General features: G+C 45.1%; 3 protein-coding genes across 3 annotated transcripts; 2 read left to right on the forward strand and 1 right to left on the reverse strand.

Moving 5' to 3' along the window:
- Positions 1 to 3,276: 3,276 nt before the first annotated feature.
- Positions 3,277 to 14,450, reverse strand: LOC106574107 (CDC42 small effector protein 1). The gene is made up of 5 exons (XM_014149680.2): positions 14,294 to 14,450; positions 12,518 to 12,862; positions 8,072 to 8,176; positions 6,664 to 6,746; positions 3,277 to 6,246 (listed from the first exon to the last, which is right to left on the reverse strand). The coding sequence occupies exons 2-4, from the start codon at positions 12,569 to 12,571 to the stop codon at positions 6,678 to 6,680; spliced, it is 228 nt and encodes a 75-aa protein (XP_014005155.1). The 5' UTR covers positions 12,572 to 12,862; positions 14,294 to 14,450; the 3' UTR covers positions 3,277 to 6,246; positions 6,664 to 6,677.
- A 3,054-nt stretch (positions 14,451 to 17,504) lies between these two features.
- LOC106574086 (serine/threonine-protein kinase Nek11) lies at positions 17,505 to 58,447 on the forward strand. Its single transcript, XM_082968594.1, has 11 exons — positions 17,505 to 17,713; positions 31,349 to 31,358; positions 41,298 to 41,416; positions 41,633 to 41,697; positions 42,734 to 42,860; positions 45,365 to 45,514; positions 45,722 to 45,800; positions 49,324 to 49,409; positions 54,138 to 54,257; positions 56,228 to 56,321; positions 58,317 to 58,447. The coding sequence occupies exons 1-11, from the start codon at positions 17,529 to 17,531 to the stop codon at positions 58,431 to 58,433; spliced, it is 1,152 nt and encodes a 383-aa protein (XP_082824720.1). The 5' UTR covers positions 17,505 to 17,528; the 3' UTR covers positions 58,434 to 58,447.
- Positions 58,448 to 87,977: 29,530 nt separating this feature from the next.
- Positions 87,978 to 106,151, forward strand: LOC145863964 (uncharacterized). The gene is made up of 3 exons (XM_082968596.1): positions 87,978 to 88,033; positions 90,550 to 90,835; positions 105,762 to 106,151. Exons 1-3 carry the CDS (start codon positions 87,978 to 87,980, stop codon positions 105,888 to 105,890), a joined length of 471 nt encoding a protein of 156 aa, XP_082824722.1. The 3' UTR covers positions 105,891 to 106,151.
- Positions 106,152 to 144,179: the final 38,028 nt, after the last annotated feature.

A 144,179-nucleotide genomic window follows, 5' to 3' on the forward strand; every position in this document is an offset into this window, starting at 1 on the left:
CTACTAGACACCCCGTAGCCTTCACCCGTCCTCGACTAGACACCCCGTAGCCTTCACCCGTCCTCGACTAGACACCCCGTAGCCTTCACCCGTCCTCGACTAGACACCCCGTAGCCTTCACAACGTCCTCGACTAGACACCCCGTAGCCTTCACCCGTCCTCGACTAGACACCCCGTAGCCTTCACAACGTCCTCGACTAGACACCCCGTAGCCTTCACCCGTCCTCGACTAGACACCCCGTAGCCTTCACCCGTCCTCGACTAGACACCCCGTAGCCTTCACCCGTCCTCGACTAGACACCCCGTAGCCTTCACCACGTCCTCTACTAGACACCCCGTAGACTACACCCGTCCTCTACTAGACACCCCGTAGCCTTCACCACGTCCTCTACTAGACACCCCGTAGACTTCACCCGTCCTCGACTAGACACCCCGTAGCCTTCACCCGTCCTCGACTAGACACCCCGTAGCCTTCACAACGTCCTCGACTAGACACCCCGTAGCCTTCACAACGTCCTCGACTAGACACCCCGTAGCCTTCACCCGTCCTCGACTAGACACCCCGTAGCCTTCACAACGTCCTCGACTAGACACCCCGTAGCCTTCACAACGTCCTCGACTAGACACCCCGTAGCCTTCACAACGTCCTCGACTAGACACCCCGTAGCCTTCACAACGTCCTCGACTAGACACCCCGTAGCCTTCACAACGTCCTCGACTAGACACCCCGTAGCCTTCACAACGTCCTCGACTAGACACCCCGTAGCCTTCACCCGTCCTCGACTAGACACCCCGTAGCCTTCACCCGTCCTCGACTAGACACCCCGTAGCCTTCACCCGTCCTCGACTAGACACCCCGTAGCCTTCACCCGTCCTCGACTAGACACCCCGTAGCCTTCACCCGTCCTCGACTAGACACCCCGTAGCCTTCACCACGTCCTCGACTAGACACCCCGTAGACTTCACCCGTCCTCGACTAGACACCCCGTAGACTTCACCCGTCCTCGACTAGACACCCCGTAGACTACACCCGTCCTCTACTAGACACCCCGTAGACTTCACCACGTCCTCTACTAGACACCCCGTAGACTTCACCCGTCCTCGACTAGACACCCCGTAGCCTTCACCCGTCCTCGACTAGACACCCCGTAGCCTTCACCCGTCCTCTACTAGACACCCCGTAGCCTTCACCCGTCCTCTACTAGACACCCCGTAGCCTTCACCCGTCCTCTACTAGACACCCCGTAGCCTTCACCCGTCCTCTACTAGACACCCCGTAGCCTTCACCCGTCCTCTACTAGACACCCCGTAGCCTTCACCCGTCCTCTACTAGACACCCCGTAGCCTTCACCCGTTCTCGACTAGACACCCCGTAGCCTTCACCCGTCCTCTACTAGACACCCCGTAGCCTTCACCCGTCCTCGACTAGACACCCCGTAGCCTTCACCCGTCCTCGACTAGACACCCCGTAGCCTTCACAACGTCCTCGACTAGACACCCCGTAGCCTTCACCCGTCCTCGACTAGACACCCCGTAGCCTTCACCCGTCCTCGACTAGACACCCCGTAGCCTTCACCCGTCCTCGACTAGACACCCCGTAGCCTTCACCCGTCCTCGACTAGACACCCCGTAGCCTTCACCCGTCCTCGACTAGACACCCCGTAGCCTTCACCACGTCCTCGACTAGACACCCCGTAGACTTCACCCGTCCTCGACTAGACACCCCGTAGCCTTCACCCGTCCTCGACTAGACACCCCGTAGCCTTCACCCGTCCTCTACTAGACACCCCGTAGCCTTCACCACGTCCTCTACTAGACACCCCGTAGCCTTCACCACGTCCTCTACTAGACACCCCGTAGCCTTCACCACGTCCTCGACTAGACACCCCGTAGACTTCACCCGTCCTCGACTAGACACCCCGTAGACTTCACCCGTCCTCGACTAGACACCCCGTAGCCTTCACCCGTCCTCGACTAGACACCCCGTAGCCTTCACAACGTCCTCGACTAGACACCCCGTAGCCTTCACAACGTCCTCGACTAGACACCCCGTAGCCTTCACAACGTCCTCGACTAGACACCCCGTAGCCTTCACAACGTCCTCGACTAGACACCCCGTAGCCTTCACAACGTCCTCGACTAGACACCCCGTAGCCTTCACAACGTCCTCGACTAGACACCCCGTAGCCTTCACAACGTCCTCGACTAGACACCCCGTAGCCTTCACAACGTCCTCGACTAGACACCCCGTAGCCTTCACAACGTCCTCGACTAGACACCCCGTAGCCTTCACAACGTCCTCGACTAGACACCCCGTAGCCTTCACAACGTCCTCGACTAGACACCCCGTAGCCTTCACAACGTCCTCGACTAGACACCCCGTAGCCTTCACCCGTCCTCGACTAGACACCCCGTAGCCTTCACCCGTCCTCGACTAGACACCCCGTAGCCTTCACCCGTCCTCTACTAGACACCCCGTAGCCTTCACCCGTCCTCTACTAGACACCCCGTAGCCTTCACCCGTCCTCTACTAGACACCCCGTAGCCTTCACCCGTCCTCGACTAGACACCCCGTAGCCTTCACCCGTCCTCGACTAGACACCCCGTAGCCTTCACCCGTCCTCGACTAGACACCCCGTAGCCTTCACCCGTCCTCGACTAGACACCCCGTAGCCTTCACAACGTCCTCGACTAGACACCCCGTAGCCTTCACAACGTCCTCGACTAGACACCCCGTAGCCTTCACAACGTCCTCTACTAGACACCCCGTAGCCTTCACCCGTCCTCGACTAGACACCCCGTAGCCTTCACCCGTCCTCGACTAGACACCCCGTAGCCTTCACCCGTCCTCGACTAGACACCCCGTAGCCTTCACCCGTCCTCGACTAGACACCCCGTAGACTTCACAACGTCCTCGACTAGACACCCCGTAGCCTTCACAAAGTCCTCGACTAGACACCCCGTAGACTTCCCCCGTCCTCGACTAGACACCCCGTAGACTACACCCGTCCTCGACTAGACACCCCGTAGACTACACCCGTCCTCTTCTTAGGACTGTATTTCACATGGTTAGACAGTTCATGGAGTCTACTCCCGTTAAATTGTAATCTTCTGTTCCAGTGGGTTTTGCTGCTGGAACATGATCCTTGCACCCATCTATTCACTCAACCCTGGGCTGCTCTTAGAACAAGATTTCCATACCAACTATTTGCATTGTTAGTTGCATCATTTAACATCTTTGTTATGCATGTTTTTAAAAGAGAGACATACACAGACTATAGTGTACATTCCATTTATTTTAGGGCATTTGTTTAGATTGCAATATTTGTGCTATACCAGATGGATTCAGTGAGATGTGTTTGTTGAAATAGTTTGAGATTAAAGCTAGAATCCTTAATTGAAACAATAACAAAGCAGCCACCCTGCCTGTGTTTTGGTAAAACGCTGAAGGATGGGCCTGGAGAAATGTAACCGCTCTCAAACTCAGAGCTATTAATGCAAGGACTGAACATCCATGATATCAACAATATAGTTGAACTAAGGCATTTATAAGATATTCAAGAATCAATGGGTATATATCATTTATAAATCCCAAAATGGATGTAGCAACTATAGATTCCCACTTTAACTTCAATGAAAATGATACAATCTCCCAGAAATGTTCACAGCAGAGCCCATAGGGGCCACTGGAACCAGTTGGTTGAAATTCTATTATTTCTGTACCAGGCAGTGAAAATTGAGTAACACATTTGGTGATAACATTCAACATCAGAAGAGATTACTCCCCTAGAATTCTATTCAGAATGTGAACTGTATTTCCAGGAAGAATCAAGAGGTTGCACAAATCATTTCTAATGAACTCAAGCTTTGGTCTAACAACAATCATGATAAAGATGGGATAGAAACTTAAAATGCCAACAGACTCAAATGACTGACGTTCCCAATGTACACTGTTCAAGAAACTTCAAGGCAGCAGTCATTCTGTTGGGCTGAGAATTTACCCAGGATTACATGCTCTAACAAAGATAGGAAAGCCACCAAGCAATATGCAAAGTCACCCTTCAGCATTAAGTAAACATTAGGCCCAGTGTATAAAACACATACGGTATTAGTGAAAGGGACAACATACTGTACATGTTCTACACCATCCATACGCCATATGTTCTGGTATAGGATACTGGCCTAGCTAAATCACATAGGATACTGGCCTAGCTAAATCACATAAGATACAATATTAAAAAAACATTCCAATTCAAACAGTGAGTTTTTCCCCGTATGGACACACTTAGCAAAAAAACGACAGAGCGTGACGAGTTATTCACAGATTGTGTATACTAAGCACGTCAGAAATACAGTTGTGTACAGGAAACAAACTTTCATTTCTACTGTATGATTTAAATCAGATGTTTAAAACTGCCACCTGGTTTCAGAATGTATGTCACTATCGTGTGGATGTCATGTGGGTCACAAGCCAGCTTGGAGGGCACGTCACCTACAACAAGCTCAAGTGGGAGGCCATATAGAAATTACAAGGGGAATGCACAGTGAAATGGTTGAAATGTTCCATTCTGATCAAGGGGGTGGACATCCCCCTCGACAAGAGAACAAACTACCTTCTGGAATGTTCCTTCGATGCAGTTGATTTAATGAGTGGCATAATTCCAGGATAGATCACTGGAAAGCCCCGTAATGGTCAGGGTGTTTCGAATTTCAACAACAACCCGTGTTACTAACAGACTCTTCCCGCTGACTAATAGTTTGGGTTTTTCAGAGTAGGTGCTAGTAAATTGTGTATCACAGTGACCAGCTACAGGGACCTGCTAAAATAAAAGGAAACACTTGAGTAAATGAGGGTACTTATTGGCAGCTCTGTTATGGTGTGGAGGTGCATTTTCCTGGCATGGTTTAGGTCCACTCAACCCCATGGAGGACAAGGTAAACTCCAATAAATACACAGCCATTCTGAGTGATCACCTTCTACCTACTGTAGGGTGAAACAGATCTACCCTGATGGGAGTGGTCTCTTCCAGGATTACAATGACCCATCCACTGGGCACAAGTGGTCACAATGGTTTGATGAGCATGAAAAGGATGTAAGCCATATGCCACGGCCGTCTCAGTCACCAGATCTCAACCTTATTGAACACTTATAGGAGATTCTGGAGCGGAGCCTGAGACAGCGTTTTCCACCACCATCAACAAAACACCAAATGATGGAATTTCTGGTGGAAAAAAATGGTGTAGCATCCCTCCAAGCGTTCCAGATACTTGTAGAATCTATGCCAAGGTGCATTGAAGCGGTTCTGGCTCGTGGTGCCCAATGCCCTATTAAGACACCATGTTGGGGTTTCCTTTATTTTGGCAGTTACCTGTATGCTTGCAACTGGGTAGCAGTCCAAATGGGGTTCTATGGCAACTGGGTAGCAGTCCAAATGGGGTTCTATGGCAACTGGGTAGCAGTCCAAATGGGGTTCTATGGCAACTGGGTAGCAGTCCAAATGGGGTTCTATGGCAACTGGGTAGCAGTCCAAATGGGGTTCTATGGCAACTGGGTAGCAGTCCAAATGGGGTTCTATGGCAACTGGGTAGCAGTCCAAATGGGGCTCTATAGCAACTGGTACAATCAAAATAACACTACTCAGTACTGGCATCTAAACAGCAACAAAATCACATAGCATTTTGCACTTATAAACACACACAAAGACACCTTTAACTATGCACTGTGGGAAAATAAAGGTGCATCCTCATTCATTAGACAGATACGCAAGATATTTTGGATACTATTTGTTTGGCAGTAGGTCAATGGTTTACAACATTCAGGTGATCCTTGAGAACATAATCTTCACTTCCTGAAATGGAATCAGCCATGTTAGTCAACAAATTTTGCTAAACACTCTCACCGGCCCTCTCACACACGCTTGCTGGCCGTGACACAGAAACGTTGTTGGCTGAAATACAGTGGAAGTCCAAAGTCCATCAGAAAGACAAATACTTTTCTTTAAAAAGCATCAAAAACATCAGTCCATCCTCCTCTGAGCAGGGCGATTCTTGTGGTGACCACAGAAAGGGCATCGTCCTGTTTGGCTAAATGGATCCTGCAGACGTCAGGAAGAGCCTCTCTGCTCTCTATTAGGTCCGCTCTCAGGTTTGCCAAGTGCTCCATTAGAAACAGGTTACGCTGCAGTGACTGCTTTTGATTTGGGATGAGAGGGGCGCATAGAGGAGGATGGAAATGGTTCTCCATGCCTACAGAGAGAAGTGAAAACTGTTAATTCTACAAGTCCAGAGAAGGGTGAAGGTGGTTAGTTCCAGAAGTGAAGGTGGTTAGTTCCAGAAGTGAAGGTGGTTAGTTCCAGAAGTGAAGGTGGTTAGTTCCAGAAGTGAAGGTGGTTAGTTCCAGAAGTGAAGGTGGTCAGTTCCAGAAGTGAAGGTGGTCAGTTCCAGAAGTGAAGGTGGTCAGTTCCAGAAGTGAAGGTGGTCAGTTCCAGAAGTGAAGGTGGTCAGTTCCAGAAGTGAAGGTGGTCAGTTCCAGAAGTGAAGGTGGTCAGTTCCAGAAGTGAAGGTCAGTTCCAGAAGTGAAGGTCAGTTCCAGAAGTGAAGGTCAGTTCCAGAGAAGCTATTGCATTGCAGATATGGCGATAGCTTCATTAACTGGGTACTTACTTGGTAGGCAGCAGCTATAACATGCTCCTGCAGCCGTTGGCACTGGGTCCTTTCGACCTCATCTTATCCTGGACCGGCCCTGACTGCAGGACAGGAAGATTACGACTGTTAGAGTTTCTACAGATACTTAGTCATTTTCATATCAAAAGGCAGGTCATAACCTCTTCATGATAACATATGGATGGAGAGGCAGGATCCGAAGCCAGAATTAGAACTATGATTTCATGTGTTGTTTCTATACTGTATCATTTTATGTAACATATTTAACAGTCCGTTTCTGTGGTGTTCATATGAAACATGATCCCATTTGGACTGCTGACAACATTTGATCCATTTGGCCAGCAGCATTACTCATAACCTACGTCTTTACATAATGATGAGTGACCATATGATGGGGATGGAGTGAGGAGGAATGGGACTTGCTTTAGGCTGTGGTTTTTTTTCTCCTTTACTTTTTAACGGCGCAGTTCAGAGTTGGATGAATGCACAGGTGTGGATCAATTATTCTGACGTCAGGCGTTGCAGAAACGGCATGTGCTTGACGAACACTACAATAACTACAGTCTGACAGCTATGGGTCATAACAGAACAATGGACATTAGAGGGTTACGCAATAGCAGCTGAGGAAATGGAATTATGTAACACGTTTCAGTAACATACTCCTCACCTGACTGTTCTCAGCCCACCTCCTGATACAATGTGGAAATGTGTCATTTCATTCAAAAGATCTGGTGACTTTCACAACTGGAGGTCATGATCACGATGGAACAGTCAGTTTATCAGTGAGACATTTTACATATCAGTCATTTAGCAGAGCGACACAGTAGTCCATACATTTCAGTCATTTAGCAGAGCGACACAGTAGTCCATACATTTCAGTCATTTAGCAGAGTGACACAGTAGTCCATACATTTTAGTACTGATATCAACATCATGTAATACATTCAGAAATGGACCATCACTCAATTTAACCTACTTTCCATACAGTGATTTAAACAGTGACCAGACTAGTGATTGGCTAGTCTTCTGATAGTACTGTATACACTTTATCCATCATAGCGTAACAGGTTTCAAACTAAAGTTAATATCCATATCCTACTAATAGGTGAACGAATTGAGAAACATTTCCTCCTCTCATTCCCTGTCCAATGAGACTGTATTCCATGGGAAACCAGGCCAACATTTCCCAGCGTTTCTACATTTCCTCCTCTCATTCCCTGTCCAATGAGACTGTATTCCGTGGGAAACCAGGCCAACATTCCTAGCGGCAGGTTGGAAGCTGCAAAGCCCAGCCCATGTACTGAGGAGTAACACACTTGCAACACACACACACTACACCACCTTCACAATATCGCGACACATTTTAAGACACACCAGCCCCAGTCAGTCTAGGTATCATCTCTCTTACCGGGGCCCGGCCCTCTGCCATCTCCCCAGAGCCAATGTGTGTCAAGTGGACAAAGTTTGTGGGCTCGCCGATCATGCTGCGGTCGATTTTCCTGCGCCTCTTTCTCTGGAAATAATAGAAAATATATAGAAATAGAAAATGGGGACAGACAGATATTATGCAATCAAGCCCAGTGGAAGAAAAGAACTTACAGACTTTACAGTACACACACACAATGCATTTTGTAACCTGAATGGGATGATCTTCGATAAGAGTTTTGATCTTCTACTTGTTATTTCATACTCAATGGCAGCAGGTCAGGTCGCCTAGCGGCAGGTCAGGTCGCCTAGCGGCAGGTCAGGTCGCCTAGCGGCAGGTCAGGTCGCCTAGCGGCAGGTCAGGTCCAGGTCAGGTCGCCTAGCGGCAGGTCAGGTCCAGGTCAGGTCGCCTAGCGGCAGGTCAGGTCCAGGTCAGGTCGCCTAGCGGCAGGTCAGGTCCAGGTCAGGTCGCCTAGCGGCAGGTCAGGTCCAGGTCAGGTCGCCTAGCGGCAGGTCAGGTCCAGGTCAGGTCGCCTAGCGGCAGGTCAGGTCACCTAGCGGCAGGTCAGGTCAGGTCGCCTAGCGGCAGGTCAGGTCCAGGTCAGGTCGCCTAGCGGCAGGTCAGGTCCAGGTCAGGTCGCCTAGCGGCAGGTCAGGTCCAGGTCAGGTCGCCTAGCGGCAGGTCAGGTCCAGGTCGCCTAGCGCCAGGTCAGGTCCAGGTCAGGTCAGGTCCAGGTCAGGTCGCCTAGCGGCAGGTCAGGTCCAGGTCGCCTAGCGGCAGGTCAGGTCACCTAGTGGCGGCAGGTCAGGTCGCCTAGCGGCAGGTCAGGTCCAGGTCAGGTCGCCTAGCGGCAGGTCAGGTCCAGGTCAGGTCGCCTAGCGGCAGGTCAGGTCCAGGTCAGGTCACCTAGCGGCAGGTCAGGTCCAGGTCGCCTAGCGGCAGGTCAGGTCCAGGTCAGGTCGCCTAGCGGCAGGTCAGGTCCAGGTCCAGGTCGCCTAGCGGCAGGTCAGGTCCAGGTCAGGTCAGGTCCAGGTCAGGTCAGGTCCAGGTCAGGTCGCCTAGCGGCAGGTCAGGTCCAGGTCGCCTGGCTGCAGGTCAGGTCCAGGTCGCCTGGCGGCAGGTCAGGTCCAGGTCGCCTGGCGGCAGGTCAGGTCCAGGTCAGGTCGCCTAGCGGCAGGTCAGGTCCAGGTCGCCTAGCGGCAGGTCAGGTCCAGGTCAGGTCAGGTCCAGGTCAGGTCGCCTAGCGGCAGGTCAGGTCCAGGTCAGGTCGCCTAGCGGCAGGTCAGGTCCAGGTCGCCTAGCGGCAGGTCAGGTCCAGGTCAGGTCAGGTCCAGGTCAGGTCGCCTAGCGGCAGGTCAGGTCCAGGTCGCCTGGCGGCAGTTCAGGTCCAGGTCGCCTGGCGGCAGGTCAGGTCCAGGTCGCCTGGCGGCAGGTCAGGTCCAGGTCAGGTCGCCTGGCGGCAGGTCAGGTCCAGGTCAGGTCGCCTGGCGGCAGGTCAGGTCCAGGTCAGGTCGCCTGGCGGCAGGTCAGGTCCAGGTCAGGTCGCCTGGCGGCAGGTCAGGTCAGGTCGCCTGGCGGCAGGTCAGGTCCAGGTCAGGTCGCCTAGCGGCAGGTCAGGTCCAGGTCGCCTGGCAGCAGGTCAGGTCCAGGTCAGGTCGCCTAGCGGCAGGTCAGGTCCAGGTCAGGTCGCCTAGCGGCAGGTCAGGTCCAGGTCAGGTCGCCTAGCGGCAGGTCAGGTCCAGGTCAGGTCGCCTGGCGGCAGGTCAGGTCCAGGTCAGGTCGCCTGGCGGCAGGTCAGGTCCAGGTCAGGTCGCCTAGTGGCAGGTCAGGTCCAGGTCAGGTCGCCTAGCGGCAGGTCAGGTCCAGGTCAGGTCGCCTAGCGGCAGGTCAGGTCCAGGTCAGGTCGCCTAGCGGCAGGTCAGGTCCAGGTCAGGTCGCCTAGCTGCAGGTCAGGTCCAGGTCAGGTCGCCTAGCGGCAGGTCAGGTCCAGGTCGCCTAGCGGCAGGTCAGGTCCAGGTCGCCTAGCGGCAGGTCAGGTCCAGGTCAGGTCAGGTCCAGGTCAGGTCGCCTAGCGGCAGGTCAGGTCCAGGTCAGGTCGCCTAGCGGCAGGTCAGGTCCAGGTCGCCTAGCGGCAGGTCAGGTCCAGGTCAGGTCAGGTCCAGGTCAGGTCGCCTGGCGGCAGGTCAGGTCCAGGTCGCCTGGCGGCAGGTCAGGTCCAGGTCAGGTCGCCTAGCGGCAGGTCAGGTCCAGGTCAGGTCGCCTGGCGGCAGGTCAGGTCCAGGTCAGGTTGCCTGGCGGCAGGTCAGGTCCAGGTCAGGTCGCCTAGCGGCAGGTCAGGTCCAGGTCAGGTCGCCTAGCGGCAGGTCAGGTCCAGGTCAGGTCGCCTAGCGGCAGGTCAGGTCCAGGTCAGGTCGCCTAGCTGCAGGTCAGGTCCAGGTCAGGTCGCCTGGCGGCAGGTCAGGTCCAGGTCGCCTGGCGGCAGGTCAGGTCCAGGTCGCCTAGCTGCAGGTCAGGTCCAGGTCGCCTGGTCAGGTCCGGTCGCCTGGCGGCTGGTCAGGTCAGGTCCGGTCGCCTGGCGGCAGGTCAGGTCAGGTCAGGTCGCCTAGCGGCAGGTCAGGTCCAGGTCAGGTCGCCTAGCGGCAGGTCAGGTCCAGGTCAGGTCGCCTAGCTGCAGGTCAGGTCCAGGTCAGGTCGCCTGGCGGCAGGTCAGGTCCAGGTCGCCTGGCGGCAGGTCAGGTCCAGGTCGCCTAGCTGCAGGTCAGGTCCAGGTCGCCTGGTCAGGTCCGGTCGCCTGGCGGCTGGTCAGGTCAGGTCCGGTCGCCTGGCGGCAGGTCAGGTCAGGTCCGGTCGCCTGGTGGCAGGTCAGGCCAGGTCCGGTCGCCTGGCGGCAGGTCAGGTCCAGGTCGCCTGGCGGCAGGTCAGGTCGCCTGGCGGCGGTTAAGAGATTTGGGCTAGTAACTGAAAGGTCGCTGGTTCGAATCCCTCAAACCAGGTGAAAAATCTGCCCGATGTGCCCTTGAGCAAGGCACTTAACATGAATTGCTCCTGTAAGTCGTTTTGGATAAGAGCGTCTGCTAAATGACATGAATGTAAGTGGAATGTTGAACATCCTCTTCTCTAATAGCTGTTTTATTAGAGCATGTTCAGTTCTGTCAGTGTAAAGGCATGTCATCACCTGTCAGCAGTGCTGTGAATAAGCCCCACTTGTTACAACAGGCTACGCTGGGTGCAGACAGAGATGACCCAGAACTGACAGGAATTAATTAGCCATTTCACATTATGGATCATGACCACACTGACTGTATCAATATTCTGACTGTATAGTGCAAATGCCACATAGCAATTATTAAATTGAATAATTAGGGATTTATAAAAACTAAAAAGAATGTTAATTACATTATACACAGGTCCAACGACATGTAGTCATTGCACTGTTATCAGAAATACACAATTTACAAAGCAAGCCTTTCTGGGAAGTAACACTTGTTAGTATGCCACCACACGCTATACACACATTCTAGTCCGGCCTTCTCTCGTCCCAACAATAGAATAAACAAGGACCTAAAAATAAAGGAGAGGGAGGAGGAAGGAGGGAAAAGAATGAGCTCAATAGCAGCACATGCCAGAAGCCCACTTCCCCTCAGAGACCCCATTAATTGTTAGGGAGGGTTCTGGAGTTACCATAGAGACATGCTGTGGAGGGATACAATCTCCTTATTTGACTTAATGCCAAGTCTACGACGACAACGTGACGACTACTACTACAACAATAGTTTCACAGTACCCTTAAGGTGAAAGTGCTTGGGACAGCCTTGATATTTTCTGATCTGGTAATAACGGAGGGTTTCTTGTTTTGCTTTTCTTTTTATGAAGTTACACATGTCTATGAGCTAGACTAAGGTTGAACCCGGCCTAACCTACGTCTTCTTAATCCTGATTCAAGAGGTAACGTCTAATGACAGAGCAGTCTTTGTCTGGACTGAAGTCTAGCCCTCCAAATAGGCAGACCTTCGGGACTATGTGGGTCACCCAGTTCAAAACAACAGAAAAGGCCAGAGTCCTTCCTTCTTCCACTCCCTCACCATCTACCTGACCTATTTCTCAGGCGACTGACAGTAGCAGAGGGTTCTCTTCTCACTAGTGTTGTTGACTGGCTGAAGCATCAGCTAATGATACCCATGTCATCCCATGTCATGCATCTTGAGGATCCACAGCTGGCATGGCTGAACTAACTTCAACAAGTGAAGTTGTAGATATGGTGGTGTGGTCAATCTAATATCCAAACTCCTGGGAGGCAGGTAAACATCTTAAAAATCAGGCAAACCCTTCATCTCGACCCATTGACCTTGGAGCTGTAAAAGCAGGGCTAGCACGGCAGCTAAAAAGTTACTGTGTGTTCCAGTAATTTCTCAGAAGGGACAAACTCACCGGTGGAGGTTTGGCCACCACGCAGCAGCCAATCTTGTGCCAGAACTCGCTCATCCCTGCTGTGCTGCTGCTTTGCTCTGAGTGGGTCCGGAGGCCCTGGTTCTCTCTGGACGCCCTGCAGGCAGCAGAGGACGTGGTGGAGAACAAGAACGCCGCTTAGGGTGGAATGGTGAGAGCGTTGCAACCAGTCCAGTCCCAAAAAAAGATGGGTGTCCCCCAAGGCTCAGTGCCAAGTCCGGTTCTATTCCTTTCTCTTAACGTTTAGAATGTCACCTCTTCCCTCTCACTGAATCTCCTGTGGATGCTCGTCTCCCCAGATTTCCACTGCCTCAGGTACTGTAGGGCCTGTCGAGTCAAAACCAGATTCCATTAGTGGAAGGCTGACAAGGTATAGGAAGTGAAACAATCTTCACCTGCTAGAATAGCACAATCAATTCAGATACAGTACTATGGGCATGTTCATTTCTACATCCCCATACTAAATAGGCCTACATCTCCACAGGCCTATTTGCTGTCAGTCAACATGCGTCCCCCACACACTTGCTTATCACTCTTCCTGTCTGTGACACTCATGCAAGACAAGGGATTCACGCTGCAGTGGCAAGGGACTTCCTGTCTGTGACACTCATGCAAGACAAGGGATTCACGCTGCAGTGGCAAGGGACTTCCTGTCATAACAGCAACACCCACTGAAGGTTTCAGGACCCGGGTCAACTGTCCCTCAGAAAAGAGCTGCAGGCATACTACGGGGATTCTCTCCTCCATCTAGTCACAGTAAACACTATTTAACTGTCACCAAATCATTATCTAATGTAAGCTACATTGACCAGTAAGTCTTACAAATGGATTTGATTCAGGATTGAAAGACAGACATTTAGGACTGTGACACACAAGACCTAAGAGCCCTGTGCAACATGGTGGTTTCAATAGGAGATTGATTAATAATTAAACCTTTATTTGGATTAAAGTCACCAGTATTAGCACTGAATTCAACTAAGTTGAGTAAGATCTCAACTATGCTTTGATCTTTGATGTACTGGTAATCATATTAGTTCACAGTCTTATAAAATACTGGTAAATAACCAGACAAGGACATTCTTTCCCCAAACGAGTACCTACCCCCTTGCATCTTTGTAAAAGCCCCAGAAATTAGAGGTCAAAGAAAGAGGTTTGGGTATACTGTATCTCTTTACAAACTGAACTCGACTTTGAACCAGGAGATCAAGGTAAAGGTAGTGAGTGAAGGGTGAAAATGTGTAGCATATGTAGATCTCCAGCTTTTTAACTGTAGGTCTACCTAAAGATGCCTGGCCTGAGAACAACACCGGCCATTGATTTACAGTGTTCTGTTGTAGCCTCAATTCAACAGGGCAACAGGCATGTTAAATAAAACTGAGTGACTATCCAATTGAATATCCTGAAAAGAGATGGTCATTGAATGTGTATTAATGTGTCCAATATCCAATCTTGATTAATGTGATTTTTAAAGAGTTAGGCTACATTCAATGTCCATATTCTCAAATTAACATTCTCAATATTTTATATTGAGGCATTATTTTTGTCTTCCAGTACGCCACCGTCTCGACGGAAACATCTGTAAGGCAACAATGTAAGTAACATCTGCATTTAACATTTTACTAACGACAAACACTGACGTGAGTTCTCAACCCAAAAACCGTTCACTCAATCCAGTCACTCCGAAATTAGCATAGCAACACATTTACATCTAGATCCCTACCACAATTAAAGAACCAATTTCAACCAATTTGCCATTACCGTAACATCAGTGTGGAATCCGCTTTCTCTCTCAAACGAACATGATATCTTTAAAACGGTCAGCTCACGAGTCGAGGTGTGGTAAAGTAAAACGTCTCCTGTTCTGCGGTAGGCTACACTCCTCCTTCTCAGGCTTTTACGGTGGCAGAACTACAGCGCCACAACTGGAAGAAAATCAACAGGCTAATAAAAGAATTGCACAATCTGGGATATTTTCTGCTGTGCTGCAACCTGGTCTCAGAGCATGCAGAGCATTTCGTATTACTCTAGAGTCTAGATTAGAGATTAGTATGATATGTTATGTTTCGTATGATATGTATTAATTTGTGGGTTTTATCACCCATTTCGTATGATATGTTACGAATTAAAATTAGCATTATATGTTACGAATTTGCAAAACAAACTATATGTTACGAATTAGTAAAACGTATGCTATGTTACAAATTCTAGCCAGGTGGCGAGCTGGCTAGCTGGCTAACGTTAACTAGGCTAGGAGTTAGGGGTTGGGGTTAAGTTTAGGAGTTAGGGTTAGGTTAGGGTTAGGTTAGCTACGGTTAAGGTTAGGGTAAGGGGAAGGGTTAGCTAACATGCTAAGTACATTACATTATCAAAATTATGTGGACACCTGCTTGTCGAACATCTCATTCCAAAATCATGGACATTAATATGGAGTCGGTCCCCACTTTGCTGCTATAACAGCCTCCACTTTTCTAGGAAGTCTTTCCATTAGATGTTGGAACATTGCTGCGTGGACTTGCTTCAATTCATCCACAAGAGCATTAGTGAGGTCAGGCACTGATGTTGGGCAATTAGGCCTGGCTCGCAATTGGCATCCAATTCATCCCAAAGGTGTTCGTGGGGGTTGAGGTCAGGACTCTGTGCAGGCCAGTCAAGTTCTTCCACACCGATCTCGACAAACCATTTCTGTATGGACCTCACTTTGTACATGGGGGCATTGTCATGTTCAAACAGGAAAGGGCCTTCCTAAAACTGTTGCCACAAAGTTGGAAGCACAGAATCGTCTAGAATGTCATTGTATAATGTAGCATTAAGATTTCCCTTCACTGGAACTAAGAAGTCTAGCCCCGAACCATGAAAAACAGCCCCAGACCATTATTCCTCCTCCACCAAACTTTACAGTTGTCACTATGCATTGGGGAAGCATTCTCCTGGCATCCACCAAACCCAGATTTGTCCGTCGGACTGCCAGGTGATGAAGCGTGATTTATCACTCCAGAGAAGGCATTTCTACTGCTCCAGAGTCCAATAGCGCTGAGTGTTACATTACTCCAACTGACGCTTGGCAATGCGGATGAAAATCTCAGGCTTGTGTGCGGCTGTTCAGCCATGGAAACCCATTTAGTGAAGCTCCCGACGAACAGTTCTTGTGCTGACATTTCTTCCAGAGGCAGTTTGGAACTCGGTAGTGAGTGTTGCAACTGAGGACAGACAATTTTTAAGCTTACGCGCTTCAGCTCTCAGCGGTCCCATTCTGTGAGCTTGTGTGGCCTACCACTTTGTGGCTGAGCCGTTGTTGCTCCTAGACGTTTTTGCTTCACAATAACAACACTTACAGATGACCGGGGCAGCTCTGGTGTGGCAGAAATTTGACAAACTGACTTGTTGGAAAGGTGGCATCCTATGACGGTGCCACGTTGAAAGTCACTGAGCTCTTCAGCACTTTTATTCTACTGCAAATGTTTGTCTATGGAGATTGCATGGCGGTGTGCTCGATTTGATACACCTGTCAGCAATGGATGTGGCATAAATAGCCAAATCCATTAATTTGAAGGGGTGACCACATACGTTCATATATATATAGTGTAGTTGCTAGTAGTTTAAAATGAGCTAATTAGCTAAAATGCTAAAGTACTACGTGATGAGATTCAAACTCGCAACCTTTGGGTTGCTAGACGTTCACGTTATACACCCACCCATCCATCCAGCCCTACCAACCATCCTACTTTAAATAACCATATGTCTTATGTAACCATACCAAACATAATATATCATACTAATCTGAGCATCCCGGATTTACAATGTTACGTCTAGTCTATGAGACCAGACTGCAATGCAAGGCTCATTTCAATAATAGTAGTTCTATCTACAGTGCATTCGGAAAGTAGTCAGACCCCTTGACCTTTTCCACATTCTAAAATGGATTAAATGAAAGGTTCACCTTCCAACAGGTCAACGACCCTAAGCACACAGCCAAGACAATGCAGGAGAGCTTCAGGACAAGTCTCTGAATGTCCTTTAGTGACCCAGCCAGAACCCAGACTTGAACCCGATCTCACATCTCTGGAGAGACCTGAAAATAGTTGTGCAGTGACGCTCCCCATCCAACCTGGCAGAGCTTGAGAGGATTTGCAGAGAAGAATGGGAGAAACTCCCCAAATACAGGTGTGCCAAGCTTGTAGCGTCATACCCAAGAAGACCCAAGGCTGTAATCGCTGCCAAAGCTGCTTCAACAAAGTACTGAGTAAAGGGTGTGAATACTTATGTAAATGTGATATTTACGTTTTGTATTTGTAATAAATTCGCTAGCAATTCTAAGCCTGTTTTTGCTTTGTCATGATGGAGTATTGTGTGCAGATTGAGGGGAAAAACAATTTAATACATGTTAGAATAAGGCCGTAACATAACAAAATGTGGAAAAAGTAATTGACTATATTCTTGAAGAATATGACTTAGGTTAGGTAGCCAGCCTACAGATGTCTCATACAACTCGATTCCACGTTAGAAGAGAATATAGAATACGTGTAGTCTTCTGGTCAAATGCATTGGCATGAGAATTGAGACTAAAACTCCCTATCCCAAACAGGCCTTCACATCAGAAGGCTCTTCACTGACACCTGGTGAAATAAAAGGGTGTAATGAAAGGGAGACAAGAGGTTTCCTATTACCATAGGAACAAGAGTAAACACAGAAGTTAATACAGTAGGCTATGGATGTTTTAAACTGGTGGAAATAGCCAACATCTATCTGCAAACAGGTGAGTTTGTTTGACAAAGTGGCAATAGTGAAATGGAATAAGCTAGCCAGGACTCTGCTTTCAGTAATCCTACACTGTAACAAGTGCGTTGTGCTGCTATCTGACTCTGTCTCCCCGGTAAAATATGTATTTATTTATTTTCATCTGAATTGGGCAAACGTGCATGAAATAAGGAAAAGCAACATGTTTGTGTTTTGCTGAATTTTGCAGTTAATTCTCCTGTAAGAATCCCACAACAAGATGCCCAAGTTTGAGGAGCTGGAAGCCCATTCATCCTGCCATGTCCACTCCCTCTCCACTCCTATAACTCCTGTCCCCAGCAACCTGATTGCCAAAAGATACAGCATCCTACAGAGATTGGGCAGAGGGAGTTTTGGCACTGTTTACCTCGTACAAGACACTAGAGCAAGGGATGGGGAGAAACTGTGAGTATGCCTCCTGCTGTTGTCCTGCGCTGCTCTTCACATGTCAACTGCCCAGTGCCCACCTTGCCCTCTATTAGAAATGGGTCAAATCTTTCATATTGCTTACACCTCTCCAATCCTTCTAGATAAGTGTGTTGGGGGTCGAGACCGATGACTAGGAGTGTAGGGGTGGTTCCTCTACCGTTGGTGCTCAATTAAAACAGCAGTTCATCCTCTTGGTGGCAGCATTAGCCTGGGTATACCGATGCCTGAGAGCACCTCACATCTCTTCTCTTCCCCTCTCTCTTCTCTCTCTCCTCTCTGTCTCCCTAATCATATCCCCATGTATGGGGGAGAGAATGTTTGCTCTGAGCAGCTGGCTCTGTGCTAATCAAACACATTTTAGATTTTATTAGGATCCCCATTAGCTGACACCAATGGTGACAGCTAGTCTTCCTGGGGTCTGACATATAATGAAAAAGACATTACGGACAAAAATACTTTACAATTTACAAACATTTAAAAACATAAACGTAGACATGACAGACTTATAAAATGTAACTGCATTACATTGAACTACATTGCAGAAGCCAAGGCATTATCTGGATGTACTAGAGACTCAACATGAAGAGAACTGGCTCTCTGGACTGAGTATAATTGAATCCACTATAATGACTATATTCATTCACTGTCTGGAACATATACTGTAGAGTTACAACATCAGCGTATGTCTATTAATCCAATAGGCTTTGATGGACTGCTATTCCAAAAACGGGTCTGTACATACATGTAGCAGTGAGAATAAATTCCCCTGGAGGGATAGAGTATGTGTGAGTATGTGTGAGTATGTGTGTGTGTGTGTGTGTGTGTGTGTGTGTGTGTGTGTGTGTGTGTGTGTGTGTGTGTGTGTGTGTGTGTGTGTGTGTGTGTGTGTGTGTGTGTGTGTGTGTGGACAAACTGGGTCTTGCCTAACCAACGTTGAAGCATGATGCCTGCTGGCACAGTCCAGCGAGACGGGCCCAGAGTCCGTGTCTCTTTGAGCACACAGATGCCACAGCAGGTACGCTTGGCTCATGGGCAAGTATCAAGCCCCTGCAAGGTGCCAGACAGTAGGCTCTGAGGCTCCTTTGCCATTTCATGCAGTGTGCTGCATTCATAGGGTCTCAGTCATTAAGGAGAGCGTGACAGTAGCCCATCTTTAATCATGGGCCAGAATCCAATCATTGCAGATAGCAGATTTGAATTGGAAAAAGTCCTCACTTTCATTCTGTCTCTCTGCCCCCCACACACACACACACACACACACACACACACACACACACACACACACACACACACACACACACACCACACACACACACACACACACACACACACACACACACACACACACACACACACACACACACATGCCCTCCTTCCCACTCAACACCTCATCACATCTTTTAGGTTTCAAAGAAATGGAGGGAAAGGGACTACCATCCTTCTACCCAGAGAGTAAAGAGAGGGAGTGAGAGAGAGTGAATAAAGAAAGAAAGAAATGGAGGGAGATAGGGAGTAAAGAAAGGGAGAGAGGGAGACATACCCTTTTCAGAGAATGCAGCACCAATTAGTTATGGCACCCAGAGGCAAGAGACGTCATGCCACGGGTCATTATACCCACGCTCCAGGCTCAGGGCAAGGCTTTCAACTTGTTACCACAGCTCAGCGGTGCCCACTAACCCCCTGACCCACCACACACTAGCACAGCACTGCCACTCAAAACCACCGCCATTCACAGGGCAGACAGCTCACCTCACTCACAGCACACATTAGCAAGTTAGCTACTACCAGGGAGGGAGGGAGAGTTCTCTAAATGGTTTTTGTAGTCCAGATGAAATCCACTAAACATCTGAAATGAAATCCCTGAATCTTTTTGGGGCCAGCACCATGCCGAGTTACAGAGGCTGCCAGGGCGGGATAACTCTTTTATAGCCAGATGTATAAAGAGTGCTAGCCAAGGGGCTGTATTTAGGATAACCTGCCGGGGTGCTGCCGGGGCTGTATAGGCCGCCAGATGTCGAGGCTAGCCAAGGAGTGCTAGCCAAGGGGCTGTATTTAGGATAACTCTTTTATAGCCAGATGTATAAAGAGTGCTAGCCAAGGGGCTGTATTTAGGATAACAAAGCTATATAGTTAATAGACCAATCATAGAGCATCTGCTTGATACAGTTCCTCCCTTCCGGGGGGGGGGGGGGGGGGGGGGGGGGGTGTGTGTGTGTGTGTGTGTGTGTGTGTGTGTGTGTGTGTGTGTGTGTGTGTGTGTGTGTGTGTGTGTGTGTGTGTGTGTGTGTGTGTGTGTGTGTGTGTGTGTGTGTGTGTGTGTGTGTGTGTGAGTGCAGAACGTATTCTTAAGCAGTTTGATCTTCTGAGTCACTGCCTGAATTGGCTTTGTTCTGCCCATTGTAGCATATGGCTCCAGCTTACCAGATGCTGTGGTATTTCTATTGTGACTCATTACGACTCCGCGATACAGCAGTCTAATGCGCCCTCCAACAACTGATTGTCAGTTAGCTGTATTCAAGCTATATTTGGGATATGTAGAGATATATGTGTCAAGGATGCATTTAAAGCAGTGCATTCACATAGAGTATACACATTCATTTCTCACATTTTTCTCAGATCGTATGACAGCAGATTGTGGGTTGGTGTTGGAAGCCACACCCTTTCCCTTACTGAAGACATCAGGTGCCACCAGCCCCTCTGCAGTAAAAATACATATCAAATCGTCATCTGCTATGATGATCAATGTTATCACTCTGCTCATGGATCACACCTGCTTTGAGTAAAAGGAGTTTCTGAATGTCTGATGTTTGTTCCCCTGGGGCAGGGGTGTCAAACTCATTCCATGAAGGGCCTAGTGTCTGTGGGTTTTTCTTTTTTCTTTCCAATTAACACCTACACAACCAGGTGAGGGAAGTTCCTTACTAATTACTGACCTGAATTCATCAATCAAGTACAAGGGAGGAGCGAAAACCTGCAGAAACTCATCCCTCCGTGGAATGAGTTTGACATGTGTGCACTGGGGGATTGATTCTGTTACCTGGACTGTCCATCAGACAGCCACATCCACACTGAGAGATGACTGGTAGCTTTCCTTTCCTCGTCACATGAGACCAGTGTCAGTCAAGCTACTGTCTATCACATGCAATGATGACTCGTGTGTGTGTGTGTGTGTGTGGGGGGGGGGGTTCTGAATGAATTTATTATGTCCAGACAGAATTCCTCCTGCACTTGCTGAAGCCAGTCACTCATGACTTCTGTTTTTTGCTACCCTTCTTGGCACTGTCATGACGTTGGCCTCTTTTGGTACAGGGAGGACAGTTGACCCCTCCCTTTTGCACCCAATCGACCCTGTGTGTAAAGGGTCGTAAAAACTCTAAAATTCCAGGAGAGTCTCTGGCCACATGGCCCATAGAGAGACACAGGAAATTCTTCCAACTCATAGAATTGGAAAGCCAAGCGACATTTTGTGTTCTGGAGAAGGTATGGAAGATTGGTGAAGAATCCAGCTACGAACTGATCCGCTTGGTACCATTTTGTGATACTCAGAAGAGACAATATAGCCATATTACCATAAAACTGTTTATATAATAGACTCAGTTTAAGACTTACATCATATGGGTGTATGGAATGTATTAATAAGGATAAAGCTTTTGTAAGACATTGAGATGCTATGTACTGATGTAATGTGATAGAATTGTATTTCTGTAACCAAATCTAACTCAGTCATAGGCACGCCCCCAGGGACCCATACAGGACCAGGCGTCATTTGACAAGCTGTTCTATGGGCACTATAAAACACCCCCGGATTTACATTTCTTCAGACCAGGCCTACACTCCGTTGGCTAATAGGTTTTACCTTCCAATTCCTCTACTGAAAGTGAACCATACCACGTGGTTAACTTTTAGACTATCGATACTGACAGAATAAGAACAAGTCTTTGATATTAATTATTAGTCTGCAGCTAAGTAAATTATATCATTGGACGCGAAGACCAACGAAACAACCATTCGATGACGACATTAATGAATGTCGCTCTGAAAGATCCATTCTAACCGAGAGGAGAGAGAGAGAGAGAGAGAGAACGCGGACAAAACTTCCCAACAGAACCGAACTCTCCAACAAGAATCAGAACGACACACTGAGCGTAAATATATATTGATTGCAATTGTTCCCGAATGAGTGAGCCTTCAATTGTCAATTGTTAATATTAATGAACCCTGTGTAACTTCTCAGCCGACCTTTTATGATCCATTGTTCAACAGGCCGACCTGCCTGTTTAGCCAGTAGGGCACATTCCGATACCAATCCTTTGTGACGATAATTACTGTTTGTATGTTTTTCTGTTAATTACTTAGTGTAGTAAATAAATGATTTTAAGACAATTGATGTATGGATGATTTTAGTAAAGACTGGGTTCGTGCAGATACAACAATTTACGACGTTTTGGAATGAGACTGGAATAGAGGTAAATACACCATTTAAACTAGAAGATAATCGACCTATACTATAATAGAATAGAATATTATGGTACAGGAAAGTTATATTAGGAAAATTATAGCTTTGTAATCTGAATATTCTCCTTGGTGCCCCGATCTCCTAGTTAATTACAATTAATCAGTTTAATCGCGTGATAATAATTACAGGGAGCTAATTGATAAACATATCTTCCGTTTAATGGTAACCCAAAGACACGACAGCACTGAAGCAGGTAGCTATGCACATAGCAATAAAGTATTTTTAAATTGATGTTTTGTTGCGCACAGTAGAGTAGGTAACCATTTTTGGTTCCAGGTAGAACTAATTTGGGTTCAATGTAGAACCCTTGGTGGAAAGGGTTCTACATGGAACCAAAAATGGTTCTACCTGGAACCAAATGGGTTCTACTTGGAACCAAAGGGGTTCTACCTGGAACCAAAAGGGCTCCTTCAAAGGGTTCTACTGTGGAAACAGCCGAAGAACCCTTTTTGGCTCTAGATAGCACCTTTTTTTCTAAGAGTGTACATGAGTCATAAACATACAGTGTGCAACGTGAACTTATTGACTTATTCTGGTCAACAAGCCCATCAATCTGACCTATATTCCACTGTGTAATCACATACAGTAGATGGCTTTGAACAAGAAAAAACTAGACTTTAAAAAGAGCAGACTTCAAGGCTACAACAGAGAGAGCTGCTGTTTCATATCAGCCCAAGACAAATGGCCTTGTCTTCTTCCCCTTTATTAAGAATCCCCTCCTTATCGTTTAATTCTAACGTTAAAATGATTAACTCTGAATGAGGAGCGATGTGTTCTTCTGCCTGTTTCAGAAACAAGAGTGACAGGCAGCCAGCAAGGCAGAAATAGTTTCCCCCTTTATTTATTTAGTTCTCCCCACCCATTCACTTAGTGTGTGCAGCATTCTGGGAAAATAAGAATTGCTCCTTCGGTTAATTTAGCTGTCAACAGTCACTGTAAATGTTCCCCATCCAAAACGTGTGTATTGAGTGTTTGTAAACACAGTCATTACTAACAATGCTGGTCTTTTCTAGATGGTTTATTGTGTGCTTTCTATGCTAATTACAAAGTCGCAGCTGATGTGCTATCAGTACCGAGTAATTATTGTATCATACACACATATCTAATTCATTACCAGCACCTACCAGCAGGCCTTTGGAGTCCTTCTCCAATGTGTAAATAAGTATCAGCCAATAGCAGGACACAGGCAAGCACACTAATTAAATGACGACCAGCTGACGTTGCTGTCCTTGCTTACTTGAGTTGTGTGTACCCGCTAGCTCAATAAGTGTTTCTGTACCTTTAGGGAAGAATTACGGAGGTGAGGACAAACAGCTTGGTAATATTTCCTTCTGGGCTGCGGATAGATGTGGTTGGCAGCACCATGCCTCTCGCCTCTCACACTCTCCTTAGCCTCGCCCGCCACCACACATCCATTTAGCAATATCCCGCCACTCATTTCCCTGCGATGCGAGGTCTTTCACTTGGAAAAGAGCAATATACGGACGGTACTGATGCGGATAGAACGTTTTAAAGGCTCAACAAATGAAATTGAATTAGAAATCAAATCAGAAAAAAGAAGCCCTGGTTGCATATTAGGGACTGACTGCCTGCCTGCCTGACTGACTGACTGACTGCCTGCCTGCCTGCCTGCCTGCCTGCCTGCTTCGAGGTGGATTTGTGGTGGTGTGGCCAGTGGATCAGAGATTGTCAGGTCTCAGACCTTTACTGTACATGGATACAGAGGGGTGATGCAGGTGTTCTTTACATGGAGCAGGTCTGGCCTGGCCTATTGCTATACAAGGCCTACTGGAGGGGTTTCCATGCCAATAGTGGACTCCTGTTCACCAGTTCTTGTATAACCTATTTCATGGACTTATAGTTACCAGCTTGCAAGTTACTATTTATTACCATATTATTGTTTTATATCTGTATACACATACAGATCATTATATTTACTGTATATTCACACACAGATCATTATATTTACTGTATATTCACACACAGATCATTACACACACATCATTATATATACTGTATATACACATACAGATCATTATTTATACTGTATATACACATACAGATCATCATATATACTGTATATACACATACAGATCATTACACACACTCACATCATTACACACACATCATTATATATACTGTATATACACATACAGATCATTATATATACTGTATATACACATACAGATCATCATATATACTGTATATACACATACAGATCATTATATATACTGTATATACACATACAGATCATTATATATACTGTATATACACATACAGATCATTACACACACATCATTATATATACTGTATATACACATACAGATCATTATATATACTGTATATACACATACAGATCATTATATATACTGTATATACACATACAGATCATCATATATACTGTATATACACATACAGATCATTATATATACTGTATATACACATACAGATCATTATATATACTGTATATACACATACAGATCATTACACACACATCATTATATATACTGTATATACACATACAGATCATTATATATACTGTATATACACATACAGATCATTATATATACTGTATATACACATGCAGATCATCATATGTACTGTATATACACATACAGATCATTATATATACTGTATATACACATAGAGATCATTATATACACTGTATATACACATACAGATCATTATATATACTGTATATACACATAGAGATCATTATATACACTGTATATACACATACACATCATTATATATACTGTAAATACACATACAGATCATTACACACACATCATTATATATACTGTATATACACATACAGATCATTATATATACTGTATATACACATACAGATCATTATATATACTGTGTATACACATACAGATCATTACACACACACTCACATCATTACACACACATCATTATATAAACTGAATATACACATACACATGCAAATGCACACACACACACACACACACACACACACACACACACACACACACACACACACACACACACACACACACACACACACACACACACACACACACACCTTCTCCACTCCTCTCAGTCTCCAGACCCCATACCTCTGTCAGATTTAGGAAACCTCCCAACCTCTTTGAAGCCAGATTGGTTATCTCATCTGACTGCATGTCCCTCCCTCCCTCCCTCCCTCCCTCCCTCCCTCCCTCCCTCCCTCCCTCCCTCCCTCCCTCCCTCCCTCCCTCCCTCCCTATTCATCGATCCCTCTCTCTCTCTCTCTCCCTCCCTCCCTATTCATCCATCCATCCATCCCTCTCTCTCCCTCTCCCTCCCTCCCTATTCATCCCTCCCTCCCTATTCATGAATCCATCCCTCCCTCCCTCTCTCCCTATTCATCCATCCATCCATCATCAATCCTCTAACTCACTCTCACTCTCTTTTCACTCTCTTTTTCTCCTTCCCTCCATTCCATTGGTGCCATGTTTCTTTCTTTCTCTTTATTTCCCTCACTCCCCTCTCTCCCCTCTCCCCTCACCTCTCTCCCCTCTCGTCCCTCTCACCTCCCCCTCTCCCTTTGCCACTCTCACCTCTCCCTTCTCCCCTCTCCCTTCTCACCTCCTCCCTCTCCCCTCTCCCCTCGCCTCTCTCCCCTCTCACCTCTCGCTTCTCTCCCCTCTCACCTCTCTCCCCTCGCCTCTTTCCCCTGTCCCCTCACCCCTCTCCCCTTTCCCCTGTCCCAGTCCATATTGTAATTTGAACTTCTGGGATCTATCAGGACATGTACATCTGTTTGGGATTATTCTTCAGTGAGACAGACAACATTTTCAACATATACCTGTAAATCTTTGTAGTGATTTCTCATCTTGTTTTTCAGACTGTCATCACCTTGTTACTTATCAGCTAGTGATGTGGCTAGGAGGAGCATAGGAATGCTACCAATGGTTTATTCCCCAGGAGGAAAGTGTGTGTGTGTGTGTATGTGTGTGTGTGCATGCGTGTGTGTGTACCGTAATGTGGCTTCCCTCCCCACTGTTCCAGGATTATACCAATGTGATCCAACTAACAGAGACAATAAGTGAATCTGGACACGCTACGTGCTGAGTTATTCCCTGCAGGAACGGCTCCATGATTGATGTGATGTTCATGCCGCATGGCGATAACCCCTGTCCTATGACATTGAATGGAGGACTTTCTCTGAATTCTGAATGCCCTCCACTGCAATGTGATATTATGAGGGAGACAGAACAATTGCATAAAACAAAAAGCAAAAAACGAAAGCACTGAGTCACATAGACACATTTTTATATACTCAATCCATACTCTCAGTTATTTTTAATTCGCCAATCGTATTTATATTTCTGCTCAATTACCTTCTGTGACATAATATGCTAAATGTGTAGATGTGCAAAGGCATGGTAAAGTCAGCTGTTTGTTTGTTACATAACCAATGTGCCCTTGAACGGTGCCTCTGCCAGCCTGCCTCTGGCTAGAAGGAGTCATCTATTCTAGAGGCTCCATGTCACACCAACAGATGTGAGCCCTTCTGTGCCATTCTCTGGTCCTCTACGTCAGGAGTTCTTAAACTTTTTCAGCTCAAGATCCAAATAAGAAATGGACCGTTCTCCCGTGACCCAAATCATTCTCCAACGACCCAAATTAAGATGAAATACTGTGTGATTATAGACGCATTCTGATAACTTGCGACCCACATGCCCAGGGCCCACTTTGGGCCCAGGCCCATAGTTTAAGAAACCCTGCTCTACATCAATCTCTACCACCAAGGACAAGGTCACTAAACTGCAAACCATTTATCGTGTCATACTGTACATACTGTATGCATGAGAACATGGGAAAGGTGATGGCATGATATCTAATGAAGCACAATATATGGAGGGTGACTTTGAACGACCCATTTATCACAATGTTCCACCAACATCTCCGCAACCAGCTGACTTCAGCAGTGTTGGAAATCTCCACCAACAGCAGTCTTAGACAGCGTTGGAAATCTCCACCAACAGCAGTCTTAGACAGCGTTGGAAATCTCCACCAACAGCAGTCTTAGACAGCGTTGGAAATCTCCACCAACAGCAGTCTTAGACAGTGTTGGAAATCTCCACCAACAGCAGTCTTAGACAGCGTTGGAAATCTCCACCAACAGCAGTCTTAGACAGTGTTGGAAATCTCCACCAACAGCAGTCTTAGACAGCGTTGGAAATCTCCACCAACAGCAGTCTTAGACAGCGTTGGAAATCTCCACAAACAGCAGTCTTAGACAGCGTTGGAAATCTCCACCAACAGCAGTCTTGGAAATCTTCACAAACAGCAGTCTTAGACAGCGTTGGAAATCTCCACAAACAGCAGTCTTAGACAGTGTTGGAAATCTCCACCAACAGCAGTCTTGGAAATCTTCACAAACAGCAGTCTTAGACAGTGTTGGCCATGTAGTATATCAAACCACAGCTTGGTCATGAATGATCCCATCCCTCCACTGTCTCCTGAATGACATCTCAGCCCTGCCCACTGATGTGGTAGTGACCCGGAAGTTACTTCAACCTGGGATCACTGGCTAGCTCAGAATAACAGTAAGCCCACACCTACGCTGACATTAACAAGAAGTCAAGGAACGCTCTCAATCTGCAGACAATCATTTCATTCCAGGAAGACAAATAGTCTGACCGACTAGCAGACACAGCCAAGCTTGAGCATGACTCATTGCAGAGAGCCAACAGAAGAGGGTGTAAAATATGTTTTCCAGCAGGAAGGAAGAAAGTGGAAGTTAGGTCTTGAATGTCTTGCCAGCTGCCACCGGGAACCTGTGAAGAGAGCAGAGAAGACGCAACACCAGATGTAACACATTTCACCAACCACACTAACCCTGGATGCCAACCCAACTGCAACATGTGTCATAGTTAGGGCCATGTGTTTTGGTTAATCATGTCAGAAGCCTAAGGAGCTCTCAGTCTCAGAGCAGCATAGCAGGATGTAATTTAGGACATTGCGTTTCCGCTGCCTAACCTTTGCAGAAAGTGAGAGAAAGTGAAGTAGGAAGCTGAATAGAGAGAGACTGAATGAGAACGTAGACTTCACATCAATGACCTGAGGACCAATTTAGCCAGAGGCTCTTTGTGCTGCAACAGATCAGTCCTTTCTCTGAGTGGGTCCTGATGAGCTCTTTAAAGGTATGGAAGGAGAGAAGGAGGAGAGGAGGAGAGGAAGAGAGGAGGAGAGGTAGAGAGGAGGAGAGGAAGAGAGGAAGAGAGGAGGAGAGATAGAGTGGGAGGAAAGGTAGAGGGGAGGAGAGGTAGAGAGGAAGAGCAGTAGAGGGGGAGGAGAGGTAGAGAGGAGGAGCGATAGAAAGGAGGAGAGGTAGAGAGGAGGAGAGGTAGAGAGGAAGAGAGGTAGAGAGGAGGAGAGGTAGAGAGGAGGAGAACACTTGAAAAACCGGCTGCTCTCCGAGTCTCAGCCTTATTACCATGTACAGTGAGGGAAAAAAGTATCTGATCCCCTGCTGATTTTGTACGTTTGCCCACTGACAAAGAAATGATCAGTCTATAATTTTAATGGTAGGTTTATTTGAACAGTGAGAGACAGAATAACAACAAACAAATCCAGAAAAACGCATGTCAAAAATGTTATAAATTGATTTGCATTTTAATGAGGGAAATAAGTATTTTACCCCCTCTCAATCAGAAAGATTTCTGGCTCCCAGGTGTCTTTTATACAGGTAACGAGATGAGATTATGAGCACACCCTTAAAGGGAGTGCTCCTAATCTCAGTTTGTTACCTGTATAAAAGACACCTATCCACAGAAGCAATCAATCAATCAGATTCCAAACTCTCCACCATGGCCAAGACTAAAGAGCTCTCCAAGGACGTTAGGGACAAGATTGTGGATGGAATGGGCTACAAGACCATCGCCAAGCAGCTTGGTGAGAAGGTGACAACAGTTGGTGCGATTATTCGCAAATGGAAGAAACACAAAAGAACTGTCAATCTCCCTCGGCCTGGGGCTCCATACAAGATCTCACCTCGTGGAGTTGCAATGATCATGAGAACGGTGAGGAATCAGCCCAGAACTACACGGGAGGATCTTGTCAATGATCCCAAGGCAGCTGTGACCATAGTCACCAAGAAAACAATTGGTAACACACTACGCCGTGAAGGACTGAAATCCTGCAGCGCCCACAAGGTCCCCCTGCTCAAGAAAGCACATATACATGCCCGTCTGAAGTTTGCCAATGAACATCTGAATGATTCAGAGGACAACTGGGTGAAAGTGTTGTGGTCAGATGAGACCAAAATGGAGCTCTTTGGCATCAACTCAACTCGTCGTGTTTGGAGGAGGAGGAATGCTGCCTATGACCCCAAGAACATCATCCCCACCGTCAAACATGGAGGTGGAAACATTATGCTTTGGGGGTGTTTTTCTGCGAAGGGGACAGGACAACTTCACTGCATCAAAGGGACGATGGACGGGGCCATGTACCGTCAAATCTTGGGTGAGAACCTCCTTCCCTCAGCCAGGGCATTGAAAATAGGTCGTGGATGGGTATTCCAGCATGACAATGACCCAAAACACACAGCCAAGGCAACAAAGGAGTGGCTCAAGAAGAAGCACATTAAGGTCCTGGAGTGGCCTAGCCAGTCTCCAGACCTTAATCCCATAGAAAATCTGTGAAGGGAGCTGAAGGTTCAAGTTGCCAAAAGTCAGCCTCGAAACCTTAATGACTTGGAGAAGAACTGCAAAGAGGAGTGGGACAAAATCCCTCCTGAGATGTATGCAAACCTGGTGGCCAACTACAAGAAACGTCTGACCTCTGTGATTGCCAACAAGGCTTTTGCCACCAAGTACTAAGTCATGTTTTGCAGAGGGGTCAAATACTTTTTTCCCTCATTAAAATGCAAATCAATTTATAACATTTTTGACATGCGTTTTTCTGGATTTGTTTGTTGTTGTTCTGTCTCTCACTGTTCAAATAAACCTACCATTAATATTATAGATTGATCATTTCTTTGTCAGTGGGCAAACGTACAAAATCAGCAGAGAATCAAATACTTTTTCCCTCACTGTATGATCTTAATTTGATCACCATGTGTTGCAGGAGAACTTTCCAGGAAATGTAAAATGTGTAGTGTATTTTAAAAAATACTTCTGAAGTTTGTAATTTCCCCTTTGAAATGTCATACTTGATTTTCCTTTATGAAAAATGTATCAACCCCTACAAAAATGTCCATGAATTATAATCACATAATTCACATTTCCTGTTGCTGCAGGATTGTTTTCCTGCTGTAGCAAACTGGCTCAAATTAAGATCCTACATGTGTATATGGTTGTTTTGATCCTGTCATGCACTTATCATGTTATAAAGTCATGGCTTCGTGATTTTCTTATATAACACCATGGCTTGGAATCACTCCATACAGCGCTAACATGATTACATGGTCACTGTGGTTCCCTGCACCAGAGCAGCACACCTCTCTCTTCAAACTGTAGCCCTCTAGGTGTTCCAAGCTAGAGAGAGGTCTCGGGGGAATGTCTGAAGTGTCAGAGCATGGAACAAGTGATTGATCTGTGCCCCCTCCTTCTCCGCCCCCCTTCTCTCGCTCTCGCTCTCGCTCTCTCTCTGTCTTTCTTTTCATCTTGTGTTTTCTGTTTCATCTCAAAGTGTTTGCTGTATAGATTACAGCAGGTAGGGGTCCTGTTATCCAGTCTTTCTCCTACTAGATTACAGCAGGTAGGGGTCCTGTCTTCCTCTCTTTCTCCTACTAGATTACAGCAGGTAGGGGTCCTGTCCTCAAGTCTTTCTCCTACTAGATTACAGCAGGTAGTTGTTCTGTCCTCTAATCTTTCTCCTCCTATTCTTTCTCCTACTAGATTACAGCAGGTAGGGTTCCTGTCTTCCTCTCTTTCTCCTACTAGATTACAGCAGGTAGGGGTCCTGTCCTCCAGTCTTTCTCCTACTAGATTACAGCAGGTAGGGGTCCTGTCTTCCTCTCTTTCTCCTACTAGATTACAGCAGGTAGGGGTCCTGTCCTCAAGTCTTTCTCCTACTAGATTACAGCAGGTAGTTGTTCTATCCTCTAATCTTTCTCCTCCTATTCTTTCTCCTACTAGATTACAGCAGGTAGGGGTCCTGTCCTCCAGTCTTTCTCCTACTAGATTTGGTATTTGGTATTTTATTAGGATCCCCATTAGCTGTTGCGAAAGCCGGAGCTACTCTTCCTGGAGTCCACACAAAGCATGAAACATGACATAATACAGAACATTAATACAGTCGTGGCCAAACGTTTTGAGAATGACACAAATATTAATTTCCCCAAAGTTTGCTGCTTCAGTGTCTTTAGATATTTTTTTCAGATGTTACTATGGAATACTGAAGTATAATTACAAGCATTTCATAAGTGTCAAAGGCTTTTATTGACAATTATATGAAGTTGATGCAAAGAGTCAATATTTGCTGTGTTGACCCTTCTTTTTCAAGACCTCTGCAATCCGCCCTGGCATGCTTTCAATTAACTTCTGGGCCACATGCTGACTGATGGCAGCCCATTCTTGCATAATCAATGCTTGGAGTTTGTCAGAATTTGTGGGGTTTTGTTTGTCCACCCGCCTCTTGAGGATTGACCACAAGTTCTCAATGGGATTGAGGTCTGGGGAGTTTCTTGGCCATGGACCCAAAATATCGATGTTTTGTTCCCCGAGCCACTTAGTTATCAATTTTGCCTTATGGCAAGGTGCTCCATCATGCTGGAAAAGGCATTGTTCATCACCAAACTGTTCCTGGATGGTTGAGAGAAGTTGCTCTCGGAGGATGTGTTGGTACCATTCTTTATTCATGGCTGTGTTCTTAGGCAAAATTGTGAGTGAGCCCACTCCCTTGGCTGAGAAGCAACCCCACACATGAATGGTCTCAGGATGCTTTACTGTTGGCATGACACAGGACTGATGGTAGCACTCACCTTGTCTTCTCCGGACAAGCTTTTTGCCGGATGCCCCAAACAATCGGAAAGGGGATTCATCAGAGAAAATGACTTTACCCCAGTCCTCAGCAGTCCAACCCCTGTACCTTTTGCAGAATATCAGTCTGTCCCTGATGTTTTTCCTGGAGAGAAGTGACTTCTTTGCTGCCCTTCTTGAAACAGGCCATCCTCCAAAAGTCTTCGCCTCACTGTGCATGCAGATGCACTCACACCTGCCTGCTGCCATTCCTGAGCAAGCTCTGTACTGGTGGTACCCCGATCCCGCAGCTGAATCAACTTTAGGAGATGGTCCTGGCGCTTGCTGGACTTTCTTGGGCACCCTGAAGCCTTCTTTACAACAATTGAACCGCTCTCCCTGAAGTTCTTGATGATCCGATAAATGGCTGATTTAGGTGCAATCTTACTGGCAGCAATATCCTTGCCTGTGAAGCCCTTTCTGTGCAAAGCAATGATGGCGGCACGTGTTTCCTTGCAGGTAACCATGGTCGACAGAGGAAAACAATGATTCCAAGCACCACCCTCCTTTTGAAGCTTCCAGTCTGTTATTCTAACTCAATCAGCATGACAGAGTGATCTCCAGCCTTGTCCTTGTCAACATCCACACCTGTGTTAACGAGAGAATCACTGAGATGTCAGCTGGTCCTTTTGTGGCAGGGCTGAAATGCAGTGGAAATGTTTTGGGGGGATTCAGTTCATTTGCATGGCAAAGAGGGACTTTGCAATTAATTGCAATTCATCTGATCACTCTTCTTAACATTCTGGAGTATTTGCAAATTGCCATCATACAAACTGAGGCAGCAGACTTTGTGAAAATGTATATTTGTGTCATTTTCCAAACTTTTGGCCACGACTGTAGACAAGAACAGCTCAAGGACAGAACTACATTTTTTTTTTAAAGGCACACGTAGACTACATATCAATGCAGGTCAAATAGGGGAGAGGCGTTGTGCCGTGAGGTGTTGCTTTATCTGTTTTTTGAAACCAGGTTTGCTGTTTATTTGAGCAATATGAGATGGAACAGAGTTCCATGCAATAATGACTCTATATAATACTGTACGCTTTCTTGAATTTGTTCTGGATTTGGGGACTGTGAAGACCCCTATTGGCATGTCTGGTGGGGTAAGTCTGTTTGTCAGAGCTGTGTGTAAATTGACTATGCAAACAATTTGGGATTTTCAACACATTCATGTTTCTTATAAAAAGAAGAAGTGATACAGTCAGTTTCTCCTCAACTCTCCACCAATCATCAGTCATTTGGGTTTGTGCAGTACATGTTGAGTGCCCTTCTCTATAAGCATGCTGAAAGTCTGTTGTTAATTTGTTTACAGAGAAATACCATTGTATTTGGTCAAACACAATTCTTTCCAACAGTTTGCTAAGAGCTGGCAGGAAGTTTATAGGTCTGCTGTTAGAACCAGTAAAGGCAGCTTTACAAACTTTTGGGTAGTGGAATTACTTTGGCTTCCCTCCAGGCCTGAGGACAAGGACTTTCCTCTAGGCTCAGATTAAAGATATGACAGATAAATCAAATCAAATCAAATTTTATTTGTCACATACACATGGTTAGCAGATGTTAATGCGAGTGTAGCAAAATGCTTGTGCTTCTAGTTCCGACCATGCAGTAATATCTAACAAGTAATCTAACCCAACAATTTCACAACAACTACCTTATACACACAAGTGTAAAGGACTGAATAAGAATATGTACATAAAAATATATGAATGAGCGATGGCCGAACGGCATAGAGACTGAATGCCGTAGATGGTATAGAGTACAGTATATACATATGAGATGAGTAATTTAGGGTATGTAAACATTATATAAAGTGCCATTGTTTAAAGTGGCTAGTGATACATTTCTTACATCAATTTTTCATTATTAAAGTGGCTAGAGATGAGTCAGTATGTTGGCAGCAGCCACTCAATGATAGTGATGGTTGGTTAACAGTCTGATGGCCTTGAGATAGAAGCTGTTTTTCAGTCTCTCGGTCCCCGCTTTGATGCACCTGTACTGACCGCGCCTTCTGGATGATAGTGGGGTGAACAGGCAGTGGCTCGGGTGGTTGTTGTCCTTGATGATCTTTTTGGCCTTCCTGTGATATCGAGTGGTGTAGGTGTCCTGGAGGGCAGCTAGTTTGCCCCCGGTGATGCGCTGTGCAGACCTCACTACCCTCTGGAGAGCCATACGTTTGTGGGCAGAGCAGTTGCCGTACCAGGCGGTGATGCAGCCCGACAGGATGCTCTCGATTGTGCATCTGTAAAAGTTTGTGAGTGTTTTTGGTGACAAGCTAAATTTATTCAGCCTCCTGAGGTTGAAGAGGCGTTGCTGCGCCTTCCTCACCATGCTGTCTGTGTGGGTGGACCATTTCAGTTTGTCTGTGATGTGTACACAGAGGAACTTAAAACTTTGCACCCTCTCCACTACTGTCCCGTCGATGTGGACAGGGGGCTGCTCCCTCTGCTGTTTCCTGAAGTCCACGATCATCTCCTTTGTTTTGTTGACATTGAGTGTGAGGTTATTTTCCTGACACCACACTCCGAGGGCCCTCACCTCCTCCCTGTAGGCCGTCTTGTCGTTGTTGGTAATCAAGCCTACCACTGTAGTGTCGTCTGCAAACTTGATGATGAGTTGGAGGCGTGCATGGCCATGCAGTCATGGGTGAACAGGGAGTACAGGAGAGGGCTCAGAACGCACCCTTGTGGGGCCCCAGTGTTGAGGATCAGCGGGGTGGAGATGTTGTTACCTACCCTCACCACCTGGAGGCGGTCCGTCACGAAGTCCAGGAGCCAGTTGCACAGGGCGGGGTCGAGACCCAGGGTCTCGAGCTTGATGACGAGTTTGGAGGGTACTATGGTGTTAAATGCTGAGCTGTTGTCGATGAACAGCATTCTTTCATAGGTATTCCTCTTGTCCAGATGGGTTAGGGCAGTGTGCAGTGGAATTGCGATTGTGTTGTCTGTGGATCTATTGGGGCGGTAAGCAAATTGGAGTGGGTCTAGGGTGTCAGGTAGGGTGGAGGTGATATGGTCCTTGACTAGTCTCTCAAAGCACTCCATGATGACGGAAGTGAGTGCTACGGGGTGATGGTCATTTAGCTCAGTTACCTTTGCTTTCTTGGGAACAGGAACAATGGTGGCCCTCTTGAAGCATGTGGGAACAGCAGACTGGGATAAGGGTTGATTGAATATGTCCGTAAACAAACCAGCCAGCTGGTCATGCGCATGCTGTGAGGACGTGGCTGGGGATGCCGTCTGGGCCGGCAGCCTTGCGAGGGTTAACACGTTTAAATGTTTTCACTCACGTTGGCTGCAGTGAAGGAGAGCTCGCAGGTTTTGGTTGCGGGCCGTGTCAGTGGCATTGTGTTGTCCTCAAAGCGAGGAAAGAAGTTGTTTAGTTTGTCTGGGAGCAAGACATTGTGGTCCGCAATGGGGCTGGTTTTACTTTTGTAGTCCGTGATTGACTGTAGACCCTGCCACATACCTTTTGTGTCTGAGCCGTTGAATTGCGACTCTACTTTGTCTCTATACTGACGCTTAGCTTGTTTGATTGCCTTGCGGAGGGAATAGCTACACTGTTTGTATTCGGTCATGTTTCCGGTCACCTTGCTCTGATTAACCGCAAGCGTCCACCGAATCAGCATATTCATCAATGTTATTGTCCGACGCTATGCGGAACATATCCCGGTCCACGTGATCGAAGCAATCTTGAAGAGTGGAATCCGATTGTTCGGACCAGCGTTGAACAGACCTGAGCACGGGCGCTTCCTGTTTTAGTTTCTGTCTATAGGCTGGGAGCAACAAAATGGAGTCGTGGTCAGATTTTCTGAAAGGAGGTCGTGGGAGGGTTTTATATGCGTCGCGGAAGTTAGCCCGGGTCGCGCATTCGATATGCTGATAAAATTTAGGGAGCCTTGTTTTCAAATTAGCCTTGTTAAAATCCCCAGCTACAATACATGCAGCCTCAGGATATGTGGTTTCCAATTTACATGGAGTCAAATGTAGTTCTTTCAGGGTCATCAATGTGTCTGATTGGGGCGGGATATAGACGACTGTGATTATGATCGAAGAGATAGGAGAGGCTATAGAGTCAGCTACCATCCTCAGTAGCTTTCAATCTCTGTTGTTAATGCCAAGAGGTTTGTCATTATTGATTGTAAACAATAATCTTTCCATCTCTCCCGCACTTACTTTACAAAATTCTAACTTGCAATGCTTTTCTTTCATTATTTGTTTTTTTATGCATGAATACGATGGCTCACGGTTCGTTGTTGGCATTTCCTTCCTAAATTTGCCCACTTTGCCAATGAAGTAATCATTAAAATAGTTTGCAACATCAAATGGTTTTGTGATGAATAAGCCATCTGATTCGATGAAAGATGGAGTTGAATTTGTCTTTCTCCTACTACAGTAGATAATAGTAGGTAGGGGTCCTGGCTTCCAGTCTTTCTCCTACTAGATTACAGCAGGTAGGGGTCCTGTCTTCCAGTCTTTCTCCTACTAGATTACAGCATGTACGGGTCCTGTTATCCAGTCTTTATCCTACTAGATTACAGCAGGTAGGTGTCCTGTCTTCTAGTCTTTCTCCTACTAGATTACAGCATGTACGGGTCCTGTTATCCAGTCTTTATCCTACTAGATTACAGCAGGTAGGTGTCCTGTCTTCCAGTCTTTCTCCTACTAGATTACAGCATGTACGGGTCCTGTTATCCAGTCTTTATCCTACTAGATTACAGCAGGTAGGTGTCCTGTCTTCCAGTCTTTCTCAAAACAATCATGGTGTACAAGACACCTGTCTGATTGGCGCCTGTCTGAGTGGACTGATCCATTGTGGAGGCCGTGGAGATGGCACAGTTCATCAGTCTAAGAGATGTGCTACTGAAATTGTGTATGGTTATATTATGTAAGAACCATGGTGCAACACAAATCAAAATTATATTATTTTATAACAAATGCGCTTTCTCCCATGTTGGATAGTGGTTACTGTCCTGAAACACATTAGGTCTATAATCAACAGTCTAACTGTTAAATGTGCCTGGCTTTGTAAATCTTCCATTTATATCTACAGAAATAACACAGATCCTGCTTCTGTTGTCTGTTTGACTGTTTGTTTAATAGCCTACTGATTCTGTGAGCAATAAGCCTTACGTGTAACGGTTGTCGTACTGTAGAGAAGACCAAGGCGCAGCGGATTGCGTGCTCAACATCATAATTTATTAAATAATGAGAACACGGAAAAAACAAGAAAATAACGCAAGGACAAACCGACAGTTCTACAGGCTATATAGATACTTACAGCAGTGCAAAATAAATAACTACCCACAAGTGACAAATAAAACACACACCTACTTATAGGACTCCCAATCAGAGGCAACTAGAAACACCTGCCTCCAATTGAGAGTCCAGCACCCAACCTACACATAGAAAAACTAACCTAGAACATACCCATAGAAATACAAACATAAACTAGTGACCAAAAAAACCCGTAATACATAAATCAACTACCCTCTGCCAAGTCCTGACCAAACTACAATAACAAAATATCCTCTATACTGGTCAGGACGTGACAGTACCCCCCCCAAAGGTGCAGACCCCGGATGCACCTACACAAAACACAGAAAACCCCAAAACAAACAGAAAAATCCCCCTAAACTAAAGGGAGGGAAGGGAGGGTGGCTGCCGTCAACGATGGCACTGTGCTACACCCCCCCTCCCCAACCCACCTATATAGGAGGCGGCTCAGGTACGGGACGCGGACTCCGCTCCACCCTCGACGTCGCCCACTTAGGTGGCGCCCCTGGCCGCGCCGGAGGACTGGCGGGCGACTCTGGCGGCGCTGGCCCCCAAGATTCACCAGGCTGGGGAGACATAAAGGAGGCCTGGCCCTGGGCGCAGGCACAGGACTCACCAGGCTGGGGAGACATGAAGGAGACCTGGCCCTGGGCGCAGGCACAGGACTCACCAGGCTGGGGAGACATGAAGGAGGCCTGGCCCTGGGCGCAGGCACAGGACTCACCAGGCTGGGGGGCGGCTCTGGCGGCTCCGGGCAGGCGGGTGGCTCTGGCGGCTCTGGACAGGCGGGCGGCTCTGGCGGCTCCGGACAGGCGGGCGGCTCTGGCGGCGCCGGACAGGCGGGCGGCTCTGGGGGCTCCTGACTGGCGGGCGGCTCTGGCGGCTCCTGGCTGGCGGGTGGCTCTGGCGGCTCCTGACTGGCGGGCGGCTCTGGCGGCTCCTGGCTGGCGGGCGGCTCTGGCGGCGTCCTGGCTGGCGGGCGGCTCTGGCGGCTCCTGGCTGACGCACTAGAAGCTTGATGCGTGGTGCTGGTACTGGACGTGCCAGCCTGGAGACACGCACCTCAGGGCTAGTGCGTGGAGCAGGAAAATCTGGACCGTAGAGGCGTGCTGGCGGTCTTGAGCGCAGGACTGGTATCCACCCGTACTGGCTGGATGCCCACTTTCCCCTGGCACATGCGGGGCACTGGTACTGCGCATACCGGCCTGAAAATACCCGGCCTTGCCACAGCACCCATCACCCCAAAGCACGGGACCTGTCCAGTATGTCTCTGCCCAAAAAGGGTACGGGGAGCTGGCCTGGGGCTCCATCCTCGCCCCGCCAAACTACCCTTGTGCCCCCCCAACTTTTTTTTATATAACTACCCACAAGTGACAAATAAAACACACACCTACTTATAGGACTCCCAATCAGAGGCAACTAGAAACACCTGCCTCCAATTGAGAGTCCAGCACCCAACCTACACATAGAAAAACTAACCTAGAACATACTCATAGAAATACAAACATAAACCAGTGACCAAAAAACCCCGTAATACATAAATCAACTACCCTCTGCCACGTCCTGACCAAACTACAATAACAAAATATCCTCTATACTGGTCAGGACGTGACATTATGCAGCCACATGTCGGATAAACATGTCAGTGTCCGTGTATAGGTGATGAGGAAAAGGAGTCAATCGCAGGACACCGAACTGAGTAAAACATAAGTCATTTACTCAAAATAAAATTTCAGTATACAAAATCCACGCAGGGAAAACAAGAACTACAAACACAACGAACAATACCAACAGTAAAACAATAACGCACAAAACATCATGATGACCAGAGGGTTTAAATAGGGAAGTAATCATAACAAAATGGGAACCAGGTGTGAACAATCAAGACATAACCAATCGACAAAGAAACATGGATCGGTGGCAGCTAGAAAGCCGGTGACGATGACCGCCGAACGCCACCCGAACAAGGAGAGGCACCAACTTCGGCGGAAGTCGTGACAAAACAATTCCACAAATTCGTCTGTTTTTAATCTTTGCTATGCTGTAATAAAGGCTTTACACTTTTTTTCATTAGACCAGCCTCTATGGCATTATTTATAATTTATTTAATGTTGTTTACTCTGTTCCAAATTGAGAGCGCATCCTGTTTAGTCTTAATACTGTAACTTACTGAGGCCTTAGGCTTATATTTCAACACTTATATAGGCTACTGCAATAAATAGGCCTAAACTGCCCCATTTCGTAAATTGCATTCACAAATAAATGTGACTGTTTTTAGTCTTTGCTGTAATAAAGGCTTTACAAGAAAAAAACTAAAATTGTTACAATAGACTACCTATTACGCTTGTAATTTATTTTATGTTGTTTACATTGTTACAAATGGTAAGAAATGTTTTATTGTAATCTAACAGCACCTGTTTGGCACACATAATATGCATGAAGCGCATGCTCCTTACCTTCTTTTTCTTTATCTCCAGTATTTTCCACAACTTGTCAAATTTATTCCACACATCTGAACTCCCCTTTTACCTCCTGAGCAACCAGTAAACATTCCCCCGTATCAAGTTTGTTTGTCACATCCTGTGCATCCATTTTGCTGTCATGCGTTACAGTGTTCAGAGTTTGTTATAACCAATTTATTGATATGATTATAATATGCTATAGGTCAGGCCCTATTAGTCACGTGCATGCGATGCATACATGTGTCACGTAAAGAGAGCAAGGGTTGAGAGAATAGGGAATGTTTTTCCTAAACAAATTAGGAATTTCGGTAACATATCTTTTCAGTCAGAAATGGCTGTAATTATGTTGCAGCAACACGGACAGCACGATACACACTGTTGATGTTCTGTGGTGGACGCTGCAGCAGCGAGGAGAGAGACAACGGGTGCTAGTCACACTTGTTTTTAACACAGCGCAGCAAATCCAGGAGGCATAATCAAATCAATTGCAGTCGGACTCCCTCTAGTCATTTCTGTGTCTTAATTATTTAATGAAACAGTTTGCTTAAAGCATTTTTAGCCGAGGACAGACCTACCTGACACAGATACAGCTTATGTTGTTCCATCACCCCCCATATACACACAAAATAGGCTTTTCCCCACTACACAGAAGCTCAGATGCATGCAGGCATGCTTGTAGACACGTGCACACACACACACACACACACACACACACACACACACACACACACACACACACACACACACACACACACACACACACACACACACACACACACACACACACACACACACACACACACACACACACACACACACACACACACGCACACTGTCAGAGCATCATAACCTACTCAGCGCCTCTCAGAATGAACCAGTGAGGACATTACCCGTCCCACACCCCTACAGTTCCATTAAGAAGTTCACTGGTGCTGTTCTGTTCTCTCTGGAAGTCCCATTAGAGAGAATAAAGCCAGCTCAGATCTCATTCCAGCTTATCCTCACAGACAGTTAAATGGTCACAATGGCAGCTGACAGAGGACCTTTCTGTCTGGAGTGTAAAATAGAGATGAGGATTCAGAGCTCTCTTAGTGTTGATGCACTTAGCTCTTACAGTTAGAGTTGATGCACATTTCCCCCAGAATGGAAATTAATGAACTTATGGACGTAATGGAATGGGTATTTTGCAAAAGGTTTTCCACAATGTGTATCCACAATAGTGTGTTGGTGGGTGTGTGCGTGCATGCACCTGTGTACACTTGCATGCATTTATTGTGATGTGGGTATCTGTATGAATATCTGAGTCTGTTGCTATAATATTCTATGCTCTAGGACAGGGACTTGGACTGTCATCTGGAGGAAGTGAGAGAAGCAGGGCAGAGCTTGCCTGAGACCCAGGTCACTGATTGGCTGATCCAGCTGCTGCTTGGACTCCACTACATGCATAACAGGTTCATACTGTATTTATACTTTTAAAGTCCAAGACTCCATTGGTCAAAAATGAAGAGTACATAAGGGGGAGGTCTAAGAACCACAGGGATCTAAACAAGGATATATTTTGGACTTCAAAGTATCATGATTGCATTGTGCAAGGTTTATTTCTTTATTGTACTCCTGCCTGTCTGCCTGTCTGCTGATATCTGTTTGTCCTGCCTCCTCTGTCCCAGGCGCATCCTCCACAGAGATCTGAAGGCCAAAAATATCTTCCTGAAAAGGAACATAGTTAAAATCGGTGAGTTCCAATGCAGCAGGGGCCCATGGGAGTTTTTTTTGTTTGTTTGAAATCTTTGCTAGTCCTTAAAAGTGCAGGGAGGCTGTGTCACGCCTGTTAAATTCAAAGGCTCTCTCCATATGTCAGCGGCATACAATTACCTACAAAGGTAATGGATGAATACAAAAGTGTTGAAAGTACACACAGTTTATACACAGCACACAGTTTATACACAGCACATCATCTGTAGCCCACTGTGTAAATCACTGTCAGTTGTTTGCTTACAAGATTTAGATCAAATATGTAATTCACTTTAACAAATTAAGACAATAGAACATAATAAGGGCATGCACTTTAATGTGCTAATGGTTCAATTCCAAACAGAAAATGTGCTGATGGTTCAATTCCAAACAGAAAACTGTCTACTTTAATGTGCTAATTGTTCAAATCCAACCCGAAAAAGGCCTACTTTAATGTGCTAATAGTTCAATTCCAAACAGAAAACGTGCTAATGGCTCAATTCCAAACAGAAAACGGTCTACTTTAATGTGCTAATGGTTCAATTCCAAACAGAAAATGTGCTAATGGTTCAATTCCAAACAGAAAACGGTCTACTTTAATGTGCTAATGGTTCAATTCCAAACAGAAAACTGTCTACTTTAATGTGCTAATGGTTCAATTCCAAACAGAAAACTGTCGTTCTTTCCTCTTCCTATGATGACTCATCCTTGTCACTCGAAAGAGGACTGGATAGGTGAAAGCAATATGGCGGACACTTCTTTCAGGCTTTTTATTGTCCTTCTGCATAGTGCTCACACCCATCCTCCTGGTCCTTTCAGATGGGATCAATGAGGGCACAGGAAATAGGAACAGGTTCCAGTTTGGAAATAATCACCACATAATGCTTGATAAATTCATCTGCTTAGTCTAGAGTTAGCATTATTAGGTAATGTATTGTTGCTGTTAATTGTTCTTTGTTTTGTTTCCTACCTTGTGCAAATTGCACTTTACAAATATAATATATTATTATTATAAGTGTTGCTCTTCCTCCGTTCAGGTGATTTTGGGGTGTCCTGTCTGCTGATGGGGTCATGTGACCTGGCCACCACCTTCACGGGCACGCCTTACTACATGAGCCCTGAAGTACTGAACCACCACGGTTACGACTCCAAGTCTGATATCTGGTAGGAAGGTGGAGCAGCACACTGAGGCTCAAAGACAGAAAGGTCAAAGTTAGGTTAAAGTTCAAATGTAAAGAAAGGTAAGGTTAGATAGGTTGAACGGTGAGTGGACATTGACATTTATCTTGATGCTGCACTGTTTGTTTATGTGTGTAGTAACTTTCTTGTCACTTGTAACGCTTGTTTTGTGTTGCGGCAGCCACCACAAGTTTTATTATGTGAATGTTTGTCATGTTTAAAACTTTTAATGAAACAAACACCTTTAGAGCTCTGCGTTTTGAAGATGAGTTCTTTTTTGATTCTCATACCCCTCCGAACCTCAAGAGAGTTGTTGACATCCAGTTTCCTCCGCCGTCTCTCTGCTTCCTGCTAAGGCTACAGGTGCTGAGTTCAGAATGCTGTGTAATGCTGTCACGTATCAAGGCAGACTCTCATTGTGAGATTTGGCTGGCATTTACTGAGAACTTGCTACTCACTTCAAAGCAGTCCAAAAGGAGCATGGCTAAGAGGCACTTTGGATATGGACTGGAATATGTGATGAGTAATGAAGTGTAGAAGAGGGGTAGAAAAGGATTCATGTATAATGATGAATGGAGTCGATCCGGGCGTTGGTATGATCAGCAGGAGAGCATAAAGAACACCTTTAATACCAAGACCGACTATAGATCCCTCATTTTTCACTGCAGTCTGAAGTGCAAGCAAGCATCTACTGAACTCAAAGTTCTTTGAAAACAATGCAACAGTGGTAACTGTTCATGACTTCCTTCAGCACCAGTGCTCCATGGTTTCAAATAATAGTCTTTTTGAGAAGTTATTCATGAAGAAGAATCTGATTTCTTGGAGAAAAATAAGTACAGCCGGTAGAACATAGTACTGAATGGAGACAAAAGCACTGGCAACTCTGCACTATCCCTCCCAGCTGCCAGCAGCTACGTTCCACCCCTGGCCTTCCTTCCTCCCTTCTTTCCCTATTCATCTGTTTTCAAGAGGAAATTACCACTAATCCCAGAGTGGGAGTGGAAAATTGGCTTATTTTATCCGACAGAGAGGAAGAGAGATGGACAGAGAGGAAGAGAACAAGAAGCCAATTGAGGAGATGGTGGTGATCTCAGACACTGATACACAGCCCTCTGGGTAGTCTGTTGCCTCCCACTCCTCACTCCGCAAGGCTCAGCGTCTCTTCCCATAGACCACACTAATGAGAGAGGAAGTGGTCACCTCACGCCTCGACCGCTCTACTGTACCACGCACGGCCCGTTTAGCTGATCTCACAAGGAGGAGAGGGCTCACTGTAGGAAACAAGTAAAGACAGGAAGTGGGAGATGGACTTTAAGGGTTAGAAAGAGTACGAGGATTAGAGCAACAAATAGAGTCACAACTCTGTTAGGTCACAATGAGACAATGACTGGTGATAGATGTTTGAAATCCCTGTAATACATGGATGTCCACTCCTCTTCCCAATCCCTTCTTCTTATTTTACATCAAATAATACAATTATTACTTGATATAAAAACAATGGAACATTTGATATGGAAAATAAGATGGAGGCTTCCAGGGAAATGTAGATGATATTGTTTGTTTATCCTCCGTTATGGTATCTGAATACATTCATATTCATTGTAGAATCACTCTGTCCATTTATATTACTTGCATTGTTGTTCTGGTGAACTGTGTGGCAGGATGCAATAAAACAAGAGATTAAGAGAGAGTGATATTAAAGACAAAGAGGTGGACGATTGACAAATAATACCTTTAACTCTCTAACTTCCATCTGCTTCCTGTCATCGTTTGGTTATCTCTCTAATCCATCAAGAGTAATAACGGGAGCTAGTATATTCATTCACATATGTCTGGCGGGCTATTATTATTCTCCCATCTAATCTGTTTATTCATGGCCACTTTCCTTTGATGCCAAACAACCTGCAGGAGAAGGGAGCTTTATTACACCTCAATAGAAGATCTGTACAGTTCCATTACCAGATGTGTTAATGTTCTCACTTCTTACAGATCTGTTTAGAGTCCTTGTGGGGTATTAGTCATATTGGAAATATGAGACGACATTGATTTATTGATTCAATTACACAGTAGATCAGAGTGTCAGGTCGCACTACCCTTCCAAGGGCAGGTAATGAATATGGAATGGAATGACAGTTTTGATCCAGTAGGTGACCTTATCACTGCTCAGATGGATGGGGACCTCAAAGGTTACCTCAACTGGCACCGACTGTTCCATACGACTGGACTTCAGGTCAGGACCAGTGGATCCTGGTGCAGTTGTATCCTTAACCAATGCAGGTGTACCCAGAGGGGTCGATGATATCACTACCAGTGTGAACTGTGTTGGCTGATTTTGTGTGTGTGTGTGTGTGTGTGTGTGTGTGTGTGTGTGTGTGTGTGTGTGTGTGTGTGTGTGTGTGTGTGTGTGTGTGTGTGTGTGTGTGTGTGTGTGTGTGTGTGTGTGTGTGTGTGTGTGTGTGTGTGTGTGTGTGTGTGTGTGTGTGTTTCAGGGCCCTAGGCTGTATCCTGTATGAGATGTGTTGCCTCTCACACGCCTTTGAAGGACACAACTTCTTGTCAGTTGTGATGAAGATAGTGGAGGGAGAAACCCCCAGACTGACAGCCAGTTACTCTCTGGAGCTCAACACACTCATGCAAAGGTGAGAAGGTATTAGCTGGAGAATGTAAGGGTCAACTCAGTAACACATAGTAACACAGAGTTCATACCTCTCACATTGTGCTTCAAAGTGTACAAAAGGATAATACAGGATAAAGAGTTTCTTACCCTCCTTCAAACCCTAACACTTAACTTAGCTTCAAACCCTAACCCTTAACTTATCCAGAACCATGTGCTATGTCTCTTTTAGGATGCTGGAGAAAACCCCGTCATCCAGGCTCTCTGCTGCAGAAGCTCTGAAGACAAAATTCATTGAGGACAGTATGCAGGTTAGACCTATCCTGGAAACATAACACATATCACAGCAATATAAATACTTCCTAAAGCTGATTGATTGGTTGATTGATTGGGGTGGCTCCAAAGGTCAAATGGGCAGAGCTATGGTACCAGAATCACAGACTAATCAAACCTACTGGCTGGTTGGATTTACTCAATGCTAAATTGACTTCCTGTCATAGTTCACTTTTTTCCACAGCACATTTTCTGTGTTCATAACCTTTTCTACCATGACAGGTTAGAAAGTCAGTATTTCATCTGTCGTCCACATTCTTATTGACAATTCCCCCCCCCCCCCACACACACACACACACACACACACACACACACACACACACACACACACACACACACACACACACACACACACACACACACACACACACACACACACACACACACACACTCAGACAGGAAAATGAAGCTCACTAAGCTCATGTGAGATGTCAAATAATGTACTGTATCTGACAAGCATGTACGGTGCCTTCGGAAAGTATTCAGACTACTTGACTTTTTCCACATTTTGTTAGGTTACAGCCTTATTCTAAAATGTATTACATAATTTTTCCCCCCTTCATCAATCTACACACAATACCCCATAATGACAAAGCAAAAATATGTTTTTAGACATTTTTGCTAATTTATAAAAAATAAAAAACTGAAATATCACATTTACATAAGTATTCAGACCATTTACTCAGTACTTTGTTGAAGCACCTTTGGCAGTGATTACAGCCTCGAGTCTTCTTGGGATGACACTACAAGCTTGGCACACCTGTATTTGGGGAGTTTCTCCTTTTTCTCTGCAGATCCTCTCAAGTTCTGTCAGGTTGGATGGGGAACGTTGCTGCACAGCTATTTTCAGGTCTCTCTAGAGATGTGCGATTGGGTTCAAGTCTGGGCTCTGGCTGGGCCACTCAAGGACATTCAGAGACTTGTCCCAAAGCCACTCCTACGTTGTCTTGGCTGTGTGCTTAAGGTTGTTGTCCTGTTGGGAGGTGAACTTTCTCCCCAGTCTGAGGTCCTGAGTGCCCTGGAACAGGTTTTCATCAAGGATCTCTCTGTATTTTGCTCATTTCATCTCTGCCTTGATCTTGACTAGTCTCCCAGTCCTTGCCGCTGAAAAACATCCCCACTGCATGATGCTGCCACCATCATGCTTCACCGTAGGGATGGTGCCAGGTTTCCTCCAGACGTGATACTTGGCATTCAGGTCAAAGAGTTGTTTTCATCAGACCAGAGAATGTTGTTTCTCATGGTCTGAGAGTCTTTAGGTGCCTTTTGTCAAACTCCAAGTGGCTGTCATGTGCCTTTTACTGAGGTGTGGCTTTCGTATGGCCACTCTACCATAGAGGCCTGATTGGTGGAGTGCTGCAGAAATGGTTGTCCTTCTGGAAGGTTCTCCCATCTCCACAGAGGAACTCTAGAGCTCTGTCAGAGTGACCATTTGGTTCTTGGTCACCTCCCTGACCAAGGCCCTTCTTCCCCGATTGTTCTTGGGGACCTTCAATGCTGCAGAGATTTTTTGGTACTCTTCCCCAGATCTGTGCCTCGACACAATCCTGTCTTGGAGCTCTACGGACAATTCCTTCGACCTCATGGCTTGGTTTTTGCTCTGACATGCACTGTCAACTGTGGAACCTTATATAGACAGGTTTATGCCTTTCCAAATCATGTCCGATCAATTGAATTTCACCAATGTGGGCTCCAATCAAGTTATAGAAACATCTCAAGGATGATCAATGGAAACAGGATGCACCTGAGCTCAATTTAGAGTCTCATAGCAAAGGGTCTGAATACTTATGTAAATAAGGTATTTCTGTTTTAGTTTTTTTTCATTATGGAGTATTGTGTGTAGATTGCTGAAGTTGTTTCTTTTTAATCCATTTTAGAATAAGGCTGTAACTTAACAAAATGTTGAAAAAGTCAAGGGGTCTGAATACTTTCGAAGGCACCGTATGTAAATGTACACATTACATGGATACACATCTGGTGGTCTGTGTTTAGTTTCTGCCTTGTGCAGTATGGTAACCTGACTGGACATGATGTATTCTGTTGAGCTTTCTTTCTGTCAGCACTGCATTTTTTTGTATTGCATTTCTCTCTAGCACCAATGGCTGAATGTACATGTAAAGTATATGTATAAGTATATGATGTGGCTATCCCCTTTTATGTCTGTATGCTAGCCTGACTGTTGTCTCCTTCTCAGTAAACATGGTAATTGGTGTTTCCTGGCTGTTCTGTGTTCACATAAAACACAATGGTTCTTTGATGTCTCTTGTTTTATCTCCTCCTCCTCCATATCTTCTCCATCTCTCCCTCCAGCTCCTCCATCTCTCCCTCCTCCATATCTCCTCCATCTCTCCTCCTGCATCTCTCCCTCCATCTCTCCCTCCTTCATATCTCCTCCATATCTCCTCCATCTCTCTCCCTCCATCTCTCCTCCTCCATCTCTCCCTCCATCTCTCCTCCCTCCTCCTCTTCCTTCTCCTCCTCCTCCTCCATCTCTCCCTCCTCATCTCTCCCTCCTCCATCTCTCCTCATCTGTCTCTCCCCCTCCTCCTCCTCCATCTCTCTTCCTCCATCTCTCCTCCATCTCTCCTCTCTCCTCCTCTTCCTCCTCCTCCATCTTTCCCTCCTCCATCTCTTCTCCTCCTCCATCTCGCACTCCGCTTCCTCCATCTCTCCTCCTCCATCTCTCCTCCTCCATCTCTCCTCTTCCATCTCTCCCTCTGCTTCCTCCATTTCTCCCTCCATCTCTCCCTCTGCTTCCTCCATCTCTCCCTCCATCACCTCTCCTCCTCCATCTCTCCCTCTGCTTCCTCCATCTCTCCCTCCATCATCTCTCCTCCTCCATCTCTCCTCCCTCCTCCTCTCCCTCCTCCATCTCTCCTCCTCCATCTCTCCTCCCACCTCCTCTCCCTCCTCCATCTCTCCTCCTCCTTCTCTCCCCCCTACTCCATCTCTCCACCTCCATCTCTCCCCCTCCTCCTCCTCATCCATCTCTCCCTCTATTTGTATTCAGGGTGTGGCGTGACTGGTGTTATTTGTCCATGACAAGTTTCTTCTATTGTCCTGTGAATCTTCTCCCTCCCTCCCTCTCCCTCCCCCTCTCCCTCTCCCCCCAGTGGTTTACCCTCCATGTCCCTCTTTACTCTTGTTGACAGATTTCAGTGAGAGAATGAGGGACATAGAGATAGGGCACCACCCTCTATTATTCCGAAAGCACAGAGTTTCGAAAGAGAGGAAGAGGGAGAAAGAGAGAGGGAAAGAGAGGAAGAGAGAGGGAAAGACAGGAAGTGAGAGGAAATGAGAGGAAGAGAGAGGAAGAGAGAGGGAAAGAGTTGAAGAGAGAGAGAGAGAAAGAGAGCGAGGGAGGTAAACATATCAACGATGGTGAAGTAAGACAGGGATATACTAGTCTGTTAGTAATAAAGCAATAATATTGATAATGTTAACCTTTATCTCGCTCTTTCTTTTCTCTCTCTTTTTCTCTGTCTCACTCACTCTCTACAGATCTTAAAACACAAGTTCTGTAGTCTGACGCTGAGAGACAAGACATCGGCGGGAGAAAGAGACGCAGCACAGATATTGAAAGCGGTGTAAGGACATGCTCTATATTCTGTATGGTTTGTCTGTGGTTTGGGTTAGAAGGAAGAGGGAGAACTAAAACCACTATCATCCTCAGACATGAAGAATGAACACTGGCTCCTCAGTTTAGAGCTACGTGGCTGCAGTTACACACCAGTATCATCCTCAGACATGAAGAATGAACACTGGCTCCTCAGTTTAGAGCTACGTGGCTGCAGTTACACACCAGTATCATCCTCAGACATGAAGAATGAACACTGGCTCCTCAGTTTAGAGCTACGTGGCTGCAGTTACACACCAGTATCATCCTCAGACATGAAGAATGAACACTGGCTCCTCAGTTTAGAGCTACGTGGCTGCAGTTACACACCAGTATCATCCTCAGACATGAAGAATGAACACTGGCTCCTCAGTTTAGAGCTACGTGGCTGCAGTTACACACCAGTATCATCCTCAGACATGAAGAATGAACACTGGCTCCTCAGTTTAGAGCTACGTGGCTGCAGTTACACACCACTATCATCCTCAGACATGAAGAATGAACACTGGCTCCTTAGCTTAGCGCAATGTGGCTGCATCGGGACAGAGGGATTTTTAAGCATTTACCCAAACACACACTAATATTGCCATACTCTGTCCCTCTCCATAACCCCCCTCTCTCACTCTCTGTCTGTCCTCTCTCTCTATCTATCTATCTCTCTATCTCTCAATCTCTCTATCTCTCTCTCTCTCTCTTTCTCTCTCTTTCTCTCTCACTTCCTCTCTCTCTCACTCTCTGTCTGTCCTCTCTCTCTCTCTCTCTATCTCTCAATCTCTCTATCTCTCTCTCTCTTTCTCTCTCTTTCTCTCTCACTTCCTCTCTCTCTCACTTTCTCTGTCCTCTCTCCTCTCTCTCTCACTTCCTCACACTCACATTTTCTCACTCACTCAGACATGGAAGCACAGTTAGTAGCAGCTGTCTCTTAAACAAACCAGACCGTCACTGATTCAAACTGGCACCAATCAGGGAAGGTGCCTGTCATCATTAGCTTAGCTGGCCACACACTCTCCTGTATGTCAGAGTAGCCAGGTGTAACATGCTGCAGAGAAAGACCAGATTAGGTCTAGGTCTTAGCAATAGCCACACCCATCTCTTTAGGATTGACACGATCATGTCATTTGTTACCTGATAGACTGCATCTGTAATGACTTGCCAAGGTGCCTTGGTAGCATGTGGACAATGCGATATGGTTGTGAGAAATTGTGATTAATTTGGGATTATGCATGATATGATTCTCTGATCTGATGTTATGCTTATTAACTGGTCAGTGACATGATCGTGTTATTCCACTTTGTACATACTAACCCTGATGACTTGTCGAATGGAATTCTACACACCTTATAGTTAGAGTTAGAGTTGTGGTTGAAGCCAGGGTTGTGGTTGAACTGGGATGTGGACATGATGCTAGGTTTAGGGTTGGGTCTAAGGTTAGGGTTGAACCAGGATGTGGACATTGTCGTGTCTTTGGGGGTACCATTAAACGGAAGATATGTTTATCAATTAGCTCCCTGTAATTATTATCACGCGATTAAACTGATTAATCGTTTAATTGTAATTAACTAGGAGATCGGGGCACCAAGGAGAATATTCAGATTACAAAGCTATAATTTTCGTAATATAACTTTCCTGTACTATAATATTATATTCTATTATAGTATAGGCCGATTATCTTCTAGTTTCAATGGTGTATTTACCTCTAGTCCAGTCTCATCCCAAACGTCGTAAATTGTTGTATCTGCACGAACCCAGTCTTTACTAAAATCATCCATACATCAATTGTCTTAAAATCATTTATTTACTACACTAAGTAATTAACAGAAAAACATACAAACAGTAATTATCATCACAAAGGATTGGTATCGGAATGTGCCCTTGTGGGCTAAACAGGCAGGTCGGCCTGTTGAACAATGGATCATAAACGGTCAGGCTCAGAAGTTACACAGAGTTCATTAATATGAACAATTGACAATTGAAGGCTCACTCATTCGGGAACAATTGCAATCAATATATATTTACGCTCAGTGTGTCGTCGTTCTTTGTTGGAGAGTTCGGTTCTGTTGGGAAGTTTTGTCCGCGTTCTCTCTCTCTCTCTCTCTCTCGGTTAGAATGGATCTTTCAGAGCGACATTCATTAATGTCGTCATCGAATGGTTGTTTCGTTGGTCTTCGCGTTCAATGATATAATTTACTTAGCTGCAGACTAATAATTAATATCAAAGACTTGTTCTTATTCTGTCAGTATCGATAGTCTAAAAGTTAACCACGTGGTATGGTTCACTTTCAGTAGAGGAATTGGAAGGTAAAACCTATTAGCCAACGGAGTGTAGGCCTGGTCTGGGGAAATGTAAATCAGGGGGTGTTTTATAGTGCCCATAGAACAGCTTCTCAAATGACGCCTGGTCCTGTATGGGTCCCTGGGGGCGTGCCTAGACTGAGTTAGATTTGGTTACAGAAATATAATTCTATCACATTACATCAGTACAATAGCATCTCAATGTCTTACAAAAGCTTTATCCTTATTAATACATTCCATACACCCATATGATGCAAGTCTTAAGCTGAGTCTATTATATAAACAGTTTTATGGTAATATGGCTATATTGTCTCTTCTGAGTATCACAAAATTGTACCAAGCGGATCAGTTCGTAGCTGGATTCTTCACCAATCTTCCATACCTTCTCCAGAACACAAAATGTCGCTTGGCCCTCCAATTCTATGAGTTGGAAGAATTTCCTGTGTCTCTCTATGGGCCATGTGGCCAGAGACTCTCCTGGAATTTTAGAGTTTTTACGACCCTTTACAGACAGGGTCGATTGGGTGCAAAAGGGAGGGGTCAACTGTCCTCCCTGTACCAAAAGAGGCCAACGTCATGACAACATGGAGCTAGTTTTAGCATTGGGTCTACGGTTAGGGTTGAACCAGGATGTGGACATAGAGCTGGTTTAGGGTTGGGTCCAAGGTTAGGGTTGAACCAGGATTTGGACATGAAGCTAGGGTAAAGGTTGGGTCTAAGGTTAGGGTTGAACCAGGATGTGGACATGAAGCTAGGGTAAAGGTTGGGTCTAAGGTTAGGGTTGAACCAGGATGTGAACATGAAGCTAGGGAAAGGGTTGGGTCTAAGGTTAGGGTTGAACCAGGATGTGGACATGAAGCTAGGGAAAGGGTTGGGTCTAAGGTTAGGGTTGAACCAGGATGTGGACATGGAGCTAGGTTTAGGGTTGGGTCTAAGGTTAGGCTTGAACTAGGATGTGGACATGGAACTAGGTTTAGGGTTGTTCTAAGGTTAGGGTTGAACCAGGATGTGGACATGGAGCTAGGTTTAGGGTTGGGTCCAAGGTTAGGGTTGAACTAGGATGTGGACATGGAGCTAGGTTTAGGTTTGGGTCTAAGGTTAGGGTTGAACCAGGATGTGGACATGGAGCTAGGGTAAAGGTTGGGTCCAAGGTTAGGTGTGAACCAGGATTTGGACATGAAGCTAGGGTAAAGGTTGGGTCTAAGGTTAGGGTTGAACCAGGATGTGGACATGAAGCTAGGGTAAAGGTTGGGTCTAAGGTTAGGGTTGAACCAGGATGTGAACATGAAGCTAGGGAAAGGGTTGGGTCTAAGGTTAGGGTTGAACCAGGATGTGGACATGAAGCTAGGGAAAGGGTTGGGTCTAAGGTTAGGGTTGAACCAGGATGTGGACATGGAGCTAGGTTTAGGGTTGGGTCTAAGGTTAGGCTTGAACCAGGATGTGGACATGGAACTAGGTTTAGGGTTGTTCTAAGGTTAGGGTTGAACCAGGATGTGGACATGGAGCTAGGTTTAGGGTTGGGTCCAAGGTTAGGGTTGAACTAGGATGTGGACATGGAGCTAGGTTTAGGTTTGGGTCTAAGGTTAGGGTTGAACTAGGATGTGGACATGGAGCTAGGGTAAAGGTTGGGTCTAAGGTTAGGGTTGAACCAGGATGTGGACATGGAGCTAGGTTTAGGTTTGGGTCCAAGGTTAGGGTTGAACCAGGATGTGGACATGGAGCTAGGATTAGGGTTGGGTGTAAGGTTAGGGTTGAACTAGGATGTGGACATGGAGCTAGGTTTAGGTTTGGGTCTAAGGTTAGGGTTGAACCAGGATGTGGACATGGAGCTAGGTTTAGGTTTGGGTCTAAGGTTAGGGTTGAACCAGGATGTGGACATGGAGCTAGGTTTAGGTTTGGGTCTAAGATTAGGGTTGAACCAGGATGTGGACATGGAGCTAGGTTGAGGGTTAGGCTTTCGGTTAGGTTTAGGCTTATGGTTAGGGTTTAAGTTATGGTTAGAGGACAGTGGGAGACATATCTGAATCAGGGTCTCCAATTAATATTCCTCTTGATTAGATCGTCTCTTTCATATGTATATTGTTTATATCTGATTACAGCCCATCTCACTCTAAATGACCTTGTTACATACATTACATGATGAAAGAAGTATTTACATTCACATAGGAAGTGACCTACAAAAGGTAAACGCTAGAATTCAATCAAATCCACCACACTGAGGTATTTACTGTGCACAGTATCTCTTTTTGCCATGGTAAATTCAAAATCCCATTAAGGCAGCAATTGTTTTTAACAGTGCAGAGGTAATTGTGTGTAGGAGTATCTGACCTCTGACCTATCTTACTCGCCAACGCTCCAGCCCTCCCAACCTCTGACCGTTGCCCTTTGACCTTTGCCCTTTGAACAGGCAGAGAAAGGTGCACCTTCAGACACTGAGGGAGAAGTCAGAACTAGACAGAATGACCCCCAGGGAGAGAATGAGGCTGAGGAAGCTGCAGGCTGCCGACGACAAGGCCAGGAGGCTTAGGTAGGACACCCGCACATACACACGCACGCACGCACATGTACACACACACACATACACACACACACACACACACACACACACACACACACACACACACACACACACACACACACACACACACGTACACGCACACACACACACACACACACAGCCCACACCACAGTCATTTGGTCCATGACCAGTATAGAGCCCGTGAGGTCCCGTTGGGATTCTCCTGGGGCTGATGCTTGGCTGGGTTCCCTTTTAAAGATGAAGAGAGATTTGTGTAAATGCATTCTCGCCTGCCCTAGTTTCCTTGGGCTGAACTGTGTTGGAGACGTGTCTACAGGGAACGGTACTGAGAGCGACAGAGGGGTGGTGGATGGGAAGGACAACAGGCCAGGCAACAGGGCTATTGATGTGCTCTATGGAGTTCCAACTTTTATATATTATACAAGCCATGACCTTCTCTCTCTCCTCCTCTCCTCTCTCCTCTCTCTCCCTCCCTCTCTCTCCCTCTTCTGCCTCTCACTTTCATCTCTCTCTCTCTCTCTCTCTCTCGCTCTCTCGCTCTGTCTCTCTCTCTCTCTCTCTCTCTCTCTCTCGTCTCTCTCTCTGCTCTCTCTCTCTGTCTCTCTCTCTCTCTCTCTCTCTCTCTCTCTCTCTTCGCTCCTCTCGCTCTCGTCTCTCCCTCTCTCTCTCCCTCTTCTCCTCTCCTTTCTGTCTCTCGCTCTGTCTCTCTCTCTCTCTCTCTCTCTCTCTCTCTCTCTCTCTCTCTCTCTCTCTCGCTCTCTCGCTCTGTCTCTCTCTCTCTCTCTCTTCTCTCTCTCTCTGTCTCTCGCTCTGTCTCTCTCTCTCTCTCTCTCTCTCTCTCTCTCTCGCTCTCTCTCGCTCTCTCTCTCTCTCTCTCTCTCTCGTCTCTCTCTCTCTCTCTCTCTCTCTCTCTCTCTCTCTCTCTCTCTCTCTCTGTGGGTCTCTATCTACCTGTTTTGTTTCTTTCTCTCTCATTTTCTCTTTCTCTCTATCTATGTCCTTCCTCCTCTCTCTCCCTCTTTCCCTCTCTTTCCCACACTCTGTTGTTTCTGGTTGATAACTACAGTGTTATGACCTCCTAGTCTTAATGATCAACATAACCCACTGCCATCTCACTTTTATACTGTGTTGCATCATTCATCTACAGGTAACTGCCAAGATAAAGGAAACCCCAACATAGTGTCTTAATAAGGCATTGGGCACCACGAGCCAGAACCGCTTCAATGCACCTTGGCATAGATTCTACAAGTATCTGGAACTGCAATTGGAGGGATGCGACACCATTTTCTTCCACGAGAAATTCCATCATTTGGTGTTTTGTTGATGGTGGTGGAAAACGCTGTCTCAGGCTCCGCTCCAGAATCTCCTATAAGTGATCAATTGGGTTGAGATCTGGTGACTGAGACGGCCATGGCATATGGTTTTACATCGTTTTCATGCTCATCAAATCATTTAGTGACCACTTGTGTCCTATGGATGGGGGGCATTGTCATCCTATGGGGGAATGAGCCATGGTAGACAAAATTATTTTTTATACATGACCCTAAGGATGTTTAACTCAGGAACCATACCTGTTTGGAAGCACCTGCTTTCATTAAACTTTGTATCCCTCATGATCTCAAGTGTTTCCATTATTTTGGCAGTTACCTGTATATTAAGATATAAGGCACGGGGGGGTGTGGTATATATGGCCAATATACCACGGCTAAGGGCTGTTCTTAAGCGGGGACGCAACGCGGAGTGCCTGGATACAGCCCTTAGCCGTGGTATATTGGCCATATACCACAAACCCCCGAGGTGCCTTATTGCTATTATGAACTGGTTACCAATGTAATTAGAGCAGTAAAAATTAAATGTTTTGTCATACAAGTGGTATACAATCTGATATACCATGGCTGTCAGCCAATCAGCATTCAGGGCTTGAACCAGCCAGTTTATAATATAATGTAACACTACAGGAGACTTGCTGAGGAGAAATACCAGGAAAACCACTTCCGAATGCAGGAGCTGAGGAGCCTCCATTTCGAGAAAGTCAGTTTGGACGTCTTGAATGTAAGAGAGACAATTCTAAAAGTTGAATGAAAAAGCTCTCTTAGGAAATAATGCATATACAGTGAGGGAAAAAAAGTATTTGATCCCCTGCTGATTTTGTACGTTTGCCCACTGACAAAGAAATGAAATACAAATCAGTCTATAATTTTAATGGTAGGTTTATTTGAACAGTGAGAGAGACAGAATAACAACAACAAAAATCTAGGAAAAAGCATGGCAAAAATGTTATAAATTGATTTGCATTTTAATGAGGGAAATAAGTATTTGATCCGCTCTCAATCAGAAAGATTTCTGGCTCCCAGGTGTCTTTTATACAGGTAATGAGCTGAGATTAGGAGCATACTCTTAAAGGGAGTGCTCCTAATCTCAGCTTGTTACCTGTATAAAAGACACCTGTCCACAGAAGCAATGAAGCAATCAATCAATCAGATTCCAAACTCTCCACTATGGCCAAGACCAAAGAGCTCTCCAAGGATGTCAGGGACAAGATTGTAGACCTACACAAGGCTGGAATGGGCTACAAGACCATCACCAAGCAGCTTGGTGAGAAGGTGACAACAGTTGGTGCGATTATTCGCAAATGGAAGAAACACAAATGAACTGTCAATCTCCCTCGGCCTGGGGCTCCATGTAACATCTCACCTCGTGGAGTTGCAATGATCATGAGAACGGTGAGGAATCAGCCCAGAACTACACGGGAGGATCTTGTCAATGATCTCAAGGCAGCTGGGACCATAGTCACCAAGAAAACAATTGGTAACACACTATGCCGTGAAGGACTGAAATCCTGCAGCGCCCGCAAGGTCTCCCTGCTCAAGAAAGTACATATACATGCCCGTCTGAAGTTTGCCAATGAACATCTGAATGATTCAGAGGACAACTGCGGTGAAAGTGTTGTGGTCATGTGAGACCAAAATGGAGCTCTTTGGCATCAACTCAACTCGCCGTGTTTGGAGGAGGAGAGGAGGAGGAATGCTGCCTATGACCACAAGAACACCATCCCCACCGTCAAACATGGAGGTGGAAACATTATGCTTTGGGGGTGTTTTTCTGCTAAGGGGACAAGACAACTTCACCGCATCAAAGGGACGATGGACGGAGCCATGTACCGTCAAATCTTGGGTGAGAACCTCCTTCCCTCAGCCAGGGCATTGAAAATGGGTTGTGGATGGGTATTCCAGCATGACAATGACCCAAAACACACGGCCAAGGCAACAAAGGAGTGGCTCAAGAAGAAGCACATTACGGTCCTGGAGTGGCCTAGCCAGTCTCTAGACCTTAATCCCATAGAAAATTTGTGGAGGGAGCTGAAGGTTCGAGTTGCCAAACGTCAGCCTCGAAACCTTAATGACTTGGAGAAGATCTGCAAAGAGGAGTGGGACAAAATCCCTCCTGAGATGTGTGCAAACCTGGTGACCAAGTACAAGAAACGTCTGACCTCTGTGATTTCCAACAAGGCTTTTGCCACCAAGTACTAAGTCATGTTTTGCAGAGGGGTCAAATACTTATTCTTATTTCCCTCATTAAAATGGAAGTCATTTTCTAACATTTTTGACATGTGTTTTTCTGGATTTTTTGTTGTTGTTATTCTGTCTCTCACTGTTCAAATAAACCTACCATTAAAATTATAGACTGATCATTTCTTTGTCAGTGGGCAAACGTACAAAATCAGCAGGGGAGATCAAATACTTTTTTCCCTCACTGTAATTGGATGAAAAATGTTTAGTTTTTACCCTCTACGACTTTAATTACTTGAATTAACTAATTGTTTAAGTGAAATTAGTAGCCGGTTTCTTTGGCCTGAGTTAAATTAAACACTAAGGGTGTCCCTTCTCCGTGAACCTCGTTTGGTATTCCCTTATGGTCTCATTAGCCAATCACTCGCTTCATAATTGAAACTCCCCCTAAAAATACCAAAAAAAATTGTCTTGTTAAAAAATTAAATATATACTTATGACTAATTGAATTGAAAACTCCATCACTTCCACCCAATAGGAGAGTGCAGGAGATGCAGTCCACCAGACTGCACCAATCCCATCTGAGAACTACCGGTCGCTGGGGTTGTTCACAGCCAATGGGAAGGCAGCAGCAGGACAAGATGCGAATGTCTGAGCCAGTGGGACGTGGTGAGTATACTTTCTTCTTGTACCTTTTATTTCTGTTAACGATGACCTACTATAGGATCATGTTTTTATGCAATACATCTTGGTTGGCCTGCAGTACATGTTTTTCTTGCTATACTTTATTTACTTTGCCACCATGGCATTTTTTTGCCTTTACCTCCCTTATCTCACATCATTTGCTCACATTGTATATAATCTTTTTTTTTTTTTTTTTTTTTTTCTACTGCATCATTGATTGTATGTTGTTTTACTCCATGTGTAACTCTGTGTTTTTGTATGTTGTCGAACTGCTTTGCTTTATCTTGGCCAGGTCGCAATTGTAAATGAGAACTTGTTCTCAACTTGCCTACCTGGTTAAATAAAGGTGAAATAAATAAATAAAATAAAATAAACATCTTGGTTGGCCTGTAGTACATCTTGGTTAGCCTGCAGTACATCTTGGTTGGCCTGCAGTACATCTTGGTTGGCCTGCAGTACATTTTGGTTGGCCTGCAGTACATCTTGGTTAGCCTGCAGTACATCTTGGTTGGCCTGCAGTACATCTTGGTTGGCCTGCAGTACATCTTGTTTGGTCTGCAGTACATCCTGTTTGGTCTGCAGTACATCTTGGTTAGCTTGCAGTACGTCTTGGTTGGCCTGCAGTACGTCTTGGTTGGCCTGCAGTACATCTTGGTTGGCCTGCAGTACATCTTGGTTGGCCTGCAGTACATCTTGGTTAGCCTGCAGTACATCTTGGTTAGCCTGCAGTACATCTTGGTTGGCCTGCATTACATCTTGGTTAGCCTGCAGTACATCTTGGTTAGCCTGCAGTACATCTTGGTTAGCCTGCAGTACATCTTGGTTGGCCTGCAGTACATCTTGGTTAGCCTGCAGTACATCTTGGTTGGCCTGCAGTACATCTTGGTTGGCCTGCATTACATCTTGGTTAGCCTGCAGTACATCTTGGTTGGCCTGCAGTACATCTCCCCGCCACTGTTTCAGTAAAAAGCTGAGGGATGGGGCTGGAGAAAAATAACCACTCTCAAATTCATAGACAGGGATATGGATGCAAGGACTGATCATCCATGATATCAAAATTATAGTTGTAACCATGTTTTGAGGCTATACAGTTTTGTTTATATTGACTTTGTTTACAAACGTGGGAGTAAAACAAGCTTATATTTAGTGTTCTGATGGGGTACGACAGTTAAACTAAGATCATGATGCATTTCTAAGTTATACAGTGGGGCAAAAAAGTATTTAGTCAGCCACCAATTGTGCAAGTTTTTTTTCTCATTTTGTCTGTCATAGTTGACGTGTACCTATGATGAAAATTACAGGCCTCTCTCATCTTTTTAAGTGGGAGAACTTGCACAATTGGTGGCTGACTAAATACTTTTTTGCCCCACTGTATTCTTCAAGAATCAATGGATACCATTCATTTATAAAATGTACTGTATGTAGCAACTGCAGAAATGTTTGTTGAAATTAAACCTTATGTAAACCCTGATGAAAATGTTACTTTGGCAAATAAAAATCTGTTCCCATTTATCCAAGACCACCTTAAAATGTATCGTGTGCTTGAATCTCGCCAAATTTTATTTTTCTATTTAACAACACTCAGGCACTTTGGAGGAATACACACGCACACACACACACACACACACGCACACCTGCGCCCAATCACACGCCCAATCAGGGCCGGCCCTGTGCCCAATCACACACCCAATCAGGGCCGGCCCTTCACCCAATCCTCTGAGATCGGTGAAGACCAGGATGTAAGAATAAGAAAATAGGACTTCAACAACGGTTATACTGTTGCAGCTGTAGTGCCCTTCAGGGTTGGGGTCAGTTTAGTCTCGTGTTGCTATTCCTCCAAAATCACGCCATTGTCACGCCTCCCATTGTAGGGAAGGTCGACGAGGCCCGGGTAAGTTTAAACTCAAGTCTATAAGTGGACAAGTGATTTCAGTTGAAAATAATGTCTGCAATTCACGTTGGAATCCGTCATTAATTTAAATGACTATTAAATATCCAATATTCCTTGATGAATGTCCAAACCCATAGACCAACCCCCTGCTTAACACTCGCTCCACTTCCACTTCACTGTGGGACCCCCATAGTGGGAGATCCAGGGGGTCCCTCAGATCTCCAATGCCCCAGATTCCCTCATCTCGGCTGGGAGCCCCTGGTGGCATGAAACCTCTCCTACTCTGACAGACCAGCCATAATGTAAAGCAGCCCAGGCAGTATCATCAAAGGCTGAGGAGCAGAGTGAACATGCATCACACAGTGTGCAGGAGAGAGTGTAACATAGAGGATGGCTCATAGTAATGGATGCATTTATTCTGTTCCAGCCCGTCCTCCCCATTTATAGTGTCACAAGCCACCACTGTTATTGTACTACACACACCCACTCACCCCCTCAAGGTGCACACTCACACACACACACACACACACACACACACACACACACACACACACACACACACACACACACACACACACACACACACACACACACACACACACACACACACACACACACACACACACACACACACACACACCCCCTCAAGGAGCACACATGCAAATAAGAAAGACAAGAGAAAAGTGCTTTGTTATTTTTACTAAACCACATTAAACCAAATCTCAATGGCCCATTGCCCCCTTTCCCCTTTCAACTGTAGACATGGTCTGACATTAAACATACCTCAAGCAGCCTCACTGGGGAATAAAGGCAAGTATTAGACTAAAATGAATTAGGAAATAAACATTGAATTATGCATGCCGATGACCTCTGTCCTTAGTATAAATAAACATACAGTATCACTGAGAGCCACAGGCAGCCCCAGATGCAACATGCTCACAGGTTTCAACACAGTGTGGTAGGATATAGGGCTGAAAGAAGATTATATTATCTGAGTTTGAGGTCAGATGACAGAGGTCTCTCTCTCTCTCTCTCTCTCTCTCTCTCACTCTCTCTCTCTCTCTCTCTCTCTCTCTCTCTCTCTCTCTCTCTCTCTCTCTCTCTCTCTCTCTCTGTCTCTCTCTGACAGTCCCAATTTGCCCAGTGAAGCACTTTTTCAAAGTCTCAGAACTCTTTGCAGTCGGTCTCAGAAAGTTGCAGAGTCTGTTGGACAGGGAGGGAGGATAGATTGACTGATGGGAGTACCTGGCCCTCTGTAACCTTGGCCGTGGTACTGCTGGTGCAGGTGGCCAAGATGAATGATACCTGGGGCAGCGGAGGGCACATGAATGAAACATTCTGGATTGCAAAAAACTGTTAGAGCTTGTTTGCATAAGTGATTATTCTGGTCTGGTATTAACATGAATTAAAATCAATAAAGCACTGAATCAGGTGAGATGGGACAGAAACCACTGACAGAAATCGACATCAGGTTATAAGCACCAGACAGACAGGGTGTGTGTGTGTTTGCGTGTGCAGTTGTGTGTCATTCTCTGTCGTGGAGAGTCTGCCGGCTGGTTGGACTGTGGGATGCCTGGTCATAGGTCACTGATCTGATCTGCTTCAGGCTCTGTTGGACTCACTCTAAGAAAGCCACAAAGGGGAAGGCTTTTAGGAGGCTTATAGTTTGTGTGATGTAATCAGGGTATTGTGTTGTACTGTAGTTGTATGACTTGACTGAGACATCATTATTTACCTGGTTCCTTTATGATACTTTGGTCAATTTTTAGAGACCGCTTGTTTTTTTTCTCCATTTCATTCCCTCTTTCTGCCTCTTTATCTCAATTTCATTCCCTGTCTCTTTATCTCCATTTCATTCCTGTCTCTTTATCTCCATTTCATTTCTGTCTCTTTATCTGAATTTCATTCCTGTCTCTTTATCTGAATTTCATTCCTGTCTCTTTATCTCCATTTCATTCCTGTCTCTTTATCTCCATTTCATTCCTTCTGTCTCTTTATCTCCATTTCATTCCTGTCTCTTTATCTTCCATTTCATTCCTTCTGTCTCTTTATCTCCATTTCATTCCTTCTGTCGCTTTATCTCCATTTCATTCCTTCTGTCTCTTTATCTCCATTTCATTCCTTCTGTCACTTTATCTCCATTTCATTCCATCTGTCTCTTTATCTGCTTCCCCCATTTTTAGTGGCCATATTTCTCAGAAGATATGGTTTTGTCTTGAAGGATTAAGGATAAGTCTTTGGAAAGTGTACCGTTTTCTATTGGAGTGTAAGGAAGTTTGTGTGTAGCTGGTGTATAGGAGTCAGGCGCAGGACAGCAGATATGAGTAAAACACGTATTTTACTCAACATATAATCAATGCATTACAAAAACAGAGCCCACAATAACGGACCTTCCTACATAGAAACAATCACTCACAAACAAACATGGGGGAACAGAGGGTTAAATAATGAACAGGTAATTGGGGGATTGAAACCAGGTGTGTAAGACAAAGACAAAACAAATGGAAAATTAAAAGTAGATTGGCGATGGGCTAGAAGGCCGGTGACGTCGACCGCCGAACACCGCCCGAACAAGGAGAGGGACCGACTTCGGCGGAAGTCGTGACAGTACCCCCTCTTGATGCGCGGCTCCAGCAGCGCGCTGACACCGACCTCGGAGACGACCCGGAGGACGAGGCGCAGGGCGATCCGGATGGAGACGGTGGAACTCCCGCAGCAACGAAGGGTCCAAGACGTCCTCCACCGACACCCAGCATCTTTCCTCCGGACTGTACCCCTCCCACTCTACGAGGTACTGAAGGCCCCTCGCCCGACGCCTCGAGTCCAGTATGACTCGAACAGCATACGCCGGGGCCCCCTCGATGTCCAGAGGGGGTGGAGGAACCTCCCACACCTCACACTCCTTGAGTGGACCAGCCACCACCGGCCTGAGGAGAGACACATGGAACGAGGGATTAATACGGTAATCTGGGGGAAGCTGTAACCTGTAGCATACCTTGTTCAGTCTCCTCAGGACTTTGAATGGCCCCACAAAACCGCGGACCCAGCTTCCGGCAGGGCAGGCGGAGGGGCAGGTTTTGGGTCGAGAGCCAGACCCGGTCCCCCGGTGCGAACACCAGGGCCTCACTGCGGTGGCGGTCGGCGCTCGCCTTCTGCCGCCTCATGGCCCATTGCAGGTGCACATGGGCAGCCTCCCAGGTCTCCTCCGAGTGCTTAAACCATTCGTCCACCGCAGGAGCTTCGATCTGGCTCTGATGCCACGGTGCCAGAACTGGCTGATACCCCAGTACGCACTGGAAAGGAGAGAGGTTAGTGGAGGAGTGGCGGAGTGAGTTTTGGGCCATCTCTGCCCAGGGGATGAATGCCGCCCACTCCCCCGGCCGGTCCTGGCAATATGACCGCAGAAACCTACCCACATCCTGATTTACTCTCTCCACCTGCCCGTTACTCTCGGGGTGAAAACCTGAGGTGAGACTGACCGAGATCCCCAGACGTTCCATGAACGCTCTCCAGACCCTGGACGTGAACTGGGGACCCCGATCAGAGACTATATCCTCAGGCACCCTGTAGTGCCGGACGACGTGCATGAACAGGGCCTCCGCAGTCTGTAGGGCCGTAGGGAGACTGGGCAAAGGGAGAAGACGGCAGGACTTAGAAAACCGATCCACAACGACCAGGATCGTGGTGTTGCCCTGTGATGGAGGAAGATCTGTCAGGAAGTCCACCGACAGGTGCGACCACGCCGTTGTGGAACGGGTAGGGGTTGTAACTTCCCTCTGGGCAGGTGCCTGGGAGCCTTGCACTGGGCGCACACCAAGCAGGAGGAAACATAAACCCTCACGTCCTTGGCCAAGGTGGACGACCAGTACTTCCCACTAAGGCAACGCACCGTCCGACTGATGCCAGGGTGACCAGAGGAGGGTGACGTGTGGGCCCAATAGATCAAACGGTCGCGGACAGCAGAGTGGGCTCTGTGCGTAACGCCCACTCTGCTGTCCGCGTCCAACTCCCACACCACCGGTGCCACCAGGCAAGAGGCCGGAAGTATGGGAGTGTGATCCATGGACCGCTCCTCTGTGTCATACATCCGGGACAGTGCGTCTGCCTTAGCGTTCTGGGAACCTGGTCTGTAGGACAGAGTGAAAACAAAACGGGCAAAGAACATGGCCCACCTTGCCTGGCGAGGGTTCAGTCTCCTCGCCACCCGGATGTACTCCAGATTGCGGTGGTCAGTCCAGATGAGAAAAGGGTGTTTAGCCCCCTCAAGCCAATGTCTCCACGCCTTCAGAGCCTTGACAACAGCCAACAGCTCCCAGTCCCTCACATCATATTTTCGCTCCGCCGGGCTGAGCTTCTTCGAATAGAATGCACGGGGCGGAGCTTTGGTGGCGTGCCCGAGCGCTGAGAGAGCACGGCTCCTATCCCAGCCTCGGACGCGTCCACCTCCACTATGAACGCCAAAGAGGGATCCGGATTAGCCAGCACGGGAGTCGAGGTAAACAGAGCCTTCAGGTGACCAAAAGCCCTGTCCGCCTCAGCCGACCACTGCAGCCGCACCGGTTCCCCCTTCAGCAGTGAGGTAATGGGAGCTGCTACCTGACCAAAACCCCGGATAAACCTCCAGTAGTAGTTGGCAAACCCTAGAAACCGCTGCAATTCCTTTATCGTGGTGGGAGTCGGCCAATTACGCACGGCTGAAATGCAGTCACTCCATCTCCACCCCTGAAGTTAAAATGCGGTACCCTAGGAAGGAGACGGACTGTTGGAAGAACAGACATTTCTCAGCCTTGACGTACAGGTCATGCTCCAACAGTCGACCAAGCACCCTGCGCACCAGGGACACATACTCGGCGCGCGTAGCGGAGTATATCAGAATGTCGTCGATATACACCACTACACCCTGCCCGTGCAGGTCCTGGAAAATCTCATCAACAAAGGCCTGGAAGGCTGATGGAGCATTCATCAACCCGTACGGCATGACGAGGTACTCATAGTGCCCAGAGGTGGTACTAAATACTGTCTTCCACTCGTCCCCCTCCCGGATACGCACCAAGGTTGTAAGCGCTCCTGAGATCCAATTTTGTGAAGAAGCGCGCCCCGTGCACTGACTCGATCGCACTGGCGATGAGAGGCAGCGGGTAGCTGTACCTCACAGTGATCTGATTGATACCTCGATAGTCAATACACGGGCGCAGATCCCCATCCTTCTTCTTCACAAAAAATAAACTCGAGGAGGCAGGTGAAGTGGAGGGCCGAATGTATCCCTGCCCCAGGGATTCAGAGACATATGTTTCCATAGCCACTGTCTCCTCCTGTGACAGGATACACGTGACTCCTGGGAAGTGCTGCATCTACCAGGAGATTTAGTCGCACCGATGGAAACCCCGACACACCTCCCTGAGCACTCTCATGACTACCCCTTGAAAGCCCTCTGTTGCCACGAAATAGTGGGGTCATGACAGGCCAACCAGGGTAGGCCCAGCACCACCGGAAATGCAGGAGAATCAGTAAGGAAGAGACCGAGTCTCTCCTTATGACCCTCCTGCGTAACCATGTCCTAGTGGAGCGGTGGCCTCCCTAATCAGCCCTGACCCTAATAGTCGACTATCTAGGGTGTGCACAGGGAAGGGCATATCCACAGGAACAAGGGGGATCCCTAAACTATGGGCAAATGAATGGTCAGTAAAATTCCCAGCTGCGCCTGAATCCACGAGCGCCTTATGCTGGGAATGCGGGGAAAACTCAGGAAATGAAATAAACATATACATGTGAGCAACAGGGGGCTCTGGGTGAGCCTGGTGCTGACTCACCTGGGGTGACACGATAGTACCCTGCCTGCTGTCTCGACTCCCTGAGGAACCCCCCCCAGCACTGACCAGCAGTGTGCCCTCTGCGGCCACAGATGGTGCAGGGAATGGCCCCTCCTCCGGTCGCCCTAAGCGCAGCACCTCCCAGCTCCATGGGATGGAACTGACAGGCCCCAATCCGGACGTCCGCGGGCAGTCAGCAGGTTGTCCAGCCGGATGGACAGGACCACCAGCTGGTCCAACGTGAGGGTGGTGTCGTCTCGGCAGGCCAACTCCCGACGGACGTCCTCGCGCAGACTGCACCGGTAGTGATCGATCAGGGACCTGTCATTCCATCCGCACTGGTGGCCAGGGTCCGGAAGTCCAATGCAAAATCCTGCGCGCTCCTCGTCCCCTGCCTTAGGTGGAACAGTCGTTCACCCACCGCTCTACCCTCAATCGGGTGGTCGAAAACTGCCCGAAAGCGGCGGGTGAACTCTGCGTAATGGTCCAACGCCGCGTCTCCCTCACTCCATTCGGCTTTGGCCCACTCCAGGGCTTTGCCTGAGAGGCAGGAGATGAGGGCGGACATGCTCTCACGTCCCGAAGGAGCCGGGTGGACGGGCGCCAGGTAGAGCTCAAGCTCAAGCTGGAGTAGGAACCCCTGGCATCCGGCAGCCGTCCCATCATACTCCCTCGGGAGCGCGAGCCGGATCCCGCTGGAACCGGGTGAATGGAGGGGTGGACCTGCTGTAGTGGGGCTGGTGGAGACGCTGGACGACCTCCTCCTCCTCTCTCCCAACGATCCATCTTCTGCAGCACGCGATCCATGGCTGCTGGACGCGGGTCCTATATCGCTGAAGGGAGGGCGTCTGCTCCTGCTGACTCCATTCTTTCGGGTGAGTGATTCTGTTAGGAAGTCTGTGTGTAGCTGGTGTATAGGAGTCAGGCACAGGACAGCAGATATGAGTAAATAACCGGATTTTACTCAACATATAATCAATGCAATACAAAAACAGAACCCACAATAACGGACCTTCCTACATAGAAACAATCACTCACAAACAAACATGGGAGAACAGAGGGTTACATAAGGAACAGGTAATTGGGGGATTGAAACCAGGTGTGTAAGACAAAGACAAAACAAATGGAAAATGAAAAGTGGATCGGCGATGGCTAGAAGGCAGGTGACGTCGACCGCCGAACGCCGCCTGAACAAGGAGAGGGACCGACTTCGGCGGAAGTCGTGACATGGAGATAGTCCCGGTTTGAAATTGAACTTTTGTCTCCAATACCAGTCAACACTGTATATTACAGGCTTCTGTGGTAGATAGGAAATAAACAATTATTGGAAATGAAATGAAAGTGATTTCCACTCTCTTCCACACATTTTCTTTCTCTGTCTCGCTCCTCAGTGCTCTCTGTCTTTCTATTTTTCTGTCTCTATCTCTCTTTTCTCACTCTCTCTCTACCCGTTTCCCTCTCATTCAGGCAGACAGTAAGCTGCTGCAAAAGTAACTCAACGCCATACAGCTGTCACTCTCTTCCTTTCCTATCTCTTTCTCTTGTTCTTTCTCCGCACCCTTTCTCTTCCCCCCTCCCTCGCTACTTCACTCCATGGAGAGGAGTCCCTGGACAGGCTGGTGCTCAGGTGCAGAGCACTATGTGAGAAAATGGAAGTGTTCAAGAGAGGGATGTTCCCAGTAGCACAGACATCCACCACAGCTTTTTCCTTAACACTCCCCCAACCCACACCAGCACCAGCACACAACTGCTGGAAATATCTCAGAGAAAGAAAGTGAGAGGTAGAGAGAGGTAGAGAGAGAGAGAGAGAGAGAGAGAGAGAGAGAGAGAGAGAGGGGAGAGAGAGAGAGAGAGAGAGAGAGAGAGAGAGAGAGAGAGAGAGCGAGAGTATATGTGTGTCGTCCAACGTGCTCTGGAGAGGGAAAATTATCTACACCCTACATTTCAATACTGTTCTCCGTGAAGAAAATGGCCCCCATAGTGTTAGTCTTGTGTTATCTTTGCTTCAGTGTTTTGAACCAATCAGGCTTGTATTATCCATGATCCATCTCTCTGTATTCTCCCTACATTGCGTCACTTATTTTGTTTTGTTTGTTCCCCACTGTGTGTGTGTGTGTGTGTGTGTGTGTGTGTGTGTGTGTGTGTGTGTGTGTGTGTGTGTGTGTGTGTGTGTGTGTGTGTGTGTTTATGTGTGTGTGTGTGTGTGTGTGTGTGTGTGTGTGTGTGTGTGTGTGTGTGTGTGTGTGTGTGTGTGTGTGTGTGTGTGTGTGTGTGTGTAGAGATCCCAGAGGACCCTCAGACTGCAGAGGTGTATTATTACATGGATGGATTTGAGTCCTGCACTGATGAAGAGGAGGAGGAAAGAGAGGAAGGGGACACCCTGACCTCAGAAACCCTCTGTCATACCTATGGACAGGTGAAGTCTGTGTGTGTGTGTGTGTGTGTGTGCATGCGTCCGCGTGTGTGTGCATGTGTGCTTGCATGAGTGTGTGTCGGTGTATGCAAGCTCTGGAGCTACTTGAATTACTTCTCCCTGCTACTTGAATTACTTCTCCCTGCCACTTGAAGACTGAGACAGACAGACAGACAGACAGACAGACAGACAGACAGACAGACAGACAGACAGACAGACAGACAGACAGACAGACAGACAGACAGACAGACAGACAGACAGACAGACAATCAAATCCTCTCTCCTGTGTGAAGACAGGCAGACAGTCAATCAAGTCCTCTCTCCTGTGTGAAGACAGATAGACAGTCAATCAAGTCCTCTCTCCTGTGTGAAGACAGACAGACAGTTAATCAAGTTCTCTCTCCTGTGTGAAGACAGACACTTAACTTCTCTGGGCTAGGTGGGACGTGACCGTCCCACACTATTCAACAGCCAGTGAAATAGCATGGCGCGAAATACAAAACAGCAAAAATCTCATAATTTCATTTTCTCAAACAATCAACTATTTTACACCATTTTAAAGATAAGACTCTTGTTAATCTAACCACATTGTCCGATTTCAAAAAGGCTTTATGGCGAAAGCATAAAATTAGATTATGTTAGGACATAAACTTCACAAGAAAATCCACACAGCCATTTTCCAAGTGAGGACATGCATCACAAAAACCAAAACTACAGCTAAAATATTCACTAACCTTTGATGATCTTCATCAGATGGCACTCATAGGACTTCATGTTATACAATACATGTATGTTTCCTTCGATAAAGTTCATATTTATATTCAAAAACAGCATTTTACATTGGCGCGTGAAGTTCAGAAAATATATTCCCACCAAAACTTCCGGTGAATGTGCACATCAATTTACAAAGATACTCATCATAAACGTTGATAAAATTTACAACAGTTATTGAAAGAATTATAGATACACTACTCCTTGATGCAACCGCTTTGTCAGATTTCAAAATAACTGTACGGAGAAAGCACATTGTTCAATATTCTGAGTACATAGCTCAGCCATCGAAGCAAGCTATACAGCTACCCGCCAAGTTCTGGCATCAACAAAACTCTGAATTAGTATTATAAATATTCTCTTACCTTTGCTGATCTTCATCAGAATGAACTCCGAGGACTCCTACTTCCACAAGAAATGTTATTTTTGTTCGAAATAATCCATATTTATGTCCAAATACCTCCGTTTTGTTCGTGCGTTCAGATCACTATCCAAAGGCATAACGTGCGAGCCCAGTACCAGAGACGAAAAGTCAAATAGTTCCATTACCGTTCGTAGAAACATGTCAAACGTTGTTTACAATCAATCCTTAGGGTATTTTTTAACATAAAACGTTGATAATATTCCAATAGCGTATTCATTCAAGAAGAAAAAGAAGGAGGGGCGCGCTGTCGGGCTCGCGCATCACCAAGTTCTTTGTCCATAGGCAGTCCACTCATTGACTGAGCTCCTATTCTCTGCCCAGTAACAGGAGAATGATGGAAAAACTTTCTGAAGGCTGTTGACAGCCAATGGAAGCCTTAGGAAGTGCAACGTGACCCCACAGACACTGTAGTTTCGATAGAGATTCAAAAGAAGAACTACAATTCTCAGATTTCCACACTTCCTGGTTGGATTTTTCTCAGGTTTTTGCCTGCCATATGAGTTCTGTTATACTCACAGACATCATTCAAACAGTTTTAGAAACTTCTGAGTGTTTTCTATCCAAATCTACTAATAATATGCAAATATTTCACTCTGGGCCCGAGTATTAAGCAGTTTACTCTGGGCACGCTTTTCATCCGAAATTGAAAATACTGCCCCCTATACCTTGACAGGTTAATCAAGTCCTCTCTCCTGTGTGAAGACAGACAGACAGACAGACAGACAGACAGACAGACAGACAGACAGACAGACAGACAGACAGACAGACAGACAGACAGACAGACAGACAGACAGACAGACAGACAGACAGACAGACAGACAGACAGACAGACAGACAGACAGACAATCAAGTCCTCTCTTCTGTGTGAAGACAGACAGACAGTTAATCAAGTCCTCTCTCCTCTGTGAAGACAGACAGACAGTTAATCAAGACCTCTCTCCTGTGTGAAGACAGACAGACGCGCAGACAGACAGACAGACAGACAGACAGACAGACAGACAGACAGACAGACAGACAGACAGACAGACAGTCAATCAAGTCCTCTCTCCTGTGTGAAGACAGACAGACATACAGCCAATCAAGTCCTCTCTCCTGTGTGAAGACAGACAGACATAGAGCCAATCAAGTCCTCTCTCCTGTGTGGAGAGAGACAGACAGACAGACAGCCAATCAAATCCTCTCTCCTGTGTGAAGACAGACAGACATACAGCCAATCAAGTCCTCTCTCCTGTGTGAAGATGAAAGGGGGAAAGTTCCAAGAAAGGATGTGGAGATGTATTGCCCTTTAGAGTGGTACTGACAGCTATCAGTGTCTCTCAGCCTTTTTCTCAAGTTGAAAAGCATTTTTATGGTATCTCTGGTGGCAACCATTGAATAAGCATACCATGATTATGAATCCATTATTTAGAGTTGGGTTATAATGTTGTCAATGTAAAATCTGTGACTTTATGATGCCATGCATGTTTTCATAAAGTAATGCAGCCATTTATGGTGACAATAATGGCACTTTACATGTTATTTTGTGTAGAATATCAATAACCATTTAAACCTAGCTGTAGGTTATGATGCTCTAGAACCCTCTCCCCATAACTTAGTCCTGATGTGGCTAGCACCCTCTTAACTTAGTCCTGATGTGGCTAGCACCCTCTCCCCATAACTTAGTCCTGATGCTGGCTAGGACCCTCTCCCCATAACTTAGTCCTGATGTGGCTAGCACCCTCTCCCCATAACTTAGTCCTGATGTGGCTAGCACCCTCTCCCCATAACTTAGTCCTGATGCTGGCTAGCACCCTCTCCCCATAACTTAGTCCTGATGTGGCTAGCACCCTCTCCCCATAACTTAGTCCTGATGCTGGCTAGCACCCTCTCCCCATAACTTAGTCCTGATGTGGCTAGCACCCTCTCCCCATAACTTAGTCCTGATGTGGCTAGCACCCTCTCCCCATAACTTAGTCCTGATGTGGCTAGCACCCTCTCCCCATAACTTAGTCCTGATGCTCTAGCACCCTCTCCCCATAACTTAGTCCTGATGTGGCTAGCACCCTCTCCCCATAACTTAGTCCTGATGTGGCTAGCACCCTCTTCCCATAACTTAGTCTTGATGCTCTAGCACCCTCTCCCCATAACTTAGTCCTGATGTGGCTAGCACCCTCTCCCCATAACTTAGTCCTGATGTGGCTAGCACCCTCTCCCCATAACTTAGTCCTGATGTGGCTAGCACCCTCTCCCCATAACTTAGTCCTGATGCTCTAGCACCCTCTCCCCATAACTTAGTCCTGATGTGGCTAGCACCCTCTCCCCATAACTTAGTCCTGATGTGGCTAGCACCCTCTCCCCATAACTTAGTCCTGATGTGGCTAGCACCCTCTCCCCATAACTTAGTCCTGATGTGGCTAGCACCCTCTCCCCATAACTTAGTCCTGATGTGGCTAGCACCCTCTGCCCATAACTTAGTCCTGATGTGGCTAGCACCCTCTGCCCATAACTTAGTCCTGATGTGGCTAGCACCCTCTGCCCATAACTTAGTCCTGATGTGGCTAGCACCCTCTCCCCATAACTTAGTCCTGATGTGGCTAGCACCCTCTCCCCATAACTTAGTCTTGATGTGGCTAGCTAGCCTCCATGCTACTGTATGGTGTCATTCCATTACTATGAATGGGAACATTCATTGCCACATCTGGGAAGCTTAACTTTCATGAACTCTTATGAGCCTTGTGTTTGTGGAAAGAGAATGAAAAACACAGAATGAAAAACATGTGAAGGTGCATATATCTCTATTTTAACATCCCTGACCAACACTGATGTGGCTAACACCCTCTCCCCTTAGTCCTGATGCAGCTAGCTAGTCTCCATTGACTGTCTGTCTTCACACAGGAGAGAAGACTTGATTGGTTATGTGTCTGTCTTCACACAAGAGAGAAGACTTGATTGACGGTCTGTCTGTCTTGACACAGGAGAGACGACTTGATTGACTATGTGTCTGTCTTGACACAGGAGAGAAGACTTGATTGACTGTCTGCATCAATTAATTTAATACATTCAAAATGATTGACAGACTATGAGGGGCGGGCCACACAGCATGGAACACAGCTTTGAACCGTTCTATTCTTAACTTCTGCCTGTTCTAATGCTCTGGTTTGTATTCTGTAGTGGTGGTGCATCTGGGTGGGGATTCAGGAGGGATTACTGTTGAATAATCCTGTGCTGGAGACTGTGGAAAAATGTGTTTGTTGTGAGGGCTGGCTCAGGGGTATAAATGTGTCTGTTGTGAGGGCTGGCTCAGGGGGCTCGGGGCTTTTTGGAGCATTGTTCACTGGCACACTTTAGTGTTTTCCTCTTTATCAGTGAGATAATATTTAAATCAGTTTGGCTCCGTTGGCTCTCAGGTTTTTCCTATCCAGAGTTGCACAAAAGCCAACCACTAATCATCATTGAAGAAATCCAAACGAGAACAATGTGAATTCAGAGAGTAATTCTCCTCTGTGGCCGGATGCCAGAGAGGCGCCTTGGCAGGATGAGACTCTATGGTTTACCCAGGGATTCCCGGCTTTGTAGTCCTGGTGTGTGAGGACTTTCATTTCACACACACACACACACACACACACACACACACACACACACACACACACACACACACACACACACACACACACACACACACACACACACACACACACACACACACACACACACACACACACACACACACACACACACACACACACACACACACACACACACACACACACACCAACATTCTCATCATCATTGGATTAGCATGATAAGTATATTCAAAACACACATTAGCATGGTGGTTATTCCCTCTGCTTGTCCTGGTCATAAATACAACACAAGTGGTTTACACATTTGGTCTTTATAGGTTGATATTAGATTCACTTACAGATGTACAGTAGGATCTTAATTTGAGCCAGTTTGCTACAGTAGGAAAAGAATCCTGCAGCAACAGGAAATGTAAATGATTATGTGGATTACTATGAATGGACTTTTTTTGTAGGGTTTGATACATTTTAAAATGGAAATTACAAACTTTAGAAGCCTTTTTAAACCTTAAACACACTACAAGTTTGCATTCTCAGTAACAAAAGAGTGATCAAATTAAGACCTACATCTAGAATGATAGCACCAGACCTTGCCCAAGGCCACGAGCCTCACTGTGTAGTTAATGAGTGTTAATGTGCTGCGCTGTGCTGTGGGTCCAAACTCCCGTATGCAGCATTATGGAAATGTAATGATCCCACGTTGTTCAGATCAATCTAATCCCTACTAATTGCAGGCTTATTAGACATTACAACACAATACAATACAATGCAACACAATGCAATACAATGCAAAACAATACAATATAATACAATGCAACACAATACATTTACATTATACATTACATTTACATTTACGTAATTTAGCAGACGCTCTTATCCAGAGCGACTTACAAACTGATACAATACATTGCAACACAATACAATACAATACAATACCATACAATGCAACACAATACAATACAATGCAACACAATACAATACAACACAACACAATACAACACAACACAATACAATACAACACAATTCAAAACCTTATGAGAGTTGAGGCTTCTCTAGCCAGACTGCAAGCTCATTTAGTAACAGAACACCTCTGATAACAAATCCCTGACACAGGATACTGTACAGATGTAGGCTCTTAATTTGAGCCAGTTTGCTACAGCAGGAAAATAATCCTGCAGCCAAAGGAAATCAGAATTATTATGTGGATTTTAATTCATGGACTGTTTTGTAGGTGCTGATACATTTTTTGTTAGAACATATTAAGTCTGACATTTCTAAGTAGAAATTACACACTTTAGAAGCCTTTTTAAAACTCAAATACACTACAAGTTGGCATTAACTGCTTTGCAGGAAAATTCTCATCAACAAAAGAGTGATCAAATGAAGATCCTACATCTGTACATTTGTCAGTATCAGTATTTTAACCTTAATATCTTATACATTGAATACCATAACTTTTATTATGGCAAGACCATCTAGGGTTGTTGTCATGACCGCAGTCAAATTCCATGTGACCGTTGAGCAGTGGCGTGCATTCATGGATGCCAAGGGAAGCCAGGCTTCCCCAACAAAATTACCAAGAAAAAAATGAAAAAACATAAAATAATTTATCTTTCATCTCTTTCAGAATTTTCCGTCAATTCGCAAGAGGCTGAATGTATCTCACAGGAGAAAGCATCCGAGCGAGTGAAACAGTGTCCCTCTGTCTCTCTACGTGTAGGCCATCTTTCTGATGCTGTCTGGTCCAAATAAGTATGACATTGATGCCGCCCATAGCATTGAAGGCAAGGGAAGCCAGCGAGCATTTGGCCTGCCTTGACAAAAAAAGTATAAAAAATGTGCCAATCAGCGTTAAGCTAAACTGAGCGAGCTCAAATGTGAATGGTCCTGGCGCACCAAAAGGACAGCTTGGATTTGCGTCACTCCTATGAAATACCATTGAGAGCATAAATCATTGACAGAAAATCTTGAATTGTTGCATCTCGTTGTGTTGTTGTCCTCCGGTGGCTAGCTAGCCAGCTAGTTAAAATTGGCCCTTTCCTAAATTAGTCATGGACTGAGATAGGGCTGGGCGATATGGCCAAAACATTATATCACGTTATTTAAAAAACAATTGACGGTATGACATATTTGACGGTGTTTTATGTTTTTTAATAATAAAAGTTCTAAATTAGCTTTATTAGTAGTGCATGACTCTAGGTTGGCAACACATACATTCTAAGTGATTTCAATGGGTCTTTCTCCATTCTGATTGTTTTATACTGTTCAATTCAACTTCAACCCCCAAAAAGTCATCATTGTCATCAATTTCTGCATTTGAGATAATTTCCACACTGCCACATAGGGCTGCACAATATGGGCAAGCAATCTGGGCCTTATTTTTAACCAAATGTTGCAATTTGACTTGCGATTCAGAGCAAAACACTTGGGTTAACTGTTGGAATCATGGAAATAGAATGTCTATTCAAATTATATAGTTAGAATATAATAGTGGGCACTTTTAATACAGTGTTGCTTGACATGACAATGAATGAAAATGCAAGGGAGGAGTTATTGTGACATGGTAGGAAGTAATGTGTTTCTTAGGGGACCTATTATCTTTGGCTACATTGAATGTTTTCTCTTAGCTACTTCATGTAGCTAACATATTCTTGCTTTCCGTTTACCTCTTTAATTTAGAAGACACTGTTGCTGATTTAGGTCTACACCATCACTGGTATTATCAGGCTGTATAGCTAATTACGCTTGCTCTTACTCAGTACATTTATTAGCTAGCTAGCGATTAGCATTAGCGGCTAAGAAAAGACAAACTAGCTGTTTGCAGATGTAAGAAACACACGCTAATAGTGTAATTATAGAATGCTAGTAGAACTGCATCATTGTCAACATCGTTGTATGTGCTACATTGACCATGCAGACTGTACGTGTCCCCTGGTCGAGGAACAACAAATGCGCTCCTTAAGTGACAGGGCGTGGCTAGGTCTGCGTGGAAAGCGTTATGGAGAGAGATGACTCAAGTAGCGGAGTAAACTATAAAAATGGACGTTACACACAGTGTATCACATTTTAACAAACCAAATATTCAAATACAGTTATAGAAGGTAGACTAAAAACCCAAACCGGTCCGTGCATCAATACCGGTATATCGCAAAAAACTGTATACCGCCCAGCCCTAGACTGAGATAAAGATTTGGAGTTGTGCTTTTACTTAATCCTCCTTAGGAGGTAACTTGCTTTACCATGCAGTAGGTCATGTAACATTTTAACATGTAATCTATCCATCTACAAACCCACTTTTAACACCACTATAAGCAAAACATTTTAACATGTAATCTATCCATCTACAAACCCACTTTCAACACCACTATAAGCAAAACGGCAAAATGTAAAGGTTTAAAAGTGCAGAACTACATCACAATCTGAAGAATTTCCAATAAAAACAAATACCAAACACATTCATTTGAAAATAAAGCAATTAGTTTTGCCAGAAGCTTTACTGAACTTTTCACTTTGGCTAGCTTAGTAACCAGAAGAAAAACAAAATCTACAGAATCAACATTAATGATTCTGATCGAACCATTAATGAATACATTGTTGGGCCTGAGATGATGGAAGTTCAATATGTAGCAAGATGTAGAAGACCAATGAACTTCTTAGGGCTAGGCCTCTTTTTTCTCCACTTCCTGTCTGAATGACGTGCCCAAAGTAAACTGCCTGTAGCTCATGCTCTGAAGCCAGGATATGCATATAATAGGTACCATTGGAAAGAAAACACTTTGATGTTTGTAGAAATTTTAAAATAATGTAGGAGAATATAACACAATAGATATGGTAGGAGAAAATCCAAAGAAAAAACAACCGGAATTTATTTTTGAGAGAGAACATCCTCTTAGAAATGCAAGAGAAAGGTCATATTTATAATTAGCTCCCTCGATGCAATTCCTATGGCTTCCACAGGGTGTCAGCAGTCTATGTTCAAGGTTTCAGGCTTGTAACTTCAAAAACGAATAAGAAATATCAGTTTTAGTAGAGGGACACAGTCTTGGAAATTCGTGTTTGCGCGCGCCATGAAGACATTACACTGGGCAGACAGCAGAGTGATGGGCCCCTCTCCCACAGCTACACCAGGCTGATGTGATGTCCATATTGATGTGCACCACCGATGGATGGATAGGATAACAAGAGGGTGGATGGATAGAGAGGCCACAGGCAGACAGGGAAACGGACTCTTCCTCGAGGTGAGATACATCCTACTTTCATTTAAAACTTCAATGCTGAGTGTATTGAACATTTTCAAGTTTGCCGTTGCCAGAATGTGCAGGGATGGAAATGAAGTTAGCCCGCTGTATACAGTGTACAGTGTAGTTTCTGTTTCACAAGTTAGGCTTTTCATGAGATAATTAACATAATTGTTCAGACTTAATAAATACTTTTGAGCTTATCGTCACTTTAAAGTTATTCAAAGAAATCAAATGAAATGTGAAGTCAGGTGAAAGGAGAGGTTCTCATGCTCACTCAGTCATGCGCTGAATCCTTGTCTCGGCCATGGTGCTGTTGATGACTGGAGGCCCCATGGGGACACACTGACCCTCTTCTGGCACTGCTTCAGCCACTGTAGAGGTCATTGTGATTATTGGGGGCACGCAAGGGCAATTCATTCATTAACAATACAACAAAATGTAAGGCTTAAACTGATATTTTCGTATTTACATGATTTCATAGAGAGAAATCATTTAATCTTTTTAATATGCTCAAATTTAGTATAAAATCTAAGCAAATTCTAATAAAGGAGCTCCTTGGTCTGTGACAATCACTTCCTACATGATTAAACTATAGAAACAAAACAACAATGATCTCTGTTAGTTCAAGAGTATCCATCACAACCTCGCATCACACACAAACACCACATCTTTTCTCAGCGACTGTGGGATTGTGATAGTATCTCTGCCCTTGTCTATCTAATCACAGTAAATCATGCTGTGTGTCATCTTGTCTCCACTCAGATTAAATACTGCCAGAGTGCAGGGAGAGTTGTTGGTACCATTGCCATTTAGCTTGGGTTGTTTTGAGTTATTAAAAAGTTCCTTTATGTAAAGAGAGCAGAGGAAGTGCATCCGAATATTTTATTTGGTGTCATGAATTACACACCCACACACACAGAGACAGAGACAGAGAGAGAGAGAGAGAGAGAGAGAGAGAGAGAGAGAGAGAGAGAGAGAGAGAGAGAGAGAGAGAGACACTGTCCTGTAGATGTCCCAGCCAGTGTCTTTAACCTAAAACAGAGTGATAGGTGAGAGAGAGAGAGAGAGAGAGAGAGAGAGAGAGAGAGAGAGAGGGAGAGAGAGAGAGAGAGAGAGAGAGAGAGAGAGAGAGGCACTGTGCTGTCGATGTCCCAGCCAGTGTCTTTAACCTAAAACAGAGTGATAGGTGAGAGAGAGACTGAGAGTGAGAGAGAGAGAGAGAGACAGAGTGAGAGAGAGAGGGTGAGAGAGAGAGAGAGAGAGAGAGAGAGAGAGGGAGAGACAGAGTGAGAGAGACTGAGAGTGAGAGTGAGAGAAAGAGAGAGGGTGAGAGAGAGAGAGACTGAGACAGAGAGAGAGAGACAGAGAGAGAGAGACTGAGAGAGAGAGAGACAGAGAGAGAGAGACTGAGAGAGAGAGAGAGAGAGAGAGAGAGAGAAAGAGAGAGACACTGTGCTGTCGATGTCCCAGCCAGTGTCTTTAACCTAAAACAGAGTGATAGGTGAGAGAGAGACAGAGAGAGAGAGAGAGAGAGAGAGAGAGACAGACAGACAGACAGACAGACAGACAGACAGACAGACAGACAGACAGACAGACAGACAGACAGACAGACAGACAGACAGACAGACAGACAGACAGACAGACAGACAGACAGACAGACAGACAGACAGACAGACAGACAGACAGACAGAGTGAGAGAGAGTGAGAGAGAGTGAGAGAGAGAGACAGAGTGAGAGAGAGAGAGAGAGAGAGAGAGAGAGAGAGAGAGACTGTGCTGTCGATGTCCCAGCCAGTGTCTTTAACCTAAAACAGAGTGATAGGTGAGAGAAGAAGACATCAACACAATACATGGTCACTTTTAGAGAAATACACAACTGATTTACATTCAGGTAAAGTAGTAACTTGATTTATTTAGCATTTTGTTTCATTATTTGTACTGGAAAAACAGGAAAAAGTCCTGGCACACCTCCAGTCAGATGCAAATGTATTTTAATAGTAGCTGAGCTTTCGTTCAGTCGAGATTCATCTGAGCATGCCTCCAGCACTTTCACTAATCAGTTTTGGGTGTGTGGTTATTCTCTTCGTTATTTACATGAAAGTTTGAAATCATTGTCACCAAGGCAGTACTTACTGCGGCACTTCCATAGTGGGTTGGAAGAAAGTTTGTCATTGTATGTTTCCAGACTTATCTAGGCCAATATTAAATAAAAGCAGCTGCTGAGAGTATAGCTTCACCACAGGTGAGCAGGCAGAGAGACTGTGTCTAGGAGCTGCCAGTATCTGACACGAGGTTCCACGGTTCACTGGGCCAGCTAAGAGTGTGTGTGTGTGTGTGTGTGTGTGTGTGTGTGTGTGTGTGTGTGTGTGTGTGTGTGTGTGTGTGTGTGTGTGTGTGTGTGTGTGTGTGTGTGTGTGTGTGTGTGTGTGTGTGTGTGTGTGTGTGTGTGTGTGTGTACGCTGTGAGTGACACGGGAGATGGCACAGGAAAGAGAGAGTGTGTTCGTGTGTGTGAATTGGAGTAGGTCATTATTTGTAAGAAGAGAGAAATAATGAGAGGGATAGAATACATGAATAAACATGCATTCGTTTCCATTCTCTGTGGATTATACAGGCATTCATTTACATTCTCCGTGGATTAAACATGCATTAATTTACATTCTCTGTGGATTAAACATGCATTCATTTACATTATCTGTGGATTAAACATGCATTAATTTACATTCTCCGTGGGTTAAACATGCATTCATTTACATTCTCTGTGGATTAAACATGCATTCATTTACATTCTCTGTGGATTAAACATGCATTCCTTTCCATTGTCTGTGGATTAAACAGGCATTCATTTTCATTCTCTGTGGATTAAACATGCATTCATTTACATTCTCTGTGGATTAAACATGCATTCCTTTCCATTGTCTGTGGATTAAACAGGCATTCATTTTCATTCTCTGTGGATTAAACATGCATTCATTTACATTCTCTGTGGATTAAACAGGCATTCCTTTCCATTGTCTGTGGATTAAACAGGCATTCATTTTCATTCTCTGTGGATTAAACATGCATTCCTTTACATTCTCTGTGGATTAAACATGCATTCCTTTACATTCTCTGTGGATTAAACATGCATTCATTTACATTCTCTGTGGATTAAACATGTATTCTTTTCCATTCTATAGCCTCTATGGCAATGTGTTGTGTGCATGGAGAATAGTATTTTCCTATCCACCAGACCACTGTTGCTCTCCACTCCCTTCCCTGTTTAAGTAAACACAATGGAGGGATACATAGAGCGTAGGGCTTCAGCACAACCTGTTAGAGAGAACACCAAGCCCACCTGTCAGAGCAAAAAATATGCAGATGAACACATCAACCTAAGAGGACAGCAACAGTTGAGCAATAAGGCCAGAGGGGGTGTTGTATATGGCCAATATACCACGGCTAAGGGCTGTTCTTAGACAATGCGGAGTGCCTGGACACAGCCCTTAGCCGTGGTATATTGGCCATATACCACAAACCCCCGAGGTGCCTTATTGCTATTATAAACTGTTTACAAACGTAAGTAGAACAGTAAAAATTACTGTTTTGTCATACCCGTGGTATAATATTCATCATTAGAATATCAACTGAGTACAACTGAATATACTGGATTTTTAGCTTGTTTTTGGCTGTGTTTTTTTAGCTAGTTTTCCTAGCGCTTGGACACACAGAGATAACTAGTCTGTCTGTTGTTAGTGACAGAACAGACAGTAGTCTGGTGCTTGGACACACAGAGATAACTAGTCTGTCTGTTGTTAGTGACAGAACAGACAGTAGTCTGGTGCTTGGACACACAGAGATAACTAGTCTGTCTGTTGTTAGTGACAGAACAGACAGTAGTCTGGTGCTTGGACACACAGAGATAACTAGTCTGTCTGTTGTTAGTGACAGAACAGACAGTAGTCTGGTGCTTGGACACACAGAGATAACTAGTCTGTCTGTTGTTAGTGACAGAACAGACAGTAGTCTGGTGCTTGGACACACAGAGATAACTAGTCTGTCTGTTGTTAGTGACAGAACAGACAGTAGTCTGGTGCTTGGACACACAGAGATAACTAGTCTGTCTGTTGTTAGTGACAGAACAGACAGCAGTCTGGTGCTTGGACACACAGAGATAACTAGTCTGTCTGTTGTTAGTGACAGAACAGACAGTAGTCTGGTGCTTGGACACACAGAGATAACTAGTCTGTCTGTTGTTAGTGACAGGACAGTAGTCTGGTGCTTGGACACACAGAGATAACTAGTCTGTCTGTTGTTAGTGACAGAACAGACAGTAGTCTGGTGCTTGGACACACAGAGATAACTAGTCTGTCTGTTGTTAGTGACAGAACAGACAGTAGTCTGGTGCTTGGACACACAGAGATAACTAGTCTGTCTGTTGTTAGTGACAGAACAGACAGTAGTCTGGTGCTTGGACACACAGAGATAACTAGTCTGTCTGTTGTTAGTGACAGAACAGACAGTAGTCTGGTGCTTGGACACACAGAGATAACTAGTCTGTCTGTTGTTAGTGACAGGACAGTAGTCTGGTGCTTGGACACACAGAGATAACTAGTCTGTCTGTTGTTAGTGACAGAACAGACAGTAGTCTGGTGCTTGGACACACAGAGATAACTAGTCTGTCTGTTGTTAGTAACAGAACAGACAGTAGTCTGGTGCTTGGACACACAGAGATAACTAGTCTGTCTGTTGTTAGTGACAGAACAGACAGTAGTCTGGCGCTTGGACACACAGAGATAACTAGTCTGTCTGTTGTTAGTAACAGAACAGGACAGCAGTCTGGCGCGTTGGACACACAGAGATAACTAGTCTGTCTGTTGTTAGTGACAGAACAGACAGTAGTCTGGTGCTTGGACACACAGAGATAACTAGTCTGTCTGTTGTTAGTGACAGAACAGACAGTAGTCTGGTGCTTGGACACACAGGAGTAACTTGAGCAATTTCTTCAAATATCAAATGGAGAACTTGAAGGCAAAATAAGTGCTTATTTGACTTGTTTAGAAAGAAGGGAGCTTGACAGGAAATGCTTTGTGGTGAGCATGCTGGACGGTGAGAGAGAGAAGGATTTACACCTACCCATAGAACACACAACATCAACGTGTTCAACACATCAGGAGGAAGAACCCTAATAAGGTATAGAGAGGATGTAATGCACGGAAAACATCCAAGCCCTATCCAGACATCGATATGAAGGTAAGCACAGTACATCTGATATAGCTACTCTAGCAGCGGTAAATAGCAGCACAGTGAAAGACCTGATCAATGCTCCAACCAGACATGCTCTCAGCCCACCACAGGCCTTCCAGTACAGTTAATGTGAGAGTGTGTTCACGGTGTGGAAACACATCAATATCCTCAACATCGTAGCTGCAGCTACATCAATTACCACTGCAGAGCACTTGTAACCTGGTTCCTCACTACTCTGCTACCATTAGGACAAGTCCATCAACCTCCTGCATGGTGTGTTTGTGCGCACCTGTGTGTCTTCTAACTCACCGCTGAGCTCTCCTTCCAGAACCTGCTCCATGTGTCTCATCATGGCCTCCAGGTCGCTGTCCTGAGGAACAACAAAGGTCAGAGTTCACACTCAGTTATGGTTTATTATATTTACAGCTGTTAAACTTGGCATTTCGATGTAAATGACATGGTCAAACGGTCATCATAATACATGTGCTGGAGTATCCTGAGTATGTTTCACTGGTATAAAACAAGCCTAGAGAATCATTTGAGCAGGTGTCCAAACAGTCCAACTACACACAGAGAGGTAGTGGATCTCAGGAGATGGAGGTCAGTGAGCTGAGCTGTACAACAACAACAAGCACACAGCAGCTCTCTCAGGGATTCCCCCGACCCTGTCAGATATGTCAGGTAGGGGTTCCGATCCCCTCCCCCTAGATATAGACCTCACATCCCAGCATCCCCCTCTCTCCGTGGCCCCCAGGGCACCACACCACCACGGCACCGCTGCTGAGGAGAAATGCAAACATCAGCCACGAGACATCTTTCAGCTGTCAGATTGTCAGAAGGAGCTCCTCTCCGTGGCGTCACATGACAACTTCTCCATTGATGAGGCTCCAAGGGGCCAGGAAACAGCAGCTGCTGCATGGCCTCAGTGTGTGTTAGACCCTGGCTGGACTCTCCTGGGTACAGCAGTGTGATGTGTGCCACATCCATGTGACAAAGGAGGGGAAAGAGGGAGTCACCCCCGTTACCCTGCGTTACTGTCATCCAACAGGACGGCGTGGAGAGCCTAATGTCGCAGGGCAAGCTACAAGGAGCTGGAGAAGATGAGTGAGTATTTAGATGAAGCCACACTGGCACCATCTCAGAGGTGAGGTGAAGCGTGCAGTGCCCTACTATAGAACTAATGAATCTGTGGGAAATGTGTCTTCATCTAGGAGGACAAACCTGTACAAGCAGGAAGTGCATCGTTAAGAGAGAACTAGTCTAAACCGTCTCTCCTCCACTGGATTCACTCTGACACCAGCACAGCTGAAAGGCTACATCCAACTACCTGCCATCCTTATCCCTGGCAACACACTCATTTACCAACTCCCAAAGCTGAATTCTTCTTTTTTTATTTGCTCGCTTTGTTCTTTTCTACCTTTCTCCTTTCTCCTGTCCTTTCTCCCAACAGTGACAAATAGTTTTAATCTAGCTTGGCCTTCCTTCTCTCATGGTGCAGTGGGAAGAGATTGGGTTGCAGCCTTGAGATATCCCCTCGTGTGTGTCAGGGGAAAGAAGGAAGGAAGAAATATATTTTTTCTCTGCAGGGGGGGTAGAATGCTGAATGCAAATCATTGCATAAATAAATTAAGAATGAACTAGCTTCTCTCGGTTTGATGCAGTCAAGACAGGTATTATGTAATCAGATGGGATGATAAATAACTAGCAAGAAGTTAGTCTACTAGCGCAAGTTAATAGTACTTGCCATCTCTCTGTGTCTCTGTCTCTTTGTCTCTCTCTGTCTCTCTCTCTGTCTCTCTCTCTGTGGCTCCCATGTCACTCACTTTGCACACACACCCACACCCACACAGCCTCTCCCCTGCTCCCTAGCACCATGCTATGTTTGTCTCCCTTCCTCTGCACTGGTTAATAAAGTACCACAAAAAATTGCTTTTCTACTACTTCCCTCACTCGGACCGGACCTGGTGTGGACCCGGGTGAACGTTTTAAAAATGAATTGTGTCCAGCTGGGAAAGCCTCGAGTCCATTTCAAAACGGGACCTCTAAGTCCCATCAGCATTTATTCTCATTATTCAGATTATACAAATTCAAATCAGGAAGTGTTTAATGTGATGTGATTTTTTTGCATTGATGTCAGAGTGATTAGAGGGACAATAGAGCGCTGAGTACCAGACCATTTATTAGCAACCTGACAGCCGTTAGTGAGTTGGGTACCACCAATGCATCAGCACCATTCATGTAGGCTTACAGAGCGCAGAATAGGAGGATACTGCCGTGACTCAGTGGCAGTAGCGGTGCATGAGTAAAATCACTGGGGAAGCCCACACCCTCAAAAAGATCCATATTACAACCTATGTGTTGTGATAATTGCGTTGTTTGCTCTATAACCTGCTAGTTCACATGCCTTGCCACAGTGACATACAGGCCTAAAGGCCCAGACAATAAAAAGACACAGTGGCAGAATAAATTCAACCACAACTTTGTTTTATCACAAAACTGGAGAGCAACCTCTGTCTAGTGAAGTCCACAAAGCATATTGTATGTACAGTAACAGACAGTTACATGACCTACTGCATGGTAAAGCAAGTTAATGTTCCCGACATTTTCGGACCACTAAACAACTATTGCTTTAGAACGACAGAGTTACTGCAAGTCGCAAAGAAAACAGGAGCCTCCACTGTTCCAGCACCATTTCAACATCATCAAATCACCTCTGCTTAGTCTAATACAGTGACAACTAAAAGATACCAAAAACTATTTAGGACAATCAATGTAAGCTAAATATGATGTGGCTGTCCATGGTTCTGATTTGTGTGTGTGTGCGTTCATGCAAGTAGAAAAACATGTTGACTCACCCTACTTGTAGAGAAACGATTGAGTGTGCATCATTGACTGACAGCTGTCATAAACACATGCACATGCACACACACCATTAGTCACATTTTTGAGGGCTGTTCACTTTCAGATATGTACCACATTTGTTAAACATGTACTGTGAACATGCTCATCCATAGCGAGGCTATTTAGAATAATTTGGATTGATCAAATACTTTTGTACCATTCAATATTTGGGCTCCAGTTTTTGTTATGCATCATGGTCATAGTCAACATTTTGTATATTTCATTTTGTGTACGGAAAAACATTATCTCTGTAGAGAGGAAATGGGTTCCCGCTGGTTTACAAATGTAGGAGCCAAAGTTGTGTCTCAATGTAGGGACTTCAATCTGTAAAGGTCAACTGAAGAGGAGGAGATGGAGGAGAGAGGAGGAGCGCAGAGGAGAGAGAGGGCGAAGGAGATGGTGGAAAGAGGAGAGAGGAGGAGAAAGAGGGAGATGGTGGAAAGAGGAGGAGCGAGGAGGAGAGAGAGGGAGATGGTGGAAAGAGGAGGAGCGCAGAGGAGAGAGAGGGAGAAGGAGATAGTGGAAAGAGGAGGAGCGCAGAGGAGAGAGAGGGAGAAGGAGATGGTGGAAAGAGGAGGAGCGAGGAGGAGAGAGAGGGAGAAGGAGATGGAGGAAAGAGGAGGAGCAAGGAAGAGAGAGAGGGAGAAGGAGATGGAGGAGCGAGGAGGAGAGGGAGAAGGAGATAGTGGAAAGAGGAGGAGCGCAGAGGAGAGAGAGGGAGAAGGAGATGGTGGAAAGAGGAGGAGCGAGGAGGAGCGAGGAGGGGGGAGAAGGAGATGGTGGAAAGAGGAGGAGCGAGGAGGAGAGAGAGGGAGAAGGAGATTGAGGAAAGAGGAGGAGCGAGGAGGAGAGAGAGGGAGAAGGAGGAAAGAGGGGGAGCAAGGAGGAGAGAGAGGGAGAAGGAGATGGTGGAAAGAGGAGGAGCGAGGAGGAGAGAGAGGGAGAAGGAGATTGAGGAAAGAGGAGGAGCGAGGAGGAGAGAGAGGGAGAAGGAGGAAAGAGGGGGAGCAAGGAGGAGAGAGAGGGAGAAGGAGATGGTGGAAAGAGGAGGAGCGAGGAGGAGAGAGGGAGAAGGAGATGGTGGAAAGAGGAGGAGAGAGAGGGAAAAGGAGATGGAGGAAAGAGGAGGAGCGCAGAGGAGAGAGAGGGAGAAGGAGGAAAGAGGGGGAGCGAGGAGGAGAGAGAGGGAGAGGGAGAAAAATAATCTACTCTGTAGTAACGATGTCTGCTATCACAGAACCTCAAAAACGGAATTACATTATAAAGTTCCATCAATCATAAACAATCAGATGAATTACATTATAAAGTTCCATCAATCATAAACAATCAGATGAATTACATTATAAAGTTCCATCAATCATAAACAATCAGATGAATTACATTATAATGTTCCATCAATCATAAACAATCAGATGAATTACATTATACAGTTCCATCAATCATAAACAATCAGATGAATTACATTATACAGTTCCATCAATCATAAACAATCAGATGAATTACATTATAAAGTTCCATCAATCATAAACAATCAGATGAATTACATTATACAGTTCCATCAATCATAAACAATCAGATGAATTACATTATAAAGTTCCATCAATCATAAACAATCAGATGAATTACATTATACAGTTCCATCAATCATAAACAATCAGATGAATTACATTATAAAGTTCCATCAATCATAAACAATCAGATGAATTACATTATACAGTTCCATCAATCGTAAACAATCAGATGAATTACATTATAAAGTTCCATCAATCGTAAACAATCAGATGAATTACATTATAAAGTTCCATCAATCGTAAACAATCAGATGAATTACATTATACAGTTCCATCAATCGTAAACAATCAGATGAATTACATTATAAAGTTCCATCAATCATAAACAATCAGATGAATTACATTATAAAGTTCCATCAATCATAAACAATCAGATGAATTACATTATAAAGTTCCATCAATCATAAACAATCAGATGAATTACATTATAAAGTTCCATCAATCATAAACAATCAGATGAATTACATTATAAAGTTCCATCAATCATAAACAATCAGATGAATTACATTATAAAGTTCCATCAATCATAAACAATCAGATGAATTACATTATACAGTTCCATCAATCATAAACAATCAGATGAATTACATTATACAGTTCCATCAATCGTAAACCAACAGATGAATTACATTATACAGTTCCATCAATCGTAAACGATCAGATGAGTTGTGGGTATGGCAACTCGTGCAGGGTGTTGGTGTGTACGCAATATGCATGGCTCCTCTCCTATCATCAGTCTTACAGTGGAGACCCTGCTGAGACAGTGGTAGCTGCCACCTCTAGAGTGAAAGTTCTGCCTCGTAGGGATTGTCACCGTCCAGAGGGTGACACTCACTTCATCTTGACTGGAGGAAGATTTGGAATTGGTCCACCTGCTCACTGCCGTGTCTCAGAATGCCTGCCCCAAAAATCATGTAAAGAGAGGCCCAGTTCAGTCTATACAAGACACTTATGTTAAGAGAGAGAGGGGGAGAGAAAGAGGGAGAAAGAGAGAGAGAGACTAACACTCACTAGGATCCCTTGTGCCTCTGCAACAATACCTCAGAGAGGACTATCAATCCTCTCACAATCCTAGCTGTTTCTATCTTATATCCTTTCCTTAGGAAGCCTCAAGCCAGAGATGACTTAGAATGGAATTATAATAATGAGACAGCATTTGCTATGCCTGCATATTCTCTCTAAGAAAAAGACAAAGCCTAATTACACATTTATTGCTAAACTTAACTTCAGCCTTATGAGGACACTTATAATGTTAAGAAGGATGGCTAACTCTGGAATTTCGTCTGTTGCTACAGACTTAAGTTTTTTGGGGGGGTTTCTTCGTACCCCATGTATTAAGAACAATCTTCAGAGTTCCCTACAACAGGATGTACTGGTGTCATTCCGGCAGATCAGGTGCTGATTGAGGACCTCTCTGCTGATTGAGGACCTCTCTGCTGATTGAGCTGCTGATTGAGGACCTCTCTGCTGATTGAGAACCTCTCTGCTGATTGAGAACCTCTCTGCTGATTGAGCTGCTGATTGAGGACCTCTCTGCTGATTGAGGACCTCTCTGCTGATTGAGAACCTCTCTGCTGATTGAGAACCTCTCTGCTGATTGAGAACCTCTCTCTGCTGATTGAGAACCTCTCTGCTGATTGAGGACCTCTCTGCTGATTGAGAACCTCTCTCTGCTGATTGAGGATCTCTCTGCTGAGGAATGTGATTGTTTTTCTTCAGTGTGTTTTGATTTTTGTATTCTCTTGAACTTTTTAAAGCTGTTTATTTTGTATTTTCTGGTGTATTTTCTAGTGTATAAATTGTGTATAATTGTAAGATGCAGGGTTCCCTTCTGAAATAGACCTTGGTCTTAATGGGACTCCCTGTTAAAATAATAAATAATGAACACAACTATGAACACACAACTGAACTATGGGCAGAAAACTCTGATCATACAACTATGGCCAACCAAACACATTTTTGTTGGTCTGAAGCTTTGTCTGAGGCCCCAGGGTCATATCTAAGATCACTATAGACACAAATACCATATAGCCCCAAATGTGATGGTACTTTTAGGTGAAAATGAATTACGCTTCGGGGCTTTCCTCTCTCCCACACAACCCCAGAACATCCATAAAGTCCAATCTGAGATCCTAATGGTTCATTTCTCTGGGAGAGAGGTTTCACCAGCTTTATAGACCTGACAGGACCATTATCAGATAACTGGACAAACCAAAAGTACAGTAGACATTCATCTTTACGTCACAATATTAACTCCAGAAATAGTATCTGGTAAAGGGCGTCCAGATTAGATGAATAAGTATTTTCTAAATGTCCGTTTTCTCTGGCTTTGACGTCTCCAGAAAACAATGCAGTGAATCTCAACAGATCTCAATAGAGACTTGACAGTTGTCCCGTGACAATCGTGTACTACGTGCTCTGGGCATTAGAAACTGTTCATTTAGTGTCTGATGTGTTGGACTGTTGGAGTTGTGTTGTCTCCTAGTGGAAGATGTGGACTTTGGTATATGATACCAGGAGTTTCTTGGGCCCACATCCTCGTCAAATTCATGAGGCCCGCCCCAAAGCACCTGCTCTTTTCCTGCTGCCAGCTCCATGGCAACGGAGCACCCACTGATGACAGCACACACAGGCACTTAGGCAGCTTAGCACTGGCTAGTGACAATGTATGTCTCCATGTGATGAAATATGATTTTTCCATTCTATTGGATAGACAGGTATAGTAATACTCTCTCTCACAGCATCCATTATGCATTATGTGAAAGCATACAGGGACAAATGGACTACTCTTGTTGCTAACGGGTACAAGAGTGGTCTTTTTGTGGTCTTGTATGGCTCTGTTGATAGAGCATGGAGCTTGCAATGCCAGGGTTGTGGGTAAATTCCACAGGGGACCAGTACGGAAAATGTATGCACTCACTACTTTAAGAGGTTCTGGATAAGAGTGTCTGCTAAATGACTAAAATGTAAAATCTAAGTGCTGTTATTCTGGCTGGATACGTCTGTTCACCTGCTTTAGCAACAATCATTCTGGTTCTGTTTAAGATTTGCTTGAGGTTGCCCGCGGTGCACAACATGCAAATGTTTAGTATGATATTTCACTGAAGTACAAGTTCAATGTAATTTCCTGCCTCCTGTAATCACATCAAATCACTCTACACAGAGAGCATGTTATGGGAGCCGGGACAACATTTAAACTGTCAAAATGTCACCCAATGTCAGGCTGATGAGTGATTAGTTGGCAGAGTTGACACCTGGTCTCTCTCCCTGTGTCTGTCCCAGGTCAGTGTCCCGTCGGCTGGGTCTAACTGTCTTCCAGAGGGTGTATAACTACCTGAAGGGAGCCAGGGAGCGGCAGGAGGATGAGGGGAGCATCAGACAGGCCCTCAGCAGCCTGGTGGAGAGGCCCAGTGATGGCTTTGAAGTGGACCAACTACTGTACTACGAGGAGCAGCTCCAGGGAGCCAGAGAGGGAGCCAGAGAGGTAGCCAGAGAGGTAGCCAGAGAGGGAGCCAGAGAGGGAGCCAGAGAGGGAGCCAGAGAGGGAGCCAGAGAGGGAGCCAGAGAGGTAAGCAGAGAGGGAGCCAGAGAGGGAGCCAGAGAGGGAGCCAGAGAGGGAGCCCGGTGAAAAACATGTCTGACACTCACAAACCTGCGATCACGTTGCCTATCCAAGCATTTCAGAAAGAGCACATCTTGTTGCTCTCCAGGACCAGGGTTGGTGACCTAGTTGGTCAACAGAGATGACAGACATTTACTTCATGATAGACCAGGGTTGGTGACCTAGTAGATCAACAGAGATGACAGACATTTACTTCATGATAGACCAGGGTTGGTGACCTAGTTGGTCAACAGAGATGACGGACATTTACTTCATGATAGACCAGGGTTGGTGACCTAGTAGATCAACAGAGATGACGGACATTTACTTCATGATAGACCAGGGTTGGTGACCTAGTAGATCAACAGAGATGACGGACATTTACTTCATGATAGACCAGGGTTGGTGACCTAGTAGATCAACAGAGATGACAGACATTTACTTCATGATAGACCAGGGTTGGTGACCTAGTAGATCAACAGAGATGACGGACATTTACTTCATGATAGACCAGGGTTGGTGACCTAGTAGATCAACAGAGATGACAGACATTTACTTCATGATAGACCAGGGTTGGTGACCTAGTAGATCAACAGAGATGACGGACATTTACTTCATGATAGTTATTTTTCTTTTTGTTCTTCCTGTCATTTCCATCTAGAAGAACAAGCAATTAAATTAAATCAATATTGAATATTAGTGCATAGATTTTGGGCTAGATTCTATCAGATCAACATGGTGGTTGTTTTGGCGGTGTTAGAGGGGGAACTGCGTTAGAGCTGTAAAAAATCCACAAATGGCTCATTTAGTTAGCTTGACATGACAATTGAATGCAACAAAACCACCCGACTTTATAATCCGACAAATCCCATGCAGCAACGTTAGAAGTTCATGCAGCCGCGTTCAAACATTCAAATGTGTGATGTTCAGTTGTGTACACCTCGATTGGACAGATAGGCTATTATATACCCCCATCCAAATTAACATGAAAAGTATCAGGTATGAAGGTAAGACCCAGGCAAAAGACAGGTCAAGGCAGGCAGGGGTCAGTAAACCAGAGGTGGGGCAGCGGTACCGGACGGCAGGCAGGCTCAGGGTCAGGGTAGGCAGTCAATAATCCAGAGTTGGGGCCAATGTACAGGTCGGCAGGCAGGCTCAGGGTCAGGGGCAGGTAGAGTGGTCAGGCAGGTGGGCTCAGAGTCAGGACAGGCAAGGGTCAAAACCAGGAGGGTGAGAAAAAGAGAGACTGGGAAAAGCAGGAGTTGAGAATAAAAACGCTGGTTGACTTGACAAACAAGATGAACTGGCAACAACAGGCAAACAGAGAACACAGGTATAAATACACAGGGGATAATGGGGAAGACACCTGGAGGGGGTTGGCGCCAATTACGAAGACAGGTGAAACAGATCAGGGTGTGACAAAAACATGCATTAGCCGACACTCTATCGCCGTTTTGAACTTCTAACGCGTTAGGGATAATAAGGAGGGGAGTGGTTTGTTACACACAAGAGCAGCCGCTCACCTATTGGTCAGCTCATACAGCAGTTACACCTCCAACACCGCCAAAACATCTGCTATGCAGGTGTTTGCCAACGCAGGTTAACACTCAATCTGATTGAATCGAGGCCTTACTTTCATCAGCAGTGCTCAGTAGTTCTATATTAAGACACATATAGAATAATGGCGTCAATAAGAGGTGGTATAGCTACTCTTGCCCATGGGCTGAAGACAGGCCTGATTTCTGTACGGGCCTCTCCTCTCCAACATCAATAGTAATACTATTAGCATAATCTCTTATCTGTCCAAGGAACTGCACAGAATGTATGAATATTGTCCATTAAAAGTAAATGACTTCTGAAGACAGTCATTGCCTGGTCCTCTAACATCCTTTTAGATGTCTCTGTACTACAGACAGCCTTTTGCTTGACAATAAAGCATTTATGAAAATCCGGAGTTTGAGCACCAGCCTTTGATGTGAACTTTTAAGGACATGAAATATACAAGAAGTCCTCAAGTCATAGCCTAACTACTAGAAGCTGTAGGAAAAACAGAGATACAGTGAAAAGAGAGAAGCTTCTGCCCGCCTGCCAGTATGGATCCTCTGTTATCTCTGTTGTACAGTAAACTCCTGGCTTGGATCTGAGGAAGGCCCGGCACGACGGGGGGAGGTGGGAGATCAAACTCCTTTTATCTCTGTTGTACAGTAAACTCCTGGCTTGGATCTGAGGAAGGCCCGGCATGACGAGGGGAGGTGGGAGATCAAACTCCTTTTATCTCTGTTGTACAGTAAACTCCTGGCTTGGATCTGAGGAAGGCCCGGCATGACGGGGGGAGGTGGGAGATCAAACTCCAGATATGCCTCTCAGCTTCAATCTTCACGACAAACCAGAAAACATGACATCAAATGTGTTTGTTGAAGGTTGAACTGACGAGTGATGGTGAACGACCAACAAACATTTCACCAACATCTCAATCAGATTCTCACATCTTACCATGATTGAACAATATTTCAGACTCATAATTAAGAAAACGTAATATATTATTTGATTGGTTTTTACAGCTTGTTTCATTTTGACAGAAGATGTTTTATCTGAGGTGGAACATCAACAGGGAAAAGATAATCAACACACATAGGGGAAGAGCAGGATGTCATGCTGATTGGAGGTATCTTGGGGGATTTAGGATCGTGATTGGAGGAAGAGCAGGATATCATGCTGATTGGAGGTATCTTGGGGGATTTAGGATCGTGATCGGAGGAAGAGCAGGATGTCATGCTGATTGGAGGTATCTTGGGGGATTTAGGATCGTGATTGGAGGAAGAGCAGGATGTCATGCTGATTGGAGGTATCTTGGGGGATTTAGGATCGTGATTGGAGGAAGAGTAGAATGTCATGCTGATTGGAGGTATCTTGGGGGATTTAGGATCGTGATTGGAGGAAGAGCAGGATGTCATGCTGATTGGAGGTATCTTGGGGGATTTAGGATCGTGATTGGAGGAAAAGCAGGATGTCATGCTGAATGTAGGTATCTTGGGGGATTTAGGATCGTGATTGGAGGAAGAGCAGGATGTCATGCTGATTGGTTGTATCTTGGGGGATTTAGGATCGTGATTCAGTGAAGAGAGAGATGGAATGCTGATTGGAGGTTCTTGGGGGATTTAGGATTGTGATTGGAGGAAGATCCAGATGTAACGCTTATTGGAGGTATCTTGTGGGATTTGGGATGGTGATTGGAGGAAGAACAGGATGTAGTGCTGATTGGAGGTATCTTGGGGGAATCATTCACACCAGAGGTAGCTGTAGTTATAGGATGAACATGGTGGACGATCCCTATAAGACCAACATTACAACCTTATTGCTGCTGTGCCTTGATGGAGCCTTTAGAGACAGATAGGTGGAGACCAACATCACAACCTTATTGCTGCTGTGCCTTGATGGAGCCTTTAGAGACAGATAGGTGGAGACCAACATCACAACCTTATTGCTGCTGTGCCTTGATGCAGCCTTTAGGGACAGATAGGTGGAGACCAACATCACAACCTTATTGCTGCTGTGCCTTGATGGAGCCTTTAGGGACAGATAGGTGGAGACCAACATCACAACCTTATTGCTGCTGTGCCTTGATGGAGCCTTTAGGGACAGATAGGTGGAGATCAACATCACAACCTTATTGCTGCTGTGCCTTGATGGAGCCTTTAGGGACAGATAGGTGGAGACCAACATCACAACCTTATTGCTGCTGTGCCTTGCTGGAGCCTTTAGGGACAGATAGGTGGAGACCAACATCACAACCTTATTGCTGCTGTGCCTTGATGGAGCCTTTAGGGACAGATAGGTGGAGGGAAAAGATGTGGAGCAAACAATGGAGGAAGAAGATGTGTAATCTCTTCTGTAATTGTCTTCACACCCTCCCCCCAGCCCACACCAACATACACACAGCAGGTAGTCTATAACACTGACCCAGTGGTCTCCATCCCTCTGTCTGTCTGCTTCTCTATTTCAGCAGGTAGTCTATAACACTGACCCAGTGGTCTCCATCCCTCTGTCTGTCTGCTTCTCTATTTCAGCAGGTAGTCTATAACACTGACCCAGTGGTCTCCATCCCTCTGTCTGTCTGCTTCTCTATTTCAGCAGGTAGTCTATAACACTGACCCAGTGGTCTCCATCCCTCTGTCTGTCTGCTTCTCTATTTCAGCAGGTAGTCTATAACACTGACCCAGTGGTCTCCATCCCTCTGTCTGTCTGCTTCTCTATTTCAGCAGGTAGTCTATAACACTGACCCAGTGGTCTCCATCCCTCTGTCTGTCTGCTTCTCCATTTCAGCAGGTAGTCTATAACACTGACCCAGTGGTCTCCATCCCTCTGTCTGTCTGCTTCTCTATTTCAGCAGGTAGTCTATAACACTGACCCAGTGGTCTCTATCCCTCTGTCTGTCTGCTTCTCTATTTCAGCAGGTAGTCTATAACACTGACCCAGTGGTCTCCATCCATCCCTCTGTCTGTCTGCTTCTCTATTTCAGCAGGTAGTCTATAACACTGACCCAGTGGTCTCCATCCCTCTGTCTGTCTGCTTCTCTATTTCAGCAGGTAGTCTATAACACTGACCCAGTGGTATCCATCCCTCTGGCTGTCTGCATCTCTGTTGCTCTTTGTATGCCATTTCTAAAATGGCTGCACCCCATTCGTTTGCTTCTCCGCAAAGGTCTTCATGCCAGTTTTAGACACCTATTGCTCTCTGTCTTGTTCTATGTTCGCTCTAGAACAGGGATGGGCAAATGGCGGCCTGCCACGGGGAAACTCAGTCGAGGTCTCAACTTACTGTTGAGAGTTGGAATAATAGAAACACAAGGTATAATTTAGAAATGTGGTTGTGCATCAGCAGTTTCTCTCATGTGATGTCAGTCACTGATAGTCACTCAGTTAGCCACGTCAGCTAAAACATTTTATATGGCAAGTTAGTCTAGCGGCCAGCTATCTAAACTTGTTATCATAGTGGAATTACTGACCGGGTGCCCCCATTGATTTTGTTAGTCAGTCTCACTCAGACATCATATTACAAACTTCAAACAATTCTCTCCACCCAATGGCAAAATGTGTAGAATTCAGGAAATGAGCTGTCAAACAGCTCATTTCCTCTTTGCCCTGTCTCAAAATGAGTAGAATTGCATGAATTTTGTCATAAAATTGCAAAAACCTATGTCCTCCTGTTCCAATTTGTAATGTGTGTGACAGCGATGCGCCGATGCTGTGATTAAATCTAGCCTTTTATTAGGATTGAGGCCTTGGAGCTGATATCAATGGCTTTAATATGAGATGTAAAGATGGCCCATATTACCACTAAAGGGGAGAGAGAGATTGCATTAAAACACATATGACCTAGCTAATTTATCATTCACTTCCTCAATTACAATGACAGTTATAATAATATAGGCTGTGAGTGGATAGCGGATACCTCTCTATGAAACTTTAATCAACACTTTGCAATACTTAGAGATGCTATTCATCCAGAAAGGTTCCTGTCTTTCTGTTTCTTTTCAAAACATGTCTTCAATCCCATCACTTTGGACCACTGTTCAAAACTGTATGCTTGCTGCACAAGCTTTAGTGACTTTAATATAAAATTCATTGAAAACAGTAATGGAGAACCTCCATGTCCAATTCAACTGACTGGAATTGGCGAGATGACAGGTAGGGGAGGAGAGGAACAGTGGGGTTGTGTGAGGATGCCAGACCGCTGCATGGATGATGGAAGGAATGTCGAGGTTCAGGGGTAGACACCCACAGCTCTCTGAACAGTAGATCCTGATTAGGCCTCCCCATGCAGTCGTCTGGGAGATGTGTGGCAGATTGTACCTCTTCACACAGAAGTATGGCAGCTGAGTGTATGTGGGTGTGTGTGTGTGTGTGTGTGTGTGTGTGTGTGTGTGTGTGTGTGTGTGTGTGTGTGTGTGTGTGTGTGTGTGTGTGTGTGTGTGTGTGTGTGTGTGTGTGTGTGTGTGTGTGTGTTATTCTGGGTGTTTAAAAATATATATTTCACCTTTATTTAACCAGGTAGGCCAGTTGAGAACAAGTTCTCATTTACAGCTGTGACCTGGCCAAGATAAAGCAAAGCAGTGCGACAAAAATAACAACGCAGAGTTACAAAATCTATGTAAAGTGTGTGCAAATGTAGAAGAGTAGGGAGGTAAGGCAATAAATAGTCCCTAGAGGCAAAATAATTACAATTTAGCATTAACACTGGAGTGATAAATGTGTAGATGATGATGTAGAGATACTGGGGTGCAAAAGAGCAAGAAGATAAATAACAATATGGGGATGACTGTAACGACTGCCGTGAGAGAGTGGACCAAAACGCAGCGGAGTTAGTGTTCATCATATTTAATTATTAAACGGAACACTATACAACTACAAAATAAGAAACTGACAGCCAAACAGTCCTGTCAGGTGAAACACAATGACAGAAACAATTACCCACAAAACCCCAACGGAAAAACATGCACTTATGTGTGACTCCCAATCAACAACAACGAACTTCAGCTGTGCCTGATTGGGAGCCACACACGGCCCAAAACAAAGAAATACAAAAACATAGAAAGAGAACATAGAACGCCCACCCAATGTAACACCCTGGCCTAACCAAAATAAAGAACAAAAAACCCCTCTCTATGGCCAGGGCGTTACAGTACCCCCCCCAAGGTGCGGACTCCGGCCGCAAAACCTGACACTGAAGGGGAGGGTCCGGGTGGGCCTTCTTACGGCGGCGGCTCAGGTGCGGGATGTGGCCTCTGCCCCACCCTTGGTGTCGCCCTCTTAGGTGGCGCACCTGGCCGCGCCGAAGGTCTGGTGGGCGACCCTTGTTGCGCCCGGCTGGCGGACGACCCTGGCTGCGCCCGGCTGGCGGGCGGTGATGGCTGCGCCCAGCTGGCGGGTGTCCCTTGCTGCGCCCGGCTGGCGGGCGGCGATGACTGCGCCCGGCTGGCGGGCGACCCTTGCTGCGCCCGACTGGCGGATGACCCTGGCTGCGCCCGGCTGGCGGGCGGCGATGGCTGCGCCCGGCTGGCGGGCCACTCTGGCAGCTCCGAACAGGCGGGCCACTCTGGCAGCTCCGAACAGGCGGGCCACTCTGGCAGCTCCGGACAGGCGGGGCGGCTCTGGCAGCTCTTGACTGGCAGGCGGCTCTGGCAACTCCTGACTGGCGGGTGGCTCTGGCAGCTCCTGACTGGCGGGCGGCTCTGGCAGCTCCTGACTGGCGGGCGGCTCTGGCAACTCCTGACTGGCGGGCGGCTCTGGCAGCTCCTGACTGGCGGGTGGCTCTGGCAACTCCTGACTGGCGGGCGGCTCTGGCGGCTCCTGACTGGCGGGCGGCTCTGGCGGCTCCTGACTGGCGGGCGGCTCTGGCGGCTCCTGACTGGCGGGCGGCTCTGTCGGCTCCGGACTGGCGAGACCCACTGGAGGCCTAGTCCTGGGAGGTGGCACAGGACGGACCAGGATGGGGAGACCCACTGGTGGCCTGGTCGTAGGAGGAGGCACAGGACGGACCAGGATGGGGAGACCCACTGGAGGCCTGGTCCGTGGAGCAGGCACAGGACAGACCAGGATGGGGAGACCCACTGGAGGCCTGGTCCGAGGAGGAGGCACAGGCTTAACCAGGATGGGGAGACCCACTGGAGGCCTGGTCCGAGGAGCAGGCACAGGACAGACCAGGATGGGGAGACATGCAGGAGGCCTGGTTCTGGGCATAGGCACAGGACGTGCAGGGCTGGGAAGACATGCAGGAGGCCTGTTTCTGGGCGCAGGCACAGTCTTCAACAGACGGCCAGCATGCACCTCAGGACAAGTATGGAGAACTGACTCAGGTGACATCAATTCATTTACACGCTCCGTAGGGCGAATGCCGTGCCTTATGCACCAAACCAGCAGCTCTCTCATCTCTCTCTCCTCCAATCGCCCCATCAACTCCTTCACTGTCTCTGCTTCGCACCCTTCGCTCACCTCCAACGTCAACCCGACTGGCTCTGGTTCCGACCTCGGCACCGCCGACTGTCCCGTGTGCCCCCCCCCCCAAAAAAAAATCTTGGGGCTGCCTCTCGTGCCTGTTGCGCTCCCTCTCCTCATACCATCGCCTCTCCGCTCTCGCCGCTTCGATCTCCCACTGCGGGATGCGATACTCCCCAGCCTGAGTCCATGGTCCCTCTCCGTCCAGTATTTGTTCCCACGTCCATGAGTTCATCATGCTGCTCTCCTGGTGCTGCTCCTTCCTCCACTGCTTGGTCCTTGTTTGGTGGGTAATTCTGTAAGACTGCCGTGAGAGAGAGTGGACCAAAACGCAGCGGAGTTAGTGTTCATCATATTTAATTATTAAACGGAACACTATACAACTACAAAATAAGAAACTGACAGCCAAACAGTCCTGTCAGGTGAAACACAATGACAGAAACAATTACCCACAAAACCCCAACGGAAAAACATGCACTTATGTGTGACTCCCAATCAACAACAACGAACTTCAGCTGTGCCTGATTGGGAGCCACACACGGCCCAAAACAAAGAAATACAAAAACATAGAAAGAGAACATAGAACGCCCACCCAATGTAACACCCTGGCCTAACCAAAATAAAGAACAAAAAACCCCTCTCTATGGCCAGGGCGTTACAATGACGTAGTTGGGTGTGCTATTTACAGATTGGCTGTGTACAGGTACAGTAAGCTGCTCTGACAGCTGATGCTGAAAGATAGAGAGGGAGATATAAGTCTCCAGCTTCAGTGATTTTTGCAATTTGTTCCAGTCATTGGCAGCAGAGAACTGTAAGGAAAGGCGGCCAAAAGGAAGTGTTGGCTTTGGGGATGACCAGTGAAATTGACCTGCTGGAGCGCGTGCTACAGGTGGGTGCTGCTATGGTGACCAGTGAGCTGAGATAAGGCGGGGCTTTACCTAGCAAAGACTTATAGATGACCTGGAGCCAGTGGGTTTGGCGACGAATATGTAGCGAGGGCCAGCCAACGAGAGCATACAGGTCTCAGTGGTGGGTAGTATATGGGGCTTTGGTGACAAAACGGATGGCACTGTGATAGACTGCATCCAGTTTTCTGAGTAGAGTGTTGGAGGCTATTTTGTAAATGTCATCGACGAAGTCAAGGATTGGTAGGATAGTCAGTTTTACGAGGGTATGTTTGGCAGCATGAGTGAAGGAGGCTTTGTTGCGAAGTAGGAAGCCGATTCTAGATTTAATTTTGGACTGGAGATGCTTAATGTGAGTCTGGAAGGAGAGTTTACAGTCTAACCAGACACCTAGGTATTTGTAGTTGTCCACATATTCTACGTCAGAACCGTCCAGAGTAGTGATGCTGGACGGGCGGGCGGGTGCAGGCAGCAATCGGTTGAAGAGCATGCATTTAGTTTTACTAGCATTTAAAAACAGTTGGAGGCCACGGAAGGAGTGTTGTATGGCATTGAAACTCATTTGGAGGGTTGTTAACACAGTGTCCAAAGAAGGGCCAGATGTATATTGAATAGTGTCGTTTGCGTAGAGGTGGATCAGAGAATCACCAGCAGGAAGAGCGACATCATTGATATATACAGAGAAAAGAGTCGGCCCGAGAATTGAACCCTATGGCACCCACATAGGGACTGCCAGAGGTCCGAACAACAGGCCCTCCGATTTGACAAACTGAACTCTATCTGAGAAGTAGCTGGTGAACCAGGCAAGGCAGTCATTTGAGAAACCAAGGCTATTGAGTCTGCTGATAAGAATGCGGTGATTGACAGAGTTGAAAGCCTTGGCAACGTCGATGAAGATGGCTGCACAGTACTGTCTTTTATCAATGGCGGTTAAGATATCGTTTAGGACCTTGAGCGTGGCTGAGGTGCACCCATGACCAGCTCGGAAACCAGATTGCATAATGGAGAAGGTACGGTGGGATTTGAAATGGTCGGTGATCTGTTTGTTAACTTGGCTTTCGAAAACCTTAGAAAGGCAGGGCAGGATGGATATAGGTCTATAACAGTTTGGGTCTACAGTGTCTCCCCCTTTGAAGAGGGGGATGACCATGGCAGTTTTCCAATCTTTGGGGATCTCAGACGATACAAAAGAGAGGTTGAACAGGCTAGTAATAGGGGTTGCAACAATTTCGGCGGATAATTTTAGAAAGAGAGGGTCCAGATTGCCTAGCCTAGCTGATTCGTAGGGATCCAGATTTTGCAGCTCTTTCAGATCAGCTGTCTGGATTTGGGTGTAGGAGAAGCGTGTGGGGGGGGGGGGGGGGGCTTGGGCAAGTTGCTGTGGGGGGTGCAGAGCTGTTGGCCGGAGTAGGGGTAGCCAGGTGGAAAGCATGGCCAGCCGTAGAAAAATGCTTATTGATATTATCGATTATCGTAGATTTATCGGTGGTGAAGGTGTTTCCTAGCCTCAGTGCAGTGGGCAGCTGGGAGGAGGTGCTCTTATTCTCCATGGACTTTACAGTGTCCCAAAAGTTTTTGGAATTAGTGCTGCAGGATGCAAATTTCTGTTTTGAAAAAGCTAGACTTAGCTTTCCTAACTGACTGTGTATATTGGTTCCTGACTTCCCTGAAAAGTTGCATATCGTGGGGGCTATTCGATGCTAATGCAGAACGACACAGGATGTTTTTGTGATGGGCAAGGGCAGTCAAGTCTATACCTGTTCTTAGTTCTACATTTTTTGAATGGGGCATGCTTATTTAAGATGGTGATGAAAAGCACTTTTAAAGAGCAACCAGGCATCCTCTACTTATGGGATGAAGTCAATATCCTTCCAGGATACCTGGGCCAGGTCAATTAGAAAGGCCTGCTCGCTGAAGTGTTTTAGGGAGCGTTTGACAGTGATGAGGGGTGGTCGTTTGACCGCGGACCCATTACGGACGCCGCAGGCAATGAGGCAGTGATCGCTGAGATCCTGGTTGAAGACAGCAGAGGTGTATTTAGAGGGCAGGTTTGTCAGGATGATATCTAAGAGGGTGCCCATGGTTACAGATTTAGGGTTGTACCTGGTAGGTTCCTTGATAATTTGTATGAGATTGAGGGCATCTAGCTTAGGTTGTAGGACGGCCAGGGTGTTAAGCATATCCCAGTTTAGGTCACTTAACAGTACACACTCTGAAGATAGATGGGGGGCAATCAATTCACATATGGTGTCAAGGGCACAGCTGGGGGCTGAGGGGGGTCTATAACAAGAGGCAACGGCGAGAGACTTGTTTCTGGAAATGTGGATTTTTAAAAGTAGAAGCTCGAATTGTTTGGGCACAGACCTGGATAGTATGACAGACCTCTGCAGGCTATCTCTGCAGTAGATTGCAACTCCACCCCCTTTGGCAGTTCTATCTTGTCGGAAAATGTTGTAGTTAGGGATGGAAATTTCTGGATTTTTTTGTGGCCTTCCTAAACCAAGATTCAGACACGGCTAGGACATCCGGGTTGGCAGAGTGTGCTAAAGCAGTGAGTAAAACAAACTTAGGGAGGAGGCTTCTAATGTTAACATGCATGAAACCAAGGCTTTTACGGTTACATAAGTCAACAAATGAGAGCGCCTGGGGAATGGGAGTGGTGCTGGGGGCTGCAGGGCCTGGGTTAACCTCTACATCACCAGAGGAACTGAGGAGGAGTAGGATAAGGGTACGGCTAAAGGCTATAAGAACTGGTCGTCTAGTGCGTTCGGAACAGAGAGTAAAAGAAGCAGATTTCTGTGCGTGGAAGAATAGATTTGTGTGTGTGTGTGTGTGTGTGTGTGTGTGTGTGTGTGTGTGTGTGTGTGTGTGTGTGTGTGTGTGTGTGTGTGTGTGTGTGTGTGTGTGTGTGTGTGTGTGTGTGTGTGTGTGTGTGTGTGTGTGTGTGTGTGTGTGTGTGTGTGTGTGTGTGTGCCTTCCTCTCCCACACACCATCTGTGTGGGTCTCTCTTACTTGTTCATCCTTTAACATTTTCCTCTCCTCTTCCAGTTAAGATGAGTTTCATTCTTCACTCTGTCCATTTTCCATTCAGCAGGAGGTATTCTTGAGTGCATTGAAATGGGGTGTAAAGAAGCCTATGAGTTTAATGAATGATGACCAGCCTCTGGCTCTCTATTGTTGAGGCACACACAAACACAGTATTTCTCTCAATGTCTCACCTTATCCCATATCTCTTGTTCCTCTCTCTTGCTCTCTCTCGTTCTCTCTCTCTCTTGCTCTCTCTTCACCTCTCTCTGTCTCTGTCTCTTTCTCTCTCTCTCTTCCCCTCTCTCTGTCTCTTTCTCTCTCTCTCTCTCTCTTCCCCTCTCTCTCTTTCTCTCTCTCTCTCTCTCTCTCTCTCTCTCTCTCTCTTTCTTCCCCTCTCTCTGTCTTTCTCTCTTCCCCTCTCTCTCTTTTCTCTCTCTCTCTCTCTCTTCCTCTCTCTCTGTCTCTTTCTCTCTCTCTTCCCCTCTCTTTCCCTCTCTCTCCCTCTGTCTCTCTCTCTCCCTCTCTGTCTGGATGCTATTAGTATGCTGTGACGTGCGGGCTGCTGTGTGCATGGCTGCAGGGAGATAAATTAATTGATATTTGGGTGGTGGTGGCGACAATTCCACTCCAACGGACACACTTATACACGTTGACCCACTTTTGAAGCTGAGTGCTCACTGTCAAACTGAGGCTGCAAATCAGGAAGCGCTCAAGAGAGCCAAGTCAATGTCACTTGAGGTCCAATTCAATCAAAGTGCTAACCAGGAGTTTCTGGAATAATGCAAAACAAAGCTTGTCATGGCATCAGGCATGCTTATACATTTGAGTCTGTAAACATTGTTTTGTTACGAACATGAATCAAAAATGTATTCTGTATTGGGATAAAGCTGTTGCTTTGTATTTTCCTCAAAACCATGGTTAGTGGTTTTGATTGATTGATTAGGACCCCTTTAGTCAGTAAAATCGACTCAATCATTTATCAAAACACAATGAAACAATAGTGTTCTCTTTTATAAGAGTATTGTCCACATACAATAAATCATGGATTTCAAATAACTTGGTACCCATAGGAGGGAGATTCGTGAAAGACAGGGAAATTGCTCCAGTGAATTGGGTATTTTCAGCAGAAAGGGGTCATCTCTAACCCAGGGGAGAGGGCACCAGCTGACTGGAGGTGTTGGACACCGAAGTAAAGGAACTGTTATTAATGTCTCTGTATTTCATCATCAGCCAATTAGGAGCTAAGTGTCCCCTCTAAGTGTCCCCTCTCCCTCTCCCTCTCTGTACCTGAACCCACACAACATCCAAATAATACAAAAGTATTATTTTATAGCATCACCCTCAGTTAAATAAAGGTTAAATAAAAATATATATATAATTTTAAAAAACAAGGTACATTTTGAATGAACTGCAACTAATGTCAGGTTGTTACAATTAATAAAAGTCAATTCTCCAATTTATGGATGCACATTTTTCTCACACTTACCCATCGCCCTTAACACAAAAACCTAATTTATTGATGGATGGTGGCTATTTAAACGTTTTGTGAGGCATACTTGTGTCTTTTTACCCCGAGGTAACCTCATAAAGAGGATTTCCCAGGTGGAGTGAGGGTGTTATAATACAACTCATGGTAGCAGATTATTCATCCAATATCCCACTATTATTTTATTTGTCAAGAGGCTCTCATTTGCAGGAGAAGTTTTGTAAGCAACACCAAAATAAGTAATTTAACATTTCAGTAACAGTTCCTGAAAACAGACCTACAGCTTGTACAACTTTGGGGCAATATCAATATTAAGGCTGAAGAGTACCCTCATGTATGTCTTACATCCTTAAATCTGATAAATGAGGGTTATTAGAAAGGTGAGTGCTCTGTGGAGAGAGAGAGGGAAAGAGAGAGAGAGGAGGGAGGGTGAGAGGACTGAAGAGTTTGTCCTCCTCCCCAAATCAGATTTGCCCCAGGCTCTAAATATAGCACTGGTGATATCAGGACACCTCCCTAGAGGAACCAGCTTTCCTACCATACTGAGGATATCCTCAATTATTAGAGTTTTGTCAATGTAAGTGACAAATTACTCTGGATTTTGTGTGTGTGTGTGTGTGTGTGTGTGTGTGTGTGTGTGTGTGTGTGTGTGTGTGTGTGTGTGTGTGTGTGTGTGTGTGTGTGTGTGTGTGTGTGTGTGTGTGTGTGTGTGTGTGTGTGTGTGGCTCTGCACTGGGTGACACAATTATAATTTGTTTTTACTGCACAACGGTTCGAATAATTTTCATTGTGAAGGAATTTGGTTATGAAAAATGACAATATTTGGCCTAGGCAAATACCTACGTTCAATACTGACGCTCAATACTGACTCTCCATACTTACTCATTTGTATTTCATTTATGGATCATTATAAAGATTATAACAGCAACTACTCAAACAGCATACAGAAATATATGTCAAATGTGTGGGCTTGGAGCCAGAAAGGGAGAGAGAGAGAGAACGGGTCAGAGAGAGAGAAGGGGGAGAGAGAGAGAAAGAAAGAAAGAGACAGAGACTAATATGAACTTATTCCAGCGTCAGGAGAACATCCAGTCAGTTAACCACTGGAAAGGTCAGCTGTGTTTATTGTCTTGGCATAAGGACGTTGCAGTAGGTCACTTTAGCCTAGTGACAGCTGTTTCTGTACTCTACTGAGTCAACAGTGTTTTTCATTTTTGAAACATTTCAATCTGTCTCCATATGTATACAGTAACTCATATTTACAGATATGGGATCTGAATTTGACCACCCTGTTGTTCTAGGAGTGTTCCTACACAGCAGGAATTGCAAACATGTAGTGTAATTGAGGTTTAGACAGGCTTCTAAAATTATTAATTTCCACTTTTACATTTCAGACTTGATTTGGCCTTACTAAAAATGTACCAACCCCTACAAAAATGTCCACTAATTATAAAATAATTCACATTTCCTGTTGCTACAGGATTATTTTCCTGCTGTAAGAAACGGGTCAGACCACACTGGATTTCGGAGTATAAATGCACAGATGAACCACCACCAGCCAAATCCTGTTTCCTTCAGCTGGTGTCAGGAGGATCACAGAGGCCGATAGACGTGAGGGCTTGGCTCAGTGGCTCAGCTGCTCAGCAGCAGGACCGGCCCGGAACGATACAGGAAGTGATTTGTCTCCAGAGGAAGAAGACACTTATTTATCATATTAATCTATTCTAATGCACTTAACCTTATCTACCCAGAAGGTTAGCTCAGATGTGACACATGCATTGATTACAGTAAATTCACCTCACACAGACTGTCTCCAGAGACCATGGCCTTGTTAATTAGAATGCATTGTAGTTAATGTGCTGCAATGAAATTAAACAGTTACTGGAAAATGCTGTGTGCGAGTCAACAGTAATATGTTGTGGCAGTGGTGATTTTAGCATGTAAATCTTGATGGGGGCTAACTAAACTTTTTTTATTTCTATGCACAACACAACAAATGGTGCCCACAAACTGTTAGGGCCTACATAAAGCTGTCCCAACAGCAGAGTCCCAACAGCAGTCCCAACACCTTACCACTACTACACCTGGCTATCAGCAGAGCCTTGTCTGGGAGCAAAAGAGTTCATTCAGCCTCATTTACTGACTTAAAAAAATATAGCTGATATGGCTGACTTGCTTAAACAAATGTGGTTTCTACTGACAATTGAGATGTACTAACTATGGCATAAGGGGACGACGAGCGGATAAGAGGCAAACTGTAATTTCGATTAAGACATTAATGAGAGAGCTAGGACGGATGTAGTCAGTGTAAGTATTTGTTCAGCACTTTTGAAATGTACAGCGACAGAATTCAGAACATGGGCCTTTCTTACAGTATTCTCCCTGTACACCAAGTCAGAACCGTAGAATAAATAAAGGGGGCATATAAGCAGACAATGAAAGCTTTTACAATATTCGATGATTACATTTCTCTAAAACAGGCAATTTTTTTATTTTATTTTTTATTTCACCTTTATTTAACCAGGTAGGCAAGTTGAGAACAGGTTCTCATTTACAATTGCGACCTGGCCAAGATAAAGCAAAGCAGTTTGCCACATACAACAACACAGTTACACATGGAGTAAAACATACAGTCAATAATATAGTAGAAAAATAAGTCTATATAAAATGTGAGCAAATGAGGTGAGATAAGGAAGGTAAAGGCAAAAAAAGGCCATGGTGGCGAAGTACATACACTATAGCAAGTAAAACACTGTAATGGTAGATTTGCAGTGGAAGAAAGTGCAAAGTAGAAATAGAAATAATGGGGTGCAAAGGAGCAAAATAAATAAATAAATAAATACAATAGGGGAAGAGGTAGTTGTTTGGGCTAAATTATAGATGAGCTATGTACAGGTGAAGTAATCTGTGAGCTGCTCTGACAACTGGTGCTTAAAGCTGGTGAGGGATATAAGTGTTTCAAGTTTCAGAGATTTTTGTAGTTCGTTCCAGTCATTGGCAGCAGAGAACTGGAAGGAGAGGCGGCCGAAGGAGGAATTGGCTTTGGGGGTGACCAGAGAGATATACCTGCTGGAGCGCATGCTACAGGTGGGTGCTGCTATGGTGACCAGCGAGCTGAGATAAGGGGGGACTTTACCTAGCAGGGTCTTGTAGATGACCTGGAGCCAGTGGGTTTGGCGACGAGTATGAAGCGAGGGCCAGCCAACGAGAGCATACAGGTCGCAGTGGTGGGTAGTATATGGGGCTTTGGTGACAAAACGGATGGCACTGTGATAGACTGCATTTCAATTTATTGAGTAGGGTATTGGAGGCTATTCTGTAAATGACATCGCCGAAGTCGAGGATCGGTAGGATAGTCAGTTTTACGAGGGTATGTTTGGCAGCCTGAGTGAAGGATGCTTAGTTGCGAAATAGGAAGCCAATTCTAGATTTAACTTTGGATTGGAGATGTTTGATGTGAGTCTGGAAGGAGAGTTTACAGTCTAACCAGACACCTAGGTATTTGTAGTTGTCCACATATTCTAAGTCAGAACCGTCCAGAGTAGTGATGCTGGACGGGCGGGCAAGTGCAGGCAGCAATTGGTTGAAGAGCATGCATTTAGTTTTACTTGTATTTAAGAGCAGTTGGATGCCACGGAAGGAGAGTTGTATGGCATTGAAGCTCATCTGGAGGGTTGTTAACACAGTTTCCAAAAAAGGGCCAGAAGTATACCGAATGGTGTCATCTGCGTAGAGTTGGATCAGAGACTCACCAGCAGCAAGAGCGACACCATTGATGTATACAGAGAAGAGAGTCGGCCCAAAAATTGAACCCTGTGGCACCCCCATAGGAGACTGCCAGAGGTCCGGACAACAGGCCCTCCGATTTGACACACTGAACTCTATCTGAGAAGTAGTTGGTGAACCAGGCGAGGCAATCATTTGAGAAACCACGACTATTGAGTCTGCCGATGAGGATGCGGTGATTGACAGAGTCGAAAGCCTTGGTCAGGTCAATGAATACGGCTGCACAGTATTGTTTCTTATCGATGGCGGTTAAGATATCGCTTAGGACCTTGAGCGTGGCTGAGGTGCACCTATGACCAGCTCTGAAACCAGATTGCATAGCGGAGAAGGTGCGGTGGGATTCGAAATGGTCGGTAATCTGTTTGTTGACTTGGCTTTCGAAGACCTTAGAAAGGCAGGGTAGGATAGATATAGGTCTGTTGCAGTTTGGGTCAAGAGTGTCCCACCTTTGAAGAGGGGGATGACCGCAGCTGCTTTCCAATCTTTGGGAATCTCAGACGACACGAACAGGCTAGTAATAGGGGTTGCAACAATTTCGGCAGATAATTTTAGAAAGAGAGCGTCCAGATTGTCTAGCCCGGCTGATTTGTATGGGTCCAGATTTTGCAGCTCTTTTAGAACATCAGCTGACTGGATTTGGGAGAAGGAGAAATGGGGAAGGCTTGGGCAAGTTGCTGTGGGGGGTGCAGTGCTGTTGACCGGGGTAGGGGTAGCCAGGTGGAAAGCATGGCCAGCCGTAGAAAAATGCTTATTGAAATTCTCAATTATAGTGGATTTGTCGGTGGTGACAGAGTTTCCTATCCTGAGTGCAGTGGGCAGCTGGGAGGAGGTGCTCTTATTCTCCATGGACTTTACAGTGTCCCAGAACTTTTTTGAGTTTGTGTTGCAGGAAGCAAATTTCTGCTTGAAAAAGCTAGCCTTGGCTTTTCTAACTGCCTGTGTATATTGGTTTCGAACTTCCCTGAAAAGTTGCATATCACGGGGGCTGTTCGATGCTAATGCAGAATGCTATAGGCTACATGTGCACCACCAAGTCAGAACAGTAGGCAAAATTATGAGGGGAAAAGGGAGCAAATTATTAGGGTGAGGCCCATGAGCTACTAACAGCTTACTTCACAACATGCACTTAGTATTACTTTCTTAGCTACAGTAAACTGTACATATCTCCCTGGCATATTACATAATTTATGCACCAGACTATTTGCATTGCTCCCCCCTTCTCCTCCTCCCCCCTTCTCCTCTTCTACACCGCTTCTTCCCTGTAGCTCAGTTGGTAGAGCATGGTGTTTGCAACGCCAGGGTTGTGGGTTCGATTCCCACGGGGGGCCAGCACAGAAAAAAAAAAAATGTATGAAATTGTATGAAATGTATGCATTCACTACTGTAAGTCGCTCTGGATAAGAGCGTCTGCTAAATGACTAAAATGTAAATGTTAAATGTACTCTCTGTTGTTATCATCTAGACATAGTCACTTTAATAACTCTACCTTCATGTACATATTACCTCAACTAACCGTTGTCCCCGCACATTGACTATGTGCCGGTACCCCCCTGTATATAGTCTCGCTATTGTAATTTTACTGCTGCTTTTTAATTACTTTTTACTTTTATTTCTTATTTATTATCTGTATTTTTTAACTGCATTGTTGGTTTGGGGCTCATAAGTAAGCTTTTCACTGTAAGGTCTACACCTGGTCTACACCTGTTGTATGCGGCGCATGTGATACAATACAATTTGGGCAAATCGTGGGCAAATTTTGTCATCAAACTTTGTCATCAAAATCTGTCATTCTTTGGATTTATGGTGCTTTCAAGACAACTGGGAACTCTGGGGAAAAAACAAGGTTGAATCATGATGACGTCAAAGAGGCACGAGTTTGCAACTTTTTGGATGGGCACTTCGAGTGTAACTCTATGGCAGCACACAAGGGGCTTGAATTTTTTACCTCTACCCTTAGATTTGGTGGCGACGTAGTGTTCCCATGAGTGACAGTCATGGTGCAACTAGAAAACACTACCAACCCCTACACACACATTTTACGCTGACTGCCCCACCACCACAGAAAGCACTGAGCTAGGCTGAAACACCTGCATTTTGGAGCTGCCTTCATACTGAAAATATTTAACTTTTTGCTCACATACATTTTCCTTGACACCTAAAAGTACTTGTTACATTTCGAACAAAATGTTAACGCACTTACCAAGACAAACGCGAGGTCATCACTACTGCCTCTGATCTGGTGGAGTCACTAAACACAAATACTACATGTGTAAATGATGTCTGAGTGTTGGAGTGTGCCCCTGGCTGTCTGCAAATAAAATAATAAACAGGACAATCTGGTTTGCTTCATATAAGGATTTTGAAATTATTTATAGCGTTTACTTTTACTTTTGATACTTAAGTGTATTTTAGCAATTACATTTACTTTTGATACTTAAATATATTTTAAATCAAATACTTTTAGACTTTTACTCAAGTAGTATTTTACTTGGTGACTTTCACTTTTACATGAGTCATTTTATATTATGGTATCTTTACTTTTACTCAAGTATGACAACTGGGTACCTTTTCCACCACTGCAGAGGCTATTTTATAAATATGTCTCAGAAAAATATGCGCTCACATACCACTACCAACTGGCTTCATGCTTGCAACAGATAGAATTCAGTTTTACGGTATTAATTAAGTGATGATAAATCCCTGCCAGCAGCCTGACCTGAGTTGAGGTATGTTAGTATAGATTAGTTAATCACAGACAGTACCAGACCACTGAGATAAATAGATTATGCTGATCATCCAGAGTAATAACCGACCAACAGAAGAAATCAACTCACAGTCCTAATCTCATCTGGTTCTACTCTTCCTCTTCCTGCCCAGTTATTGATCTCTGAAAGTCATTATGGAGCAGTATCATTTAATCAAAGCCTATAGAGCTGTATGTTGCTGGGTGGTATCAGCTCATAAATAGCTCACTCGTGGCTCATTTCCAATGACGATTTACCCTGGTGTTTTACCCTGGTGTTTTACCCAAAAGGTTCAAACTTTTCTGTTAACATCAACGCGGACCAGCAGCCGTGTCTCACTGGGCCATGGCTACCGCGAACCTGCTATAACTTGGAGCCAAGGCAGGCCCTGGGTGCTTTTCAGCTATCATTTACATAAAAATGGCTAACTGTGAACTTTAACACCTTCTCACAAAGCAACAGTCTTGAATGATGCAGAGGTTGTTGATTCTGCTCGCCACCAGTCTTTAGTGTCACACTCCTGATGGAAACACAATAACACTAGAGATGACATTAACATAAAACCCTGGCAACACCCTGATGTGGGGGTACGTCTAAATGGAAAAGCACCATCAGTCATAGGTTTGTAATCCCACAGTTGGGGCAGAGGTGTTTTGCTGTGCCGGTGCATTTTTTTCCCCCACCAACCTCTTGGCATTAGTAACCCGGAGCCGAGCTGAGCTTATGGTAATCCATTATGCACTCTGTACTCTATCTAATGAGGGTTTTATCCTGTGGGGCCGGGGCCCAGAGCTGACAACTGCACAACCTGCTTAAAAAGGTATCTAGTGACTCACTGTAAGAATCACACAGAGAAGCAGACAAGGAAACTGACCTGTGAGTCACCTGGCAGGGAGGCTGAACTAGTAGTCAGTATTGTCTTTTCTTGGCTGAGAAAAATAGCTCTACTCTACTTCTACTTAATACATTTTGTGCAGCAAACCTATCACTAACCTTTTAGAACCTTGAAGTGAGGAATTTCTTGAAAGGCACACTGATTGTCCAGAGGTTCTCCATTCACCAAGTTGCCTTTGATGTTACAAGAGGAAGGATTGTTAATAGACCTTACCACAAGGGAGCAAAAGGCTGGGTGATTTGCAGGGTCATCAATCGATAGGGTGTCTCTGGGTGGCAGGTAGCCTAGAGGTTAAGTGCTCTGGGCCAGTAACTGAAAGGTCGCTGGTTCGACTTCCAGAGCCGACTAGGTGAAAAATCTGTCTGTGCCCTTGAGCAAGGCACTTAATCTTAATTGCTCGTTAGTTGCTTTGGATAAGAGTGTCTGCTAAATATGTGAAATGTCTCTCCTTTGTGTGATCATGAGAAGTGAGTGACCTCAGCCCTGAACCAGGATCAACACAAGCCTGTAGTGTCCTTTCAATGTGATGTTCTTCAGTGTACCTACACAGAGCAGGACTCAACAGGCTTTAGAGGGCAGATGAGCTCTCTAACTACCTTATCAAAGCAGCACCTTGGACAGCTCATTTATCTTCTGAACCATAGTCAGGGTCAGGAGGCGTCATCTCTGCTGTGCATTTGCTGTAACGATGCTTTAAAACAGTTGGGTGCTATTTGGTGTTGCTACAACATAAATAACCCTAAATAATAAATATGATGACATCCATTAGCCATCAATTAGAATGTCAATCATTTAAAACAGTCCTTACTCGTCAGACATCATCATGGCAAGAGGAATTTTGCACCAAAGCCAGGTAGCTAGGGAAATTAGGAACCAGAGACGGGTAGCTTGGGAAATTAGGAACCAGAGACGGGTAGCTAGGGAAATTAGGAACCAGAGACGGGTAGCTAGGGAAGTGAGGAACCAGAGACGGGTAGCTAGGGAAGTGAGGAACCAGAGACTGGTAGCTAGGGAAGTGAGGAACCAGAGACTGGTAGCTAGGGAAGTGAGGAACCAGAGACAGGTAGCTAGGAAAGTGAGGAACCAGAGACAGGTAGCTAGGGAAGTGAGGAACCAGAGACAGGTAGCTAGGAAAGTGAGGAACCAGAGACAGGTAGCTAGGGAAGTGAGGAACCAGAGACTGGTAGCTAGGGAAGTGAGGAACCAGAGACAGGTAGCTAGGGAAGTGAGGAACCAGAGACAGGTAGCTAGGAAAGTGAGGAACCAGAGACAGGTAGCTAGGGAAGTGAGGAACCAGAGACAGGTAGCTAGGGAAGTGAGGAACCAGAGACAGGTAGCTAGGAAAGTGAGGAACCAGAGACAGGTAGCTAGGGAAGTGAGGAACCAGAGACAGGTAGCTAGGGAAGTGAGGAACCAGAGACAGGTAGCTAGGGAAGTGAGGAACCAGAGACAGGTAGCTAGGAAAGTGAGGAACCAGAGACAGGTAGCTAGGGAAGTGAGGAACCAGAGACAGGTAGCTAGGGAAGTGAGGAACCAGAGACAGGTAGCTAGGGAAGTGAGGAACCAGAGACAGGTAGCTAGGAAAGTGAGGAACCAGAGACAGGTAGCTAGGGAAGTGAGGAACCAGAGACAGGTAGCTAGGGAAGTGAGGAACCAGAGACAGGTAGCTAGGAAAGTGAGGAACCAGAGACAGGTAGCTAGGGAAGTGAGGAACCAGAGACAGGTAGCTAGGAAAGTGAGGAACCAGAGACAGGTAGCTAGGGAAGTGAGGAACCAGAGACAGGTAGCTAGGAAAGTGAGGAACCAGAGACAGGTAGCTAGGGAAGTGAGGAACCAGAGACAGGTAGCTAGGGAAGTGAGGAACCAGAGACAGGTAGCTAGGGAAGTGAGGAACCAGAGACAGGTAGCTAGGGAAGTGAGGAACCAGAGACAGGTAGCTAGGGAAGTGAGGAACCAGAGACAGGTAGCTAGGGAAGTGAGGAACCAGAGACAGGTAGCTAGGAAAGTGAGGAACCAGAGACAGGTAGCTAGGAAAGTGAGGAACCAGAGACAGGTAGCTAGGAAAGTGAGGAACCAGAGACAGGTAGCTAGGAAAGTGAGGAACCAGTGACCGGTAGCTAGGGAAGTTACGTTAAAGCAAGGAAAATCAGTAGGCGTTAGTGTGGTAACGACTCAGGCTAACGACTCAGGCTAACGACCCAGGCTAACGACCCAGGCTAACGACCCAGTCTCACAGTGAGTAATGGTGGTTGTTCTGCTGTCTCTTGTTACATTGGGGACCTCATTCTCAATACGTCAACAGCATCCACCACTAAACTGCCTCTGTCCATCGTAGATGTTTTGTGCTCTACAGTTATTGATGGCCTAATTCCAAGGATACCTTTGTGAGGGATGTGCTGATCCATTTTTCTCCGTGGACCAGAGCAGGGTAGGCATCAGCAGGTACAGGGAAGCTGGTACAGTTCAATCCAATGATTTGTTGGTTCTTGTGCCATAGTGGATGGCTTGGGTGAACAAATACACACCTTTCTCTGCTACAAGTACATTATATATTTATCTATATCAGGGATTCACAACAGTGGCTTTGATCAACATTCTGTAGTGAACCCACAGTACAGTTTCCTTTATCTTTAATCGATTGAATTGGTGTCTTAGTGATCTATTCAGTCTGTATCGCTGAAGCTAATCAACACGGATCCCTGCCCAAAGCTAACATCTCAAGATGACGCTAAACTAATTGCTGATTGGCATCAGCGCTGCCGAATCCCGGCACAATGCTAACAGCTAAAAACAATGCTAACTCCAATTTACAGACAATTGCTTTACTCTAGACCTAATTGGTCTTCCCGACACTAGCATTAGAAGATGACTATCCTGTGTGACTTCCAGCTGTCCCCAGGAGGTGTAAGTGTTGATGTCCCCCTGAGACTCGAGCCACACCAACCCCTATCCTCCAACCTCTGTCTCTGCGCTAAATGAAAGGTGACAGTTGTAATGGCCATGGCCTAGCTCCATAATTTAACCTTGGTGATGAGGAGGGGAAGGGGAGAGATGGCGTGCTTACAGATCATTATTGTCCTCATGGAAAACATCCAGGCTTTCCCACGCCTGAGCTCTAACCATGGCAGCAAGATGGGGTGGTGATTAGGCTACCTTTCTGTCATTCTACAGCACAGACAGTAGTTCACTTTAAATCACTATCAATAATGTATAGGATGGTAGGGGTAATGTACTCTTAGAAAAAACCGGTTACAAAAGGGTTCTTCGGCGGTCTTCATAGGATAATCATTTTTATTAAAGGTAGAACCATTTTTGGTTCCAGGTAGAACCCTTTTGGGTTCCATGTAGAACCGAGTTCTACCTGGATCCAAAATGGTTCTACCTGCAACCAAAAAGGGTTCTTCAAAGGATTATCCTATGTGGACAGCCGAAGAATCCTTTAAGGTTCTAGATAGCACCTTGTTTTCTAAGAGTGTATACTAGCGCTATAGAGCATGCCAGTGCAATTCAGTGTCCCCAGATACAAATCGCTTTAGAGCTGCGGTGCATTCGGGTGATGGTTGTTCAATACTCCCAAAGTCTTTAACTAATGCACACATTTAGATTAGAGTACAAGAACTTAGATCAATTCATGGTCCTTGGCCTACCATGCAGTCTGATATGTGCCGATAAGCAAGGTGAATACAGCAAAATTCAGTATTCACCATTGATTCTTCATTTTCCAACTTACAATTGTGCGTCTGTGGTGCTGCATTCATTCAAAAGCTCCATCAGCCTACTAGCAATGATACAACACTAGCTGTGCTGTGGGCTTTCATTAATGCTGATGATACGTAGAGCTGTCTCATACCACATCATATCCATCAATACAACTCATAGACAAAATAAATAATCAAACAACATTAATCCTACCTGTCAGATAAGATTTATCTCCATGGAGAAATCCTTACCGCCAGGGTAGTCTATCTGTCAATGTTTTTATCAGGGCAGACCACCTGTCCTAAACCTTTTTCCTCCCATAGCCAGGCTGACAATGAGCTGCAGAGAACCTGTTAATCTTTATGGCCTCTTAGCCAGTGACAGCTGTGTCTGTCTGGTCAATACTAAAATGGAGATTACATTCTAATAGACCAAGACGTCTTGGGAGTGGTTCACAACAACAAGATTAGACCATGCACAGTAAGGCTGTTAGTCTTTGATGCCTCCAAACAAGCCCAAATGCCTCATACATCTCATTTTATGTGTTGTTGGGGAAGTTGCTCAGACACACACACATGCGTACACACACACACACACACACACACACACACCCACACACACACACACACACACACACACACACACACACACACACACACACACACACACACACACACACACACACACACACACACACACACACACACACACACCTCACCACTATGTCTTTCAGCTCAACTCTCACGATGTCACAACCGAGACGTCAGAAACAATCATTTGCCTCCACACAGCTGGACCAAGAAAACACTCAGCTCCCATCACATCATCCCTTAGGGGGCTATGAAGACCCCCTGTTCAGCCACCACACTCGCACACACACAAAGAGACATATATACAGAGACCGCCACTCACAGGGTTTAATATTAACAACCCCTCCAGCCCTCAGCGATCGATACAGACAAGATGGTTTAAACAGCTACCCTGGTGGGAAAAGACCAGGCGTCCATGAATCAGTATTTAGTGAGTCCACCGAGTGCTATTAACAATCCCTGCCACAGAGCAACTGGCCCCAAGCCAGCTAAAGACCGAAGGGACAACGGGAGGTGGAGGAAATTATGCAATTCAAATCAGCTATTGATTGGGACAGGGTTCGATAACCCAGGTATAATTCTTGATAAGTCAGACCCCCTGTTGCCAGGTTTTCTGCACCTTGGACATAAAATAAGTGAAGGAAGAAGTGAAGGAGGGCTTCTGTTTTGTGGGTATAGGAGCCTGAGGGAATATCATAACTGCTCCTTGGTATCAACTCACTAAATGCTACATCGTTCACGTACAGTTGCTTTCCAAGATCTGTCTTTGGTACGATTGTATTTGGAAAATGACTTTGTACAGTACTCTAGGCTTAAACGCCATCTCTCTTCCTGTCATGGTTTTGCCCCTAATCTCATCCATTAATGAAGCCAATAAACTTGAAGACTCATGTGTCATTAAAATTACCCAGTTTTCCCGCTGTATAAACATGGTCAAATACACACAATGTCCGTCCACAGCTTATCGGTCATGGCTAGAAGGGATATAGCTTTTGTCAAATTAACGTCAAAAGTTGAAATGTTTTGTATTTTAGCAAACCCTAAGCCTAAACCTTTTCCTAACCTTAACCTAATTATCCTAATTGCTACATGAATTATCCTATCCTGCTCCGTAAGTTCTCCTAACCTGCTTCGAAAAGTCAAATCTGACAAAAGCTCTATACCATATAGTCAAAACCCTGCTTTTCCTTCTCCTAAGAGACTACAAGCTGAATTCCTGCATTTATTCCTGGTACATGGGTGGAAACATAACAATGAAATCACTTGGGATCATGAACAGCAGTGTGCTGCATTTTCCTTTTAATTTTTTACTTTGCCTAGACGTTTACCCACAAGGTTTACTACCTTCATGTGCTTCACAAGATATGCTAATCAATGCCGGAGGGATTTCCTCTTGAGGAGAATAAGTCCTGCTGAAAGCAGAGCACTGACAGCAAAATGGCCGTCATTAGAAAAAACAAAGCAGTACAACGGCTCTGTTCAACCTGCATCGGTGAAGTGTTACAGATTGGGCAATAGAAATGTAAAGGTAAGATTGAACCGACATCTGCTGCATCTACCGAAATCAGCAGTCTCCGCTAACACGGGAAAATTGCCTTTAAATTTCAATCAGGCTGTAACTCTGAAGTTCCAGGATACGGATTGAATAGAGCCCCAACCCGCTGCTGTCACGCCCTGACCTGAGAGAGACGTTTTATTTCACTACTTTGTTAGGTCAGGGTGTGGGGTGGGCATTCTATGTGTTGTATTTCTTTGTTTTGGCTGAGTATGGTTTCCAATCAGAGGCAGCTGTCTATCGTTGTCTCTGATTGGGAATCATACTTAGGCAGCCCTTTTTTTTTTCCCTCCTTCAGTGTGGGATCTTGTTTTTGTACAGCTCAGTATAGCCTGCAGAATGTGATGTTCGTGTTCCATTGTTTGTTATTTTGATTTAGTGTTCTGAGATATAATAAATACTGAACATGAGCACTTACCACGCTGCACCTTGGTCTCCTTCACCTTACGACGGTCGTCACAGCTGGGTAGAAACGTTTTTTTTTTTATCTACGTAATTTGTCAACGTGTTGTGAAGTGGAATCTATGTGGAAAATACAATGGATTTAAAAAAAGGCTTCAGAGGTCTAAGGGATCATGCGTCGTGACGGATCGGCATTACAATTCTCCATGCTAATGACAGGACAGAGTCCGACCAAGAAGATGTGCCATCCATGGACACAGATGGTAGATAGGATAGAAAGGTTACAAGAGGTTGGCCTGCCTTCTGGACACTGACAATCTGAAGTGACACTAGACAGACTAGGAAAACAACCACTGTAGTCCTAACGTGATAGGCAACTACAGGCTCTAAGAGAAAAAACATACCAACAGGTTTTCATCCTGAGTCACTGACCCAAAACAAGCTAAGTGAACATCTCGTCCCATTAATTGACCACTTAAGTGCAAAGAGGGCTGTAAACCAGTAGAAATGGCTGCTATTGAGATCCCACAGACAATAATATGGGAGAAAACCTTGGTGTCCATTTGTAGAGGCAATGTTGAGTAACCAAGACCTGATATCTATATAATTTACAAGTGAATTGGTATTTACTGTTGCTGTCTTTTCAGGTTAATTTCTCTCTCTCTCTCTCTCTCTCTCTCTCTGCTTCTCTCTCTTTCTCTCTCAGGGATAAAGTACTTTCATGCTGGGAGGGTATACAGCAACAGAACCACCTGGAATGTAAGCTCCACTCTGTAAGTCAGATACAGACAGTAGAACACAGGTGAGATGGAGACCCAGTAGGAACATGGTGGTGGGTGGGGGTGGAGAGTTACCATGGGAACTGGTCAAAGAATATCCAGGTCTGGGATGGAACCTCGCTGTGAAATCACACACATGCAAGCACTCGAGCACACAAACACGCACGCACACACACCTTTTATTTTACCCTAATTTTACCAGGTAAGTTGACTGAGAACACATTCTCATTTACAGCAACGGCCTGGGGAATAGTTACAGGGGAGGGGGGGGGGGGATGAATGAGGCAACACACACACACACACACATACTTTGGTGCAATTTTCACAAGCATGTGGTAAATTTTCACAACTCTACACACATTTTCAATTGCTTTAGTAAAACAAACAAATTCACAAAGTTTCTTGTTCCCTGCAGTAACCACTACTTCAATTTGCATACATATTCAATCTAAGTATCTGCCTTTAACAATGAAATATTCACTTTTGAAATGATTTTGTTGTATTTTGTATAAGTATTTATTAAGGATCCCCAAGACAACAGCTACTCTTACTGAGGTCCAAACAAGATTAAGGCAATTACATCCCAATTCCATCACATTCCTACTACAACGGCTCCGACGCTTGTCAGATGTGGCTGGGCTTGCAAACTATTTCGGACTACAAAGGGAAGCCCAGCCGCGAGCAGCCCTGTAACACAAGCCAGACGAGCTAAAATATTTTTATGCGCGCTTCGAGGCAAGCAACATTGAAGCATGCATATGAGAGCACCAGCTGTTCAGGACGACTATGTGATCACGCTCGCCGTAGCCGATGTGAGAAGCATTCACAAGGCCGCAGTGCCAGATGAATTAACAAGATGTGTACTCCGAGAATGCGCTGACCAACTGGCAAGTGTCTTCACTAACATTTTCAACCTGTCCCCTTGCTCACATTGAGGGAGAGGTTGTTGTCCTGGCACCACACTGCCAGGTCTCTGACCTCCTCCCTATAGGCTGTCTCATCGCCGTCGGTGATCAGGCCTACCACTGTTGTGTAGTCAGAACACTTAATGATGGTGTTGGAGTCGTGTTTGGCCATGCAGTCATAGGTGAACAAGAAGTACAGGAGGGGACTAAGCACGCACCCCTGAGGGCCCCAGTGTTGAGGATCAGTGTGGCAGATGTGTTGTTTCCTACCCTTACCACCTGGGGGCGGCCCATCAGGAAGTCCAGGATACAGTTGCAGAGGGAGGTGTTTAGTCCCAGAGTCCTTAGCTTAGTGAGGAGCTTTGAGGGCACTATGGTGTTGAACAGAGCTGTAATCAATGAACAGCATTCTCACGTAAGTGTTCCTTTTGTCCAGGTGGGAAAGGGCAGTGTGGAGTGCAATTGAGATTGTGTCATCTGTGGATCTGTTGGGGTGGTATGCAAATTGGAGTGGGTCTAGGGTTTCCGGGATGATGGCGTTGATGTGAGCCATGACCAGCCTTTCAAAGCACTTCATGGCTACCAACATGAGTGCTACGGGCCGGTAATCATTTAGGCAGACTCTTCTTTAGTATTCTGCTTTCCAGAATCCATCTTTATTCACCTATAAATGAGCAAGAAATCTATCAAACGTATTGGTTACATCAGATGTGGTCAGAGAGAGAAAAGAGGCCTTCATAAAAGGATTCTTCCCCGGTAGATCTTGCACCTCTTGTAGCACCATAAGGAAATAAGGAATAAGGAAACTAAGGAAACATAAAGAAACGTTGTATGCCCTCAGATTTCTAGGACCTATGAGATAAAGTCATGTATAACTTGCACTACTAAAGGAATAATTTATATGTTACAGTGGTCTTGTAATAAGGTTATATTGGAAAAATATCCCGCGCCTTGAAAGTACGTCTTGGAGAATATAAACCCATTATATCACCTTGCCAGGTGCAGACACTTTTTAGAACAAAATCATTATATTAATGAATTGCGTTGCATTGGAATGGAAAAAGTTCCTCCACCACATAGAGGAGGTGACTATGACAACAAATTACCATGTAGAAATATACATTAAATTCTGTACCTCCACACAGTTTAAACTAAGAATTAGATTTCACCTCCTTCCTATAAGCCACATTTAGACAGTTATACAAGAACACTGTCCATATCAGATTTTACATATTGTTTATGAATTGGCCCCACATATTTATGAACAGCTTTGCCTGATGTCCTTTGTGGTTACATTAATTGATGTAACGTATTTAGGTGAGTGGATACCTGGCGTGATTGATTTGTGAGTTGCCCTTTGTGCCCGCTCCCATACCCTATAATTCTGTATCTCTTTGTGACTCATTTGTTTACAGGTAGACCAGAAAAGCCACATCCCTGATTGGCAGATGAATGGCAACCCTGATTAGAACCACCTGCTGCTTATCTGTTGTTCTTTACAAATGCTGTTTCGAATTAAAGAAAAAGGTTGTAAAGCTGAAATGTCTGTGTACGCTATCCCTGATGCAGTAAAACAGCATAATGAAGTGAGCTTTATGCAACATATTTTTGAGTGCGAACCCATTAGACCTCTTTGTTTGTCTGAATTGGCAGGTTTTACGCACCTACCCAGCTTCTGAGAGAGCACAATGGTTCTCTTTTGGTTTGTTATTTGTTAACAATACAATTAACTATCACTTAATTAAACTGCTCAAAACTGATAACTGCTGAACCAAAAATGATGTAGTGTCTAGTTAACGTATATACTGTAGTTTGATAACTGCTGAACACTGTACATTTCTATATTTTTACCTCATAAATCTATCAATTTGTGCATTGCTGCTAAATTATTCAGTACAATTAGTAATTGCTTGCTTTTCTAAAGTCTACCAACCTTGCCAGCAGGCATGCCAGCTAAGATAGTTAGACAAGCTAGCTACTCTAACTTGATTGATAGCCTGAGATGGCTTCTTGGTAGCTAGTTATGAGGTTGGGAGATTGGGAACCTATCTGGGCTAGCTAAAGCCAACTTCATAAAATTGCTAAGTAGCTAGCAGTATTACGGGATGAATCTGACGGGGCACGTTCCCCTGTGCTCCCTATGGGCATGACACCTCTGCATGTGGCTGTAAACACTATGTACATCATCATTCTCCATCAGCCAGTGTGCTTCAATAGGAGAAAGTGTTACTGTAATATTTGATATGTGAATATACAGCATGTTATATATACCTCACATGTGACTCGTAATAAGACTAAGCAATTAGCCTATTAACACTTTTATGACTCCATAGAGATAACTAGCAATATACAAGAGCCTATGGTTGAATTACAGTCATAGACAATGAAGAAATGCCAGAGAATGGAATTCTAAATACAAGTGTATTTAATTACTTTGTCAAGTGAATGGCTTCACATACATGGCATTATTCTAAGCATGGTCAGAGAGAGAGAGAGAGAAACCATAGCCTGAAAGGCCCTGCCCCAAAAGTCCATGGGTTGGAGAAAGAAAGAAAGTGTATCTCACCATAGCAGGTCAGGAATAAATAAGAGAAAGAACAATGAATCTTAGACCCTTTTATAAGCATCTGAGTTGTTGACCAATTGTATTACTGCAAAGTTAACCACCAATCAGATATCAGACCTACATGATGTGTGACAATGGGGGTTGGCAAGACCAACACAGAGAATGCTGACATCCTAAGACAATACACAGCAAATTATTGCTTACAGTTGATAAGAAGAGTCCCTTCTGGGGCTGGGCTGCACTACACTGCCGTTTGAAATGATAGTGTAGTGTACAATGCACCGCTGAAATACCTGGGTTGTGTATAACAATACATTCCACTCATTATCTGAATTTCATCGATACGCTGTAAGCTGATTAATTTTAAGCAGAGAGACAAGTGATTTTCTATAAGTTGACGTAGAAAGTCAGGTAGAAAAGGTGATCTTGTTTAATGTTGCATGGGGAAGAAACGGCATACAACACCGTGCTAAGTTTTTACAGTAGCCAACTGCTTTACAATACCCCAAATCTGTTTATTGGTCCTCGGCACTGTATAAGGATAATAAAACTGTTGGCATGACTGTCCTGTGAGGAGACAGATGGGCGGATCAGCTTTGCAGTGGATGACTGTCCTGTGAGGAGACAGATGGGCGGATCAGCTTTGCAGTGGATGACTGTCCTGTGAGGAGACAGATGGGCGGATCAGCTTTGCAGTGGATGACTGTCCTGTGAGGAGACAGGTGGGTCGGATCAGCTTTGCAGTGGATGACTGTCCTGTGAGGAGACAGATGGGTCGGATCAGCTTTGCAGTGGATGACTGTCCTGTGAGGATACAGATGGGTCGGATCAGCTTTGCAGTGGATGACTGTCCTGTGAGGAGACAGATGGGTCGGATCAGCTTTGCAGTGGATGACTGTCCTGTGAGGAGACAGATGGGCGGATCAGCTTTGCAGTGGATGACTGTCCTGTGAGGAGACAGATGGGCGGATCAGCTTTGCAGCTTTGCAGTGGATGACTGTCCTGTGAGGAGACAGTGGATGACTGTCCTGTGAGGAGACAGATGGGCGGATCAGCTTTGCAGTGGATGACTGTCCTGTGAGGAGACAGATGGGCGGATCAGCTTTGCAGCTTTGCAGTGGATGACTGTCCTGTGAGGAGACAGATGGGCGGATCAGCTTTGCAGCTTTGCAGTGGATGACTGTCCTATGAGGAGACAGTGGATGACTGTCCTGTGAGGAGACAGATGGGCGGATCAGCTTTGCAGTGGATGACTGTCCTGTGAGGAGACAGTGGATGACTGTCCTGTGAGGAGACAGATGGGTCGCATCAGCTTTGCAGTGGATGACTTCGGCCAGACTCTCTCTCGTCCACAGAGGGGGCAAGAATGTGCCTTTTGTTTCACAGACGTTTTCCCGCTAAACCTCTAACATGTTCTAAAGCAAATACTGGAACAATATTTCTAACATCTAACGTGGGGAATGGTCAGAGATGATCTAAAGAATAATAATGTAATTTAGGTTGTTATTTTGTGAAATCATTAAAAATGTTGTAAAGGAAATACTGTAACTTCGAAAGTATATCCACTACATGTACGAAGTCTACATCTACGTTGTGTATGAAATATGAAAAATTATGAAAATGTTTTTGTGAAGAGAGGGATGTGATCTTAGAAACTATAAGAGGAAATTGTTTCTATAACTTTGTACAAGTGAGTAGTCACCGTCCCCGGAGTGAGGTCAGAGGGTGTGTCAGCCTCACGAACCGGGCCTTTTGAATGAACTATATAAAACGGTGGGTTAAGAATTAACATATCAGACCAGAGAGGTGTTGAGCTACAGCTCACGTCCAGTAATGTTAACTCCCGGACAATCACTAGTATGGCTGATTAGCTGTCCTAAGTAACTACTCTTTTCAAAGTACAAACTTTGCAAAGCTGCAAAGCTGATCCGCCCATCTGTCTCCTCACAGGACAGTCATCCACTGCAAAGCTGATCCGCCCATCTGTCTCCTCACAGGACAGTCATCCACTGCAAAGCTGATCCGCCCATCAAATAAACCGGGCCTTTTGAATGAACTATATAAAACGGTGGGTTAAGAATTAACATATCAGACCAGAGAGGTGTTGAGCTACAGCTCACGTCCAGTAATGTTAACTCCCGGACAATCACTAGTATGGCTGATTAGCTGTCCTAAGTAACTACTCTTTTCAAAGTACAAACCCCCCCCCCCAAAAAAAAATGCATGAAATGAAATGTATGCATTCACTACTGTAAGTCGCTCTGGATAAGAGCGTCTGCTAAATGACTAAAAGGTACATGTAAATGTAAACCATCATATTCTACTACTCTCATCATCACTGAGCACCATCGACATGGCTGGCAAGCATATCTTCAAATAAACAGCTTCAAGAGCAAATGGAAAGTAGAATAAACTCTGTAGTTCTGTTCATGACTACACGACACGTCACCGGATACCGGACGACAGCAGAGAACAACAGTAGAAGATGGGTGGGGACCCCTTTTGGGCATTCAGAGCCTTACAAGTGTGCCGCGGAAAGGCCCAACCAACCCCTTTCCAAGAAGGCCCGGTTAGGAGAAATACCGTAAATTCCGGACTATAAGCCGCAACTTTTTTCCCAGGCTTTGAACCTCGTGGCTTAAACAATGACGCGGCTAATATATGGATTTTTCCCGCTTTCAATTTTTTTTTCTTTTCAAAAAAACACATTTTGTGACGTGCTCAGTTTTTTGCCGGCATGAAGCTTTCATTAGACCAATGAAATTGCCGAACGGGTTAAGGTCAAACAGTCACGAGAGCGACAATGAAAACGATCCAATATCGGATGAAGCAATTCTGAGGCTATTCAACTCCGACACCGAAGGAGATGACTTCAGTGGTTTCAGTGCACAGGAGGAGGAAGATAGTGACCAATGACTTTCTTGGTAGGCTACTGTTTACTGCTATTTTTAAATTTTTTGTTACAAGCCGTGTTTCGTTAAAGCCTATTTATTTTTGTTACAAGCCGTGCTTCGTTAAAGTCTATTTATTTTTGTTACAAGCCGTCTTTCGTTAAAGCCTGTGTAAAGTTCATTTGTTTCAATGTACCGGTAGGCACCTGCGGCTTATAGACATGTGCGGCTTATTTATGTTCAAAATAATATATTTTTTAAAATTCAGTGGGTGCGGCTTATATTCAGGTGCGCTCAATAGTCCTGAAATTACAGTACACAAAAAACCAAGGCATTTCCACGTAAATAAATTCATGATTTCTTACTCTAATGGGCAGCGGTATATCTGCGAAGTGTAAGATTACTGTGAGAGTAGTTTCTAAATGAACCAAAGTATTGTGTCTCTGTCCCTCTCTGCCCCCTCCCCTCCATCTCTTTTGGTAACAAGCCACCATATTGTGTCAGTCCCCTAGGCACCTGTATCTAATGTATTAAGTGTGTATGTTTATCCTGTGTTACTATTTAGTTTGCTAGTAAATAAATCATTATACCAATTTGTGTAGTACTGAATCATAAGTAAGGCTGGGGTTTTTGCAGAGGCAGGAGGTTACAACTGTTCAGAATGATGATATGATACGAGGTTATGATTAATACGTTGACTGTTTCATGGATGTGATAGGTAAAGACCTTAACAATAAGGTACCAATGAGTTAAATACCAATGAGTTAATTGTTAAGCGATTAATATAACGGCTAACAATTAAACATAGTTATTTGATTAGATAAATAACAATAATCAGATTAATGAAAGTAAAGTCACGACACTGGAATATTACAGACTGACATATTTCTCAACATGCTTACAACCTGCCATTGGATACAAATTATTTAAAAAATAGTGCATATCAAGTTATAGTCAAATATTGTATGGAAAATTATATTTACCATCTACTATTCTTTCCATACAGCTCTTCAAAATGAACTGCACACATTGCAGTGTGCTATTGTACTAAATGATAGTTAAAATGACTGAATGGTGAGCCTATCATTATCTAATCAAATCATGTCAAATCAAATTGTAATTGTCACATGCGCCAAATACAACAGGTGTAGACCTTAATGTGAAATGCTTTCTTACAATACCTTAACCAACAATGCTTTAAGATGTTTTAAGAAAAAAAAGTATTAAGTAAAAAATAGATAAGTAAAAATAAGAAAATAAAAGTAACAAATAATTAACAGGTAAAGAAAAATAACAATACCGAGGCTATATGCTGGGGTACTGGTACAGAGTCAATGTGTGAGGGCACCGGTTAGTTGAGGTAATTGAGGTAATATGTACATGTAGGTAGAGGTAAAGTGACTATGCATAGATAATAAACAGAGAGAGCAGCAGCGTAAAAGAGGGGTCTGGGTAGCCCTTTGATTAGCTGTTCAGGAGTCTTATGTCTTGGGGATAGAAACCTCTTGGACCTAGACTTGGCGCTCCGGTACCGCTTGCCATCCGGTAGTAGAGAGAATTTGCCATGACTAGGGTGGCTGGAGTCTTTGACAATTTTTAGGGCCTTCCTCTGACACCACCTGGTATAGAGGTCCTGGTTGGCAGGACGCTTGGCCCCAGTGATGTACTGGGCCGTACGCACTACCCTATGCAGTGCATTGCGGTTGGAGGCCGAGCAGTTGCCATACCAGGCAGTGATGCAACCAGTCAGGATGCTCTCGATAGTGTAGCTGTCGAACCTTTTGAGGATCTGAGGACCCATGCCAAATCTTTTCAGTCTCCTGAGGGGGAATAGGCTACGTCGTGCCCTCTGTGTGTTTGGACCATGTTAGTTTGTTGGTGATGTGGACACCAAGGAACTTGAAGCTCTCAACCTGCTCCACTGCAGCCCCGTCGATGAGAATGGGGGAGTGCTCGGTCCTCCTTTTCCTGTAGTTCACAATCATCTCCTTTGTCTTGATCACGTTGAGGGAGACGTTGTTGTCCTGGCACCACACGGCCAAGTCTCTGACCTCCTCCCTATAGGCTGTCTCATTGTTTTTGGTGATCAGGCCTACCACTGTTGTGTCATCGGCAAACTTGATGGTGGTGTTGGAGTCGTGCCTGGCCACGCGGTCATAGGTGAACAGGGAGTACAGGAGGGGACTGAGCATGCACCCCTGAGGGGCCACCGTGTTGAGGATCAGCATGGCGGATGTGTTGTTATCTACCCTTACCACCTGGGGGCGGCCCATCAGGAAGTCCAGGATCGAGTTGCAGAGGGTGGTGTTTAGTCTCAGAGTCCTTAGCTTAGTGATGAGCTTTTAGGGCACTATGGTGTTGAACGCTGAGCTGTAGTCAATTAATAGCATTCTGACATAGGTGTTCCTCTTGTCCAGGTGGGAAAGGGCAGTGTGGAGTGCAACAGAGATTGAGATTGTGGATCTGTTGGGGCGGTATGCAAATTGGAGTGGGTCTAGGGTTTCTGGGATATTGGTGTTGATGTGAGCCATGACCAGCCTTTCAAAGCACTTCATGGCTACAGACGTGAGTGCTATGGGTTGGTAGTCATTTAGGCAGGTTACCTTAGTGTTCTTGGGCACAGGGACTATGGTTGTCTGCTTGAAACATGTTGGTATGACAGACTCAGTCAGGGACAGGTTGAAAATGTCAGTGAAGACACTTGCCAGTTGGTCAGCGCATGCTCGGAGTACACATCCTGGTAATCCGTATGTCCCTGCGGCCTTGTGAATGTTGACCTGTTTAAAGGTCTTACTCACATCGGCTACGGAGAGCGTGATCACACAGTTGCCAGGACCACTGATGCTCTCATTCATGCTTTAGCTTGTCTGGTAGGCTTGTGTCACTGGTCAGCTCATGGCTGTGCTTCCCTTTGTAGTATGTAATAGTTTGCGATCGCTGCCACATCCGACAAGCGTCGGAGCCAGTGTAGTACGATTCAATCATAGTCCTGTATTGACGCTTTGCCTGTTTTAACGGTTCGTCGGGGGGCATAGCGGGATAATTTATAAGCTTCTGGGTTAGAGTCCCGCTCGTTGAAAGCGGCAGCTCTACCCTTTAGCTCAGTGCGAATGTTGCCTGTAATCCATTGCTTCTGGTTGGGGTATGTACGTACGGTCACTGTGGGGACGACGTCATCAATGCACTTATCGATGAAGCCAGTGACTGATGTGGTGATGCCATCGGAACAATCCTGGAACATATTCCGGTCTATGCTAGCAAAACAGTCCTGTAGCTTAGCACCTGCTTCATCTGACCACTTTTCTTATTGACTCAGTCACTGGTGCTTCTTGCTTTAGTTTTTGCTTGTAAGCAGGAATCAGGAGGATAGCGTTATGGTCAGATTTGCCAAATGGAGGGCAAGGGAGAGCTTTGTATGCGTCTCTGTGTGTGGAGTAAAAGTGGTCTAGAGTTTTTTCCACTCTGGTTGCACATTTAACATGCTGGTAGAAATTAGGTCAAACGGATTTGAGTTTCCCTGCATTAAAGTCCCCGGCCACTAGGATTGCCGCCTTCGGATGAGCATTTTCCTGTTTGCTTATGGCCGTATACAGCTCATTGAGTGTGGTCTTAGTGCCAGCATCGGTTTGTGGTGGTAAATAGACAGCTACTAAGAATGTAGATGAAAACTCTCTTGGTAAATAGTGTGGTTTACAGCTTGTCATGAGATACTCTACCTCAGTCGAGCAAAACCTTGAGACTTCGTTAGATTTTGTGCACCAGTTGTTGGTGCCTAAACAAAATGTTCTCATGGTATTTCACTGAACACTTGAATGACTCAGGGGTGAAAGATGTGTGAAACCCCAATGAATGCACAAAGGTTCTGAACAGAAGATAGGGTGCATTACAAGTGTTATCAGTTTAGTGTTTTGTACTTGTAGAGTTTTGAAAATATACTATTTACATCTGAAAAATGTGCCAAAGTAAAGTAAAGATTATGTTGAAGATAGATACATCCAGTAGATATAGTCAGATTCAGGAAGTTAGGCCTAGATTCAATCAGATCAAGTGTTATTTTGTCGGAGGTGGAACTGCTTGGAGCTGTCGAAACGGTGAGCAGCTGCTCTTCCGATTAGTGTCTCAAAGCCACACACACCCCACTCGCGTTAGAAGTTCAGTAGAGAAAGTCTAGGCTACATAGAATTAATGATGCTCAAATTGAAAACACATGAAACGAAATGAGGGTTTCTATCATCATAATGGAGGTGTAGATTCCTTCTCACATTCCAGTGTTCCAACTTGTAAATAAGGCTGCATGGGATTTCTGTTAATGTGGCTCCATGCAGCCAATGGCAATGTCATTTTAAATTTTTTACATTTTAGTCATTTAGCAGACGCTCTTATCCAGAGCGACTTACAGTAGTGAATGCATACATTTCATACAATGTCCGCCTTAGGTATAATGCCAGGAGCCACTAGTGGATTTGACAGCTCTAACGCAGTTCCACCCCGACGCCGTCAAAACAACCTCCTACGCGTATGTTGGCTAAAGCGGATCTGACTGAATCAAGCCCTTAATTATATTGCCTTCTCTGCCTTTGAAAAAATACTGTTTCCAGGGATTCTGAATAACCCTTGAAGTTATATGAAATGTAAAGGAAAAGGAGGAACCCCAGGGTTGTCAGGGAAATTTGAATGCATAACATTCTCCACTGCATTCTCAACATCATCAATTTAACTGCCCAACTTTAAAACCATTAAAATCCTAATTGGGGCTGTCAATTGCTCCCAACTTGTTTAAAAATTACTTTGACAAACATAGGTTGTGTGAGGAGCCTTGAAGGAGAGAAGGAGGTTTTTGGGTAATTGCCATCATTTTCCCAGACAGTAATCCCTCTGGAGGTACTGTGCACCGCTACAACTCAATTAGCTCCAGATCACATAGCTCAGGGGGACCGCGTTACCCAGGCTCCCCCACTCCTCTTCCTCCACCCACTCCCCAAGCCTTCAGACCTCCCACAGGCAGACCCCTCATAGATTGGTGGAAGAGCACAGGCTGGAATGAATTACACATGAATAAATTGGAAATGAGTAATGTTATGGAAATTCTGTCAAGGCGTTTATGCGTATGTGTTGTTTTTCAGTCATAAAGAGCTGAGCTGTGGGACTGACTGGGAGGTGAGCAAGTTGATGTTCCATAAGTGTTGGCTATGTCTTTTTCCCTATATACTGTTTCTCTCTCTCTCTGTCTCTCTCTGTCTGTCTCTCTCTCTCTCGCCCTCTCGCCCTCTCTCTCTCTGTCTCTCTCTCTCTCTGTCTCTCTCTGTCTCTCTCTCTCTCTGTCTCTCTCTCTCTGTCTCTCTCTCTCTGTCTCTCTCTCTCTCTGTCTCTCACCCTCTCGCCCTCTCGCCGTCTCACCCTCTCGCCCTCTCGCTGTCTCTCTCTCTCTCGCCCTCTCGCCGTCTCACTCTCTCGCCCTCTCGCCGTCTCTCTCTCTCTCTCTCTCTCTCTCTCTCTCTCTCTCTCTCTCGCCCTCTCGCCGTCTCTCTCTCTCGCCCTCTCGCCCTCTCTCTCTGTCTCTCTCTCTCTGTCTCTGTCTGTCTCTCTCTGTCTCTGTCTCTCACCCTCTCGCCCTCTCTCTGTCTCTCTCTCTGTCTCTCTCTCTCTCTGTCTCTCACCCTCTCGCCCTCTCGCCGTCTCACCCTCTCGCCCTCTCGCCGTCTCTCTCTCTCGCCCACTCGCCGTCTCTCTCTCTATCTCTCTCTCTCTCTTTCTCTCTCTCGCCCTCTCGCCGTCTCTCTCTTGCCCTCTCGCCGTCTCTCTCTCTCTCTCTCGCCCTCTCGCCGTCTCTCTCTCTCTCTCTCGCCGTCTCTCTCTCGCCGTCTCTCTCTCTCGCCCTCTCGCCGTCTCTCTCTCTCGCCCTCTCGCCGTCTCTCTCTCTCGCCCTCTCGCCGTCTCTCTCTCTCTCGCCCTCTCGCCGTCTCTCTCTCTCTCGCCCTCTCGCCGTCTCTCTCTCTCTCCCTCTCGCCGTCTCTCTCTCTCGCCCTCTCGCCGTCTCTCTCTCTCGCCCTCTCGCCGTCTCTCTCTCTCGCCCTCTCGCCGTCTCTCTCTCTCGCCGTCTCTCTCTCTCGCCCTCTCGCCGTCTCTCTCTCTCTCGCCTTCTCGCCGTCTCTCTCTCTCCCTCTCGCCGTCTCTCTCGCCCTCTCGCCGTCTCTCTCGCCCTCTCGCCGTCTCTCTCTCTCGCCCTCTCGCCGTCTCTCTCTCTCGCCCTCTCGCCGTCTCTCTCTCTCGCCGTCTCTCTCTCTCGCCCTCTCGCCGTCTCTCTCTCTCGCCATCTCGCCGTCTCTCTCTCTCGCCCTCTCGCCGTCTCTCTCTCTCGCCCTCTCGCCGTCTCTCTCTCTCGCCGTCTCTCTCTCTCGCCCTCTCGCCGTCTCTCTCTCTCGCCCTCTTGCCGTCTCTCTCTCTCGCCCTCTCGCCGTCTCTCTCTCTCGCCCTCTCTCTCTCTCTATCTCTCTCTGTCTCTCTCTCAATTCAATTCAATTTGCTTTATTTGCTTGACGTAACCATGTACATATTGCCAAAGCTTACTTTGGATATTTACAATATTAAAATAATAAGAACCAAAATTGGCAACGGGACAACAGTAACAACAATAACCAAGGGTCAAAATAACCATACATTCAACAATAACAATAAGCATACAGTAGAGGACATGTGCAGGTTGATTGGTCTGTCAGACACTGTCCCTCATCTTATGTCAGGCTGCAATGTAGTGCGCTGCCAACCCACAGCTCTCTGCGTCCTCCCACAACAGGACGGGTAGCCTATCCTCATCAGAGAGGTCTTTGAAACCTTTAGTAAGGGTTTCACATTTGGGGAAATGACACTTTCTAATTGTTTTATATATTTTTTACATTTTGTCAGGAAGTGCAGCTGTCTCAGGTTCTGCTGTTGTGCAGTGGTTGCACAGCATTTCCTCTACAGGGAGCCAGGTTGTTTTCCTGTGTCTACCCTTCTCAATGGCAAGGCTGTGCTCACTGAGCCTGTACTTTGTCAAGGTTTTTCTAAGGTTTTGATCAGTAACCAAGGTCAAATAGTTAGCCACGATGTACTGTTGATTTAGGGCCAGCACTGCATTTTGCTTTGTGTTTCCCAATAAGCAATGTAGTTTTGTTTTGACTGTGTTGTAATTTGTTTTATTCTGATTGATTGGATGTGCTGGTCCTCAGGCTTCAGTGTGTTAGTAGAACAGGTTTGTGAACTCAGCCCCAGGACCAGCTGGATGAGGGGACTCTTTTCTTTGCTCTGCTCTTGGCATTGCAGGGCTTGGTAATGATATGAGAGGGGTCACTGTAGATGTTTCCAAAACTGAATTGCTCTTTTTTTATTTAAATTATTATTAGTGGATATTGGCCTAATTCTGCCTTGCATGCATTGTTTGTAGTTTTCCTCTGGACATGTAGGAGAATCTTACAGAACTCTGCATGCAGGGTTTCAATGGGGATATTTGTCCCATTTGGTGAAATCTTGTTTTGCAAGTGGACCCCACACCTCGCTGCCATAAAGTGCAATTGGTTCAATGACACATTCAATTCGTTTTAGCCAAATTTTAATAGGTATTTCAATTTCAATTTGTTTTTTAATGGTGTAGAATGTGCTGCGTGCTTTCTCTCTCAGCTCATTCACTGCATCATTAAGGTGTCCAGTTGAGATTATTTTTAAACCTAAGTAATTTAAGTGTGTGCAGTACTCAAAATATTTTGTACGAATTGAGAACTTTGGTCTAATTCCCTGAGATCTGTATCTTCTCTGGAAAATCATTATTTTAGTCTTTTTGGAGTTTACTGCTCTAGTAGGTCCAGGCTCTGCTGTAGGCCATGTGCTGTGGGTGACAGCAGGCATAGGTCATCTGCGAAGAGTAGGCATTTAACCTCTGAATTGTGGAGACTAACACCAGGGGCTGAGGATTTTTCTAGAATAGTGGCCAATTCATTGTTGTAAACATTGAAGTGCAGGGCTCAGATTGCAACCCTGGTGAAGGCCCCGCCCCTGATTAAAGAATTCTGTTATATTCATGCCAATTTTACTGCTGCACGTATTGCCAGTATGCATTGATTTAATTATGTCATATGTTTTACCCCCTACACCACTCTCAATAACTTTGTAGAACAGTCCTGTATGCCAAATAGAGTCAAATGCTTTTTGGAAGTCGATAAAGCAAGCGCATATTTTGGTATTATTTTGGTAGACTTATCTATCAGGGTGTGTAGGGTGTAAATATGATCAGTCGAGTGCTGTTTTTGTATATTTCCAATTTGGCTTTTACTCTCTCTCTCTCTTCTCTCTTCTCTCTCATTCTATTCCACTCTCTCTCTCTCTCTCTCTCTCTCATTCTATTCTATTCCACTCTCTCTCTCTCTCTCTCTCTCTCTCTCTCTCTCTCTCTCTCTCTCTCTCTCTCTCTCTCTCATTCTATTCTATTCCACTCTCTCTCTCTCTCTCATTCTATTATAATTCCTCTCTCTCTCTCTCATTCTATTCCACTCTCTCTCTCTCTCTCTCTCTCTCATTCTATTCTATTCCTCTCTCTCTCTCATTCTATTCTATTATATTCCTCTCTCTCTCTCATTCTATTTAATTCCTCTCTCTCTCTCATTCTATTCTATTCCTCTCTCTCTCATTCTATTCTATTCCTCTCTCTCTTTCTCATTCTATTCTATTCCTCTCTCTCTCTCTCTCTCTCATTCTATTCTATTGTTATCCCTCTCTCTCTCATTCTATTCTATTCTATTCCTCTCTCTCTCATTCTATTCTATTCTATTCCTCTCTCTCTCTCATTCTATTCTATTCTATTCCTCTCTCTCTCATTCTATTATATTCTATTCCTCTCTCTCTCTCATTCTATTCTATTCCTCTCTCTCTCATTCTATTCTATTCCTCTCTCTCTCTCATTCTATTCTATTTCCTCTCTCTCTCTCATTCTATTCTATTCCTCTCTCTCTCTCTCTCTCCTCTCATTCTATTCTATTCTATTCTATTCTATTCCTCTCTCTCTCTCATTCTATTCTATTCCTCTCTCTCTCTCATTATATTCTATTCTATTCCTCTCTCTCTCTCTCAATTCTATTCTATTCTATTCTTCTCTCTCTCTCTATTCTATTCTCTCTCTCTCTCTCATTCTATTTCTCATTCTATTCTATTCCTCTCTCTCTCTCTCTCTCTCTCTCTCATTCTATTCCACTCTCTCTCTCTCTCTCTCTCTCTCTCTCTCTCTCTCTCATTCTATTCTATTCCTCTCTCTCTCTCTCTCTCTCTCTCTCATTCTATTCTATTCCTCTCTCTCTCTCTCTCTCTCATTCTATTCTATTCTATTGTTATCCCTCTCTCTCTCATTCTATTCTATTCTATTCCTCTCTCTCTCTCATTCTATTCTATTCTATTCTATTCCTCTCTCTCTCTCATTCTATTCTATTCCTCTCTCTCTCTCATTCTATTCTATTCCTCTCTCTCTCTCTCATTCTATTCTATTCCTCTCTCTCTCTCTCATTCTATTCTATTCCTCTCTCTCTCTCTCATTCTATTCTATTCCTCTCTCTCTCTCATTATATTCTATTCTTCTCTCTCTCTCTCTATTCTATTCTTCTCTCTCTCTCTCTATTCTATTCTTCTCTCTCTCTCTCTCTCCCTCTCTCTATTCTATTATTCTCTCGCTCTCTATTCTATTATTCTCTCTCTCTCTTCTATTATTCTCTCTCTCTTCTATTATTCTCTCTCTCTCTCTCTCTCCTCCTCTCTCCTTCCTCTCTCTCTCTCTCTCTCTCTCCTCTCTCTCTCTCTCTCTCTCTCTCTCTCGTTTTAATTGCTGAGGGATCCCTGTGGCCCAGGCTCCACAGTGAGCAAATGAGAAAGACAGCTCAACTCTCGTCCTTCGCTGGGTTGGGGGTACAGGACTATACATCTTTAACTTTCACCTCGGGCGGTGCTTTAGGCAGGTGTGTGGGTGGTGTGTGTAGCTGAAATCTCCATTGATGAGTGATGATTAGTCGTTCCATTTGTGTCTACTCCTGTTAATAACTGACTGTGAGGGACCAATGACTGTGGCACTCCCTGCTGAGTGATTCTGATTGGCTGCAACGCAGTGACATGAAAACATTGACTCACTCAGTATTGCTATGAACTAGTCTAATGATAGAGTGCTACTTTTATTAAATTATTTTACGCTAGCCTAACTCCAGGATAGAGTCAGGGGGTTAGACAGTGGGTGATGGGTTGGTGTGGGTGTGATGGGTTGTGGTGGGGGGGATGGGTTGGTGTGGGTGTTTGTGTTTGTGTTTGTGTATGGATGGATTACAATCACAGATAACCCTCTCTGTATCGCAGCCAGCGGTTTGTAGGATTAGGAAGGGATTTAGGCATGGAGAAAGTTTGATGGCAGAAATGCAGGTCATTTATTTTCATAACTGAAAGTAATGTATATTCTCTCTCACACGCACACTCACACTCACACACACACGCACACGCACATTCACACACACACACACACACACACACACACACACACACACACACACACACACACACAGGTTTACATGGGTGTCATTTTTTTTAAGCAAAAGTTAGTCCATAATTAGTCCTCTGGCATCATGGAATTGCCACTCTAAACAGCAGGCACAATGAGAGGGAGCCTTGAAAAAAATCCTAATTGAATTAGCGTAGCAGCACGATTGTTTAGTATAACAACCAGATCATGTGGAGGAAGCATGGCGGATGTGAGGGGGAACTGATAAGAGGAGGGGGGCGGATGATTCAGCGGTGCAAGAGAGATGCATGCAGGGAATAATGTGGCGCTGCTTGTCCAAACATTGTGTCTGTGTGTGCAATTCTAACAAAACATTCCCAAGAGTGAAATGTTGAGTGACTCTGAGTTGTGGTCTACGTAGACTACTATACATCCTCCATCTGCACCAAAAATGATGCAGAAATTACAAACGCTTGATTAAACGACTCGGGAATAGAGGTCAGAGGTTGAGTAATGGGGATAGCGAGGGATGCCGAGCACTCCCATAACATACCGGCATAATGATTCAGTATGATTTATGTGGGCCATCCCCATACACACGCCTTCTAAATGTGAATGTTAGTACAGAGATACTATTCTTGGCTCCCTCCCGAGAGTCGTTGGTATAATTCCAACCCCGGTAGAAGACTAATGAGTAGAAACTCAACTTGGCTAAAAAGAAGAAAATAATATCCTTGTTATTATATCTCAGTGTTGGGAGTATCCCCTTTCACTGTTTGATAATGTAGTGATAACGGGGTAAAGGGGACATGATAACAGATAACACAACGGTGTTGTTTCTTCCCCTCAGGCAGGTGTCACAGTAATACCCCCTGGGTATGTTAGTAGCCCCTCTGTCATCCACCAGTACACTATTGGACTCGTTCGTCTCAATTAAATAATGAATTGGTTGGAGATCACATGACAGGCATAGTTACCGAACAACACAAAGGGGGAGATGTACCTAGTGGGGTACACTCAGGCCCAAGAGGCAGTACGTCTATTGACTATTCAGATTCAAATGACTCTAGAAACCTATGGTTTTTATATTCTATAATATTAATCCCATGTCATTAAAAATTGCCCGTGAAAGCGTGTGTGAAATCCTGTATATAATACAGAATGAAATGATGATTCAAAAGGCATATGACAGCAATCAAAACCCTTAATATAAGATAAAAGTTGGACAGAGGTTGTCACCTGTGACAATGGTATGAAACAAAAATTGCCTTGAAATTGCTTCATGTAACATTAGCCCAGTAGTATGTCAGATCCAAACGTGTCAGGCTGTTCTAAAACAGCAAACCATAGCCAGAGGGCTGACACACTCAGCCCTACCATTACAAACACACTCAGCCTGGACTCAATCAGCCCTACCATTACAAACACACTCAGCCTGGACTCAATCAGCCCTACCATTACAAACACACTCAGCCTGGACTCAATCAGCCCTACCATTACAAACACACTCAGCCTGGACTCAATCAGCCCTACCATTACAATAGTCTGGCTGGAAGCTAAGAAAATACAATTCTGTAAAAGATGAGAGCTACTTAATACTCTTTAGCTTGATAGAAGTGAGAGATATTTTCGCATTTCCCAGCCCAACCTACGCTTTGATTTGAAAGCATCATTCTGACTTTTTCCCCCTGTATATTTTTTACAACGTTTTTATCTGTTTAGTTATTTTTTCTGGGGGGGGGGGGGGTTACAGGTACAGTACGTTTTAAATTTCAATGTATAAGTTTATAAAACATGTACCTGTAGGCTTCCACTCAAAAGAAAACAACAGGAAGAAATACATACAGAGTTTTAAGTGATAATAAATTCAATATGAACAGGAAAAGAAAACAAAAAAGAAGTGGGCCTCCAACCCCAAACCCCCACCCCATTACCCCAACCCCACCCAGCCAACATGTCTCCATCCAACCCCCCCTCTGTGCATTCAAATTGCCATTAATAAAATGCAATTGTGTTCGTTGTCCGTAGCTTATGCCTGCCCATAACATAACCCCATCGCCACCATGGGGCACTCTGTTCACATCAGCAAACCGCTTGCCCACACAACGCCATACACATGGTCTGCAGTTGTGAGGCCGTTGGACATACAGTACTGCCAAATTCTCTAAAAGGACGTTGGAGGTGGCTTATGGTAGAGAAATGAACATTGGCAACAGCCCTGGTGGACATTCCTGCAGTCAGCATGCCAATTGCCCTCTCAAAAAACTTGATGTCTGTGGCATTGTGTTGGGCGACAAAACTGCACATTTTAGAGTGGCCTTTTATTGTCTCCAGCACAAGGTGTACCTGTGTAATGATCATGCTGTTTAGTCAGCTTCTTGACATGCCACAACTGTCCGGTGGGTGGATGATTTTGGCAAAGGACAAATGCTCACTAACAGGGATGTAAACACATTTGTGCAACCTTTTCTTTAGAGAAATAAGGTTTTCGTGTATATGGAAAATTTCATGGATCTTTTTTTTCAGCTCATGAAACATGGGACCAACACTTTTTGCGTTTATATTTTTGTTCAGTGTATATATATACTGTATATTGTTTTGATGTATTTGTTGGGTTTTATGCATTGTTTATTTGTATGTGACTTTAGCTGAGATTATTTTTTACAGAGTATATTTGTCCAGGCCTCAATTGTTCCTTGATGAGCACCATTCATTCTCGCTGTCGATAAGTCTAATGCTATAACTTCTAACAGTAACTGTATCCACTGGTGAATTGTTAGAGTGAGGTGATTGCCATCTAAGAGACAACATATTTTTTGCAGCAGTGCTGCCTGCCAGCGGTAATCGTCTCTGATTGATTGAGAGGTTCAAGGAGCTATCATCGTTAAGTAACTTTATAGATGCAAAGCTTTGAATAATAACATTCATGCATTTCAAAATGGATTTTCTAACTTTGGCCCAGAAGCATTTAACTGCAGAGCACTTCCACATCATTTGAAGGAGTTTGCCTACCTGATTAAGGGAACAGTTGGTAGTTGGGGCAAATTTCCTCACAAAACATTTCCTTGGTATTAAATACAGTCTGTGAAGAAACAATTTATTTTTAAGTTGATATCTTTATTTTTTTCTGCCCAAACAAATCAGCAGCCTATCAGACCCTCGTAAAAAGAGAAAACGGAAGGGTTATTTAGCTCCCTCAGGTAGCTTTATTTAAATTCTCCACAGGTCTGAAATGAGGACAAACTGAGGAATGTAGCCGCAGGTTTCATAAATAATCTCTTCTGAAGTTGAGTTGGTTGTTTGTTACTATTTTTCTCCTGCTGCTACCTGATGCTCAACTATTCAGCTTATTCTAAAGGGGATTTAGGGCTCTACTCAATCCGATGCACTTTAGCCAACATCTGCATAGATAGCCACAGGAAGTAGGGGTGCTGACGGTGCTGCAGCACCCCCTGATAAATCACAAGTAAAACATTTTTAATTTTTAATTGTGACAAAAATGTCCATCCGTTATGCGGGTGTCTGCTATCGCAGGTTAACGCTTGATCTGATTGAATAATAGTGTCTATGAGGTTGGCAGTTTTTGACTTGTAATTGATCAGGGGCTGCTGCAGCATTTCAGAGTGATGTTGATGTTGAGTAAGTGACGCATGAGTGACTTCACATGTTTAAGTCACACATACCAGTAAAGCTATCAGTTACATAAAAAAAACAATAAGTGCATACCGTACACCACACAGAATGGGACAAATCAAATAAAATGGTGGCCTACATAATCATGTCCGACAGTACCTTGCTACTATCAGCAGTGTCAGTGGGCTGAATAAGATGTTCTACCTGTGGTACAGAGTGTGTGAGAGGAAAGAGGAGGAGGAAGGTGACATTTCCCAGAGGCTGAGCCTCACCAGGACTCGACAGCAGACACCTACTTATGTCTCTCTCTCTGGGATGATTACAACAAAGACAGAACTGATTCAGTCCCCTAGCAGAACCCGCCTCTAACAATCTGCCCAAAACAGTAGTCTCACACGCAGCCCACCTCTCCAGAGTGGCACAAGGTATTTTATATCCCATCGATCAACTCAACACAACGGCCTCTATTCTCTAACTGGAAGAAAACCACTTCCGGGAGTTCCTAATAACAGCTTTCCTTGTCAAATGCCACATCCAATGTAGAGTCACATTGTACACACTACAGAATACTAAACTTTTGCCAAAACTTCAAATAAAACAAGCCACCAGACTGCTGAACACTTGAACTGGACTGACTCACTCTCTCTCTCTCTCTCTCTCTCCACACACACACACACACACACACACACACACACACACACACACACACACACACACACACACACACACACACACACACACACACACACACACACACACACACACACACACACACACACACACACACACTGCTCCCAGACAGACTCTTTTTATGCTGCTCAGTTTATACACTGCCCCCCCCCCCCCCCTTCCCCAATATCCATGTAAATATTGGACTATAAATTATGTCTTACTTCATTATACTTATGCTAAAATGTTTATTCTATTCTACTGAGCAATTTACAAAATGTTCGTATTCTTATCTTGTATTATTTCTTATTGTTGTTGCATTGTCCAGAAGGAACCTACAAGTAAGAATTTGGTTGGACGATGTATACCATGCATATCCCGTACATACGACTAATACAACTTTTTAATACTATTTCATCTTTGTTGCTGAGTCATGGTGGGTGCAGTCGGCTGAAATGGAGCGCAGGGTATGCTGAGGTCAGTGTTAGGCCTCAGTGAACACCGTTTTCTAGTAGTGGCTCCCATTAACGATTTGGCTACTTTGTCCATCTTAAAAACAGTAGAAAGATGTGAGTCAGGGGGAAGGACAGCTGTAGTGAAGCCAGGTGTCAGACCCACTCTAAATGCTGGTTCTCAACGCAGAGGACTCTTATCGCTGGGTGACTTTGGACGGCTCATAATAATGACTGCAATGAAGTGAATGGAATAGTATCAAACACAAGGAAACCATGGGTCGGATGTATTTTATACCATTCCATTTATTCCATTCCAGCCATTACTATGAGCAGCCATTACTATGAGCTTGTCCTCCCCAATGAAGGTACTACCAGCCGTCTGTGTGTTACACTGTCATTAGCATAACATTAGAGGTTCCCTGTGTTTAGTCATGTTTGGACAGTTAACATATCAAATGATGTAACACTGTCATGCTGCATGGAGCAAACAGCTACTCTAAATTGCAGCCCGTGGCAAGCCTGTTATTATGTCTGACAGCCAGGTACCTTAGCTAAACACTTTGACATTAGGGCGTGAAGTCACTTTTCATCAGTTGACGTCAACTTTGCTGTGTCTGTACAGTCATCGTTCTTCAGAGGCTAGCTCCTTCCCGGTCACCAGTCTATGCTAGCTAGCAGCTCAATTCCGATATGTCCTCTCTGAAGCTAATCAAGCCCTTTCACTGTTCTTCCTCTGTGAACAAGACCGTCATTAGCCCAATTCCCCTCCCTCTAATGGTTAATGTGCATGGCATTAACCTCCTGAGCCAAATAGCAGGTTTAGACACAGTACAAAGACTAGAAGGACATTCTGGACACCGGTTTAGACAATAGAGGAATCAACAAAGCAGGAAATGGGTGTTTTTATCTGGGGTAATAACCACCTGTGTCTGTGGGAGTGTTGGGTGTTCTGGCACAGCTGTTAGGACAACTAGGAGACTGAATAAGATGATGACTTACTGTAGCGTCTGACCTTCAGAATCAAGACCATTAGAATCAACACCTTCAGAATCAACACCTTCAGAATCAAGACCTTCAGAATCAAGACCTTCAGTATCAAGAACTTCAGAGTCAAGACCTTCAGAATCAAGACCTTCAGTGTCAAGACCTTCAGAGTCAAGACCTTCAGAGTCAAGACCTTCAGAGTCAAGACCTTCAGAATTAAGATCTTCAGAATCAAGACCTTCATAGTCAAGACCTTCAGAGTCAAGACCTTCAGAATCAACACCTTCAGAATCAAGATCTTCAGAATCAACACCTTCAGAGTCAAGACCTTCAGAGTCAAGACCTTCAGAATCAAGACCTTCAGAGTCAAGATCTTCAGTGTCAAGACCTTCAGAGTCAAGACCTTCAGAATCAAGACCTTCATAGTCAAGACCTTCAGAATCAAGACCTTCATAGTCAAGACCTTCAGAATAAAGCCACAGCTATTATTTATTGTTTTTTTTCTGCAGAGATTCCATGCTCACCATCCTGGCTGAATTACTCATTAGTAGCATTCAAACAGATTTATTTAATATTCAGTAATCACAATGTACACAGACGGCATGTTTGTTTAACAGTAAATCATTTATATTTATTCTACTCCAACTGTATGTAGTTACACTATCAACTGGTATAATTTCAGGCAAACAAACAATATACTTTCTCAATTCTTTTAATCAGCTAGACATCTAGAACATTGGCAATTTAGAGTCAAAATTGCCAAAATTGCTTCCAGGTAGAAAATATATATTCAGCTAGTCTAGCGGCAAACTAGAGGAGAACGGAGATGGTAATGAAGGCTGTGGGTTATCTGGGAGACACATTTCTTCCCATTAAAATGTTTCCTCCCAATATTACCACCATAATTGCACCCACTTGACATGAACATGGTCCACTGCTTGGTCAGCTGAAGATGAGTCACTCTGAACAATAACACAGACAGCAGGTTTATACAAATCCCCGTTGTTGGTTAGAAGAAAGGGATGTAATGTGATAAAAAATAAGCCTTATTGCTTTGCTTTTCACTTGTTATTTGCCGTGGTATGCGTAGTGATACTTCAAATAGAACAGTAAACAAGTATTTTTGCCTCATATCCATGGTATATAGTCTCATATACACACGGCTGAGATGCAGTTTTATGTACATTATAAACTGGGTAGTTCGAGCCCTGAACGCTGATTGGCTGAAAGCCGTGGTATATCAGACCTTATACCATGGGTATGACAAAACATGTATTTTTACTCTTCTAACTACAACGGTAACTCGTTTATAATAGCAATAAGGCACCTCGGGGGTTTGTGGTATATGGCCAATACACCATTTACATTTACATTTAAGTCATTTAGCAGACGCTCTTATCCAGAGCCATGGTTAAGGGCTGTATCCAGGCAGTCCGCGTTGGGTCGTGCGTAAGAACAGCCCTGAGCCAAGGTATATTGGCCATATACCACACCCCCTCTGGCCTTATGGCTTAAATAACACAATAAGTATATGGCAACAACAGTCCTCTTTCTGCCAATCCAAGCCCTGACAGGGGAACCAGGCTAATAATTGAAGGTTCATGGTTTATTCTGCTCTTTACCTGCCATTTAAATAGGAATGTACCATTTGGTAGGTAGCTAGTTACTATTTGTGTTGAATTGAAGTATCAATACCTTTTGTTTGCACATCATTTCTTAGTAAATAATAGATGCAATAATTACCATATGAAGTAATACTGTGTAATTATAGTGTTACAGATTGAAGCTCTCCTCTCTCCTGGCACTGGCAGATCAATGATGGGTCTAATTATGAACCCTTGGGCCAGTGAGCATTCTCTATGGATTTTTTCATGGGAAAATTACCATGTACCATGGCAGTGACCCGCGACACAACCAACCAAGGAGCTGGCTGGCGCTGGGGGTTTTGGATACACAATATATATAGAGGAAATTTAAATATTTTAAATATCCTCTCCGGTTTGAGTGGAAAACGTGGGAAAGATGATTTATTCTCAGGTCAGAAAATGTCTTATGATTCTCTAGAATCTAGATGGGATATAATGTATATCCAGGAGGAAAGAGAACTTTCATTTCCCTTGACGACACATTGCACCCTCACCCATTTATAACTCAATCTGAAATGAGTGGCACACACACACACACACACACACACACACACACACACACACACACACACACACACACACACACACACACACACACACACACACACACACACACACACACACACACACACACACACACACACACACACACACACGGTATAAACCTCAAGTCATTTTCATTTCAGACAGTGGTTAGAGATTGCATACAGCCATGCAGAAAATGGAAAATATCCCTTGAATTTTGAGTTACCTATTTGAATGTCCTTCCCTTACTTCCCGAAGATACACAATACAACCCAAAATGTCAGAATCCTTAACATATAGCCTTTAGATGCATTTGCTTAAAATAGTATAGTCAGTTAAGCAATTAGAGAGTGAAATACTTTCCAAGAACAGCCGGGACAAGGACAAAGCCAATTCTAAATTGGTGTGACATTTACATTACATGACTCATATGTGACTCATACAGTATGTGATGAACTATAAGCAGTGATTGAAATCAAACTACCCATCGTTGTCTAATCTGATGTAATGCAATTATGATTTATTGTTTATGCGTTGAGTATTCAGTAATACTTTATTAGGGATCCCATTATATCTAACAAATTACACAACATATACCCAATACACACAAATCTAAGTAGGAATGAATTAAGACTATATACATATGCAATGTCAGAGTGGAACGGACTAAGATACA

The sequence above is a fragment of the Salmo salar genome, chromosome 02, assembly GCF_965601325.2.
Source record: "Salmo salar chromosome 02, fSalSal1, whole genome shotgun sequence".
NCBI classification, from domain to species: Eukaryota; Metazoa; Chordata; class Actinopteri; order Salmoniformes; family Salmonidae; genus Salmo; species Salmo salar.

Coding starts and splice junctions, on each gene's coding strand:
- LOC106574107 (XM_014149680.2), bottom strand. CDS start 12,571: ATGAGCGAGTTCTGGCACAAGATTGGCTGCTGCGTGGTGGCCAAACCT. Junction 8,177..12,517: donor TGGTGGCCAAACCTCCACCG/GTGAGTTTGTCC, acceptor TATTATTTCCAG/AGAAAGAGGCGCAGGAAAAT. Junction 6,747..8,071: donor TGGCAGAGGGCCGGGCCCCG/GTAAGAGAGATG, acceptor CCTGTCCTGCAG/TCAGGGCCGGTCCAGGATAA.
- LOC106574086 (XM_082968594.1), top strand. CDS start 17,529: ATGCCCAAGTTTGAGGAGCTGGAAGCCCATTCATCCTGCCATGTCCAC. Junction 45,801..49,323: donor TCATTGAGGACAGTATGCAG/GTTAGACCTATC, acceptor CACTCTCTACAG/ATCTTAAAACACAAGTTCTG. Junction 54,258..56,227: donor GACAAGGCCAGGAGGCTTAG/GTAGGACACCCG, acceptor GTAACACTACAG/GAGACTTGCTGAGGAGAAAT.
- LOC145863964 (XM_082968596.1), top strand. CDS start 87,978: ATGCATGGCTCCTCTCCTATCATCAGTCTTACAGTGGAGACCCTGCTG. Junction 88,034..90,549: donor GAGACCCTGCTGAGACAGTG/GTAGCTGCCACC, acceptor TGTCTGTCCCAG/GTCAGTGTCCCGTCGGCTGG. Junction 90,836..105,761: donor CCAGAGAGGGAGCCAGAGAG/GTAAGCAGAGAG, acceptor CTGTTGCTACAG/GATTATTTTCCTGCTGTAAG.